We start from the raw sequence: 143,558 nt of genomic DNA, 5'->3' as shown, positions 1-143,558 counted from the left end.
CTTGATGGGGATGGCATTGAATCTATAAATTACCTTGGGCAGTATGGCCATTTTCACAATATTGATTCTTCCTACCCATGAGCATGGAATGTTCTTCCATTTGTTTGTATCCTCTTTTATTTCACTGAGCAGTGGTTTGTAATTCTCCTTGAAGAGCTCCTTCACATCTCATGTAAGTTGGATTCCTAGGTATTTTATTCTCTTTGAAGCAATTGTGAATGGGAGTTCACTGATGATTTGGCTCTCTGTTTGTCTGTTATTGGTGTATAAGAATGCTTGTGATTTTTGCATATTGATTTTGTATCCTGAGACTTTGCTGAAGTTGCTTATCAGCTTAAGGAGATTTTGGGCTGAGACGATGGGGTTTTCTAGATATACAATCATGTCATGTGCAAACAGGGACAATCTGACTTCCTCATTTCCTAATTGAATGCCCTTTATTTCCTTCTCCTGCCTGATTGCCCTGGCCAGAACTTCCAATACTATGTTGAATAGGAGTGGTGAGAGAGGGCATCCCTGTCTTGTACCAGTTCTCAAAGGGAATGCTTCCAGTTTTTGTCCACTCAGTATGATATTGGCTATGGGTTTGTCATAGATAGCTCTTATTATTTTGAGATACGTCCCATCAATACCTTATTTACTGAGAGTTTTTAGCATGAAGGGTTGTTGAATTTTGTCAGAGGCCTTTTCTGCATCTATTGAGATAATCATGTGGTTTTTGTTGTTGGTTCTGTTTATATGCTGGATTATGTTTATTGATTTTCGTATGTTGAACCAGCCTTGCATCCCAGGGATGCCACTTGATCATGGTGGATAAGTTTTTTGATGTGTTGCTGGATTCAGTTTGCCAGTATTTTATTGAGGATTTTTGCATCAATGTTCATCAACGATATTGGTCTAAAATACATGGAAATTAAAGTACATGCTTCGGAACCAGCCCAGGCGACAGTGCAAGACTCTGTCTTAAAAAAAATAAGAAAAAAAAAAAGAAAGAAAGAAACTCCTGGGAGCTTTATGGCCCCACCCATCACCTGAGAAACCAAAATATTTATCCTGGCCAACTTAGGGCAAGCTTAGATCCCCCTACTACTACTGCAGCTGGTGCACTCTTCAAAGTGCCACCTCCTGGCTGGAGGCCAACCAACATGGACCACCACAGCAACTCATGACTGAATAATCCTGATCCCAAGAAGGAGAAGACAACAGCTAATTCCACCACCTGCAACATCCTGGCTAACCAGAGGTCCTGAGTGTGTCTACATGACAACTTCACTGCTAGCATAACCAGTATCTGAGAAAGCTAGCAGACTAAACCTTTCTACAACCAAGGACTCACAGAGTATATTTCACTTCCCTGCCACCTTCACTGGACCAGGTTCTTGTATCCATGACTGAGAGACCTGAAGTTGGATCCCATCACAGGACTCTTTGCAGACATTCCCCAGTACCAGCCCAGAGCCTGGTAGCTCCACTACCAGCCCCACTAGACCCAGAAGAGCAATAACAATCACTGCAGTCCAGCTCTCAGGAAGCCTCATTCCTAGGGGAAAGAAGAGAGCACCACATCAAGGGATTGCCCCACAAGACAAGAGAATCTAAACAGCAGGTCTTGATTTGGAGACCATTCCACTGAAATAGTCTTCCTAGATGAAAAGGAACCAGAAAAGTAATTCTGGTAATATGACAAAACAAGGTTCTGTAACACTCTCACAAGATCACACCAGCTCCCCAGCACTAGATCCAAACCAAAAAGTAATCTCTGAATTGCCAGGTAAAGAATTCAGAAGGTTGATTATTAAGCTCCTCAAGGAAATACCAGAGAAAGGTGAAAATCAATTAAAAGAAATTTAAAAAACATACAGGATATGGATGAAAAATTCTCCTTAGAAATATATATGATAAAGAAAAAAAAATCACAACTTCTGGAAATGAAAAACACACTTAGAGAAATACAAAATGGAGTGGAAGGTTTCGACAATATATTAGAACAAGTAGAAGAAAGAACTTTAGAGCTTGAAGAAAAGGCTTTCAAATTAACCCAATCAGACAATGACAAAAAAAATGAAAAAAAAAAAAAGCTTCCAAGAAATTAGGGATTATGTTAAATGGCCAAACCTAAGAATGATTGGTGTTCCTGAGGAAAAGAGAAACCTAAAAGTTTGGAAAACTTATTTGAGGGAATAATTGAGGAAAACTTCCCTAGCCTTGCTAGAGATCTAGACATTCGAATATGAGAAGCTCAAAGAACATCTGGGAAATTCATCACAAAAAGATCATCACCTAGGCACATGGTCATAGGGTTATCTAAAGTCAAGACAAAGGAAAGAATCTTTAGAGCTGTGAGACAAAAGCATCAAGTAACCTACAAAGGAAAACTTACCAGATTAACAGCAGATTTCTCAGCAGAAACCTTACAAGCCAGAAGGGAGCAGGGTCCCATCATTAGCCTTTTGAAATAAAATAATTGCTAGCCAAGAATTTTGTATCCATCAAAACTAAGCTTCATAAATTAAGGAGAGATAAAGTCTTTTTCAGACAAAAAAATTCTGAGAGAATTTGCCACTACTAAGCCAGCACTACAAGAAATGCTAAAAGGAATTCTAAATCTTGAGATGAAACCTTGAAATACACCAAAATAGAACCTCCTTAAAGCATAAATCTCACAGGGCCTATAAAAAAAAAAACAATGACAAAAAAGGTATTAAGGCAACAATGAGCATAATGAATAGAACAGTACCTCACATCTCAATAGTAATGTTGAATGTAAATGGCCTAAATGCTCCACTTAAAAGATACAGAATGGTAGAATAGATAAAAATCTACCAATCAAGTATCTGCTGTCTTCAAGAGACTCATCTAACACATAAGGACTCACATAAACTTAAGGTAAAGGGGTAGAAAAAGATATTCCACACAAATGGAAACCAAAAGTGAGCAGGAGTAGCTATTCTTACATCAGACAAAACAGACTTTAAAGCAACAACAGTAAAAATAGACAAGAAACATTACATAATAATAAAAGGATTAGTCCAACAGGAAAAATTACAATCTTAAATATATATGCACCTAACACTGGAGCTACCAAATTGACAAAAAAAATTACTACTAGACCTAAGAAATGGTATAGACAGCAACACAATAATAGTGGGGGACTTCAATACTCCACTGACAACACTAAACGGGTCATCAAGAGAGAAGGTCAACAAAGAAACAATATACCTAAACTATACCCTAGAACAAATGGACTTAACAGATATTTACAGAACATTCTACCCAACAACTGCAGAATACACATTCTTTTCATCAGTGTTTGGGACATTCTCCAAGATATACCATATGATAGGTCACAAAACAAGTCTCAATAAATTTAAGAAAATTAAAATTATATCTAGTATCCTCTCAGACAACAGTGGAATAAAACTGCAAAGTAACTCCAAAAGGAACTTCACAACTATACAAATACATAAAAATTTTTTAAGTCTGCCCTTGAATGATCTTTGGGTCAACAATAAAATCAAGATGGTAATTTAAAAATTCTTTGAGCTGAATGATAATAGTGGCAAAACTTATCAAAATCTCTGGAATAGAGCAAAAGCAGTGCTACAAGGAAAGTTCATAGCATTCAATGCCTATATAAAAAAGTCTGAAAGAGTGGAAATAGATAATCTAAGGTCATACCTCAAGGAGCTAGAGAAACAAGAACAAACTAAACCCAAACCCAGCAGAAGAAAAGAAATAAAAAAGATCAGAGCAGAACTAAATAAAATTGAAACAAAAATACAAAAGATAAATAAAACAAAAAGCTGGTTCTTTGAAAATATAAACCAAATTAATAGATCATTAGTGAGATTAACCAAGAAGAGAAGAGAAAAGATCCAAATAAGCTCAATTAGAAATGAAATGGGAGATACTACAACTGATACCACAGAAATACAAAAGATCATTTAAGGTTACTATGAATACCTTTATATGCACAAACCAGAAAATCTACAGGAGATGGATAAATTACTGGAAATATACAAGCCTCCTAGATTAAATCAGGAAAAAGTAGAAAACCTGAACAGACCAATAACAAGTAGCAAGATTGAAACAGTAATTTTAAAATTGCCAACAATAAAAAAAGTCCAGGACTAGATGGATTCACAGCTAAATTCTAATCCATCTAAATTCTATCAGACATTCAAAGAAGAATTGGTACCAATCTTAATGAAACTATTCCAAAAGATAAAGAAGGAATCTCTTTAAATTATTCTATGAAGCCAGTATCACTCTAATACCAAAACCAGGAAAGGACATAGAAAAAAAAACCAGAAAACTACAGACCAATATCCCTGATGAACATGGATGCAAAAATCCTCAACAAAATACTAAATAAATGAATCCAACATAGCAAAAAGAGAATACACCATGATCAAGTGGGTTTCATGTCAGGGATCCAGGGATGATTTAACACAAGCAAGTCAATAAATGCGAGGCATCACATAAAGGGAATGAAAAACAAAAACCATATGATCATCTCAATAGATACAGAAAAAGCATTTGACACAATCCAGCTTTCCTTTATGATGAAAACCCTCAGCAAAAATTGGCATAGAGGGGATATACCTTAAAGTAATAAAAGCCACCTATGACAAACCCACAGCCAACATTATACTGAACTGGGAAAGGTTGAAAGCATTCCCCCTGAGAATTGGAACAAGACAAGGATGCCCACTTTCAATACTTCTCTTCAACAGAGTTTTGGAAGTCCTAGCCACAACAATCAGACAAGAGAAAGAAATAAAGGGCATCCAAATTGATAAAAAGGAAGTCAAACTGTCGCTGTTCACCAATGATAGGATCATATACCAAATAAACCTTAAAGACTCATCCAAAAAGCTCCTACATCTTATAAATTTGATAAAGTTTCAGGATACAAAATCATTGTACACATATCAGTAGCACTGCTATACACCAACAATGACCAAGCTGAGAAACTCAATCCATTTTACAACAGCTGCTAAAAAAAAAACAAAAAAAAAAGAATACTTAAGGAGGTGAAAGATCTCTACAAGGAAAACTATAAAACACTGCTGAAAGAAATTATCAATGACCCAAACAAATGGAAACACATCCTATGTTCATGGATAGGTAGACTCAATATTGTCAAAATGACCATACTGTCAAAAGCAATGTACAGATTCAATGGAATTTCCATCAAAGTACCATCACAATTCTTCACGAACTAGAAAAAACAATCCTAAAATTCATATGGAACCAAAAAAAAAGGCTCACATAGCCAAAGCAAGACTAAGCAAAAAAACAAATCTAGAGGCATCACATTACTTGACTTCAAACTATACTACAAGGCTATGGTTACCAAAACAGCATAGTACTTGTATAAAAATAAGCACATACACCAAGGAAACAGAATAAAGAACCCAAAAATAAAGCCAAATACTTACAGCCAACTGATCTTTGACAAAAGCAAACAAAAACATAAAGTGGGGGAAGGATACACTATTCAACAAATGGTCCTGGGATAATTGGCAAACCACATGTAGAAGAATGAAACTGGATCCTCATCTCTCACCCTATACAACAATTAACTAAAGATGGATCAAAGACTTAAATCTAAGACCTGAAACTATAAAAATTCTGGAAGATAACATTAGAAAAACTCTTCTAGACATTGACTTAGGCAAAGTGTTTATGGTGAAGAACCCAAAAGCAAATGCAACAAAAATAAAAATAAATAGATGGGACCTACTTAAGCTAAAAAGCTTCTGCACAGCAAAAGAAATAATCAGTAGAGTAAACAGACAATCCACCGAATGGAAGAAAATATTCACAAACTATGCATCATTGACAAAGGACTAATATCCAGAATCTACAAGGAACTCAACAAATCAGCAAGAAAAAAACCAAATAATCCCATTGAAAAGTGGGCAAAGGACATGAATAGACAATTATCAAAAGAAGATATACAAATGGCCAACAAACATGTGAAAAAAATGCTCAGCGTCACTAATTATCAGGGAAATGCAAATTAAAAACCACAGTGAGATAACACATTACTCCTGCAAGAATGGCCATAATTAAAACATAAAAGAAATAGGTGTTGGCATGGATGTGGTGAAAAGAGAACACTTTTACTCTGCTGGTGGGAATGTAAACTAGTACAGCCACTATGGAAAACAGCATGGATATTCCTTAAAGAACTGAAGGTAGAACTACTATTTGACCCAGTAATCCAGCTACTGGGTATCTACCCAGAGGAAATAAGTCGTTATATAAAAAAGACACTTGCACACACATATGTGGCAGCACAATTCATAACTGCAAATATATGGGACCAGCCTAAATGCCCATCGATCAATGAGTGGATTGAGAAAATGTGGTATATATACATCATGGAATATTACTCAGCCATAAAAAGGAATGAAATAATGGCATTCACAGCAACCTAGATGGAATTGGAGACCATTATTCTAAGTGAAGTAGCTCAAGAATGGAAAACCACGTATCACATATTCTCACTTACATATGGGAGCTAGGCTATGAGGACACAAAGGCATAAGAATTATATAATGGATAATAGATAGGTATTTAGACTAATTTCTAGACTGTAGCACTAAAAATAATGTGGAGGAAAATTCTAAATAAGCAGAATGTTTTCATCCTTTGCAAGAAGAGAACATAAAATGCAAAGTTTAAGAATTATCCCCTGCAGAATTCCAATTTAAAGATGAGGAAATCAAGGCTCACTGTAGCTAAGATATGATTTGCTGTAAATAAACATCTCTGTATGACAAAAAAAAGAAAAAGAATTATGAAATGGATGTGGAGGACTTAGGGGGACCAGGTGGGGGAAGAGGGTGAAGGATAAGAGACTACACATTGGGCATAGTGTATAATGTTCAAGTGATGGGTGCACCAATATCTCAGAAATTACCATTAAATAATTTATCCATGTAACCAAAAACCACCTGTTCCCCAAAAACTATTGAAATAAAATAAGAGACAGTTCTTATACAGCATTCAGTGTTCTATTAATTGAAGCTAGCAGAGCACCTAACACTTGGTAGGTGTTCCCAAAATATTTGTTGAATGAATAAATACAATAAATGAATGAATCTATTAGTCCAAAAAAAAAACAAAAAACAAAAAACAAAAAAGAGTGTCTTGGCTATTCTTGGCTTTTTACTCTTCCATGTAAATTTTCAAATCAGCTTGCCAGGTCCCAGGATAAACGTATTGGAATTCTTCTTGGCATTGCATTGAATTTATAACTCCATTTTGGGAAAATTAACACCTTTATGTCATCGCATCTTCTTGGTCATAAACATGGAATTTATCTGCATGGAATTTATCTCATTTATTTAAATATTCCTTAATATCTTTCAGTAAAGTTTTTTCATTTTCCCCATTATCAGTCTTTTTCACACAAATGAAAATTCTGAGTTTAAATGGAAAAGTGCCCTGTATTAATTTCCAAAGTGTTTACATAATTAACACTAATTTCCATTAGTAATCAGCTGCTGTTATAGGATTACAAGAAGAGCTCTTCAGGCTAAGTTTACATCAATGAGGAGCAAAGACTTGAAGGAAACCTCATCCCCAAGATGAGATTTTAAATTTGTTGATTTTCTCATCCACTTGTTCAAGGGGAAAAGAGAATGCTCACTGTTCAAGAAACACTCAGGGATTAAAATGGGTTTTCAAAAGTCGTGTTCTTTCACTTATTCAACAGATGCTTTTTCTTCACATACCTGGCACCATATTGGGGACTACTAGGGGGCAAGTGAAAAGTATGTTGTAGTTGGTCCCTGTCCTCCTAGAATTTACAGTGTCTCTATAGAGACACAGCACGACTAAATTTCACAGCCCACAGCTTCAAACACCCTGGCCACAGATTTTGGCTTGTACTTCCCATTTGGTACAAGGCAAGGTGATGACACTGGAAAATGTGGTTCTCCTGTATTCCCACAATGTCCTTTGAAGAAAACTCTTGCCATCTGCCCTCTTTTTTAGGGAACCAATGGCTTCCCTTCTTCAGTGATCTCTCCTATAGTGTCAAAACAGAAAAGGAGCTGACCTCTTCATTCACTAATTGATTTTTTTTTCCTTAACATACGTGAGATTCTTGTATTATGTTGACTAGTATTTCTGTCATAAACTTTTTTAAATTTTTTTAATTTTTAATTTTGGTGAGTACACAGCAAGCATATATATTTATGGGTTACTTGAGATTTTTTTTTCATAGTGAATGCTCTCTCAATGGGAGCCATTATATTACATATTTATCAAATAATTCATTCATTCAACAAACATTAATATCCTATCATGCACCAGGGATAGTGCTAGGCATTCATGGTTAAGTTATAACTAATTAAGGAGAATAACAAGGGAACAGACACACGCTCCATAGTTAGCTGGCTGGTCTGTGCTTCTAGGTACAATGGTATGTGCCCCCTTGTATACAGAAGCCATGGATTGTCAGGCCTGTGGCAGAATTCAAGAGAACTACTCCACAGCTTATTAACATTGCCCACTGAAGTATTTGTTTCCTGATTTGTTTTCCTCAGCAGAGTATTATGGCCAAGAAGATGGATTTCCATACCACTAAATATATGGAGCCTTTTGGTTGGCACAGAACTATAAGTCAGCCTGCCTGGACTCTAAGCCTGAGACATTCTCAAAACAGAATTCACAAAATCTGTATCTGAGTGATTTTTATAAACAAGGTAGTACATAGGAAATAACGGGGTGTGGGTGCTTAACGCACCTTTTTCAGGAGGTAAGCTGGATCTCTGCAAGACTTGAGATTTATTTTTAAAAGAAATCTATGCATTCTCTGAGTTTCATTATGAACCAGACTTGGGCTCACAGTACAAATTCTTGTCCAGAAAATTTTGTCTTTGGAAAATAAGATGTCCAAGGACATTCAGAAGACAATTTTCTTTTTTATTATTATTATTATACTTTAAGTTCTAGGGTACATGTGCACAATGTGTAGGTTTGTTACATAGGTATACATGTGCCATGTTGGTTTGCTGCACCCATCAACTCATCATTTACGTTAGGTATTTCTCCTAACGCTATCCCTCCCCCAGCCCCCACCCCCCAGCAGGCCCAGTGTGTGATGTTCCCCCCCGTGTCCCTGTGTTCTCATTGTTCAACTCCCACTTATGAGTGAGAACATGTGGTGTCTGGTTTTCTGTCCTTGTGATATTTTGCTGAGAATGACGGTTTCCACCTTCATCCATGTCCCTGCAAAGGACATGAACTCATCCTTTTTTATGGCTGCATAGCATTCCATGGTGTATATGTGCCACATTTTTTTTCAACAATGGTTTTGAAGTTTTCAGTGTACAGGTCTTCCAACTCATTGGTTAGGTTTATTCCTAAGGATTTTATTCTTCTTAATGCTATTATAAATGAATTCCTTTCTTAATTTCCTTTTCAGATTATTCATTGTTTTTCCCAAATTTTTTTAATATGGCAGGAGGAGAGTTGGCAAATGACTCACTTATATTTCTTTTATCAATAAAATAATATAATCATAGAAACTTACCAAATTTTTATCTCCATATTTTATTCCAAAAAATGTTACTTTCTCCCTCAATACTAAAATACTATTTTCACCTTGATGGTACAGTTTGTATTTGTTTTTTATTGTATTACTTTCTATAAAATTTTTATTATAAACAATTTTAAACATATAAATGTAGGGGGATAATGGTGTAATGATCTGCCATATAGCCAATACCTACATTTAATTATTCTTAATATTTTACCAGATTTGCTTCATCTAATTTTTACCTCAGTATTTAATATTAAGTATCTAATATTTACCTAAGTATTAATAATAAGATACAGACAATGACAATTCACCTCGTAATATTTTCATATGCATCTCTAAAAAAGCAGGATATTTTCTTACATAACCACTATCTTAGCTTGTTCAGATTTCTATGACAAAATACTAGTGGCTGGGCACAGTGGCTAACGCCTGTAATCCCAATACATTGAAAGGCCTAGGAGGGAGGATCACTGGAGCCCAGAATGTCGAGGCTGCAGTGAGCCATATTCGCACCACTGCACACCAGCCTGGGCAACAGAACGAGACCCTATCTCAAAAAAAAAATACCATAAGCTGGATAGCTTATAAACAGTAAAATTTATTTCTCACAGTTCTGAAGGCTGGGAAGTGCACAGGGCGCCATCATGGTGAGGATCCTCCTCCAAGTTGCAGAATGACAACTGCTTGTTTTGTACTCACGTGGTGGAAGGGCTAATGAGCTCTCTGGGGTCTCTTTTATGACAGCACTAATTCCATCCATTAGGGCAGAGCCCTTATGACATAATCACTTTCTAAAGGCCCCACCTCCTAATGAATTTTGGGGGTGACACAAACATTCAGATCATAGCAGCCGCTGTATCATTATCATACCTAACAAAATGAACATTCTTTTATATTACCTAGTACCCAATCCGTGTTCCAGTTTCCCCAATTGTTGTCAAAATGTCTTGCAGTTGGTCCATTTGTGCCAAAATCCATGCAAGGGCTACACGTTTCAACCTGTTCAGCATTGGTGCACTAAATTTAGCAATGTGTCTGGACAAGGCTGCATTAGCCTGGGGAGGCAGAGGGAACATAGAAGGCTGCGTTCCTGCCTGAGGGTCTGGGACCTTAACGACGTGGCATATCATCAACTCTGGGAGAGATGAGGTGCTCCTGGCGGTAGTGCAGAAGTCTGGAGCTGGAAAAACAATTAGGCTTCCAGAAAATCTGATGGAATTCTCACCCGATCAGATGTTACCATCTGACACTGTGTGGCTCTGGGAATAAATATAGTGGACAAGTTTACACCTCTGCATGGTCCAGTTAGTATTCCTAATCTCTTTGCAGTAAATTCTGACTATGCCAGCTTCCTTCCCCATTCATGATATAAGTGAACCTTACTGACTTACCCATCAGTGTTTGTTTCTGGACTTTCTGCCAACCTGAGCCCTTCCTGTCAGTTGTCAGTTCTATTGACAGTCACTTGTCTTCCCAGAATAGTTTCCCAAATTTGAAACGTTTGACATCTTGTCATAAACTGTATAACTCATTTTTAAAGAACCTGACCACAAGATAATTAGTGAACTTCCTGTGTAGGCAAAAGATTTTCATCCCTATCCTTATAAAACGTCCCTACCCCATCCTTATAAAACGTCCCTATAAAGCAAGCTACATTAATGGAGCATCTCTGTCTTTAATTTAATTTAATTTATTTCATTTTATTTATTTAAATTTTTTTTAAAAACCTAAATCTTTTTTAGTTTTTATGGGGGAAGGGCACGGAGCTTCCATGCCCTTCCCTGGGTGCGCCACCTCCAGGAATCTCCACATGTTCAGGTATCTGGAAGCTCAGTATCTCTGGCTTTGATCTCTGTGCTGTAACACCTGGCCTGTGAAACAATGGTTATTTATGGGAATAAATATAACATATAACAATAACATATAACAATATGTTATTTATGGGAAATTCAATATTCTTACCGCAAAGTCCTTTCTGTTCCCCTTCCAAATCAAAGCAGACGACTCTTGGCAACGTTTTTGCGTTTCACTTTTCATCAAACACTGTTTTTTCTTTGTTTTGTTTTTTTCTTTTTTTTTTTTTCTAACCACTAGATGATGTGGAACATCAAACACTGTTTTTTCCCATAAATCACTATTATTGAGACTATATCTTATCTAGTTCATCTTTCCTTTCATGGCTTATTAAAAAGTAGTTCTTTCAATTTATGACTGACACAAAGTCTAACAAGCACCGTAAGCTAGGACGTGTTAGAAGCATCTGTACTTTTATCAAACTGTGTCGCAAATTTCCAACCAGTGTAATTTGTTGTAATGTTTTCCAAATCTTTGGCAATATTTTCTATATTTCTTCCACTTATTTGACCAGCAAGGACTGCACTTTAATTTTGCCCTATGTTGCCTCCAGATATTTTTTCCATTGCTTTTATTCTAGCAGAATGAGACAACTGTTTATAAACAGTGTGCTTTTCATCTTTTACTCTTACATAAGAAATCTCAAAAGAGGCTTTGTAAGTATTTATCATTAAGTTCAATAAAATTTTGTAAAGGTTTATCATGACTTTTAAAATAAAGTAACAAAAAACTGGAGTTTTTTCATCCTTGGGATGCTTTTTTTTTGTTTTATTTTTTGAGATGGAGTCTCTGTTGCCCAGGCTGGAGTGCAGTGATGCAATCTCAGCTCACTGCAACCTCTGCCTCCTGGGTTCAAGCAATCCTTGTGCCTCAGCTTCATAAGTAGCTGGGACTACCAGGGCGCACCACCACACCTGGTTAATTTTTGTATTTTTAGTAGAGATGGGGTTTCGCTATGTTGGCCAGGCTGGTCTCAAACTCCTGGCCTCAAGTGACCTGCCCGCCTTGGCCTCCCAAAGTGCTAGGATTACAGGCATGAGCCACTGCACCTGGCCTAGGATGCTTTCTAAAAAAAAAAAAAAAATTCATATTAATCATGATAACTTTATGTTAAATTGAACTGTATTGAATTCCTAATTTTATATCAAACTATAGATAAATATTGTCAACTCCATATGATCCAGCCTAACACTATTTTATTTCTTGATTTCTCAAGACATATACACCTAAGGCAAGGTTTAAAACTAGTAAGAGTGGCTATAAAGCCGTAATCTAGAAAGAATTCTTAATAGTTTTGAATTTATTTTTAAACCAACTGTTGGTCAGCACTGATTAGACTGTCATTGTTTTCAACCTGATGTTTATTGATACTAGGAATGGAGACTCAGCTCCCCCATTTTCTCATAGAGTCTGCTTGACTTGCCTCATTAGTCTCTTCAATCTGTCAGTTCTTTGCAGCAATTTTTTTAAGCCACTTGTTCATTTGGAGAGTATAACCCATAAATCTACTTGGCAGGCACATTTAAACCACAGAGAGGGTGTGAGAATGCCACAGGCAGCACCCCTCTTCTTGAGGAGCACCCTCTCTTTCTTTGGGATCCCCCGCTCCGTGGGAGCCTCATAACCCATGACCTAGCAAGGATGTCGGTGTCTGTTGATACATGCAATATTAACAAGGCTTTAAATACAAATTAAATACCCCTAGGTATTACATTTTATTTCTGCCCTCCAGCATGGGCACTTCCTTTTTAGGAGGTCACTGTTCTAGGTTGGGGGTGGTGGCTCACGCCTGTAATCCCAGCTCTTTGGGAGGCCGAAGTGGGCAGATCACTTGAGCTCAGGAGTTCAAGACCAGACTGGGCAACATTATGAAATCCTGTCTCTTCCTAAAATACAAAAATTAGCTGGGCATGGTGGCGTGCACCTGTGGTCCCAGCTACTCAGGAGGCTGAGGTGGGAGGATCACCTGAGCCTGGAAGGTGGAGGCTGCAGTGAGCTGAGATCACTCCACTGCACTCCAGCCTGGGTGAGAGAAGGAGATCCCATCTAAAAAAAAAAAGAGAGAGAGTGAGAGAGAGAGATCACTGTTCATTATGACTGTGGGTGCATCCTCTACAACAGGCTACCCATCGCTCTTCAGTCCCACCAGCAATTCATCAGACTCAGCCTGTGCTTGATGGCCCAGCCTCTCTCTTGAGAGTTATGTTCACAAGAAACCACCTTCCCTGTCTGTTCTTCTCTAGTCTGCCCTTACCCCACATTCTATATTCTTAACCTAACATGCTCCTGTGGAGTCTCAGGTGCAGCATGTGTACACATTGCATTAGTAAGAACTGGCCTTCAGTCTGGCAAGGGAGGAAACTAATTTCTAAACTGGAAAGCACCACGCAGACATTGGAGCAACATTCTTTTCAAGCCCAGCCCAGGACTACTGAATCCAAGTCTCTGGGGCATGGCCTGGATGTCTATACCTTTATCCGCCTTCCTACTTGTTATGCACAGTTATGTGTATTTAAATTTCAGAACTTCAGAATTAGACCTCACATCACCTGCCTACTCTTATTTTAGGAAATTTCTGACAATGCTTTATGATGTCAGAGAGTACTCTCTTCATTAAGAGTGAACTTAAAGGCACGTGATCAGCACTGCACTTTTTGAATGAATGATTCCTCTGGGCTTCTGGGAGAAAGATAACTTTTTGTACTAGTTGGTTAGGGGAAAAAATCTACATTGGGCCTGCTGTTGAGGACTGTAGAATTTCAATTAAGAATCGAGTATCAGAATAACAAAGGGGGAAGACGCGAAGTCAGGGAAGATTTGTGGTCTTGTTCTTCTGGTTCTCAAAGAGCTGGAAGGATTCTATTCTTTAAAAAAATCAAAATTATTAAGAAAACTTTCTGAACTGTGGATTTATGTCTACTCTCACTAGTTTTAAACCTTGCCTTAGGTGAATGTGTTTTGAGAAATTAAGTAATGATTGTATTATACTGAGTCATATGGGTCCACAGAGAAAGCTTTTTGTGGAGTGTTTGTTTGTCTTAGACATGGCTTTGAGCAAAGCATCTATGCAGTGCTTGAAACAGAGGAAGAAAAAGGAGCTTCTGATGGAATGTGGGCCCCAGGATAGTGTGGGGCTGCTGGCTCCAGGCAACAGTCCAGACACAGCCAGCCAGGACCATGGAAAGGCTAGGCCTGAGTCCCATGATTTTTTTCTAAATCAAATCCTACAGAGATGTTGGAAGCAGTGCTGGAATAAAAAATAATTAGCACAAAGAACTTTAATAACAAACACTCAGGAACTCCCTGGATAGGAGAAGAAACAGAGGAAGGAAATGAGGAAGCGGGGGACTCGCCATTGTGACCAACCCCACTCCACCGGAGAGACTGTCTGTCTACACAACCAGCAGTGCTGGGCTGAGATTCCTCCAAGAGCGTGGCTTACTGAGCTCCCCTTGACTTTCATTGATCAGGCTGAGGGTCATGAAATAAAGTGGGTATATACCCAAAGGATTATAAATCATGCTACTATAAAGACACATGCACATGTAAGTTTATTGCAGCACTATTCACAATAGCAAAGACTTGGAACCAACCCAAATGTCCATCAATGATAGACTGGATTAAGAAAATGTGGCACATATACACCATGGAATACTATGCAGCCATAAAAAAGGATGAGTTCATGTCCTTTGCAAGGACATGGATGAAGTTGGAAACCATCATCATTCTCAGCAAACTATCACAAGAACAGAAAACCAAACACCGCATGTTCTCACTGGGAATTGAACAATGAGAACACTTGGACACAGGGTGAGGAACATCACACACCAAGGCCTGTCTGGGCCTGGGGGGTTGGGGGAGAGATAGCATTAAGAGAAATACGTAATGTAAATGACGAGTTGATGGATGCAGCAAACCAACATGGCACATGTATACTTATGTATTGAACCTGTACTTTGTGCACATGTACCCTGGAACTTAAAGTATAATAATAATTTTAAAAACTTGTTTTGTTCAGAAAAAAGAGTAAGAAAGAAAGAAAGAAAGGAAGAGGAAGAAGAAGAAGAAGAAGAAGAAGAAGAAGAAGAAGAAGAAGAAGAAGAAGAAGAAGAAGAAGAAGAAGAAGAAGGAGAAAGAAAGAGAAAAGAAAGAAAGAAAGAAAGAAAGAAAGAAAGAAAGAAAGAAAGCAAGCAAGCAAGCAAGCAAGCAAGCAAGCAAGCATACTCTGCTCCTTCAGCAATGGCTCTGGCGATTTGAAATCCTCTCCTGCTTGTCATTCTGAACTGGGTGTGTGACAAGGAAATCCAGATGCAGATAGCTGGATATGGAGCACAAATAATTCAGGTCAACCCATAAGCTCTCTCTCCTGGGCTAAAGTGAAATGGAACCAAGGCATGTCCTTGCCTTAAGGTTAGAACAGATAATCCATAAAGATGGGCACTTAGCAGAGGCTGTATTAGTTTCCCAGGGCTGCCATAACAAAGTACCACAAACTGGGCGGCTTACATCAGAAATGAACTGTCTCACAGTTCTGGAGGCTGGAAATCTGAAATTGAGGCGTTGACAGGGCCGTGCTCCCTCTGAAAACCTGTAGGGGAGAATTCTTCCTTGCCCCTTCCAGCTCCTGGTGTTGCTGGCAGTCCTTAGTGTTCCTCAGCTTGTAGATGTCACTCTAATCTCCGCCTCTGTCTTCACATGGCCATCTTTCTCTGTATCTGTCTCTCTTCTTCTTTTAAGGACACCGGTCATGTTGGAGTAGGGTTCCCCCTACTGTAGTATGACCTCATACTTATTACAGCTGCAATGACCCTATTTCCAAATAAGGTCACAGTCTAAGGTTCCAGGGGCTAGGACTTCGACTTATCTTTTTGGGGAATACAGTTCAACCCAGCATAGGGTATAATGAGTATCTGTTGGAGGAGTGGCAAAAGGTCCTTCCAGCACTGGCGCTGTATGTCTCTATAAACAAGACAAGCCAACGTGAAGGGCTGTAAAAGCAAGAACCTACACATGCAGGAACACCATGGCTGCATCCCACGAATGTCCATGGGGACAAGGCTGACTGGTCATATCATTCTAGCTTCTGACTCTGCCATCATGTTTTGCATCATTCAGATCCAGACAGGCTAGGTCCTGACTGCTGTTCAATCAACAGACATAATTACATCCTCTAGCCGTAGGAGAGCTCTGTTCAAGATTATTTCTTCCGGCTGGGTATGGTGGCTCACGCCTGTAATCCCAGCACTTTGGGAGGCCCACGTGGGCAGATCACTTGAGGCCAGGAGTTCAAAAGCAGCCTGGCCAACATGGCAAGACCCCATCTCTACTAAAAATACAAAAAAATTAGCCAGGCATGGTGGCATGCACCTGTAATCCCACCTACTCGAGAAGCTGAGGCAGGAGAATCGCTTGAATCCAGGAGGTGGAGGTTGCAATGAGCTGAGATCATGCCACTGCACTCCAGCCTGAGTGACAGAGCAAGACTCTGTCTCAAAAAAAAAAAAAAAAAAAATTCTTCCTACCTCTAGAATTAATTGATGTTCATAATAAGAGCCCAGTGACACTGCACAGTCTAGGGGTATCTTCTGAATCATCAAAGAACAACAAAAATATCTTCTGAAAAGTGTTCCTGTGAAGTGTGTTTGAGCGATTTCTTTGAAGTTCACAGTATTAGGTTAAGTCCCTTGAAAGGAGAGACGGAGAGAGGATTTGGGTACAGGGGATTTATTGAGGGTAACTCAGCAGAAGGCAGATGAGTGAAGTAGGAGGGGGCAGGGGAAGGAACTGAGCAAAGATGTGGTCTTAGCTGGAGGGCAACTTAGCTCCGAAGCAGAAACTGCACCAGAGCTGGTCCCACTTTAAGGCAAAGGGGCTGGCCCTTTGTACCCCCATGTCAGTCAGTCATTGGCTGTGGGCTGCGGGAGAGAGGGCAGAACTAATAGAGCAAGGAAGATCTTGCACAAGGAAAAATCTTCAGAGAAGAGGGGCGACTGTGAGCTGATAGCAGCCAACACTCACAGCAGCTGGGAGATGGCTGCACTAGACTGGCTGATACAGGGGACCGGAATACAGCCCCCATGACATCCTCTCCAGTTGGTAATACATGCATGGAAGAGAAAGGGTGTGTGCCTGGATGTGGTCACCTACATTGACTAGCTCTTGAAAGGCCAAGATTCTGGGTTAGCCTGGAAATCTCACCTCTCAACTCTGCTAGAAAACCCTGGCCATAGTGTTTCATTATTCCCAACATCCAGAGGCCACCAATAAAGACGAATTCTCCTGGTGTGTGGAAGCATTGTGAACACTCAGGCGTCTCATTAGTGTATTTCCTACACCCATCTCAGGGTGGTTTATTCCACAGGGAAGCATTTGAGAGCTCCTGCATTCAGGGTGCTTTGAGTAACAGTGGGCAAGAAATGCTATTAAACCAGGTGTGCTTGTTGTCTTCTGTTTATGGAACATCTTTGCCTTTATAATGGTGTCTGGGGATATAAAACGTCATTAGTGGACCAATGCTTGGTAACAACACAATCTTACCCAAAGATTTATTGATGGTTGGATTATGATGGAGAAGTGCTCAAATAGCTATTGATTTCTACTATATTGTGTGGAGGCAGGGAAGATATATTGCTATGATTTTACCATCTTCTCCACAATTAAAGAGTTGCTTTTTGGTAAGGAACGGCTAGGCACTTGTTTAACCATTAGGTGGCGCTGTCTCTGCGGTAAAGCAGGGCAATGCTGTAGCTACACTGTTAAAATTATTAGTCACAATGTTACAATGTTACGTAGTTGCAATGCTGTAAATCCATAACTGAGGCCATCTCTGAATTAAAAGTAATTTCCCAATTGTCTAAGCTGATGCACAGGACAGGAAAAAGCAAGGTCTACCATAACCACAATGAGCGAGTGGTGGGGTTAAACAGGCTTATTGCAGTTTCTTCACGGGGCTTCAAGATGGAGAGCCCAGGTCTCAGATCTACTGACGTTTTAACAGCATCCTACCCTTTGAGCACCACCCCTAGCTAGCAGAAGTATGTTAGTATGAACAACGGAGCCACATCTGAGGTTGAAAAAAAAGCAGTTGGAAGAAGAGGTAGTTTTGCTCAAACTACCTGTGTCAATAATTATGGAAGCAGGAGGAAAGACAATATTTATTTATATAGCTTTCTATTTACAAAAGAAAAACATGGCCGGGTGCGGTGGCTCATGCCTGTAATCCCAGCACTTTGGGAGGCCGAGGTGGGCGGATCACGAAGTCAGGAGATCGAGACCATCCTGGCTAACACGGTGAAACCCCGTCTCTACTAAAAATACAAAAGATTAGCCAGGCGTGGTGGCAGGCGCCTGTAGTCCCACCTACGCGGGAGGCTGAGGCGGGAGAATGGCGTGAACCCGGAAGGCGGAGCTTGCAGTGAGCCGAGATCGGGCCACTGCACTCCAGCCTGGGCGACAGAGCAAGATTCTGTCTCAAAAAAAAAAGAAAAATATATCAATGAAACACTATGAAAACACACAGATAGTATTTTTCCAAATATTTCACGTCACCCCTCCTCTCAATGTACCTGTTTTGAATATGGTCTACTCCCCTGGTATTTATGTATATATGATTTTTATATGTAAGTAGTTAACACATATGTGTAATATAAGCATGTGTATTTATAATTTACATCTCCCTATATAATTTACCAAAATAAAGACCTCCTGTACACTCTGCTTCGCAGTCTGCAATCTATAGCAGTCAATATTATTTTATTTACTCAATATTATTTAGAACCTGACTATAGGACTGTGAAGTAATACATCATATTGTCACACTTTGATCACCTAGCTGCATCCCAGGTGCCTTAGTCCATTTTCTGTTGTTTGGAACAGAATATCTGAAACTGGGTACGTTATAAAGAAAAGGAATTTATTTCCAACAGTTATGGAAGCTGAGAAGTCCAAGGTCAAGGGGGTGCATATGGTGAGGGCCTTCCTGCTTTGCTAGTGGGGACTCTGCAGAGTCCTGAAGTGGCTCAGGGCATCACATGGTGAGGAGCTGAGTGTGCTAGCCCAGGTCTCTCTTCCTCTTCTTATAAAGCCACCAGTGCCACTCCCATGATAACTCATTGATCCGTTAACCCTTTATTCGTGAATGCATTAATCCATTCATGAGTGCTGAGCCCTCATGACCCAACCACCTCTTAAGGACCCCACCTCCCAATACTGCCACATTGGGGGTTAAATGTCAACATGAGTTTTGGAGAAGACAAACATTCAAACCATAGCACCAGGGTTAGATGTTTAGGTGGATAGATTTACAATTAGCTGTTTTGTTTTGTTTCCTTATCTTTGAGGCAAAGAGTTGGACTGCAATGGCCAAAGCAAAGATAAGGACTGAGAAGGAAGGCAAAAACCTTTCTGGTTTATCCTCCTCCCCCATATCCCCCCTGTCCCCCACCGTTTCTTCTACTTCCTCAGCTCCACACAGGGCCCACAGTTCTTGAGTTAATTAGAAATGCTTGAGGAGTGTGGAGTAATGGTAGTAGATTACATCTCTCAAGGCTCCATAGAACATGATGTCACATGGGATTATGAAATGCATTATTTATTTAAAACACAACTTGCCTCCAGACAGGCAATTCAGCCTTTCCACAGTCTGTCCATGCTACTACTCTAGTCAAGGACATGGAAGCTAATATTTATATGCTGGATATTCAAGAAAAATTATACATTCAAGTGTGTGCTTGACATTGATCGGCAATTTGAGGCTGTATGGCATTTTTTTTAAATAATAAGACCCAGAGTTCTCATCCTATCCATTTTAGAAAATTTCCAGGAAGAAGGAACATTATTCTTTCATACAATTTGTCTATTTCTTTGCTCGTTGTCATTCATGTGGCCAACAGAGAATGCGTCATACCCTGGATACTTTGTGAATAAAACGCAATTTCCAGCTGTGGTATGAAGCCTTCGGGGTAGACTTTGAGGTCACAGAGTACAACGTGACAAGGAAAACACATTTTTTAACTGCTTACAGTTTGTGCAGTAGCTCAAATCCAGAGAAGGAGGCACATGTGCAGGGGAGACCTATTGTTTTGCTTATCTTAGAGTCTTGAAGGGTGGGGCTGGTCAAGAAGGTGAAGATCCCCATGTGAATAGCTTAGGTGAGAGAGGTAAGGTTAAAGAAGAGTTAAACTGCACTGCATAGTAATGTTGGCATTGCTTCCTGAGGCTTGGGGGAAAAGTGGAGACTGTGGAAGGGGAAGTGGGAGGAAATGGGTCCTAGCCACATAGCAGAAAGAGGAGCCCATAGGAGGACATGTGAAGCAATGGGAAGGGAGGGTGGGGGCCAGTACTCTGCCCATCCAGAGAAAGAGAACCCAACAAGCACATGCATGAGGTGCTTTCAGCTGCCCGGAGGCAGCAGGCTCTGTGCCTGGTGAGAAGAAGTCAGCAGGAGAAGTCAGAGTCCCCCAGAAGTTGAGCCCAAGGCAGGGATTTGAGTACAAATAGATGATTAGGGAGGTGATCCCAGGAAACACTGGGAAGGGGTAGTGGGGTGAGCAATAGAGGGATGATAGGAAGTGTTAACGGGCAGGACAGGACCCTGGGCAACTGGGGCTCAATCGTGTGGGATAACTCTGGGAGACAGGGTAGAACACCCCTGGGAGTTACACCCCAGAGGGGAAAAGGAGCTGGGTTATTTATCCAATTCTCATACATCATTGGCTGAAGGCCACTCCCAGGGACACACACTCCTCACACCTTCCAGCCCGCCCATCCCTAGTGGATAGAGAACTCTTCAGCACAAAGGCCCAGGAGCTCACAGTGGAGTACAGTTGGCATGGCATGGAACAGTCAGTTTCAAGAGCTTAGGCTGGTCACTGATGGCTTCTGCTACAAGCAGTGGAGATAGGGACTCAACAAAGGGAATCACTAACTACTCTGCTAATATGTCCTGTTTATAATATAGCCTGTTTGAAGCTTGGCCATGTGAAGGTAGAAATTTAGACAACAAAAAAATCAAAGACTTGGGAGACTAAAATTCGGATCTGGGAGACTCAAATCATCCAGTTCAAACCCATTATTTTACAGGAAACCATAGCCTAGAGGATTCAATGGCACCCTTTTGTCCATACAGCCAGATGGAGGCAGGAGATGAGAGAGGACCAGAACACCTAGGCTGAGGATTCTTGAGTGAAATGATTGCAGTGGCCAGTTGGCATGGTTGCTGAAAAATTCATAGACTGAGCACCTCCAGGTCCTCACTGTTCACATGTGTTCACTTAATGTGTCTTTGCAGGGCACTCACCATGGCCCAGCCACTGCTCTGGGCAACAGGGATACCTGAGGGTGAAAAGAAACTCACCCTCAAGAATCTCACCTTCTAGAGGGACAGACAGATAAGGAACCAAGAAATATGTAAAATATGTAATATGTTAGGTACCAACAAGTGCTAAGAGAAAAAATAGAGCAGGAAAGGGTGAGGGGGTGACCAGGGGTGTAAGTGTGTGCACTGTCAGATGGGCTGCTTGAGAGAGCCCATTGAAAAGGAGGCGTCTGAGCAAGGACTTGAAGGAGGTGAGGGAGGAAGCCACATAGACCACCTGGAAGGGCAATGCGAGCAAAGGAACAGTGAGTGCAAAGACTCCGAGGTGGGACGCACCTCGGACAGCATGCTCTTCCAGGGGCCAGTGCAGCTGGTACAGAGGGAATAAAGGGGACACGAGGAGGAAGGTAAGCCAGATGAGAGGCACTGTAAAGACTCTGGCTTTTCCTAAGCAAGACAAGAGCCCCTATGGGGTTCTAGGTAGAGAAGGGACAGGATCTGAGTGAGCTGTTTCACTCTGCCAGCTGAAGACAGGAACAGGGACATAAGAAGTGAGACCAGTCAGGAACAGGTACCATAATCCAGGGGTGAGGTTACAGTGGCACATTCCAAGGTGCTAGCAAGGGAGGGAATGGGATCAGATGAGAAGTGCATCGCTTGTAAGAGAAAGTGTAAGTAAAACATGCATTTGTTCCCAAAGCGATGTTACAGAGATCCATGTCATAAAAACCTAAATGGCAAGAAGAGAGCCAGGCATGGACACTGCCAGTATGAGATGTGAACTCAGAGAGGCAAGGAGAGGGGTGCCCAACTTGGCCAATGCCTCACTCCTTCCTGCCATTCCTTTGCTTATGGCAAAGACCCTCTCTGCACTGTCACTGTTTTCCCCATGAAGTGCTGATATGGTTTGGATGTGTGTCCTCTCCAAATCTCATATTGAAGTGTGATTCCCATGTTGAAGGTGGGGCCTGGTGGGAGGTGATTGGATCATGGGGGCGGATCCCTCATGAATGGCTTGGTGCCATTCCCAGGGGTGATGAGTGAGTTCTTTCCAGTTGTTTACAGGAGATCTGGTTGTTTAAAAGATTCTGGGAGCTCTCCCTTCTCTGTCTTGCTCCCTCTCACCATGTGACACCGCCAGCTCTCCCTTACCTTCTACCATGATCGGAAGCTTCCTGAAGCCCTCACCAGAAGCAGATGCTGGTGCTATGCTTCTTGTACAGTCTTCAGAACTATGAGCCAAATAAACCTCTTTTCATCATAAATTTCCCAGTCTCAGGTATTCCTTTATAGCAATGCAAACTGCCAAACACAAGTGTCCACACCTGTAAGATGCCCACAGCTAGAGCTTGGATTGCAACTTTCCTGTTAAATTTCTTAAGGCCAATTAAACCTATGTTCACTGGATATTGCCTTACAGGGGGTCCCAAAGTCAGCATTGCCTCATTTATTTCCACACGTCTCCCAAAGCTGGTTAGCGTGATGGTCTTTGAGACCCAGCTGGTGGGCTCCTGAGTTTCCTTCTGCCCCTTTCTGTAGGGTAAGGGTGAGCTGTTATTTGATGCTTGCTTTACTTTTTTTTTTTTTTTTTTTTTAAGTAAAAGCTGTTCTTAAAGTGACTGACGTGACTTTCCACTTAGTCTTTTGCAGCTTAATAGTGAACGCCCTCAGAAGGACCAGTCTGTATTTGAACTGATTTGGGAATAAATCTGGCAGCTCCTAGAACTAACTATGACTCATCTTCATATCCATGCCGATGCAAATGCAGTGCCTTTACTGTGCCCAATGGTTGATGAAATGACAAACTATGGAGATAAAGCATTCTTTTCTAAACCTTTCCTATTTGGCACTCCATTAATGCGTATGGCAACTCTGTCCAAATAATAAAAGGATGGACCCTTCAGACATGACTCCTTGAAGGACACAAGACAAGGTGAGCTGGGCTACATTTTGGCCTCCATGGCCCCAGCCCCCAGCTCCCAGCCCCCTTGTGTAACATGGAATCTGCACCACAGCATCCAGCAGGCTGAGCCCACATAAGCCAAGTATCACTAAATTAAAGCTAGCCATGTTATGCATTCCTGAAAAAGATCTGCCACTGCCATATATATAATTTCATATATATATATATATATATATATGAAACTCATATATTTTGGCTGGGTGTGGCGGCTCATGCCTATCATCCCAGCACTTTGGGAGGCTGAGGCGGGTGGATCACCTGAGGCCAGGAGTTTGAGACCAGCTTGGCCAACATGACAAAACCTTGTCTCTACCAAAAAATATAAAAAAAAAAAAAATAGCCAGACATGGTGGCCCATGCCTGTCGCCCCAGTTACTTGGGAGGCTGAGTCACAAGAATCACTTGAACCCAGGAGGTAGAGGTTGCAGTGAGCCAAGATTAGGCCTCTGCACTCCAGCCTGGGCAACAGAGTGAGACTCTGTCTCAAAAAAAAAAAAAAAAAAAGAAAGAAATTCGTATAATATTTTTGAGATGGAACCATTATGGAAGTTCTTTTTCTGTTGTTTCTAAGTTGTGAGGATCTCAAACTGTGAACTGTCACTGGCAGTGACAGCATCCTTTGTATTATGCAGTTGTAGCAGCAGTGTCAGTGCCCTGCCTCCATGCCCTTGGCCCTCACCATTCCCACACAGGCAATGGCTTCCTACAGCAAGCACTTCCAACTCATTGCCTAAGAGCTATCTCTCGCTGCAGGAATGTTCTTGGCTGCAGGTGCAGCAGGGAGGATACACCGCTGCAGGATCTAATGCCCCTGCCTCATCTCTTAGTGGTGACAACTTTGAGAAGTGCTCTTTATAATCTCCCAAGTTTCTGCAGGGGAATTAAGCTCCAGTTGCCCTTAGCAGCAACCTGCTTATTACAGGATCTTGGTCTGTTGCCTAAGCTGGAGTGCAGTGGCATGATCATAGATCAGCAGCCTTGAACTCCTGGGCTCATGCAATCCTCCTGTCTTAGCCTCCTGAGTAGCTGAGACTATAGGCACACACCACCATTCCCAGCTAATTTGTTTGTAGAGATAGGGTCTCCCTATGTTGCCCAGGCTCAAACTTCTGGCTTCAAGCAATCCTCCTGCCTTGACCTCACAAAGCTCTGGCATTACAGGTGTGAGCCACTGTGCCTGGCCAGCAACCTGCTCATCAATAAAATTTATCTGTGTCGCCTCTCCACTCCACTGCAAGTTCTTCCTGAGCTCCTATAAATACACTACTTGCACTCAGATTCTTGTCTTGATGTCTGAAGCCTAACCCAAACCAGCTGCTTACTGGGTTAGTTAAATTGATTCCTCCTTTACATCTTCCTTTAGGTCTTGTTCTTCAGACTCCAGGATAGACAGGAAGTCATTTTCACAGAGGAACTTAAAATATGCAAATGACATTCAAGTCCCAGCATAAGAACTACTGTAATTTCTGCCAACCTAATTATGCTCACACCCACAAAACGCCAGAAAAAGAGAAGCTGTCAAAACAAAGATAACAGAAACAAATGCAGCAAAGCAGTCAGCCGTGGCCAGAGTCACCAACTCCCAGATGAATAAGACTCTGCTGTCAGGAGCTCTGATCTCCAAAGTAGGGATATAGAAATGGAGAAGTAAGGGTCCCCTTCCCTCCGAAACATCCTGACGACCTTCACGCAGTGATGTTCCTACTCCTTCCCCATCTCTATAACAGCCTCTGCCCTACACTAAGCAGTAAGAGTCTTATAGGGAAATAATAGTATCCTGTCCAACTGTTGGGCAAGGCTAAAGACTTGTTTGTTTTGTTTTGTTTTGAGACAGAGTTTCACTCTGTTGCCCAGGCTGGAGTACAGCGGTGTGATCTCAGCTCACTGCAACCTCTGTCTCCTGGGTTCCAGTGATTCTCCTGCCTCACCCTCCCAAGTAGCTGGGACTACAGGCTTGCACCACCATACCTGGCTAATTTTTGTATTTTTAGTAGAAACGGGGTTTCACTAAGTTGGCCAGGCTGGTCTCGAACTCCTGACATCAACTCAAGTGATCCACCCACCTCGGTCTCCCAGAGTGCTAGGATTACAGGCATGAGCCACCGCACCCAGCTAAGACTCGTTCTTGATTCCTCTTTTTCTCACCACTCTCATCCAATTCATCAGCAGGCTCCAATGGTGCCTCTAAAATACATCCCAAGGGATTCTGTGCCTCCCTTTCCAGCCTGACCACCTTGGTTGAAACCATACCCTGCACCAGAGTTACTGCACCAGCTTCTTAACTGGTCATGTCTTTTTCGACCCTTGTTTCCCTACAGGAGAGCTAAAGATCAATTTCCCCTGCCTGTGATGCGTGTAGCCCAACTGCACTGTAAGTCCCACTTCCACAATATCTGCTGCTTCTACTGGCCAACACACTCTTGGCAGGATTTAGTTTTCTGCAGGGGTGCAGAAAAGTCCGTGTACCTTAACCCCCACTTCATGAGGGTCAAGTTGGCCTATTTGTGGCAGCAACGTCCTGGTCTCCTCAGCAGGGGGTGTTTGTCCCCAGAGCCAGTCATATGCGCAGTAGCTCCCTGACAGTGGAGGAGGTGGCAGCTCTCTTGATGGCCAATTCTGCAGTGCCACTCAGTAAATTATTCCCAGAGCTCAGCCAGACTTTGATGCTGGTGAATCCCCATCAGAGTCTGATTCTCTAGTTTGTCCAGTGATTTTGCAAGCACGTAATTCTCTATATAAATCCCTTTCTGCTTGCCCCAACTGGAAGAATTTGTTACCAATAGCCAAATCTGATGGTCACCACTGCCGTATCTAAAGGGGAATTACAAAGATTGCATGGGTGTATGTTTGAGAACATGTTTAATAAGCCCTTCAAAAGAGGAGATTAAAGTTATGTGTAATCACTCTCCCCATAACCACTGGAAAATATATCCAAGAACTTAAGTGCTCTCCAGGGGGTCTCCTTACATATCCCTTGTTCTTGCCCTTAGTTTCCAGCCTGAATGCAGCCGCCGCCTCCTCATCTTTGCTGGTGAATCCCCATGCACCTTCTGGAAATCCTGCCCCTACCCAGAGTGCCTGGTCTCACCCGGGGGCCATTCTTTTCCCCCAGGATTATGCCCAGTGGCTCCCATGTAGCATTCCACAAAAGCATTTGCCAATCCAAGATTGTCCAAATAGTAGGGAGAAAGGAGCTGGAAGCAGCAAAGTCCCACCAAGTGGTCCTGTGTGTGCTCATGTCCCTCCCAAGCTCTGCCCCCAGGAGGATTTGCAGAGATGCCTGTTCACGTTTAATTTTCCAGTCAACTACTGTATCTCCCATAGACACCCATAAATTCTCAAAGACAATATCTACAAAGAAGAGGTGAAATAGTTCTCCAGCTACCTGCTTTATTTTCAAGCCCGCTTATCCATAAATTAGAAATTCACAATTCTATGAAAGATTATGACAGTTCCTTTCCTTAATTCCTCATTTCCAAATTGAGCCTCCCCACCCCTTGAACCCATAGGCTAAAGAAAGGGTTTATTGCTAAGCCACACACTTGCTTATAGCTATTCCATAGCTGCACAAACCAGAAACACGTTCCACAGTGACCTCTTGTAAGGAGTGGACTAAACTCCTGGCTACCTTACCTTGGAACCTCTGTCTTGTGGGTAAAAGGGGGATTTTAGCCTTTTAGTGATTACTATATTGAATATACAAGTCCAGGAATCTTATTTTTTAAATAACAATAATGTCTTTAGCAAAAATGTTGTAGCATAAATGGCATTAAGTGCTCACTGGTTCTATTTGTTTCTAAGAGGACTCAAATCCCTATCCCTAAAGCATCAGTGAAAACTTGCTGTGGCTTCCTAGGGACAGACAGGGAGGATGAGAGGATGAGCTGCTCATACCTTCAGCAAGGCAACGGGGAAGTTGGACTCTGTCTCTCCTCCTCACCCCCCTGCCTCATGCAGGCACACACACACACACACACACACACACACACACACCTTTTTTAAAAAAATTTATTTTAAGTTCCAGGATACAGGTGCAGGACATACAGGTTTGTTATGTAGGTAAACGTGTGCCATGGTGGTTTGTTGCACCTATCAACCCATCACCTAGGTATTAAGCCCCACATGCATTAGCTATTTAAGCTGATGCTCTCCCTCCCCTCCAACCCCTTGGACAGTCCCCAGTGTGTGTTGTTCCCCTCCCTGTGTCCACGTGTTCTCATTGTTCAGCTCCCACTTATAAGTGAGAACATGTGCACACCACATCATTTTTTGGAAGCAAAGCTATCAAAGGCAAGAATTTGGCCACAAAGGTTTGTTTTGCTGGTGAAAGCAGCCTGAAAGGAGACTGGCAACTCATGATGCCTGTTAATGATGAAATGTGTCCGTAGCATTTATCAAGACCCCATCGTGCTTTCACACCAGTCTCCCCAAAGTGGTGTATGACTCTGATAGAGAACAATAGTTGCCTCTCAATAACCATTCTTCCCTTTTTCCTTAGTAACAGAGCTCTTTCATTTCAGCACATTGCTGGCCAGAATGAAGGCTGCTTTCCTAGCCCCTCCCCACAACCCTTGTTCTAGAGTTTGCATTTGGCTCAATTCTGGCCAATGGATTATAAGCAGACATGTTGCTGGGACTTCTGGGAAATCTAAAAGGGGATTTAGTAGATATTTCCTCTTCCCTTTCTTTCCCTGCTGCCTGGAATGTAGATGTGATGACAAGCGCTCCTGCAGCCACCTTGGACCACAAAATCAAAGGCCACACCCCAGAACCAAAAGCTGGAAGGAGCTTGGGCTTCTGATAATTTTGTGGCACCAAAATCACAGCACTCAACCTTGGGACTTCTTTTACATAAGATAGAAACAGACAGAGTCATCATGGCGGTGGCCAGGGCCCCGGATGGCATGGAGGAACCTGGCATGGACACGGAGGCCGGGATGTGTCCTGGATGTGTTAGAAGATCCCCATAGATGTGTAGAAGATAAACAGAAATTCCAGGACCCTGAAGACTGCACAGGAGGCAATGACAAAAGGGTGTGGAAGTGAGAAGGCACCAGAAATAAACTTGGCCAACCTGGCTTTTTGCCAATGGCTAATCCTACCTGTGGTCAACATGGCCAAGATCATATAAGCTTGCATTGCCAGCTTCACAGGCACCTTTGCTGACATGTACAGAGTAGGCTGCCCCATTGGAGAGAGACACCAATATGTTCAGAGGGTGCGTGCCTCAGCAACCCCATGCACTGCTGCCCACCTCACTAAAATAGCTGGAAGAAGACTCACCAGCTGCCCATCGGGAAAAGCATCTAAGGATGTCATTTCCCATGCCTAAGGTTGCAACAGCTGCTGCATGAGGTTCAAAGTTCTTAGAGCCTAGAGGCCACTGGGGGAGGTTTCTTCAGTGAAAACCAGTGGTAGAAGCAATGGGCATGTCCAAAGTGCTGCCATGCTGTCATGCATGTCCAGCAGTTCAGTGCGTGGGCTCTGGACTCAGCTTGAATCTTGATTCCACTTCTTATCAGCTGTCAGACGCTGGGGCTATAACCTAAGTCCTAACTTCCTAGTATGAGGTAAGAGTGGAGCACACAATAACCATAGGAAATATAATGCAAGCTACCAATGCAGCTAAATTACAGAGGTAATTTTAAATTTTCTAGTAACCACATTTACAAAGTAAAACAAGGCCAGTTGCAGGGGCTCAAGTTTGTAATCCCATAGCTGTGGGAGGCTGAGGTGAGAGAGGGTGGGGAGGGAGGATCACTTGAGGCCACGAGTTCAAAACCAGCCTAAGCAATATGGTGAAAGCTTGTCTCTACAAGCCTTAAAAATTAGCCAGGCATGGTGGCACACGCCTGTAGTCCCAGCTATTCAAGAGGCTGAGTGGGAGGATCACCTGAGCCCAGGAGGTCAAGGCTGCAGTGAGCCATGATCGTGCCACTGCACTCCAGCCTAGGCAGAAAGTGAGACTCCATCTCAAAAGAAGAAATGATTATATAAAATAAAAAGTAAAAGGAAACAGGTGAATTTAGCTTAAATAATAATTTTAACACATTATATCTGAAATATCACTGCAACCAATATTACCACTGCAATCAATATTAAAAATTATTAGTGAGATATTTTACATTCTTTATTCTGTCTACTGTCTTCAAAATTATTGATGTATTTTATGCTTATAGCATATCTCAGCTCCAACTGGCCAAATTTCAAGTACTCAGCAACAGCATGCAACTGGTGGCTACCACACTGGACAACAGGGGCAGATGCTGTCAATTCCCTTTACATGTACTGGTCACTAGCAGCTTCTTACTGTAATCACCTGTGGCTCTGCCTTGGCGCTTCCTCTCAGCTGAACACACAGCAGACCGGAAGTGCTGAGGAAGAAATGCCCCAAGGAGCAGCCCTCAATCAATGAAGATTTGCAGTTGGCAGATTAACATCCTACTCCCTGACTCCTTAGATGGAGGACTTCAATTAAATTTTAATTGAAATTAATTTGATGTGATTCAACTTGTCTTTTACTTTTTTTTTTATTTTTTGAGATGGAGTCTCACTCTGTCACCCAGGGTGGAGTGCAGTGGTGCGATCTCAGCTCACTGCAACCTCCATCTCCCGGGTTCAAGTGATTCTCCTGCCTCAGCCTCCCTAGTAGCTGGGACTATAGGTGTGCAACACCATGCCTGGCTAATTTTTGCGTTTTTAGTAGAAACAGGGTTTCACCATGTTGGCCAGGCTGGTCTTGAACTCCTGACCTCAAGTGATCTGTCCTCCTCGGCCTCCCAAAGTGCTGGGATTACCTACATGAGCCACCATGCCCGGCCATCTTTCACTTTTGTTGCTTGTGCTTCTGATTCCCCGTCCAAGAAATCATTGTGAAATCTAGTGTCATGAAGCTTTCCCCCTATGTATTCTCAGGGAAGTTGTACAGTTTCGGGTCTTATGCTTAAATCTTTAATCTATTTTGAGTTCATTTTTGTGTATAAGATCCAATTTCAGGCAGGGCGCGGTCGCTCATGCCTGTAATCCCAGCACTTTAGGAAGCCAAGGTGGTTGGATCACTTGAGGCCAGGAGTTTGAGACCCTCCTGGCCAAACTGGCAAAACCCCATCTCTACTAAAAATACGAAAATTAGCCAGACGGGGTGGTGCACGCCTGTAATTCCAGCTACTCAGGAGGCTGAGGCACAAGAATCACTTGAACCTGGGAGGTTGGAGATTGCAGCAAGGTGAGATCATGCCATTGCACTCCAGCCTGGGCAACAGAACAAGACTCCATCTCAAAAAAAAAAAAAAAAAAAATCCAGTTTTATTATTTTGCATGTGGATAGCCAGTTTCCCCAACATCATTTGTTGAAGAGACTATCCTTTCCCCATTGTGTATTCTGGGTACTCTTTTTGAAGATCAGTTGACCATATGTGCATACGTGTGTGGGTTTATTTCTAGGCTATCTATTCTGTTCTATTTGTCTACATGTCTGTTTTTATTCCAGTACCATACTGCTTTAATTACTGTAGCTTCGTAATAGATCCATATTTTGAAATCAGGAAGTATGATGCCTCCAGCTTTGTTCTTTCTCAAAATTGGCTTGGCTATTGGGGGTCTCTTGTGGTTCCATATGAATTTTAGGATTGTTTTTTCTATTTCTGTTTTTTTTAAAAATGCTATTGTGTTAGCCAGGTGTGGTGTCATGTGCATGTAGTCCCAGCTACTGGGGAGGCTGAGGTGAGAAGATCGCTTGAGCCCAGGAGTTCGAGGCTGCAGTGAGCTGGGATGGCACCACTGCATTCCAGCCTGGGCGACAGAGCAAGATCTTGTCTCAGTAAATTTAAAATAAATAAATAAAATCTGTATTTAAAAAAAAAAGTCTTTGTGATTTTGATAGGAATTGCATTGACTCTATAGACTGCTTTGGGTTGTATGGACATCTCAACAGTATTGTGTTCTAATCCATGAACACAAAATGTCTTTTCATTTATGAATGTATTCTTTAATTTGTTTCATTAATGTTTTCCCATTTTCAGTGGACAAGTCTTTTACCCTCTTAGTTTAGTTTATTCCTAAGTATTTTATTCTTCCTGATGCTACTGTAAATGAAATGGTTTTCTGGATTACCTTTCACTTAGTTCATTGCTGATGCATAGAAATTCAATTGACTTTGTATATTTATCTTGTGTCCTGCAACCTTGCTGAACTTGTTTATTAGTTCTAATAGCTGTTTAGTGGATTTCTTAGGGCTTTCTATATACAAGTTCATGTCATCTGCAGATACAAATGGGTTTACTTCTTCCTTTTATCTGGATGACTTATGATTTTTTTTCTTCCCTGATTCCTCTAGTTAGAACCTTCAGTACGATGTTGAATAGAAGCAGTGAAAGTAGACATCCTTCTCTTGTTCCTAGTCTTAGAGCAAAAGCAGTCAGTCATCATTAAGTATGATATTTGTTGTGGCTTTTATATAAATATCCTTTATGAGGTTGAGGAAGTTCCCTTCTCTTTCCAGTGTGTTGAGTGTTCCTATCATTAAACAGCACTGGATGTTGTTAAATGGTTTCCTGAATTTATTGAGAAATAAATGTCTTCTCAGGGGAAAACAGAATTTTAATCAGTGCATCCTAGTAGGTGCAATAATTGTGGCATGGACAGGTTTGTATCCTGCGCCTTGGGTTGCTCCAGAAACACAGCCATTGGGTTTTCTCCATTTGGGTCCAGCCAGCTATGGCCCTAAACCTTCTTGGAGTGGCTTGCCATCAAGCGGGTGCTGCTCTGGAGCACAAGAGAAGTAGTCACCATCAACCTTCTGAAATATATAGCTTTAAAAAAAATCACACTCTGACTTTAAATTTGGCATCAGCACTCAGTCACATTATAATCACACCAGCCAAATTTTTAATTAAGGCCTCAGGCTCCAAATAATTTGGGTGACACATTGATAACAAAATAAGAAAGAGTTATTGCTAAATGACATTTGATTGATGGGCTTGGACCTCTAAAGAGGATTGTCTTGAGACCCTTAACGATATAGGTGACCAAGTTGCTAAATCTTTAAAGCCTCAATATCATAACCTATTAAATAGGTAGAATAATATTTAGCTCATAAGGATGCTATGACGATGAAATGAAATGGTACAAATAAAGAGACAGTCACAATACTTGGTCCAGGAAAAGCTTTGATAAGTGTCATTAATAATTAACTATGAATAAGCCTTCCCACATAGTATTCCAACGATCCATTTTAAATGTCTCTCTTAATAACAAGGGCAAGGCATTATTTGTTTTTGTACATTATTTTTATGAATAAATGAAAGAACAATCCCAGCTAGCAAAGAAAGGAAAAGGAAGGGAGAGGAGGTGTGAGGAGGAACACTTCTGAGCTCAGTGAATGACTAGGCTAAAGCTCCGTACAACGACTTCTCCATTTCCCTAAATCCCTTCTGGTTATGTTCTCAGAAGCCACCACCTCTCTCCTCTCCACAGGACCCCAACAGAATCTTAAATCATCACGGATTGGCAACTTCACAACCTTAGCACGCTGACAAACAAAAATCAGCTGTCAACGACGCAGAAGAGGCCTGTTTGTCCCCCTCCCCCCCCCCCCCTCATTCTTCAACCACCAAACCACCTCTCTAAATACAGGCTGATCTAGGCCAGGCAAGGGAGAAGGATCGGCTATTTGTTGGGGAGCCCTGCTCTTTGGGAACTCAGTGAATTAACAGCAGGGTGCCTGAGGGGTAGGTAGTCTACCACCTAGGGAGAGCAGAACAGGGAGGACAGCCAGCTTTTAAAACCCTGCTCTTAACAAAAAAAGAAAGAAAAAGAAAACAATTGGCTTTATTATGAACTTCATAAGGACAAGAACCAGGTTTTGCAATCACTCAAGGTATCTAATACAGTGGCCCTTTAGTCTACTTTATCAATTTTTTTCTTTTATAGTGAGCCTTTTTGTGTCGTGTTTAAGAAATCTTTGCCTACTCTGAGGTCATGAAGGTGGCCTCCTATGTTTTCTTCAAAAGCTTTATTGATTTTCCTTTCACATTTAGATGGATTTAAAAATCCATCTGGATTTTTGTTGTTGTTGTTGTTGTTATGGTGTGAGGTAATTTTTCACATGAATATACAACCGATCCAGCACATTTATTGAAATGACTGGTTGGGCGCACTGGCTTGTGCCTGTAATCCCAGCATTTTGGGATGCCAAGGCAGGAGGATTGCTTGAGGCCAGGAATCTGAGACTAGCCTGGCCAACATAGCAAGACCCTATCTCTATATATTAAAATAACATTTTTTAGAAACCAGATATTTAACACCAATGCTAAAGTTTATTTAGAAAAGGCAGGAAACGTGCTCGATTCTTTCATTAACTAGTTTTATAAATAGAGTTGGTTTGCCCACATCCTCCAATACTGATAACATGAATTTAGGTATTATTATGAATTCATGTACTTAAATATAATCAATGTGTTTCCATCAACCGCAGTTATTACCCTTATTGATGTTCAAAATGTCCCATGTTTAGGAGCCTCTTCTTGCTGGCTCTGCCTCATTTTGACATGACCCTACTGTTTGCTTTTTATGGCTTCCTTGCTTTCTGGTATGTTTGCAGCAATAAATAATGGACAGATAGAAAGTCTTTGATCAGATAACAATCCCTCAAGGTTGACTGATGGCTCTGTAGAGTTCAGTGTGAGCAGCCACTTGTGCAACAGCTATGTTCAGGGGCAGGGAGACCCAGACCCAAGAGTAACTCCCCCACCCAGAATGGGGCCACCTCGGGGGTGATATGAAAAAGCCAAGCGACTGGGCACGGTGGCTCATGCCTGTAATCCTAATATGTTGGGAGGCCGAGATGGGCAGATCACTTGAGGTTGGGGGTTCAAGACTGGCCTAGCCAACATGGCAAAACCCTGTCTCTACTAAAAATACAAAAATTAGCTGGGTGTGGTGGCAGTGCCTATAATCCCAACTACTCGTGAGATTGAGGCACTGCTTGAATCCAGGAGACCGAGGTTGCAGTGAGCCAAGGTAGTGCCACTGCACTACAGCCTGGGCGACAGAGTGAAACTCCGTCTCAAAAATAAAGAGGAAAAGGATAAGGCCAAGCACTCAGATCAGGAAGAAAAGGGGGTGCCAGTGGGAGGCGACACTGAAATAATAACAGTAATAATAATATTTATGAAAACTCACTGTGTGCCAGAAGCTAGTCTAAGCTCTTTGAAAGTATTAACGTATTTAATCCTCACAATGATCATGGAGGTGAGTATAATCCCCATATAGTATAAATGGTATTATCTCCTGTTCTACAGACAAGGAGACTGAAGCACAGAAAGGTTAAATAACTTGCCCAAGGCCATACAGACACTAAGGGATGGAGTCAGTAATCGAACTCAGGCACTTCCCCAGCCCGAATGGAAAAGAAGACAAGCCATTCCTCCTTCATGGATTTGGTAAGGATGGCTGTGGAGGAGGTTCTAGCACCTGATGGGAACCTGGACAATGCCATGAAATAGCCAGCATTACAGTGTGAATTTCAGTTCAAGCTGGCCTGGGTGTGTTCAATGCAAGGTCAGCCTCCCCTTCATTCCCAAGAACTCCCTTCCCTCTCTGTGCCCCCAGCCTCAATGTCCCGCCCTGCCTCTGCCTTCACTGGAAGATTTATCTGCTTCTTCCCCAGCATCCCTGAGAAATTCACTTCTCAGCCAAGGTGGTAATATTACAAATAAAAGTTTAAAATAGTGTAAATAAAACTTTCTGTTGGACGATTACTAGATGCTAGGAGTAGACACGTGCTTTGCAAATTTTCTCAATTACCCTTATTTTATAGAGGGGGAAGCTGAGTTGTTAAGGGTTTTGTTCCAGATTACAAAGCTAGTGAATGCTGGGCTAGGATCCTCCGCGGATAAGGATGTCTCACTTCTAAGCCCTGCCTGTGCCTCACTCCTGAACCACTACTGCCCTCTGCTGGGCCCATGACAGCACTGCCTCACTATGCTGCCTCACTATGCTACAGCAGTGGCCCCAGGCGTCTCTATCACAGGAAGGAAGGGGTGGCTAGGAAGAGTATTTCTTGTTCTCAGAGCTCCTGCAGAGCTCCTCAAATTGCACCAGTCAAAAACATATTATTAATATTCTTTGCTATGATAGACACTATTGGGATAATTGGTGAAATCTGAATAAGGTTATATAACAGTAAAGGGGCATAATGTCTACGACTTACAAATAATTCAGAAAAAAAAGTGTGTGTGTGGAGTAAGATTATAAACAAATGTGGCAAAATGTTAACATTTGGAAAATTTGGGTGAAGGATATAGGAAATTCTTTATACTATTCTTACAACTTTTCTGTAAGTCTAAAACTATTCAAAATACAAAGTTAAATAATTACAACTTCAGGAAGCCACGAACCCCAGCTCCCCAGATTCAGGAGGTTCTCTAGTAACTGACAGATTACCAGAGGGCTCCCTCCTGGCCCTGCTTCCTGATGAATACCATGGTTGACAGGGAATTTGGGGGCTCGTGAGGCTATGGTGGGGAAGAAGCTCACTCTTGGGCAATGGCTATGGGGTCTTCAGTGCCCACAGGATCCCATGCATGCCCCCTCTAACACACACACTGGTGCACAACTACAGGTAGTGACTGGGGACCCCCAAAAAGGATAAGCTTGTGGGTGTCCAGAACTGGTCAGCATAGTGAAGGGAGTGGGAGGCATTTCTCGTGAGGAAGAGTGAAAAGAACAAGATGGAAAACTTGGGAAGAGAAGGCTGGGAAGCAAGGGGAAGGCCAGGAGGCACTTAAGAATCATTGTAGACATGTGTTATGCAAAAGAAGAATCAGATTCAGTCTACGAGGTGTAAGAAGACAGAAGGAGGCCGGGCACCATGGGTCAGGCCCGTAATCCCAGCACTATGGGATGCCGTGGCAGGTGGATCACCTGAGGTCAGGAGTTCAAGACCAGCCTAGCCAACATGGTGAAAGCTCATCTCTACTAAAAAATACAAAAATTAGCTGGGTGTGATGGCGGGCACCTGTAATCCCAGATACTCAGGAGGCTGAGGCAGGAAAATTGCTTGAACCTGGGAGGCAGAGGTTGCAGTGAGCTGAGATTGAGCCATTGCACTCCAGCCTGGGTAACAGAGGAAGACTCTGTCTCAAAAAAAAAAAAAAAAAAAGGCAGAAGACAGGAGTCCTGGGCAGAGGCACTGGGAGGCACACACTATTCTGCACCATAGCTTGTGATGTAGAATAACAGCATTGGATAGAACAGCAACATTACCCCAGAAGGGTCACCTCGGGACATCCTGAGTCTTACCCTGGGGATGCTCCAGCAGAGGGTACTGACCAGTTGTGGCAGGTTTCTGAGAGGGACTGGACTCACTGGAGAAGTTTCAATCACTGTTTCTCAACCTCAGCTACACTTTGGAATAACTCCGGGGAACTGTTTTTTTTAACACTCATGCCTGCGTCCCACCCCCAGAGACTCTTATCTAATTGGTCTGAGATACTGCCTGGGCATTGGTAGTTTTTTAGGTTCCTCAGGTGATTCTAATGTGCAGCCAAGTTTGAGAATCAACGGCTTAAAAGGGTCTACCTCTAAGCCTCTTGGAATCTACGAGAAATAGAGACCATGTGGGCAAGATCAGAGAGCCCATCTTAGCTGCAGGAATAACTTCAGTTGCCTTGGTCAAATCCAGATCAGAATTTACCCTGAACCTAGACTCAGTCTGATGGATGTGCCTTTTACCCTAAAAATGTGCTGAAGTTTGTTAAAATTGAGAAGTGATATTAATGGAAATGGCACAACGGTGTTTATTTCATTTGAGAACTCCCTAAGTTTAGGTTGATTTGTGAACTGGCAATGTCCTTCGGTAAATATTGGATGGCGTGTAAGTTAGTATGCCATGGCCAGGCCATGAGTCCATCTCTGGGACTTCCCACCCCGACTGCCTGGCCTCTGAATAATCAAATAGAGAAGTTACTCTTGCTTTGTTTTCCTTCCTCTCCTTTCCCAGGAGACCAAAAGGTAAAGCTGCCCTTTCTTCTCAAGGAAAGAGCACCCAGGCCTCTAGAATTCTGGCCCCAGGGGAAAATTAATAGCTGCTTCTGTCAGGTGAGAGTGGGGCCACCTGAAGGCAACTCTACCCAGGCCTTTCCCCAGGCCTGAAGGCTGGATTGTCTTATTGAAGGGAAGGGAGTAGCCCTAGCTAAAAAGTAGATCCTCAAGTCCAAAACAACGGAGGGGCTCATCTCCAGACCTTAGCTCCTCTCCGTCGATGACTTTATCCAGTCTTCTGGCTCCTGGTGTAGAATAACATGCACACCCTGATCACTCTCAAATTTCTATTTCCATCTCGGACTACTCCCCAGGACTGGACATCCCTGTGTGGGTATCTCACAGGCATCTGAAACCGAACGTGTCCAAACCCAGACTCCTGACTGTCCCTCTCTAATCCACCTCCCACCTGCACCTGTCCTCCCACAGCCGTCCACAGTTCAGAAATGGCAGCGCCATCCTTCCGGCCGCCCAAGCCAACTTCACAGCCCTCCTTGACTCCTCTTCTTCCCTCTCCTCCATACCTAATCCTTCTGCAGATTCTGACAATCTGACCATTTCTCACCACCGCCCCACTCCCATATCCCCTGCTGAGCCACGTGTGTGTGTGTGTGTGTGTGTGTGTGTGTGTGTGTGTGTGTGTGTCTCTCTCTCTCTCTTTCTCGATGGCTGCTGTTGCCTCCTCTCTAATCACCCTGCTTTCGCCCTTGGCCCGCTGTAGTCTGTTCTCAACATAGCAGCCCTTTGCAAACAAACACCACTTTGACACTCCTAGGCTCTGAACTCCCCAACAGCTTCTCATCTTGCTCAGAGTAAAGGCCAATGGCCTTGGCCCTGTGTAATTCCCCTGAGTTTCCTGCCAGTGCTCCTCCTCACTTCCCTGCTCCAACCACCCTGCAGTTCCTCCACAGCACTGGTGTCTTTGCACTTCCCCAGATACCTGAACAGCTCCCTCCCCCACAGCCTCGAGGTGTGTCCATTTGCCCAAACACCACCTCTGCAGTGAGGCCTTCCCTGTTCACCCTATTTAAAATGGCAACCTCTCCCTACCAGCATTCGCTCTTCCCTTCTTCTGGCTACATTTTTCTCCATCTAACATGCTTTCTCAGGTTTGTCGTTCTTCCCTAAAATGAGCTCCAAGAAACAAGGACTTTTTGTTGCAGTGTCTGGACAGGGCCTACCCCAGAGCAGGCACTCCACAAGTGCTGGCTGAACACACAGCCGGCCGCGGCTCACGCCTGTAATCCCAGCACTTTGGGAGGCCAAGGCAGGTGCATCATCTGAGGTCAGGAGTTCGAGACCAGCCTGGCCAACATGGCGAAATCCTGTCTCTACTAAAAATACAAAAAACAAAATAGCGGGGTGTGGTGGCACATGCCTGTAATCCCAGCTACTTGGGAGGCTGAGGCAGGAGAATCGCTTGAACCTGGCAGGCGAAGGTTGCAGTGAGCTGAGATCCCACCACTGCACTCCAGCCTGGGCAAGAGGGAGACTGTCTCAAAACAAAGAAAAATTGCATTGCCTAGGTTTTCTTCTAGGGATTTTATGGTTTTAGGTCTAACATTTAAGTCTTTAATCCATCTTGAATTAACTTTTGTATAAGGTATAATGAAGGGATCCAGTTTCAGCTTTCTACATATGGCTAGCCAGTTTTCCCAGCACCATTTATTAAATAGAGAATCCTTTCCCCATTTCTTGTTTTTGTCAGGTTTGTCAAAGATCAGATAGTTGTAGATGTGCAGCATTATTTCTAAGGGCTCTGTTCTGTTCCATTGGTCTATATCTCTGTTTTGGTACCAGTACCATGCTGTTTTGGTTACTGCAGCCTTGTAGTATAGTTTGAAGTCAGGTAGCGTGATGCCTCCAGCTTTGTTCTTTTGGCTTAGGATTCACTTGGCAATGCGGGCTCTTTTTTGGTTCCATATGAACTTTAAAGTAGTTTTTTCCAATTCTGTGAAGAAAGTCATTGGTAGCTTGATGGGGGTGGCCTTGAATCTATAAATTACCTTGGGTAGTATGGCCATTTTCACAATATTGATTCTTCCTACCCATGAGCATGGAATGTTCTTCCATTTGTTTGTATCCTCTTTTATTTCATTGAGCAGTGGTTTGTAGTTCTCTTTGAAGAGGTCCCTCACGTCCCTTGTAAGTTGGATTCCTAGGTATTTTAGGCTCTTTGAAGCAATTGTGAATGGGAGTTCACTCATGATTTGGCTGTTTGTCTGTTATTGGTGTATAAGAATGCTTGTGATTTTTGCACATTGATTTTGTATCCTGAGACTTTGCTGAAGTTGCCTATCAGCTTAAGGAGATTTTGGGCTGAGACGATGGGGTTTTCCAGATATACAATCATGTCATCTGCAAAGAGGGACAATTTGACTTCCTCTTTTCCTAATTGAATACCCTTTATTTCTTTCTCCTGCCTGATTGCCCTGGCCAGAACTTCCAACACTATGTTGAATAGGAGTGGTGAGAGAGGGCATCCCTGTCTTGTGCCAGTTTTCAAAGGGAATGCTTCCAGTTTTTGCACATTCAGTATGATATTGGCTGTGGGTTTGTCATAGATAGCTCTTATTATTTTGAGGTACATCCCATCAATACCTAATGTATTGAGCGTTTTTAGCATGAAGCGTTGTTGAGTTTTGTCAAAGGCCTTTTCTGCATCTATTGAGATAGTCATGTGGTTTTTGTCTTTGGTTCTGTTTATATGCTGGATTACATTTATTGATTTGCGTATGCTGAACGAGCCTTGCATCCCAGGGACGAAGCCAACTTGATCATGGTGGATAAGCTTTTTGATGTGCTGCTGGAGTCGATTTGCCAGTATTTTATTGAGGATTTTTGCATCGACGTTCATCAGGGATATTGGTCTAAAATTATCTTTTTTTGTTGTGTCTAACCTAGGCAATACCATTCAGGACACAGGCATGGGCAAGGACTTCATGTCTAAAACACTAAAAGCAATGGCAACAAAAGCCAAAACTGACAAATGGGATCTAATTAAACTAAAGAGCTTCTTCACAGCAAAAGAAACTACCATCAGAGTGAACAGGCAACCTACAGAATAGGAGAAAATTTTTGCAATCTACTCATCTGACAAAGGGCTAATATCCAGAATCTACAATGAACTCAAACAAATTTACAAGAAAAAAACAAACTACCCCATCAAAAAGTGGGCAAAGGATATGAACAGACACTTCTCAAAAGAAGACATTTATGCAGCTAAAAGACACATGAAAAAATGCTCATCATCACTGGCCATCAGAGAAATGCAAATCAAAACCACAGTGAGATACCATCTCACACCAGTTAGAATGGCCATCATTAAAAAGTCAGGAAACAACAGATGCTGGAGAGGATGTGGAGAAATAGGAACACTTTTACACTGTTGTGGGACTACAAACTAGTTCAACCATTGTGGAAGTCAGTGTGGCCATTCCTCAGGGATCTAGAACTAGAAATACCATTTGACCCAGCCATCCCATTATTGGGTATTGTAAAACATGCTGCTATAAGGACACATGCACATGTATGTTTATTGCGGCACTATTCACAATAGCAAAGACTTGGAACCAACCCAAATGTCCAACAATGATAGACTGGATTAAGAAAATGTGACACATATACACCATGGAATACTATGCAGCATAAAAAATGATGAGTTCATGTCCTTTGTAGGGACATGGATGAAGCTGGAAACCATCATTCTCAGCAAACTATCGCAAGGACAAAAAACCAAACACCGCATGTTCTCACTCATAGGTGGGAATTGAACAATGAGAACACATGGACACAGGAAGGGGAACATCACACACCGGGGCTTGTTGTGGGGTGGGGGGAGGGGGGAGGGACAGCATTAGGAGATATACCTAATGCTAAATGACGAGTTAATGGGTGCGGCACACCAACATGGCACATGTATACACATGTAACAAACCTGCACGTTGTGCACATGTACCTTAAAGTATAATAATAAAAAAAAAAGAGAGGAGAAAAGGAAATCATCAAGGCCAGTGTGCGGGGGGCTCTGGATATGGAAGGACGCCAGATGCAGGAAACTGCACAGTTGCTCTGATGCCACTGGCCTAGGGCCTCCTATGGACTTCACAGGCCTGGACAACAGAGCCTTCAGGAGATGGAGTTGAGCCCAGGGACCCTCACCACTTCAGCAACATGTGAGCGCTCGGCTCCTGGTGCAACAAAAGGGAGCAAAGCAGCCAGGGAAAACGACTCATGTTGGTTTTCCCATCAGTCCTGGAAACTGGTGGCTTGCAGTCAGATTTTGTGGGGTTTAGGAAAGTAAGTGAATGCAGTGGGTTTTTTTGCATCTTGAATGTTGGCAAGCAATTCATTGAGGAAATTCCAATGGTAGTAGGTTTCCTGTGGGTGAAAATGGCAGAGGCCCCTGTCCAAAAGGTAATCAATCTAGGGGTCCCACCGGCCTCAAACATTTGCCCTGGTAAGGCTGGCCCGCTGCTCCCAGGAGTTCAGACCCTTCTGTCCTGGGGCAGGAGACACACCGTGAGGAGACAACAGAAGGCCTCCCCAAGGAAGTGCTGTTGACGGTGAGAACTGCTAGGAAAAGAGGAGTTCGGCAGGCTGACGAAGAGCTGGGAAAGGAAAAAAACCGGGCAGAGGAAACAGCACATGCCAGGGCCCGGGACAGGTGCACACCTGGAACAAGGAAGGACAAGCAGCAGCTGTGGCTGCGAAGGCAGGGCCCGAACGCGTGGGTCAGGCACTGGCCAGCTCACAGATGGCCCCAGAAGCCTCATTACCAAGTCTGAACTTTAACCTCAGGCCCCAAAGGGTTCCAAGCAGAGAGCTCATCCCAGCTATCATGCAAGGAATGGATTAGCAGAGGTGGCCAGGCTGTAGGGAGAGTGCTAGAGGCTGCCTTAGAAATCCTGGCAGGAGATGGGGCCTGGTCCAGAAGGCTGGCAGTAAGGATGACTCCGAGGATGTTTGGAAGGCAGAACAGGCAGGCTTGGGTGACTGATGAGATCACTCCAGTTACTGGCTTGTGTGACAGAACACATGGGTAGTTAGAGAACACAGGACTCAGGACATGGGTCATAGGTTTGGGTTTTACCATGCAAAGTCCGTGTGAGAAGCCTCACAGGCAGCTGGAAATGCAGGCCCACTTGGGCTACAGACATGGACTTGGGAAGTGTTGAAATGAGTGTGGTGATCAGGATCCTGGGAGGGCGTGGGAACACCCAGAGGGGAGAATTCAGTGGGCGAAAGAGAGCCTCAGGCAGAATGCCACCACCCAAGGGATGGCCCAGAAAAGAGACACCCAGAAAGAAGACCGAGGAGGAGCAACCAAGGGCAGGAGGAAAGCCGAGGGGGCAGGTTGCAAAGGCCAAGGACAGAGGGAGTCTCTAGAAGCAAGGGGTGGTCAGTAGCATCCTGGGAAGTAATGGTGGCTCCGCATAAGCAACCAAACGTCCACACCCTTGGCCTTCCGCCACCCCCACCATCAAAAACCACACATGATCTAGAATTTAATATATGTTTATTTGTGTAGTAGGAACACTCAAGTATATAAATAAGGTAAATGCTTTCCAATGTACAGTATATCATGTTCTTACATTGCATGGAAAAAGAACCTACATGTATTGTTCAACACAGATCACGAGTGCACAGAGAGAGATCAGCTGCATTTAGTGAGACGCCAAGTTGGGAAAACGGCACAGCAGTAGCGCACAGGCACACAGCTATCTGGGGAGGCTGTGCGGACTGTCACGTGGACTCTACACACCGAGAGCTGCTTCAAGGTCGCCTGTGTCTGAGTGCAGGAAAAGTGAATATCAACACCCAGGCTATCAGGGTGAGACAACTGAATTCCATCGTGTCCATCCACTTTACAAAGGGGCGGGGGGGCACCACGGAGAAACTGACCAGAAATGCTCTGCCCTGTCACAGAGGAGACAGGCCCAGAGCAGACACAGGGCTGACCTCTGGGAGGCACAGACACTGGCAGTGATGGGTCCCATGGGATGCCTGGCACTCCCAGCACAGACAGCTCCCCAAAGCAGGTGGGGAGGCCCTTTCTGTGTTTGGGAACTTTTTAGTTAAACAAATCCTCAGAGTGGAATTAAGAAGGATGTCCACAGCTTGATCAAAAAAAAAAAAAAAACCAAAACAAAACACCAAGGTTCCCAAGATCCTTCAACAGAGGGGCTTCCCATCTGATCTTACCCTCCTGTTTTAGAAGGTATTAAACATCAATAAAAATTAAAATATGTTATCAGTATCAACCCTAGAAGATAACCCATGGCTTCAAATCTCCCTGGACGGGTTCTCTGAGCCCAGATTTCTGGTCCCCAACTCATGTGACATCCAGGGCCAGCGAGTGTTCAGCTCACATCTGTTAGAGTCTGCCCTCCACTGTGAGACTCCTGGCCCCTCCCTGGCCCTGGTATTCCTCCTGCTGCTGCCCCTAGGAGTCCTCCAGCTGGATAACAATAAACCAAACTGCTGTCTCCTAATCCCTGACTTGTTCTCCTGACTCCTAGTCCTTTGGTTTCATCGGCCCCTGATGTCTGTTCCACTCTTCCCCTTTGTAATCAGCCCCTAGCACCCAGCCAGCATGACGTAAGACATAAAAACGGTTTACTAAAGGCCAGAGCCCTGTGCATGGAGGATTTAAAAGAAACAGCACCCAAAGGACACTCATGAAAACATGTATGCACATTCTGCCTGCTAGAAAACATTCTCAACCTCTTTTCTACTCTGGTGTTCCTTTAAGAAAAGCCAGCATAAGCAGTACAAGAACCTAGCGCAGGTGGAAAAAAAAGGCATCCAAACTGCGAGGACAGAGGTGGCTATGTGGATGATTATCAGCAAACACAGTTTCACTAGAGACAGAATCACCAGGTGGCTAACCCTTCTGAGTGCTTTATGCAAGCAAGGTCCTCTGGGGGCTGCAAAAGCCTAGGCCCTGCCCAATGCCCGGGAGACCACTGCAAGGGCATTCTCTGCTTGACTTCCAGAGGGCCCTTACCACACCCCCCACCCCCCTCACCCTCCCCCCACCCTGCCAAGTGGAGGCTTTCTATGGATACAAGGCTGCCTAGGTCTATTCAACAACACAATGAGGGAGGAAGCACCAGGCGAGGCAAACACAAACCCAGAAGGACAGGAGGGCTTGGGGGCAAGCCTAGGATTGGCCTGTCACAGCAGCTACTTCCTAGAAACCCCCATGACCATCTTCTCTTGGTTCATGGCATTATCATTACTTCAGCAATTCAATGAAACAGAGGGACCATTATTTCCATACTATTAATAGCAATGTGCTGTTGGGTCCCACTAATACCCAGGAAATAATCCACAGTCAAACCAGTAGTTCAAAGTTATTATTCAACTGACCTAAGAATTCCATGGATCCTGTTAGCCAACACCATTCCTTCAAAGTGAGGCGGCCTCCCCTTACACACACGTGCCCCAACTCCCCACCCCCATTCAGAAAACTAAGTTCAAGAAACTCTTTTCATTAAGTCCTGTGCCTGTTCTCCCTTCATTCATGAGTCACCCATTTGAGTCTTTGCTAACCTAGAATCTGGCAGAAATACCTCACATCATGTGTCCTCAATGGGTTACCCACTTCTACCGAGTTACTACTTTTAGAAGGAAACATGAAGCTCCAGATTGGCTGCGTCATAAGGATGTGGGCAGACCTTCTAGGCTTTTAGTCTACATAATCCCCTACAAAGCAGGTTTCTGTTGTCCCCATTCTTCTCTTCTTGGCCCCTGATGACATCCACCCATACAGGGAACTGCTGCAGGTTCCTGAGCTACGTGCACAGAAGACAGCCCTTGGGCCAGAGCAGGAAGTGGGGTCCAGAGCAAGTCACAGACAGGCCCTCCCTGCTCAGAGTGGAGGTACCACCAGACAGGAGGAGATGGCCTTCCCACAAGCAGTCCAGACTGTGGGCAGAGGAGGTGAACTGGATTCTCAGGCCAGCCATTCTCACTAAGAAAAGAACTTCTGCACACCCTCATGTCCTCTTGCCTCGTTAGGCTGTCCTCCTAAATGGTGTGTGAAGCACCAAGATGCTGTACGGGATGTTAAGGTTGGCCTGCTTCTCTCGGAGGGACCCAGACTGTGTGCAGGGTGGTGGCAGTGTGGTGGCTGACAATCCCATCTCTGGCATTGCACCAACAAAGGTCAAACTACCAGCTGAGCTCAACAAAAGAAACTACCATTTATTGAGTGCTTACTATGTGCCAGGCATGGTACTAAATGCTTACATGCATTACCTCGTTATATCCTCACAACCACCCTGGGAAGAAGGTACTATTATCAGACCCAACTGCCTTCAAGGTGGAAGCTTAGAGCAGCCTACAAACCTGCCCCTACCTAGGGTGATTTGATCCCAAAGTCTGTCTTAACCACTGCTCTCGGCCTCAGTCATACTGCCTCAGTTTCCTCATCTATAAAATGGAGATAACAATACCTAATCAAAGATTGTTTTCTGGATTAAAAGGGATAACGTATGTAAACCCTTAGCACTGTGCCTGGCACATATTGAGCACTATACTATTGCAATCCTTATTAATAAACACACTGATATCTCATTGGCTCAAGAATAAAAAGAGAAGGCGCCTCAGTAGGTAGGCATTTGATGGGAAAAGGAAGGGGAGGGTTGGGGAGGAGACAGGGTCTTTAAACAGCCAACGAATTTGAAACACACTGGACAAAAAACCCTAGACTTCACAAATTCTGCCCCTCTATTCTCATAAATCATCCGCATGTCCTCAAAATCCCAACACTTCAGCATCCAAAGGATACCTCCTAAACTGCACTCAAAGTGTGTTGGGAAACATGGTCCCCATACAAACAGGTGACAGCCTTAATCAAGAGACAGCCCCAGGTGAGAACAGTCTCCATCCACCTGAGAGGCCAGGAAAGGCCACTGCTGGTCAACCTGAAAGGTAAGGGCACATTCAGATGGCAACAGCAGCCAGGACTCTTCTGAGAATAGGGCCCACCTTCTGCAGGGATGTGGATAAGGACAGTCCAGGCCCAAGAGAAGGTGGGCCAGGCAGAGCCCTGAGATAAGAATCCTTTGTGACCACTTGGTTTAAACCCTAGCACCCCATGCAGGTTGTGGCACAAGGCCCCCACCCAACAAGAGAAACTGAGTCAGGAAGTGAGAGCCGTTCATCTCTTTAAAAACTGGAAGCTGGGCAACTGCGTGGAGGGTGATCAAGGGAAAAGGAAGTTTGTTTTGACCAAGTCAGGGAAGAATACGAGGCTCTGCCCAAGTATTAGCCATCATCTTCAGGAGACCAGAGTTTGTTCCACCTGCTCTTTGGAGCCCAGTGTTCCAAAGCACAAGTGAGAGTCCACCCGTGGCTTACTGTCTTGCAATGTGTCCATAAACGTCACCTGGACATCCTCCCCACCCTGACCTCAGAAGAACAGAAACCTGTTCAAGTGAAATTGTCCTCCCGACTCCACCCTTTTCTTAGCACATAATCACAGTGTGCAAGAAAGGTGGGCCCAGATATGTTACTCTGGAAGACAAAAGACAATAGTGCCTAAGATATTACTAAAACAGGGAAAGGCTTCAGCAGTGACATACCACATTTAGTAGAGTGATGAAAATCTACTCCCTTGGACATGCATCTAGGGCTGGCTTTGTAACGTTATAACAAGGCCCCTGCTTCACAGTTTTCTGAGCAAGGACGCTCTGTCCCAAGTCATTTATACTCTCCCACTACCCGACTCTGTCAACAGTGGAGATGAACCTGAGCTTTGGGAAACACGGTCCCTATACAAACAGGTGAAAAGGGCTGAGCCAAGGGCTCACTGACAGTGTGAAGATCTCAACTCAAAGATCCATTCAAATAAGGCTCCAGTCAACTCAGCAACTAGCTCAGACCCAAATCACAAGGTCTGTGTAGTCTCCCTTAAAACATATTTTTGGGATTTTCTTGCATAATATCAAGTTACAGTGGAAAAAAATTCTATAAAAATGGATTCAAAGTCCACCTGTGTAAAGTCAAAAGTTATATCCTCCCCAATGAAAGAGATTAGTTTCAAAGGATGTGAAACTAGTTCTCATATATTATAAGGCTGTACAATACTAAGAGTAATTACATTTTAAATGCAAAATACTGTAGCTACTAAAGTGCCCAGAATATGAAACAAGTTGACTAAGAGGGTTTCACTTTCAGGAGTAAAACATAAATGGAACATTTTTGAATACTAAAAGCAGTTAAGAGGGCAGCATGCACACACACAAAAGGCAAAGACTCGGTACCCTGTGAGTGGTCATGAGCAGAGCTCCCGGGGGCTGGGGGGTGCCCATCAGCCCTGGTTTCTATGACCCCCTTGTTCCACCAGGCAGGAGCCAACAGCAATTTAAGCTCCAACCTGGCTCAGGCCAGGCCTCTTGAGCTAGAGGGAAGGAAAGCTGCAACACCTCGGTGTACTCACACGACGTTCACAAAAGCAAGCAGGGCTGGGGGACCCTCCAGGTGTCCTGTGGGTAAAGGGCAGGATGGAGTGAGTCCTGACTCCACCACGCTATCCTGGGGAAGCTCCCTGCCTGGTAAGGTGCTCATGACTCTCACCCGAGGTAAGAAGGCAGTTGTCAGAATGTAGGGATACAAGTTGGAAAGCAAAGCAAAAGTCTCTGAATCAGGACTATGCAGTATTTATGAATACATAAACAAATGAGAAGCATAAAACCATGCATGGAAGTGATAAACAGGGAATTCACGACAAGGGAGGGCACACAGTTGCAGTCACATTTTATTTCTGACCAATAAAAAAAAAAATTGGTCTAAAGCAAGTGATGCCATTCATTAAGATCTGAATGTATACACGTAAAAATGGTTTCTTGAATCTTGTCTGTAAATAGGAGAAAGAGAAACATTGTGCTATATGGACACAAGGTGGCAGTGCTCTCCTAGCTACCTGACAAAAATTCCTCATCTCCAGAAAGCATGCAGGGGAAATCAGAAAATAAAACACAAGCTGACCCTCTGGCCTGCCTGCTAGCAGCTCTAGTGAGCACTCAGCTTCGGCTTCCTAGGACCCCTCCTTCCCCACCCCACCCCCCACCAAGTGACCACTTCCACAAAGGAACATGAGCCTTGCCCAGTATGCTTGGCTCCCTGATCCCAAAGGCAGCCCTATTCAAGAGCAGGTCTCTGCAGCCGGGCCCCAGCTGAGAATCCCTCCTCTCAAGGAGCCCACAATGGGACAAAAGAGACAAATGAGGAGCCCTTTCGGTATCTAGTTTGGTGATCCAGGTTCATTCTTCAATCTGAAAACTACAGTTTCATTATTGATCACCTTTACTGTTCGGGTGTGCTGCTGAGATACTCACCTTAAGGATAAGTATGTAAGGGCCTGAAAACACTTCCTGTTTGGGGGGTACCCAGGACCTCACTCAATGAGCCTCTACTGTCATGAACTTGCTCAGCCAGAATCACAGAAGAGTGGAACTGGGAGTAGCTCCAAAAAAGAGGCCCTTGAGAGTGATGCATCCTGCCAGTGACACAGCCAATACTGAAATGAAACCCCTTGCAATAATACGTTTTGCTTTTAAGGGGCCTTGGACCTGAATAAGAAAAGCCACGAGGCTGAAATGGAAATAAAAGTTCAGCGGAAAGAAGCCGCTTCAGCCCTGCACACATATGGGAAGTCACCCAAGGATGTGTGAGCTGAAACATCCCGAGGGCTCCATCCTCTGCTGGATGCTCTAGAGACCTGGGCTGACTGTGCACTTTCAGGGAGGCAGTGAGGCTAATTTATAAACAAAAACACCACAAACCAGCACTAGACCAAGGTGCTGAAGCAAATCATTACACCCTCGTTGGCAATGAAAACATCCATGGCACAGAATAATTTAACATATTTGGGCACCAAGTTCTCTCTCCCGCACTCCATTGCTTGTTGGCCTGACAAAGAACTAATCTGTCTTCCCAAAGTCAATCTCACCCCTGAAATTAGGGAGGGGGAAAAAATCACAGTTTAAGCAAACGACAACAACAAAAGGTCCCCCAGTACAATACGAACTACATTTAAACTGGTCACATTATATAAAAAGTGTGCATTTAATCTTCAAAATAGTCAAGCCTCTAATCAGGTTAGGTTTTCCATAGTTTTAAGCAGGACTTTGTGGTTTTAGTGAAGAAGTCATGGTGCAATTGAACTTACTGTAAGAAATGTGACTTTTAAAACAAACACAGACACACACACTCCTCTTAAGAGTAATATATACACAACACAGCAGCTACATGGGTGTTCAGGCAAAGGGTGCATGAACGAGAAGCCCTCTGCTCCCTGCCCAATGAGAAAGTCCCCAGAAAGGATTCAGCAGCAGCAAGTCTACAGCACAAACATGGATGGCATCGTCCCTGAAAACACACAGTTAGGTGGACCTACAGGAGACACTGGAGCCTAGACATGTGGGAAAGGGCTCAGTTACAGTACATTCTACTGCATACACTTGAAATATTACAGTGTGTTTTTTCTCCAGACTATTATAAATAATTCTTCGTGCTTTCTGAAAAAAATAAAAACTGAAACTTTCTTTCAGTCTGCGATGAAGGTCAACCCATCTTATAAAGCAGAGCTTACTTACATTCTGCAGGATTTTGGTGTGGATGCATAGAAGGCTTATCTGGTTAGTAAGCCTCCATTCCTCCAACCTACAGAAGGCAACCCTTCTGCAGCTCCAAGCAGGGATTTCTAGAAAAGACCAGGTGTACAAAACATCTAAGCTGTGCCTCCCACCACAGGTGGGGAAGTCCCCTGACTTGGTCAGACACAGATGAACGTCTGTGTCTGACTGAGCCCAGAAACAGTTCAATTGATGGGGGCTGGAACCACCAAGAAAACACTCCTGACCTGGGCAACACTGTCTTCCAGATTATTAATACTTTTGTTTTAAAAAAATCCAAATGGTTTTACAACCCGTGACTTCTTTCCAACTCAAAGCTGTAGTTTACTTACAACACAAATTCTAAACACATAGACTGTATATACAGATTTTTTGAACCCACAAATAAAAAAATACCCTCCAAAAAAAAAAAAAAAAAGACAGTGAGTTGAAGCCTCATCATTGTCTAAGTCACATCAGCTGGGCTTGCCTTGGAGACCTGCCCCTGCTCAGTTCTGTTCCTGTTTTCCCGGCCCTGGGTGGCCCCTACTCATCCTCTGTGGTGGATGTCAGCATCCCCTTGTCGATCAGATGAGACCGCAGTGTGTTGAAGATGTGGAGCTGCTGATCTGGCCGTAAAGTCAGGAACTGCTGAATCAGTTTGCTTGGGTTAGGCCCTCTGGAACAGAATGTGAAGAAACAGCACTGAGCTAGGGCCCGGAAGCTTCCATGGCCTGATTATCTGAGTGGCTGCTCTGATCTCTGGATCAGAGAGTTATCTATTAACAGATGGCAGAAGGCCTCAAAAAATTCGTAAGCAGTGCCGGGCGCGGTGGCTCATGCTTGTAATCCCAGCACTTTGGGAGGCCGAGGCGGGCGGATCACGAGGTCAGGAGATCGAGACCACGGTGAAACCCCGTCTCTACTAAAAATACAAAAAATTAGCCGGGCGCGGTGGCGGGCGCCTGTAGTCCCAGCTACTCGGAGAGGCTGAGGCAGGAGAATGGCGTGAACCCGGGAGGCGGAGCTTGCAGTGAGCTGAGATTGCGCCACTGCACTCTAGCCTGGGCGACAGAGCGAGACTCCATCTCAAAAAAAAAAAAAAAAAAAAAAAAAATCCGTAAGCAGCAACAACTGAAAACTGCATTATTTGGGATGCTTTTCACCGGAACTTAGATGCTGCTAAAATTCTAGAATTGCACCGTACTTAAAAATCCACCAACTTGGTTCAGATGGAAAGGTACTATACCTGATAAAACTGGCGATGTATACATTGACAAAGGTGGCCATCAGATACTGGCAGTCAAAGCGATCCATGATGCCTCCATGGCCAGGAATGGTATTGGCAAAGTCCTGTTAGAGGCAGGGGAAGGATGGGTGAACTTGGGCTCAGCCACTGACCAATCCCAGCCTAATGGTCCCACCCCAATGTCAGGCTTCTGTCCTGAGTAGCTGAGGGCAATGGAAGGTGAGAATTATTAAATCTAATGGTGAGGCTATATCAGGACACAATTTTATTGCATTACAAAATGTTTTTATTTCATTTACTTAATAAAGACAGGAGTCTTGCTATGTTGCTCAGGCTAGTTTCTAACTCCTAGCCTCAAGTGATCCTCCCGCCTTGGCCTCTTAAAGTGCTGGGGTTACAGACATGAGCCACTGCCTGGCCCAAAATGTTCTTTTGAAGAAAGATATATTAACAAATAAACTGAAAAACAACGATTGCATTTTCCTGAAAATACTGTTATTAATTAACTCACCTAAATTCAGTGCATGGGTCAAGATCACACATTAAATGCCAGGGTGTACAGCCTAGTATTTTGGAGGGGGCAGGGAAGGGGGAGAAAGGCAGAAGATGGGCGAGGAGGGAGTGAGATGAGAGGAACATAAGACGGTTTTCCTACTTTGATTTTAAAGGCTCGTTTGAATCCACTTGCAAAGAATCCTCCAAAGGGGCCAATGAGCGAGGCAAAGGTGGAGAGGGCGATGCTGTGAATCTGGAAGGGGTACATCCGGACCGTTTTCTGAGAAGAGTAAATGAAGTAAAAGTTTAGGTGCATACATGCCCAGTGTTATGGTTTGAGCTGTCAACTCATGTTGAAATTTGATCCTCATTGTGGCCTCACTGGGAGGTGATGCCTAGTGGGAGGTGTTTGGGTCACAGGGGCAAATCCCTCATGAATGGCTTGGTGCCTTTCTCCTGGTAGTGAGTTCTGTCAAGAGACTAGATTAGCACTGGCATCCCAAGGGAATGGGTTGTTATGAAGTGATGAAGCCCCTGGTTTTGCCTCTTTGCATGTGTCTGCAATGTGACCTCTCTCCGCCATGTTACAGTGCAGCATAAAAAGCCCTCACCAGAAGCCAGGCAGCAGCCAATGCCACACTTCTCACACTTCCCAGCCTGCAAAAACACGCTAAGTAAACCTCTTTTCTTTGTAAATTACCCAGCCCCAAGTGTTCTGTTATATCAACACTAGACAGACCAAGACATCCAACCTCATAACTCTTTATGAAACTAATTATATATATATATGTAGGTTTTTAAACCAATAAAAGGAGTGAATTTTTCCCATTATGTAAATTTCTAACATCTAAGTTAACGGAAAACATTAAAATATTCTGCATTCAATCTGTTGCAACATGCTGTTTTGGTGGAAGTATATAAAGAAAATCCAGCCTTACACAGATACGTAGTTGAAAAGAGTATTTTAGTCATAGCCTCAAATGGTTTTGGGTATTCTCTGACACTACACCAGAGCTTGACAAGTAGTCATTTCTTGAATATTAGGTGTGATATGGAATCTAGAATTCTATCAATGGACTTTGTTCTCTCTTACATTAAAATCCATTGGTCTATCTTATACTTGAATGGATCTTTTACCCATGCATGACTATGTAACACCATGCATTAGCCATTTAGAAAACAATGGTTCACTGAGTTATGTAAATCTTCCAAATGTAGACACATTTCATTATACAGTGTCAAATATGCTTTTTTTCTCATGTGATCAACACGCACACACACACACACACACACACACACACACACACACACACACACACATTAAGAATCATCACAGACCTCATCAGAAAAGGCTTTTTTTTTTTTTTTTGAGACGGAGTCTCGCTCTGTCGCCCAGGCTGGAGTGCAGTGGCGCGATCTCGGCTCACTGCAAGCTCCGCCTCCCGGGTTCACGCCATTCTCCTGCCTCAGCCTCTCCGAGTAGCTGGGACTACAGGCGCCCACCACCACGCCCGGCTAATTTTTTGTATTTTTAGTAGAGACGGGGTTTCACCGTGTTCTCGATCTCCTGACCTCGTGATCCGCCCGCCTCGGCCTCCCAAAGTGCTGGGATTACAAGCGTGAGCCACCGCGCCCAGCCAGAAAAGGCTTTTAAGTATTAGAAAGCTGTCAAGTTCACGCTGGCAGGTTAAGCTTTCCAAAATTCTAATTTTCATTTGAAAGCCAAATTTTATCCTTAGTAACAATTACTGTCAGTCATTTTTCTTTTTTTCTTTTTTTGAGACAGTCTCACTCTGTCGCCCAGGCTGGAGTGCAGTGGTGCGATCTTGGTTCACTGCATCCTCCGCCTCCTGGGTTCAAGCAACTCAACCTCCCGAGTAGCTGGGATTACAGGCACACGCCACCACCCCCAGCTAATTCTTTTGTATTTTTTGTAGAGACAGGGTTTCACCATGTTACCCAGACTGGTCTGGAACTCCTGACCTCAAGAGATCTGCCTGCCTCAGCCTCCCAAAGTGCTGGGATCTCAGGTGTGAGCCACTGTGCCTAGCCTCAGTTGTTTTCTTTAAAGTGATAGGCTCACTTCATCCTTTTCAAGAAAAATGTCAAAAATGTCAAAAATGCCAAATACCCAAGTCTGAAAAATTATAATTTGTTGGTTCTTTCCAAGTAAGATTTACTTTCTTTTCTAGAAAAAAGCAGCTAATTCAGCTCACAACTCAAACAACTGCACACATGCTTTCCCTTTAGGCAAGCACTGTACTGCATTACTTAGCAGAAATGTTTTACACATACTTTCCATTTCAGTAGAGTATTAAAAAGGTGTGTGTACAAAGGTCAAGATTTAACAAAATTAGTAACTTTACTATTTCATAGACATTCATTAGAAGAACTGGCCTGTTTGTACTGTGAGTGTGTGGCAGGAGAAACCCACTGCCTTAACGCAGTTTTAACCACTGCTGCTTTTGTGCCGTATCACAGCAAATGTCAACACATTGAAAAAGGAAAATAATGTCATAGTCTAATTATGAAACAGTTGTTGACCTCACAGACCCCCCACCCTACCCCCACAACTAAAAGGATCCCAGGGCCCTCCAGGGATCCACAGAACACACTTTGAAAACCACTGGTCTAAACAATCTGACGTTGTGGGAAAGGTCTCCTGCCCATACCCTGACCTGGCGTGAGCAATTCTCCTTCATCCTGGGCCTTACAGCTTTGGGAAGGAGGAAGCTAGCTTTTTTCAGAGGGCAGGTGGTGGAGGGGGATCTCTCTTTGTAGCCACTGTCCATGGAGGCTGCTCACCCCCTGTGAGTGGCACATACCCAGCCAATGACTGACTGGATCACCCCAGGAATGTTGTACTCCTGCAGGCGAAACAGGTCCGAGGGCTCACAGTCCACAGTGAAGCTGTTGGTGTCGTTGTTGTACTCCACAGGGCAGACAAAGCATCTGTACCCGGACATCACATAGGACAGCTAAGGATGAATAACAGAGACCAGCAAGGAGGTAAGTTCCAACCATCCAACCTAGACACAGGCACCTGGTTTGGCCGTGTTCCTCAGGGTGCCTAGTACACTGCTAACTTTGAGCTATGTGCTCAGAGGTTCATGTTTTACCATACATATTTTACCTCAACTAAAAAAAAAAAGAGGCTCATGACCCACCAAGGTTACACACAGGAACCCAAACACCCAGGCCCCGAAAGAATCCGGGAAAACCTGAAGGGACTGGGGCAAAGAACTACAAGAAGACTCTCCCCCTTTGGGGAGCTGGACCACTTTCCTCAAGATCTCTGAACTCAGTGATAACTGGAGAGAGGCCATGGGGAAGGGGCACAGTGAGAGGCAGATCTCAGGAGGAACAAGGCTGGAAAGCAACAAAGCTGGGCGGTGAGCACTGAAGGGCAGCCAGACAGTGCTGAAGAAGGAGGACTGGCCCAAGGGTCAGAAGCAGACAATGGTGCTCTGGAAAGGGCAGGAAGATCACCCACCTCTGGGCAAGGCACATGTAGGAGAAAAGCTGTGTATCTCATCTTCCCTTGGGTGCCCTCACCCTGACCTTGGAACATCAAATGCCTGACAAGGCCACCTGCTGATGTCACCGTGCCTGGGCGCGAGAGGGCATAGAAGGTGCTCTCCAACTGCTAGCACCCTGCCTGAAAGCTAGTGGATGGCTGGCATGGCCAGCGGCCCTCTTCAGGGCAAGGTTACCATTCAGCAGGACAGAGTCCTGGCCTCCAAAGACACTCTCCAGCTCTGGACAGGCCTTGGAAGGTGGTGTGAGGTCTCTGTCCACCCAATCCCTCACACAGCTGAACGCCGCCACCTACCAGAAGGCCAAACACCACAGTAGCAAAGAAGCCCCCAATGAAGCCTTCCCAGGTCTTCTTCGGGGACAGCTGTGGACAGAGAGCAAGTTCTCAGCAAAGGGTGTTTTGATAACTACAGCTTTGGGAACAATGATTACTTGTTAAGAACCTTTCTTTCATAAAACCCCATTCTCTTAACCATGTCACCTTCTAAAGCTCCCCCAAATATGGTTTCCTTGTGCCCTATCTTATACCCTCCCTTTGGTTCCCTTTCTGTTTCAGTCATTCGAATAGTTTTATATTAGAAAACAATATACTAATTAAGTGACTACACTCAAATCCAGATTAAAGTCCCAAAAAATGTGTCTCAAAAAAAGATTATATAAATCTGTAAAAATATTTTCCTTTCTTCTTTTTTCAAGACACGATCTTGCCCCATCACCCAGGCTGGAGTGTAGTGGCACTATCACAGCTCCCTGAAGCCTCAACCTCCTGGGCTCAAGAGATCCTCCCATCTCAGCCTCCCAAGGAGCTGGGACTACAGGTGCATGCCACCACCATGCCTGGCTAATTTTTAAATATTTTAGTAAAGGCAAAGCCTCACTATGTTCCCCAGGCTGGTTTTGAACACCTGGCCTCAAGCAATCCTTCTGCCTCAGCATCCCAACGTGCTAGGATTACAGGCATGAGCCACCATGTCCAGCCTATTTTCTTTATTATCTTTTTTTTTTTTTTTAATCAGTTGTCAGTGTTTTCCTTTGGCCTTTCTCCAGGAAGACATGAAGACATGGCCACAATACAACACAGCTAGATTTCTTCTGTCTGCCAGGCTGATCTACTCACATTGAGAGCACCACCCTCCCCTCACAGTGGTATTTCACATTAGGGTAATCCATTTACCTTGATGAGTGGGGTCCGACCAAAGAAAAAGCCAAACATATAGGCCATGATGTCATTACAGATCACACAAGATATGGGGACAATGAACCTAGAAATGAACCAAAGTAAGGATCAACTCAAGCAAGGTGACAGTGCCTCAAAAGTACACAAAACAGTGCCATTCTTAAATTCCAGCACCAAAATCACCCATAAAATTCTGGTAACCCATTAAGGAGTAAGTTAAAAACATAAAAAATACCAAAAAAGTCATACCTAGTACCTGGCACAGAGTACACATTCAAGTGTTTACTGAATGACTACTGAATAAGTGGAGGTTGCAAACTAAAAGGTCATCTGTCCTTTTTTCATGATAAAGAAATATACGTAAACAATGATAGAAATTTAATTGTAAAAGGAACAAAAAGTTTTCCTTCTTTCCCCCATCCCTATCTCCATTCCCAAAAATAACCACTTCTAATCGTTTCTAATTTTTATTTTTCTAGTGGTTACCTCCCCAATTCTAAATAGTATGCTTTAATGTCTCTTTCATTATTTACTGACTTTTCTTGCTGTTTATTACCAGCTCTAGTTGGCCCTACCTTTCCCCAGGACTGTATTGAGTGTGAAACCCCAACAACACACACGGCTAGATTTCCTCTCTGCCCACTCTCCTGCTGATCCAGTCATCCTCACTATGAAAGAGGTGGTTTCCACACTTGTACTCTCTCTCTCCTCACTTTCCACTCTCTGACACTGACACTTTTTAAAAAGTTCTTTGATTACAGGTTTTTCTTTCTTTTTTTTTTTTTTTTTGAGACAGAGTCTCTCTCTGTTGCCCAGGCTGGAGTGCAGTGACACAATCTCGGCTCACTGCAACCTCCACCCCCAGGTTAAGTGATTCTCCTGCCTCAGCCTCCAGAATAGCTGGGATTACAGGCACCTGCCACCACACCCAGCTATTTTTTTGTATTTTTGGTAGAGACAGGGGTTTCACTATGTTGCCCAGGCTGGTCTTCAACTCCTGATCTCCTGATCTGCCTACCTTGGCCTCCCAAAGTGCTGGATTACAGGCGTGAGCCACCACGCCCACCCTTTAACCTTTTCACTAAGATCACCTAGCTGCTTCAGTTGGCCAGTGATTTCTATCAATGCTGATAGATGAAACCACTGCATTTTTGGAATAAAATCCACTCAGTATTTGCATATTATTCCCTTGACACACTGCCAGAGTCTATTTGCTAATATTTTATTTAGAATGATTTGTCTATAATCGTAGCAGAAAGGGCTTTATCATTCCTGCTTCTCTCTCCTCATTGGCTTTGGTATAAAGGTTAGACAAAACTCAGCTGTTAACCCATTTGGTCCTGTTTCTTTTTCCAGATATGGAATCTTATATAATTTTCAAAGCTCATTTAGAGTTACTGATCTATTCACGTTTTCTTCTTCATGACTTTTAGTATACGTTTTGCCAGGAAATCATGAATATTTCCTCTAGGTTTTCAAATCTGTTGCCATACATGTTGCATTGTCTTTGAGTCTTTAAATATTCCTATACCTGTCAGTCTAGAAGAGTGGTTCTCAGAGCATGGGTCCTGTCCGGCAATATCAGCACCACTCAGGAATGTACTAGAAATTCAAATTCTCAAGCCTACCCCAGATCTAATGAATCAAAAAGTCAGGGGTGGGGTCCAGCAATCTGTGTTATAACAAACCCTGCAGAGGATTCTGATGTGGCTCAAGGTGAGAGCCACTGGCATAGAGGGTATCTGTACATGAGAAACACCCACAAAATAAAAGGGAAAATCCAACTCCCAATTCTCACCAGATCATTCCCTCAAATAGGTTGTGGATAACAAGATGTGACTGTGTTACAACAATCAGCAACGTCACATGGGTCCAGCCAAACTGCAAAAAAAAGAAAAATAAACACTACTTACCAGTCTACCTTGAAAGTAACTTCAAAAAACAATCAGTACCAAATAGAAAATTGCTGAGAAACAGGTAGGAAAAATATCTGCTTTTGTATCTGACTTATTGAAAGTGAACAGGTAAGATCAGGCTTCTGAGAGTAATACTTTGTCCCCCACAGCCCACTAGTGAGTGAGCTCTCCCATGCTCTGAAAGCCTGGGTATTTTTCATTTTCTTAGTAGTTACTGAGCACCTGGGACACTCAGAGAGGAGCTGTTCTCTAGTGAGTCAGGGAATAAGTGGTAGCAAGTGATGTACCAGACAGGACATCTGTGGGCAGTGTCTGAAGCTTCAGCTTGTGCCTTCTCTGGAGCCCACCTCAGGGTCCTAGTGGAGAGGCTGCTTAAGGTGTAAGTAACAGTGACTGGGTCTAAGTCAGTGTAGAGCCGTTAAACCTAAATGGGCATTCTTCCTTCATGCTCTAGATGCATACAGATCAGACCATGCTCCTGAGTTTTGATTTGTCACAGAAAGCATGAAAGGCCTGTTGAGCTCCTGAAAAACTTCATTTAAATCAAGAATTCTGACACACACACATGCATTTCCTTTACCATGTAGAACTGCAGTCGATAATGCTTCTTGACCAGACTCAGTACAAACATGCAGAATCCTAGTTTGAGGTGGGAGGAGAAAAGAAAAATGAATTATGTTCTGCATTTATCTTTGCCCTCCTTTAGCTATGTTAAGTGGTTCTTTGGCTAATTTATTCCCAGCAGCTAACCAGTGCACAATGTCAAAGCCCAGGGGAGAAAAACATTATCCAGATAAACAGTCACAAGGAAAAAATAACTCCTCCCAAACAGTAAAAGGAAGGCAATATTTTATAATCATGCAGACCACACTAAACTTAGAACATGGTTCATCAGATAGGAATGTTTTATTCCTAGAACAGGGGCCAGCAAACAGTGGTCAGGCCAGCTGCTTGTTTTTATAAATAAAGTTTTATTCAAACACAGTTATGTCCATTTGTTTACATATTGTCTGTGGCTGCTTTCAAGCTACAACTCAGCAGAACTGAGTACAGTCATGCTCTGAACAACGAGGTTCTCGTCAACAACACATTACATATACAACAACAGTTCCCTAAGATTATAATACCCATTAGATTATAATACTATAAGATTTACTAATTACCATATAGTACCTTTTCTATGTTTAGATATACAAATACTTACCATTGTGTTATAATTGCCTACAGTATTTATTTAGTAAGGTAACATGCTGTACAGGTTTGTACTCTAAGAGAAATAGACTACACATTATAGCCAAGGTGTGTAGGAGGCTATACCACCTAGGTCTGTGTAAGTACACTCTACGATGTTCGCACAATGACAAAATCACAATGCATTTCCAAGAACGTAGCCCATTGTTAAACGATGCATGACTGTAATTGCAAGAGACCCTATGGTCCCCAAAGCCTAAAATATTTGCTGTTTGGAACTTTAATAAAAAGTTTGCTGGCTGTTGTGCCTACAGAATAGCAATTCTTTTATTCCTTTACTTTCTTAATAGACTTGCTTTCACTTTACTCCATAGACTCGCCCCAAACTCTTTCTTGTATGAGATCCAATAACACTCTCTTGGGGTCTGGGTCTGGACCCCTTTCTGGTAACATCTTTCTGGTGAATCCCAAAGGGACAATACTGAGGAGACCCCCAACCCAAAGGAAATAGACTGCAGCACTGATTGGCTGACTTTGGTTTTTTTCTGCAATTTAGACTGCTTGCTCCTGTGAACCAACCAGCGATCTCTGGCTGCAGCTCAGAACAAACAAGAGGGATTGGCGATGTAAAAATCTGAATCAGTGTTCTAATTCTGGGAACATACTGCAATCAGCTACCGACCCCGTATCAGCTTGGTTCCAACAATTACCCAGTTCATGGAAAGCCTTCTTTAGTTTACTTGGGATAGTTTTGCTTATTTTGCTTTACTGATATGGAATATATTGCTGTTGTACTATTTGTGTAGGAATGCAGGATAAGCTTACTCAAATGTTCTCTTAAACACTTACAAAATCTTCCAGATATCACTTTGTGTCCGAGTTGTGAATGGCCCTAACCATACTGACACTTTCTGACTGAGCTCCTCTCTACCCTGAATACAAGAGACCTCGATAGGTAGGCAGGAATATCATTGCCCCTAATCAGCCTGAAGAAGTTACAGAGGATGGATCTTTGTCCCTCTGCAACCCTTAGGATTAAGGGTTCTCAAAAGTGATGGGGGAAATGTCAGAGGCATTTGAACTAGCGCAACTCCATCTTGAATAGGAGCTGGGTAAAATGAGGCTGAGATCTACAGGGTCTGCATTCCCAGACGGTTAGGCATTCTAAGTCACAGGATGAGATAGGAGGTCGCACAAGATACAGGTCATAAGGACCTTGCTGAGAAAACAGTATGCAGTAAAGAAGCCAGCCAAACCCCTCCAAAATCAAGATAGCAATGAGAATGGCCTCTGCTTGTCCTCATTGCTACACTCCAATCAGTGCCATGGCAGTTTACAAATGCCATGGCAACGTCAGGAAGTTACCCTATATGATCTGAAAAAGGGAAACATGAATAATCCACCCTTTGTTTAGCATATAATCAAGAAATAACCATAAAAATGGGCAATCAGCAGCCCTCGGGGCTGCTCTGCCTATGGGGTAGCCATTCTTTTATTCCTTTACTTTCTTAATAAACTTGCTTCCCCTTATAAAAAAAAAAAAAAAAAAGTTTGCCAACACCTGTCCTAGTATTCATAGGGCTGGGAGAAGAGGGATCCACATGGTATAGGGTCAAGACCACCTTTTTATCTCTCTCACAGTGACCTAGATGGTAGCAAAACACGTCCGCAGACCCCTTCTCCAAGAAGGAAAGGAACCTTTACCCATAAATATGCAGAGATCCTCAAAAGCAGTTCTGCCCAGAAATAAGCACGTCGCTTTTCCAGACCCCTGACCTCCCACTGTGGAAGGCTGCTTTCCGGGTCTGCAGCATACTCTCTGAACATCCTCAATGGCAGCAGACCCCTTCGCAGATTTTATATTTTAATAGTCAGGTGTCATTCACAGAAGTATTGCTATCAAGCTGATCAAAAATAGGTCAGATTGACATTGAGGTCAGAACAAATTTTTTGTGCACCTCAAACTAGCTTTGAAGGTAGCTATGAAAAACTATCAGCATTATTAGAATTAGTACGTGGCCTTAGCTGAATATATATTAATATAACGCTTTAATGTTTGTGAAGTTTTAATGTATTTGATTTAATCCTCACAGTAACTCTGCAGTTTTAGCTCTAGATTACAAAAGAGCTGAGACTCAGAAATATTATGTTCCTAGCTCCCCCTGAGGTTGCAGAGTCTTTTTAAGCCCAAATCCAGTAAAATTTCCACCATGCTACAATGTCACCCAAGGCGGTCTCCTAAAATGACTCCCCTAAAGATGGTAAGTTCCTAGATGATTTTTGTTTCAGTCCCACTGTAGAATCTTTGACAACAGGAGAGTCAGGACAGGACCATGCTGTGCTGTTCCTCAATGGTGGCTGAAACACAGGGGCAGGTGGCACAGGCTACAGTCCCACCCCTACACTCTGCTTCTCTTAAAAGAGCTCCTATAAGGCCGGGCGTGGTGGCTCACACCTGTAATCCCAGCACTTTGGGAGGCCAAGGCGGGCAGATAAGTTAAGCTCAGGAGTTCAGAATCAGCCTGGCCAACATGGTGAAACTCAGTCTCTACTAAAAATACAAAAACTAGCTGGGCATGGTAGCATGCACCTGTAGTCCCAGCTACTTCGGGACCTGAGGTGGGAGGATCGCTTGAGCTTGAGAGGCAGAGGTTGCAGCGGGCCGAGATCGTGCCACTGCACTCCAGCCTGGGTGACAGTGAGACCCTGCCTCAAAAAAAAAAGGAAAGAGCTGCTACAGCTTAACATAGAGCATCAGCTCTGCTCCCCTGCATGGTCAGAGTTAATGTCACAAAACTGTACACTAACCAAGAAATTCCCCAATTCCTACTTGACAGACATACAAAAACAATACAGACACAAGAAATGGTGAACTGCTTAATGCATACCTATTAGATAGAGAGTAAAGGAAATGAACCGGTGGTATTTACTGAGAATCCGCAAAGGCTCTTCTCTCTGGACCAGGGTGAAGAAGTAATCCGTCACTGTCTCACCATAGAAGAAATAGTTTACACACAGGAGAAAGTACCTGTAAATGAAGACAGGTCATTGCTGCAGGGAGCACCCTTGCCTTCACAGCAAGGCAGTCAGACATCCCAGAGGAAGGGACAGAGGGCAGCAGAATAACCCCCACTCTTGAGTCCCCCACGACAGCTCACAGAGGGACAGGCAGACCACGGTTTCCTGCTCTCTGGTGACACCGTAGGTGAGAAATTTATCTAGAAACAGACAGCAACTTTCATTCACTCTCCATTTCTCCCAAACTTGAGACTCCGTTTTTGCCCCTTTTGTAGCATTCCCATACCTGAGGGATCCTTGAACCATACGACCTTCAAAAACACGCCTCATCCTGCTTCCCCCGTCTCGTTTCCACTCTTCCCAACAGGAACTCCTTCACGCCTATCAAAATGGTTTCTTCCGGCTTTGCCACCTGTCTGCTGTTCTCCTCCCTTTTTCCTGCTCCTGACATTCTCTTTGCTTCTCCATTCTTTCACTCTTTGCTCAAATGCCATTTTATTCATAAAACTTTGCATGACCTAACATGATTTCTGCCTCCCCTGCATTTATTTCTATAGCAAGTAATACGTGATTATCCGACTAAGCAATTAATGATGCATCTCCCTCTCTGAAGCCTGGCTCTAGACACACAGACCTTCCATTAGCGTTAACTCTTCACTTGTGTATCCTCTCTCCTCAACTGGCGTTCATGAGAAGAGAAGCCATCCCTTGCAGCCTCCACAGTACTGCTGAGTATGGGACCATGCAGCCATCACTGCAAACCCCCAGCAAGGAACCTGAGATAGAGAAGAAAGTGGAGAGCTTTTCTTTCCCATTCTTTTTTTTAAATTATGAAGTACAAAAACTCCCATATTGGGTTTCTTTTCTGTTACATGGAAAAATCTTTCTTTGTAAAGTGACCACAGCCAGGAGTCAGGCCTCCTGAGTATGTTAATAAAATGCAAAACACTGCTTTCCAGCTAAAGAACAGCCACAAAACGGACCTGCATCTTAAACCAGGTGGCAATCCCAATTCCATCTGGAGGCTGGGAGATAGCCTGTGCTGTTGGGTGACAGCAAACACCTCAGGAAGGGGGTGCCCAGCCTACATCTGAGCACATCGGCTTCCTTGACGGTGACCAGGTTGCTGGGGCAAAAACCACTACTCTCCAGCCGGCTAAGTCATGGCTTCAACCCCTGTATCCCTGCACAGTGGGGTGAGAAGGTCCGCATTTGCCCCAGGTCCTCTCAGCATTGTGCAGTGCTCTGCTCAAAAGTCACCACCTGAGAATACTACAGCCAATAAAGCAAAGTTTCAGATCAGAAAGGGGTCTCAGACATGTGCTACAGGTTTTTCTTTTTGCTTTAAGAAAGCTGAGTCCTTTCCTAGGAAATGGAGAAAGCCAACTTTCCCAGCGGAGCCCCGATCCCATGCATTCAGTCTCACTCCTGTCCACTCTGGCACTCAAAACACCTGAAGAAGTAGGGCTCAAACACCACAGTCTGGAAACCAGTAAGTCTCAACCATCTGTCTTAGAGACAAGGAAACCAAGTTCCAAGGATAAGAAGCAAAGCCGGCAGCAGAACCTAACAACTTCCAGACAACTCTAGTGGGATGCTGAGATATGACAGCATGAAAAATATACTCATTTAGAAAAACGGGATCATCATGCAGAGTTTAAGGAATCCAAATACCGAGGCAAACACAGTCACAGAATGCAGCCCATCTGGTTTCTTCTCAGGAAGACTCCAGACTTCAAGTAACTATAAGACTCCTGCAAGGCCAACCACACAGTCTGGCCTATGAAATACTCAGGTCTCAAAGGCACTGTGCAAGTCTGTGGCAATCACCTCTTTTCTCCTGCCTTTTTCCTACTCCTAACATTCTCTTACCCATTTCTTCACTTAATGCTCAAATGCCATTTTCTTCATGAAACTTTGCATGACCTAACATGATAACTGCCTCCCCAGCATTTATTTCTATAGCAAATGATAGAAATACCCACCATCACTGTAAGTACCTACCACAAAGCACATCATCCAAATTCTAAAAGCCTCTGTGGGGCCACAGAGCTTACCAGCTGAGGGTCCTGAACCAGGGCAGATCATAGGAGTGGTAGACGTTGTAGCCAATAGTGATTATCTCATGGAAACACTTAATCTGAACGCACATCACCTGCGGGACACAAAACATTCACTGACACCCCAATTCTTATGATTTTTGGAAATGGAAACCAACGGGTCATGAGCCTTCCAGAAAACCCATTATACTTAAGAAAAATATCGGGCCTCCAGTGGTTCTGCTTCCCTCCTTCTTCCTCTCTCACACCATCCCACAGAGCAATGCACCCCTCTATGTCATAGGGAGTAGATCCAATTTTCCACTCACAATAAAATACACACCCTGATGTTTCAATTAACTTTTTTTTTTTAAGACAGGGTTTCACTGTGTTGCCCAGACTGGTCTTGAACTCCTGGGCTCAAGCAATCCACCTGCCTCAGCCTCCCAAAGTGCTAGGATTACAGGTGTGAGCCACCGCACCCAGCCAAAAGGATTTTTTTTAATTTTATTATTACTATACTTTAAGTTTTAGGGTACATGTGCACAACGTGTGGGATGGGGTAAGGGGGGAGGGATAGCATTAGGAGATATACCTAATGCTAAATGACGAGTTAAAGGATTTTTTTTTTTTTTAAGTAGAGACGAGGTTTCACCTTCTTTCCCAGGCTGGTCTCGAACTCTTGGGCTCAAGTGATCCTCCCACCTTGGCCTCTCAAAGTGCTGGGATTACAGGCGTGAGCCGCCATGCCTGGCCCTCAATTAACTTTACTCTAGAACCTCCTTTTTAACTTTTTATTCTAGAACCTCCCAGGATTCAACCAATCCATTCTCCTTTTGACTCTGAATACTTGAAAAGTCTCAAGTATTCAAAGTCACATGCTTTGCTCACATGCAGCTGATGGTCACCTGACCCTGTCCAGGACAGTGGGAAGACAGAGAGAGCAGCTCTGTGGACTGGGATTTCCTTAACGAAAACTCTAAGCCCAGGAGGGAGGCCCCAGGAAAACAGGAAACAAAACAAGGAGTCATACAGAGACATGCCCAGGGTAAAAGTTTACAGAGTTGGAATAATAAAGTCAGTTTTGTTTGTTTTTTTGTTTGTTTTGAGATGGAGTCTCACTCTGTTGCCCAGGCTGGAGTGCAGTGGCATGATCTCGGCTCACTGCAACCTCCGCCTCCCAGGTTCAAGCGATTCTCCTGCCTCAGCCCCCTGAGTAGCTGGGATTACAGGCGCGTGCCACCACGCATGGCTAATTTTTGTATTTTTAGTAGAGACAGGGTTTCACCATGTTGGTCAGGCTGGTCTCGAACTCCTGACATCGTGATCTGCCCGCCTCAGCCTCACAAAGTGCTGGGATCACAGGCAATAAAGTCAGTTTTTTAAAAGAAAAGACACCGAGACATCTTCAACCATAAACAACCAGCCTACACCAGTGACCCTCCAGGTGGCTACTGAGAAGTGGGAAGTCACAGATGTTCTATGGCAGAGGTTTTCTGAGGAGCCTGGACCCCCATCAGTTCCCACAACCAACCCAACACCTCACACTTAAGACAACCAGGCCTGCAGCAAAAACTGAAGGGAAAACTAAAATAGCGTGAAATGGCACTTACGATTATCATTAAAACCATTGGTCCCAGGTAAATGATGATGAAGAAAAATGCAATCATGGCCAAAGTCAGGATGCCTCTCACCCACCAGTTCTTCCATCTAGGTCAGAGTAGGAGAAGGAGAAAACATCAGTTAGGAGCCCAGAAAAAAACCAATGCACAAACTCAAGCGATATGGATCTTCCTGAGATGAGGGCCCTGAGCTCAGTCCTTTCCAGATTCACCATGACAGAAGCACCAGCCACACGCTGGCAGGAGCAAGACCACTAGTACCAATGCCTAAGTCACAACCAAACTTGGCAAAAAATACACCTAGCTTGTATCTTAAAGAAGGTATCAGGCAAAACACAAACAAACAAAAAAAACAAGGGAAATGTAGTGCCCTCTGCTTCTGTATCCACTTGGATGGTTTCTACAGCTGACTATCTGAAGAAAAAAATATTTTTTCCTGGCAGCAGGATCCTACACTGCACTGCCCTGAATAATTATGGGAATAATAGTAACATTATGCAATGATAATAACAGCTACCACAAATATGCATTTTTTTTTTTTTTTTTTTGAGACGGAGTTTCCTCTGCCACCCAGGTTGGAGTGCAGTGGCGCAATCTCAGCTCACTGCAAGCTCTGCCTCCCGGGTTCACACCATTCTCTTGCTTCAGCCTCCCAAGTAGCTGGGACTACAGGCGCCTGCCACCACGCCCGGCTAATTTTTTTTGTATTTTTAGTAGAGACAGGGTTTCACCATGGTCTCGATCTCCTGACCTCCTGATCCACCCACCTCGGCCTCCCAAAGTGCTGGAATTACAGGCGTGAGCCACTGTACCCGGCCTGCATAAGGTAATTTTATGAGGACTTTACATGTATTAACTCCTTCAATCCTCAACACACTTCGCTTTTACAGATGAGGAAATGGAGGCACAGGTCAAACAGCTGGCAAACACTAAAGCTGGGATCTGAATCCAGGGGTCTGGCTGCAAAGTCCACGCCCTTAACCACTGCACAATTCAGACTCCCAAGGGGACAGCTGGAGGCACACATAGGAACACTGAGATAATGCTTTGGGGTCTTATAATGTGTTTTTGATCTACTCACATAGCTGTGTTAAAAGAACCAAGTTCTCAAGGGCGGAAAGTTTTAACACTAGATTCACCTAGGTTAAGATGTTTCCCAGTTCTTCCTGGAGAATTTAAGGAACTGTTCACAATGGATGTGACAGAAACTAAACTCTGAACTGGAAACGTGGACTCCTCAGTGAAAAGAAGCCTGCCCATTAATCACAAACCCAAGGCCAGTTTCCTGTGCTGTGCAGTGTCAGCTGACCTCACCCACCTCCATCCCTCCTGTCCCCTCTTCCTCTTTGGACTGCATTTCCTAGTCCAGTCTGAAGCACCAGGGCCAGATCCTTCCAGGGCCAGATCCTTCCAGCCTTGGTTGGCCTCCCCTCCTGGTCACTGTGCTCACTGCCACTGCGAAGCACTAGATTACACTCAATGGAGCCTGGAGCAGCGGCATAGGAGGCTAAGGCAAGTCAGCGGGCCTGCTCTGCAAGACCACTGGCTCTCTGCAGGCTCTTCCAGCGCACTTGGACATGGTGCAAAGCCCCCAACAAGCACCTGCATCATTAAGCCAGGTTACCTTGAAGACAAGTTGGAAAGGGCCCTATTGAGGACCTCCGGGGTATCATCTGCAGAGACTGGCAGGGGTGCAGATTCTGCCCGGCTCTCACTGTCCGATGCAGTCTCTCCATCTACCTTTGCTTCTGACTCTGACTCCTAAGTGGCAGAAATACAGAAGAGAAAAAGGTCAAAAGTGCCGAGTAGACCATTGAGAAGTCTATGCCTTCATGAGAGATCCGTGGGGAAAGACTCCAAACAGGGCCTAAGAACCTGGCACAGTCAGGTGATGGGACTGACAGGACTAGCAGCAATCCTGACACTGTTGTGACATGTGCCGAGGTGGCCAGCCACACTCTGCTGGAAGAGAGGTGTGCATCTGCACCGCGTACCATCTGCTTAACCGCAGAGGACAGATCCAGAAGAGAGAGAACATGGCTCCTTTGTATCCAAAGAATGCAAAAGGGAGGCTGGGACCAGTTTTACCAGCAGGTTATCCCTGAGCCTGCTAGGGCAGCCAATGGCACTGACCAGGCTTTCTCAGGGGAAGCCAGGTGGAGTGGGCTGTTGCCCCTGTAGACCCGTTAATGTCAACATGTCCCAAGTCCAGAGTGTTATTTCTGGACTTCACTAGAGCACTCTGTGAGGAGGTCAATCACAGTCAGTGTGGACGACGAACCAGACAGCCTACTCCAGACAATGCTTGAGCCAGGACTGGTGCACCTCAGTCCTTTCCCTGCCACCAGGCCCTGGGTGACAAAAGACGCACAGGAACTCACCCTGCTCCCAGCGTGGGTGAGAGAACCAGAGCCATGCCAGCAGCAAGCTCTTTACCCAAAGTATCAAGGGACAGGCTATTCTGAATCCTAGGAACCATCCTACTACTCAAGTCTTTTCTTTCATAGGGGAATTCAGAATAGTTGCTATGAGAAGAGGTGGAGGAGAAATTAAATCACTTAGAGTAACAACACTACTTAGTATCTGTATAGCCCTGCATGGTCTGAGGAGCCTTTCCCATGCCCGCAAGCTTCAGTACTGGGAGGAAGGGAAGGGAGAGGAGAAGCCCCGTTTACAAATAATAAACAGGAGATCTGGGAAGTTCAATGTGTGGCCCAATGTCTCATATTAACCCAGGTCCTCTGACTTGCCTGATGACTGATAAATACATGGAATTCCAACTGTTTCACATGTTCACTGGCCATTTGGATATCTTCTTTTGTCAAGTGTCTGTCAAATTATTGGCTAGTTTTTCTACAGTTTTCTGCCTTTTTTATTGATTCGTAGTGGTTTGTGTGCTCCAGATTTGAGTACTTTGTGTTACTAATATGTTCTCTCGGACTGCTCTAACTCCCACCTTCACCTCAGGCAAGGTCAGACACCCAGTTATTTGCTCTCTTAACACTCGAACCTTCTCCCTCTCAGCGCTGGCCACAACAGGGACTTTTGTAAATGTCTCCTTGGCTGACGACAAACTCCTTAAAGACAAGAACATAACTTCTTGTTCTCATTATCCCCATGCATGGCACACAGCAAAACACTTACTAATGGATGGAAAGAGAAGAGAGGAATTAGGTCCAGGTGTGTAAAGAAAAACCCAGCCCCTGCCCTCAATGAGACAGCTCTAAATTAATTTACAACTGTGACAAGACAGAGAGCCTTAACTAGCGCAGATTAGCAAAACAGAAAAACAAAACAGATTAGCAAAACAGAGGGCCTCGCCTAGTGCAGACTGCTGATAAGAAAGAGACAGCTGGCTTTGGTAAAGGCCTGATAAAGACTGCCTCATCATTAGGATCCAAGGGAAAGAGCCACAGCTTCTGAAGACAGAGACTGCTCCCTACTCTGCCACAGTCGAGCCAGGTGGCTCTGGATAAGTCACCCAAGTGCCTCTGTACTTTGGCATCTTCACCTTATAAAAGGGGCCCAGTAAGGTAAGGACCCTCCTTCCCATGGGGATTCCTTGAAGAGATATAACCAAACTCCCACCCAGGGCTGTGTCCCAGTACACCACTCCAGAGGTTCTGAAACACAGTAAGGTCTCCAGAGTCGTCCCTCTCCAGGGAGACTAAATGAAGACAAAGCATTCAGAACAGCTGTCCAATCTTTATTGCAACATTGACACCCACACACCATCGGCAACCACCAGTTGCCAGTAATATTACGGCAATCATTACGAGTTACAAGGTAATGATGCTGCCTGATCATCTGGTTTTGACCTCTAAAACCTCAGGGCTTCAAAATGCTAGCACCTGGACCCCACTGAGACTCCCACAGATGCATTCAGGAGCCTCTAGAAGCTGCAGGGACTGTGCTCCACAGCAGCAGGCGAGAGGGCACTCACACACAGAAAGATCGGCACAAGGTTATTTTTAACTTATCCATCCTGTTGTCAAGGAGACTCACAAAGGCTGCTAGTTCCCCAGGCAGGGAAGGACAGGAACAGAACCCAGGCCGCGTCCTGCGAGGGAGGAGCAGGCAGCTCCAGCTCTGTGCTAAGAGCCTCTCCGGACCTTCTGTTAGCCCAGCACTGCGTCCTGCAACACTGTCAGACCTGACTCCTCTCCTTCCTTGTAGGAAGTGAAGAGGGGTATCCGGAGGCAGAGAGTAGTAAAAGGAGATAGAGAACTGTTACAAAGATATTGCAACTATTGTTACCAAGACCTCAGGGGGACTGAGCTGAACAACTAAGAAATGAAGTATGAGTCGACGAATTTATCCATTTCTTCTAGACTTTCTAGTTTATTTGCGTAGAGGTGTTTATAGTATTCTCTGATGGTAGTTTGTATTTCTGTGGGATCAGTGGTGATATCCCCTTTGTCATTTTTTATTGTGTCTATTTGATTCTTCTCTTTTCTTATTAGTCTTGCTAGCGGTCTATCAATTTGGTTGATCTTTTCAAAAAACCACTGCACAAACAAGCCTGAAAGAGATTAACTTTCTAGGTTTTTGCTACCTTTAAGTGAGTAACTCCAGGTTCCCTGGGCCTCAGCCGGGCCTACTGAGGAAGCATCCTCTGAGCAGGAAACCAACACCAACCTACAGACCACGCTCTCCCACATGCTAAGACAGGGCCTAACAGGTGCCAAGGGCAAATCCCTGTGAGCGGGGAAACTGCACAGCCTGGGGAAGATACAGAGGAGGAGGGGGACAGGTCAGCCAGCCACCTGGTTCCTGATGTCTTGTGGACGCCAAAGGGAACAGAAACCTGAGAGAACCTGGAGGCCTGCAGTCTTCCGGCTCCTCCCCACCCCGTGGACAAAGGCATTCTGCTTGGGGAGACAGCTGCTCATACCCAGGAAAAGGAAGCTGAGTGCCAGCGGCAGCTTCCAGAGGGTCTGGAAGCAGGCAGGGACCTGGAACCCATGCTCCTTCCCACAAGAAAGGTGGTACATGCTGAACATGTTCATCAGTTTGCTCCTCTGGTGCACAGCGAGGTGGGGAGATGTTGAGAAAAACTTTCTGTAGAATGAGGCAGTGGCCCGTCCAGGAAAGCAAGGCCCAGGGCTGGCTCTGACACTCATGACACACAGCACACGCCTCCATTTTCTGGTCTTCAGTGGGGAAAGGAATCCCCATCTCGGAAGGTTGTTGGGATGACCAATGCGACCTCGATGAAAGACTGTGAAAACTATAAAGTACTGAATAAGCAGCAAGTGCCTGCCACACTCCCCTCAGTAGCCTGACCACAGCACACAGGACAGAAGCACGAGACCCTAAAACACCCACCCGAGACAAGCTGGGCACCCTTCCCAAGGAGAGCATCAGGCCTTGCTGGGGCCAAATGCTAATAAATGATCTGGGCACAGCATTCGCCTAGCTTGCTTCAAGCTCTTTCACACTGGTAGCCCCGACTCAAAACTGTGTAAGGTGGTGTCTGAAACACAAAAGCTACCCATTAAAGCAACAGTCCATGCTAGTAGACTCTGAAGCTGAACCATCTGCCAAAGTGTGGGAGGAAATCTTAGAATTTATCTCTACTTACCTCATTCTTCTTTTCTTTCCCATGTATGCTTTGTAATGGGCATTATCAGGTCATATGCACATGTTCATGAGTGTAAACTGGGACACATAGTAAAAACACCATATACATGTCAGACACGGCGGTGTGTCAGGGGCCAGGAGTTACCTGTTCACCACTGCACTGAGCAGTGCCTGGAACATAGCAGGTGCCCCAAGATTTGTTGAACTGATGAGCTAATTAATTCTACTTGACCTATGAGGGACCAAAGTGTCCAGACTACGCTGAGATATGATAGCACCCACTTTCCTGCTCGTGTGCCTGACTGGTGCCCCTGCAGCAGCCCTGGCAGCGGGACCAAACCAGCGTCCACTCCTGCCTCACTCCTGGTGTGTGCTCAGACCAGCACTGCAGGGAGAGGCTGCCCTGCCTCTTCCGACTCATATCCACCCAGCTCCCAGGCACCCCTCCTCCTTCCTTCCCTTTCAATCCCGAGGGCCGGGAACAGAGGCCAGGTGGGGCAGACCCTCTCAGGTTCTCTCTCAACCACCGCCTCCCACAGTTCCTCAGCCATTTCCCAAGGGGGTTGTAGTGCTGGTATAAACAGGAAACAAGACTGCTGCTTTAAAGGAAGGGGGAAAGCTCCTCTGAGGGCCCACCCCTTTTGGTTTACATAGACCCTCTAGGGAAAGGCAGAAGCTCTTAGGATGAGGGTCACATGGAGTGTCCTGTGTACCAGGGGCTCAGTTAAGAGCCATTAGCATTTTTGGAGAAACTCATGCTCAGAAAGCTTCTCCACCAACTGCCCAGAAGCTTCCCCACACCCAGCACTGACCCAAAGATCAGAACATAACAGAAGCAAGAGAAGGCAGTGAGGGAGGGCCAGAGGGAGCAGTGGGCAGGAGGGGATGTTCCTTGTGGTTAAGGTCTGGCTTTTCCTGGGGAGCGACCTAGCTCAGTCCAGAACAGCATTTGTGGAACTCATTTTCACTATCAACTCTCCAGGAAGAAAACCCTGCTGTTTGGGTTTCCTGCCTGCCTGGTGGGAGGCTTCCTGGACAGCATCCTTCTGAGGCTCCCTTTCGGTCTTCACTTGGTGTCAGGGGCCCACCCTCCTACCTGGATATTTCTCAAGACTCTGACACCCAAAGTAGTGATGGTCAGTGTTTGACCCAAAAAAGCGTGGCTGTGCCCATGGCTAGAGAGAATCCCTTGGGCACTGTGTCAGGCTCCACACCGGTGGAACCTACCCTATCCTATACCCCATTTCTTTTTTTCTTTTCTTTTTTTTTTTTTTTTTTTTTTTTTTTGAGACAGAGTCTTGCTCTGTCATCCAGGCTGGAGTGCAGTGGCGCAATCTTGGCTCACTGCAGCCTCCGCCTCCCGGGTTCAAGCGATTCTCCTGCCTCAGCCTCCCAAGTAGCTAGGATTACAGGCTCCCGCCACCACGCCCGGATAATTTTTATATTTTTAGTAGAGATGGGGTTTCGCCACGTTGGCCAGGCTGGTCTTGAACTCCTGACCTCAGGTGATCCACCTGCCTCGGCCTCCAAAGTGCTGGGATTACAGGCGTGAGCTACCGCACCCAGCTCCATACCCCATTTCTTTACCAGATAATGGCTCAGCTCTGGACTCCACTAAAGAAAACATATTAATATTCTGTTCATATTTGCCTAAGAGGAACTAAAAACTAGGGAAAGAAAATAAGCAGAACCATCATTCTGCTTTTCTTCTCTTTTTCTTTCTTCTTCAAGGAAATTTCATTAAAAGGCGGACTTCAAGGCACTGGTATAGGTTATGCCTCTAACAACTCTGCCTTTCCCACTGACACTGCATTCAAATTCACAAGTTTCACTGACTAACTCCATAACTTACACAATTTTTTGCACTGCTTTATATGCAAATTATCAACTTTCTCCTGGAGGAAAGTCATTAGTCTAAGCCTAACTTTTCTGCTGAATACCATGGCCTCCATCTTCTAGATCAAGCCCTGTGACCGGCTGCCAGGGAGGGCAACTCCCCACTCACACAGAATCCTAGGAGAGAAATTACCAGAGATGGGTTTATCCTGAATAAGCATCCTTATAAGTGTCAGAGACTTAGGCGGCCCTCTCAATGAAAAAGCCAAGTAGGCTTTCATCTGAGTTCCTACTGAAAAAAATATATACGTATATACATATATATACATATATCTGGCCAGTGTGTGACAGCATGCATTTGTGTGTGTGTATTGTTAGGAATAACAAAGAAATACTTTTAGCCCTAATACTAACTCCATTCGACAAGTTCAATTGTCAGAACAAAACACCAAACAGAAGGAGGACCCCACTCTGAATGAGTTCACAGTCATCCCCAGTATGGCCATACCCTGTCCTTCAAAAGCCTCATAGCAATAATGGGATCCAAAGAAAATGTGTTCAGCTACCCAGATGGACAGCTTCACTTCTGGCATCTCTAACAGGTTAACTGCACTCAGAGAAAGGACAAGAAAATACATGAGTGTGGCAGATTCAGCTTCTTAAAACCTAAGTGGCTATGAGCCATTTTGCCTCCAGATAAAGCTATTTACAAAGGACCACAGGGGACTTGGTAGAGGACACAACACTGATGGCAAAGGACAACTGTCCCCAGGACAGTCACACTCGGAGTCAGCCATGTGCTCGCCGTGCCTTCTCCTCCCACCTCCTCAGAGACTCACTCCATTGCCCTCTCCATCTTCTCACCTCTCTCCCTCACCACAGCCCTACTTACAACCATCTAGGCAGGCTCAACAAACAACTTCTGACAGCTCATCCAACCAACACACTTTCTTCCCCACTTCATGGGTAAACCTCTGGGAAGAGCTGTCGACATTTCATGTCCCCTCCCTGGCTGTGCATCATTCCTCAAACCACAACGACCCAACTTCAGCCCCACCTGTTCCACTGAAGCAGCTCTCCCAGGTCAACAAAGACCTTGTCACGAAACCCATCGGGGACTCAGTCCTTACCTCGTTCAATCCCTCAGCAGCTTTTAATGCTATTACTGAAAAACACTCTTCCTCTGGCTTCCAAGCAGCACCTCCCCCTGGGTTTCTGCCTGCCTCTCTGGCCAGGCATCTTTAGCTGGCCTTCTCCTTAGGAACTGCCTCTTCATCGGCCTGTCCCTTCATCTGAGGGTTCCTTGGCGTTGGTCTTAAGCTCTCTTATTCTTCTGCTGCCTCCCACTCTCCCTGAGTTTTCCCATTCATTCTCATGCTCCCTGCTGTCTCTTCTTGAGCTACAGACCCTAAATCCAAATACCTACTAGATGTCTCCACGGACACCTAAAACTCACCATGTGTCCAAAACCAAGCTCATCATCTCCTCCCACAAACCTCTTCCTTCTACTATGTGACCTATCTTAGCAAATGGTACCCTTTCCCCAAATTTTCAAGAGAACAAGGCAGCCATCACCCTTAGTGGCTCCTTTCTCAGCTTGTAGATCTGTCACCAAGCTTGTTCATGCTACTTCCAAAACAGCTTTCAGCTGCATCCACTCCTTATGCCCCCTGTCATTCCCTTAATTCAAGCCAACATCATCCCTCCTCTGAGTAACTCCAACAGCCTAACTGGCTACCTCACCTTCAGCTTAGAGTCCACTCCCACCTACACTCTCGCCACTGCAGCACAAGGACCTTCCCAGAAATTCTGATTGTATCACTCTCCATCCTGAACCCCTTTCACAGCTCCCCAGTACCTAGATGACAGGTCTTTAAAATGGCGTACAAGCCCCTCGGGATCAGGGTCTTATCTACTCATCCAGCCTTATCTCTTACAGCCATTCTGAACTAGATCAGTTTCTAGAACAGGCTGTACTTTCTTACCTTTAGGACTTTTGCTCCTGTGTTCCTACCTAAAACAGTCTGCAAACCACCCTCTACTGAAACCCACTTCTCTTCCAGCAAATTTTCATTGATCTTTTAAGAGTTTCGTTTCTCTCCAAATCTTCCCCAACTGCCTGTGTGTCCCAGCGGCCCCAGTCCTACCTTAGGAGTGCTCCCCACCGTGGTTCATGCCTGTAATCCCAACACTTTTGGAGGCCAAAGTGGGAGGATCGCCTAAGCCTAGGAGGTTGAGGCTGCAGTGAGACCTGATCATGCCACTGCATTCCAGCCTAGATGACAGAGCAAGACCCTGTCTCAAAAAAACAAAAAACAAAAAAAGACGGCTTCCCACACCGCACAGTCTCCGCCTCGAGACCATCATCTCTGTGGGGAAGCCATGTTGACTTCCTCACCACTGTACCCCCAGCACCTGGCCTGGCACCTAGAACCACATGTGCATAGGCAGCCACAGCCAATTATGCTGAGAGAATCCAGGGTTTGCTAAAGTGGCAGGTATAGCTGGGCTACATATAGCATAGGCCAACAATTCATTTTTGCACTCAGTAGCACTAGAGGAGGCATTTTAGGGCTGCAGCCAGCTGTCCCACTGTTTATCTCCCCTTCTTCTTAGACATTTGTGGCCAAATGCATCCTAAGTGATACGGGGGTTTCCAAAAAAAGTACAGGATCTGTGTGTCTCAGAAAGGATGAGGAAAGCCTGTCTGAAATCCAGCTTCTAGGAATGCAAGGCTTTCTAATTCAAATACGTACAGTTGTACTGAGTCCCAACCCCTGCATGACTGCCAGTCTCATACATTAAACCCATAATTTTTGTGACAAGGAATTATCAGGAATCCTTTCTCCCAACACTCTCTCCCACCTTGCCCATTAAAGCCTCCTTCTGGAGTAGAGGCATCTGTTTACTAACAGCAAGCATATAACTATAAATATGAAGTAGCTGCAGGAAGTACCAACCTCCATCACAAGCCATTACTTAATTCAGAACAGAGACTATCGAAGACAGGAAAACCACTCAGGTCCCCAGGAGGTTCTGCCAATGGCTCTGTTCTGATGACATCACTTGTTTTCCTATTGTCTTCCAGGGTTAGGGGAAAGACACCAAAAATCAGAAGCCCCACTGGAGTCCGACAGGTCCTTCTATTATCAGTTCCTTAGTCAGGCATCTCTATTTAGTATTTAAGGGAAAATGAGTTTTCAGCCTTACTGGGGAAGGAAGGAATTTTTTTTTTCAGTTTATTAAGATAAAGCTCTCCCAAGGAGGGAGTATGTTGAATACTGCCAAAAGATCTAGTAAGATGGAGAAGAAAAATATATTCGCAATCTCAAAACTGGGCTCAAGTGTGCTCCCCAGACCTCTGCCAGGAAGTAGAACCAGGACAGCTGCTGGGTTCCACATGCGACAAGCCCCTAAATCATAAATCGCCATCTGGTACCTGCTTCACTGTCACTCACCTCACAATAGTGCTTTCTATAAAGATTCCTAGACAAAATAAGTACACATGAGAGCAAACGTCCCCAGTGTCTCATGCCCCTACCTCCCCTACTCCTGTGGGCAGGCAAGCACCCTGGGGCTGTTTACCATATTGGAACATTATATTGTCACTTTTGTAGTATTCCTGGTTTATAACCAACAATCACGGAATCAAGTACCAATCAGATAGACTCTAACTATTCAAGGGAGAAACTGGTATGTTTCTCCCTTGAAGAACATGGAATTAACAGTGTTCTCAATCCCAAATTTGTCATATTAGTTACAGAAGAAATTATGGGCTGGGTGCGGTGGCTTCTGACTGTAATCCCAGCACTTCAGGAGGCCGAGGTGGGCAATCACCTGAGGTCAGGAGTTCAAGACCAGCCTGGCCAACATGGTGAAACTCCGTCTCTACTAAAAACACAAAAATTATCTGGGCGTGGTGGCGGGCACCTGTAATCCCAGCTACTTGGGAGGCTGAGGCAAGAGAACTGCTTGAACCTGGGAAGTGGAGGCTGCAGTGAGCCAAGTTTGCACCACTGCTTTCCAGCCTGGGCGACAGAGCTAGATTCTGCTTCAAAAAAAAAAAAAGAAATTATGAAACCACAATGCTAAAGTTTCTCTTTTTGATAAATCACTAAGGACGCCTGGGGAAAAAATTAAATTGAAAATGAGAAAGTCTGAAGAAAGATTCCTAATGGCCAACGATAGGACAATTTGTGCATTAAAATAATAAACAAAAAGTGATTTAAACACAAGTATATGAAAATTTATGAGTTCATAATAATAATTCTAAGAAACTACTGGCCAGGCGCAGTGGCTCACGCCTATAATCCCAGCACTTTGGGAGGCTGAGGCGGGTGGATCACCTGAGGTTGGAGTTCGAGACCAGCCTGACCAACATGGAGAAACCCCATCTCTACTAAAAATACAAAATTAGCAGGGCATGGTGGCCCATGCCTGTAATCCCAGATACTCAGGAGGCTAAGGCAGGAGAATCGATTGAATCCGGGAGGCGGAAGTTGCGGTGAGCCGAGATTGAGCCATTGCACTTCAGCCTGGGCAACAAGAGCAAAACTCTGTCTCAAAAAAAATAAATAAATAAATAAAAAATAAAAATAAAAACGAAACAAAAAAACTACTTTGGCCACCTTTGAAGGGTGCTGAAACACCAAATCTTTTTTTGAAAACCAGTAATTAAAAGGAAAGAGCCTCCCTACATTGCCCAGGCTGGTCTTGAACTTCTGGCCTCAAGTGATCCTCATGCTTTGGCCTACCAAAGTGCTGGAAGAATAAACATGAGCCACAGTACCTGGCCATCAAATTACTTTCAAATATCCATTACCCCAGCAAAGAAAAGTCAATGTGGCCTCAGTATGATCTCCCTAGGCTCTGGAGACTAAAGTGCATCTTCAAACATAAGTAAATAAAACAACCTCCATGCTGCCAAATCAGATTCTCCTGCCTTCATCTTATCATATATCTTGGCAATGTCAGATCTAGTTGACCGTTTCCTCCTTGAAGCATTCTCCTCTCAGCTACCTCCATACCATACTTATCAGGTTCTCACTCTACCTGACTGGCTGCTCTTTCTCAGTCTCCTGTGACTTTGAAGTCTACCTGACTTCAAAATGTTGAATGGGCCCTGGGCTCAGTTCTGGACCTACCATACTCTCTCCCTAGGTATCATCATCCAGCCCCTTGGCTTTGATTACCAATTCCATGCCAATGACCCCAACATTTGTATCTCCAACCCCAACTTCTCCCCCAAGGTTCAGACTCATATTTCCAACCACTTACTGACATCTCCACGAGAAAGTTCTTACAGGCATCTCAAAAATAACACATCTAAACAGAGCGCTTTTGACATTGTCCGTAAAACTATTGATCCTGAAGTCTTGCCTAGTCAATCAGTTGACAGCATGTGAGTCTATATACCCTGTATAAGCCAGAAACCTGAGAGGTAGCGATTGAATATCCCTTAACCAAAATGCTTGAGACCGTAAGTGTTTTGCATTTCAGAGTTCTTTTCAGAATTTGGAATATTTGCATTATACTTACTGGTTGAGCATCCCTAATCAGAAAATCCTAAATCCAAAATGCTCTAATGAGCATTTCCTTTGAGCGTCACATTGGCACTCAAAAAGTTTCAGATTTTGAAAATTTCAAATTTTTGATTTTGGGATGTTCGACCCTTAATTCTTATCTCCCCATCTTCCCCCAGATACTGGACACTGCAGTTGGTTCCCTCCTAAAAATCCATAAACTATTTCATGGTATACAGTAGCTTGTACAGTCTACTTATTTTTAATTCTGCCCCACTGCCACAGTGATAGGTTCATGAACAGGCATTTACCCCAGCCTAAGGCAATGTGCACCTTGACTGTTTTGGAGTAGGCACTTGACCCAAGATGGTACAATCAGTTCAAACGGCAAAAACAGCTAATGGCATTTTAGGCTATATTAACACAGGCATGGTCTGGTTCTAGTTAGCGTTAGTCAGACTTTACCTAGAGGTCAAATATGTCCAATAGAGTGGTTAAAACAGTAAGGAGACAAAAAAGAGCAAGACGATAAAATGAATAGATGAAGAAACCAGAAGGGCTAAGCCTGGAGACAACTGGGAAATGAGCATACTCTATTGCAGTACTGAAAAGGAGAAACTGGTTTTATGTCCCTAACAAGGAAAAATTATTAGGTAAATTACGGTAAATCAACTTTCTGTGCAGCTATTAACAAGACAACTATAAACACCGTGCAGCAACATGAAAAAGGCAGAATATAAAACTATGTCTATACTGGGTTATACTACATACACAAAGTATGTGTCAGTTATCAACGGATTGCCTCTCAATGTATGTGTCAGTTATCAATTGACTGAATCCTTGGGACTCTGCTGGGCTTGGATCAATCCCTTTCAGGTCCACTGCTACCTCCAGGTTTTGTCAGTATAGAACTTTCTGCAATAATGGAAATGTTCTCTCTATACTGTCCAATATGAGAGCCACAGCTGCGTGTGGCTTATCGAACAATTAAAATGTGGCTAGCGAGAGTAAGGAAGTGAATTTATGTATTTATTTTTAATTAAATTTAAACTGCCACACACTTCACATCCACTAGAGTGGCTATTTTCAAAAAAGAAAAACCAAAATAACAAGTACTGGAGAAGATGTGAAAAAACTGAAACCCTTGTGCACTGTTGGTCAGAATGTAAAATAATGCAGCTGCTATAGTAAACAGTCTGGCAGTTCCTAAAAAATCAAATATAGAATTACCACATGATTCAGCAATTCCACTTCTGGGTATATACCCAAAAGAACTGAGGAAAGGAACTCAAAGAGATATTTGTACACCCATGTTCATAACAGCCTTATTCACAATAAACAAAAAAGTAGAGGCGATCCAAGTATCCATCAACAAAGGAATGAACAAAATGTAGTATACATATACAGTGGCATATTATTCAGCCTTAAAAAGGAAGGAAATTCTCACACATGCTACCACATGGATGAACCTTGAGGACATTGTGCTAAGCGAAATAAGCCAGACACAAAAGGACAAATATATGATTCCACTTACATGAGGTACCTAGAGTAGTCAAATTCGTAAAGACAGAAAATAAAATGGTGGTTGTCGGGGCTGGGGGAGTGAGAGGTGAGAGTTGTTTAATGGGTACAGAGTTCAGGGGCTGGGGGAGTGAGAGGGGAGAGTTGTTTAATGGGTACAGAGTTTCATTTGGGGAAGATGAAAATATTCTGGAATGTTTGTTCTGGTGACAGTTGCAAAACAATGTGAATGTACTCAATGCCATAGAACCATATGCTTGAAAATGATTAAAATTATCAATTTTATGATATATATAATATTTAGCCACAATAAAAAAAGGTTTAATTGGCCACATGTGGCTAGTGGCTACTATACTGGACAATGCAGACAGTCTAACAGCTGTATCCACCCCAACCTGCAATCAGGGAGAAAACTGCTAAGGCTCCCCAAAGCTCTGGTTCCCCTACTACTGTGAGGAGGGGGCTAGAACCCCCAACACCACCTCAGCAACCTACAACTTCTAGTCCTCAACAGCCAGGTGAACAGGATCTGAACAAGGTTCAACCAGTCAAGGACAGACCTATCCCTTTAGCAAGCATATGAAGTGTTAAGTAGTTGCAGGGCTAAGAAAAGACCTGAGCAAAGCCATCCTCAGCAGAGATTCCAGCTCTCCCCTGCCTTTCTTTTAAATTTAATTCAGCGGCCAGTTACTACTCTGCCTTTTAACAGCAGCAGCAACAGATAAAACAGTTCTGATTCTCGCAGCATCAAATGGCAGTGGCACAAACAGCTCAGCTTCATCATCATCGGCATATGGGCAGCCATTCAAAAAGTAAAATGAAGACAGGCATGCCAACCACTCCAATATTCTGAATCTTGCATTATTTTTCCCTCTTTTTTAAAAACATAAGGGCACTGAATCACAAGGATTCTGAGTTTTTACTTTATTTTTAAAAATGTGTCAGTAATTTATACTGCTAAGACGTACAAACTTTACAGGTGCACAACCCCATTATTTTTTAAGTAAAAACGGGAATTATTTAACAAACTAGGGTTGGTTTGCTTTTTAAACTGCACATAATATATATGGAAATGACCTAAAAATTACTAGAAACATCTTTCAAAAGAACACAGTTTGGTATATATTTTGTAGAAAAGGTTTGTGAATAATGTAACAAATACAATTTTTACAAATCTGTTTTGGGGAAAAGAGGAACAGAACAAAGCTGGTTACCATCTGCACAGGCATTATTATTCCTTTGACATCTTGCTAATAGTCTGTTAATGAAGATCAAAACACCTAAAATTTTCTTCTGATGCTTCACAAAGATTCCTTACACTTGTTTACATGCACATAATCCAAAACAAAAAGAAAAAAACTATAATATATTTTTAAATTACTGAACTATAAAATTTTAACATAATTTCATCTTCAAATGAATTTATCAAGACCATTGAGTCATTCTTTGATGCTTCTCTGTTCTATATTATCTGACATAAAATTTATGTCACACACCAGGGCCTGTTGTGGGGTGGGGGGAGGGGGGAGGGAAAGCATTAGGAGAAATACCTAATGTAAATGACGAGTTAATGGGTGCAGCACACCAACATGGCACATGTATACATATGTAACAAACCTGCACGTTGTGCACATGTACCCTAGAACTTAAAGTACAATTAAAAATATACATATATTAAAAAAAGAAAATGTAACACATTAGATTTCTGATATTAATTTGAAATGAATAACAAAATTTAGTCAAGTTTGTAAAGGTTTTAAATGTTTGATAAAACTTAACTACTACTACAAAAAAAAAATTCAATCTGATTTTCAAAGCGGCTTGCTTATCCTTCTGTTCCATCGCAAAGACACATGGGTTAAAGCAAGGTTTTACTGACATCAAGTGCCTCACCCTCACCTGTGCTGAGATAACAGCGTGAAGGAGTCTCAGTTCATCTTCACTGTCAGATTTAAATTTTGTTTGGAGAACCCCTAACGTATCGGCAGAGAACACAGTTTGCAAATCACTGCAAAACACCACCATACATCTCTGACAAATGAGTTATTACTACTTGAGGATGCACCTTGTAAGATACAACAATCACCCAGTACTAAATTCCTACTGTGTCCCCAAACCGCCAGCTGCTCAGAAACTGGCTGTGTTCTCATTCTGTCACTCCAACCAGAAATTGCAGTACATACTGGTGGCTCTGTTTGTACATATCAAACCAGGATTCACAAGCTTTACTGTTAATAGAAAAGTCTACTTATAGTCTTATATCCTGAAAATATGTCATTTGACAACCTGGAGACCAGAGTCAAACAGATTCCATTATAATCTGGAAACAACTGAAAAATCTTGGTGAGATTTTACAGGATTGTTTAAAAAATGATGACCTCCTTCCTTCCTTCCTTCCCTCCTTCCCTCCTTCCCTCCTTCCCTCCTTCCTTCCTTCCTTTCTTTCTTCTTTTCTTTCCCTCTGTGGCCCAGGCTGCAATCTACTCAGCTCGCTGCTGCCCGCGCCGCGGACTGCCTGGGACTGCCGCCGCGCGCCACCGCTGCCTGCTTTTTCTCGTTTGGCTGCAGGCGCGCGGTCGCCATGTTGGCCACGCTGCTCACCAGCTCCTGACGCCGAGTGCTCTGCCCGCCTCAGCCTCCCGAGCCCCTGCCCGGCCACCGCCCCGTCTGGGAGGTGGGGAGCGCCTCTGCCCGGCCGCCCGGTCCGGGAAGAAGTGAGGAGCGCCTCTGCCCGGCCGCCCCGTCCGGGAAGAAGTGAGGAGCGCCTCTGCCCGGCCGCCCCGTCCGGGAAGAAGTGAGGAGCGCCTCTGCCCGGCCGCCCCGTCCGGGAATAAGTGAGGAGCGCCTCTGCCCGGCCGCCCCGTCCGGGAAGAAGTGAGGAGCGCCTCTGCCCGGCCGCCCCGTCTGGGAAGTGAGGAGGGCCTCTGCCCGGCCGCCCCGTCCGGGAAGAAGTGAGGAGCGCCTCTGCCCGGCCGCCCCGTCTGGGAAGTGAGGAGCGCCTCTGCCCGGCCGCCCCGTCTGGGAAGTGAGGAGCGCCTCTGCCTGGCCGTCCCGTCTGGGAAGTGAGGAGCGCCTCTGCCCGGCCACCCACCGTCTGGGAAGTGAGGAGCGCCTCTGCCCGGCCACCCACCGTCTGGGAAGTGAGGAGCGCCTCTGCCCGGCCACCCACCGTCTGGGAAGTGAGGAGCACCTCTGCCCGGCCGCCCCGTCCAGGAAGAAGTGAGGAGCACCTCTGCCCGGCTGCCCTGTCCAGGAAGAACGGAGGAGCCCCTCTGCCCGGCCGCCCCGTCCGGGAAGAAGTGAGGGGCCCCTCTGCCCGGCCGCCCTGTCTGGGAAGTGAGGAGCGCCTCTGCCCAGGCACCCATCGTCTGGGAAGTGAGGAGCGCCTCTGCCCGGCCGCCCCGTCTGGGAAGTGAGGAGCGCCTCTGCCCAGCCACCCATCGCCTGGGAAGTGAGGAGCGCCTCTGCCCGGCTGCCCCGTCTGGGAAGTGAGGAGCGCCTCTGCTTGGCCACCTATCGTCTGGGAGGTGAGGAGCGCCTCTGCCCGGCCACCCCGTCCGGGAAGAAGTGAGGAGCGCCTCTGCCCGGCCGCCCTGTCTGGGAAGAAGTGAGGAGCGCCTCTGCCCGGCCGCCCTGTCTGGGAAGAAGTGAGGAGCGCCTCTGCCCGGCTGCCCCATCTGGGAAGTGAGGAGCGCCTCTGCCCGGGCGCCCCGTCCGGGAAGAAGTGAGGAGCGCCTCTGCCCGGCTGCCTCATCTGGGAAGTGAGGAGCGCCTCTGCCCGGGCGCCCCATCCGGGAAGAAGTGAGGAGCGCCTCTGCCCGGCCGCCCCGTCCGGGAAGAAGTGAGGAGCGCCTCTGCCCGGCCGCCACGTCTGGGAAGAGGTGAGGGGTACCTCTGCCCGGCCGCCCCGTCTGGGAAGTGAGGAGCACCTCTGCCCGGCCACCCATCGCCTGGGAAGTGAGGAGCGCCTCTGCCCGGCTGCCCCGTCTGGGAAGTGAGGAGCGCCTCTGCCTGGCCACCTATCGTCTGGGAGATGAGGAGCGCCTCTGCCCGGCCGCCCCGTCCGGGAGGAAGTGAGGAGCGCCTCTGCCCGGCCGCCCCGTCCGGGAGGAAGTGAGGAGCGCCTCTGCCCGGGCGCCCCGTCCGGGAGGAAGTGAGGAGCGCCTCTGCCCGGCCGCCCCGTCCGGGAGGAAGTGAGGAGCGCCTCTGCCCGGCCGCCCCGTCCGGGAGGAAGTGAGGAGCGCCTCTGCCCGGCCGCCCCGTCCGGGAAGAAGTGAGGAGCGCCTCTGCCCGGCTGCCCCGTCTGGGAGGTGAGGAGAACCTCTGCCCGGCCGCCCATCGTCTGGGAGGTGAGGAGCGCCTCTGCCCGGCCGCCCCGTCTGGGAAGTGAGGAGCGCCTCTGCCCGGCCGTCCCGTCTGGGAAGTGAGGAGCGCCTCTGCCCGGCCGTCCCGTCTGGGAAGTGAGGAGCGCCTCTGCCCAGCCACCCATCGCCTGGGAAGTGAGGAGCGCCTCTGCCCGGCTGCCCCGTCTGGGAAGTGAGGAGCGCCTCTGCCTGGCCACCTATCGTCTGGGAGGTGAGGAGCGCCTCTGCCCGGCCACCCATCGCCTGGGAAGTGAGGAGCGCCTCTGCCCGGCCGCCCCGTCTGGGAAGTGAGGAGCGCCTCTGCCCAGCCACCCATCGCCTGGGAAGTGAGGAGCGCCTCTGCCCGGCTGCCCCGTCTGGGAAGTGAGGAGCGCCTCTGCCTGGCCACCTATCGTCTGGGAGGTGAGGAGCGCCTCTGCCCCGCCACCTCGTCCGGGAAGAAGTGAGGAGCGCCTCTGCCCGGCCGCCCGGTCTGGGAAGAAGTGAGGAGCGCCTCTGCCCGGCCGCCCTGTCTGGGAAGAAGTGAGGAGCGCCTCTGCCCGGCTGCCCCATCTGGGAAGTGAGGAGCGCCTCTGCCCGGGCGCCCCGTCCGGGAAGAAGTGAGGAGCGCCTCTGCCCGGCTGCCTCATCTGGGAAGTGAGGAGCGCCTCTGCCCGGGCGCCCCGTCCGGGAAGAAGTGAGGAGCGCCTCTGCCCGGCCGCCCCGTCCGGGAAGAAGTGAGGAGCGCCTCTGCCCGGCCGCCACGTCTGGGAAGAGGTGAGGGGTACCTCTGCCCGGCCGCCCCGTCTGGGAAGTGAGGAGCACCTCTGCCCGGCCACCCATCGCCTGGGAAGTGAGGAGCGCCTCTGCCCGGCTGCCCCGTCTGGGAAGTGAGGAGCGCCTCTGCCTGGCCACCTATCGTCTGGGAGGTGAGGAGCGCCTCTGCCTGGCCGCCCCGTCCGGGAGGAAGTGAGGAGCGCCTCTGCCCGGCCGCCCCGTCCGGGAGGAAGTGAGGAGCGCCTCTGCCCGGCCGCCCCGTCCGGGAGGAAGTGAGGAGCGCCTCTGCCCGGCCGCCCCGTCCGGGAGGAAGTGAGGAGCGCCTCTGCCCGGCTGCCCCATCTGGGAGGTGAGGAGAACCTCTGCCCGGCCGCCCATCGTCTGGGAGGTGAGGAGCGCCTCTGCCCGGCCGCCCCGTCTGGGAAGTGAGGAGCGCCTCTGCCCGGCCGTCCCGTCTGGGAAGTGAGGAGCGCCTCTGCCCGGCCGTCCCGTCTGGGAAGTGAGGAGCGCCTCTGCCCGGCCGTCCCGTCTGGGAAGTGAGGAGCGCCTCTGCCCGGCCACCCACCGTCTGGGAAGTGAGGAGCGCCTCTGCCCGGCCACCCACCGTCTGGGAAGTGAGGAGCGCCTCTGCCTGGCCATCCCGTCTGGGAAATGAGGAGCGCCTCTGCCCGGCCACCCACCGTCTGGGAAGTGAGGAGCGCCTCTGCCCGGCCACCCACCGTCTGGGAAGTGAGGAGCGCCTCTGCCCGGCCACCCACCGTCTGGGAAGTGAGGAGCGCCTCTGCCCGGCCACCCACCGTCTGGGAAGTGAGGAGCGCCTCTGCCCGGCCGCCCCGTCCGGGAAGAAGTGAGGAGCGCCTCGGCCCAGCCGCCCCGTCTGGGAAGTGAGGAGCGCCTCGGCCCGGCCGCCCCGTCTGGGAAGTGAGGAGCGCCTCTGCCCGGCCACCCATTGTCTGGGAAGTGAGGGGCGCCTCTGCCCGGCCACCTATCGTCTGGGAAGAAGTGAGGAGCGTCTCTGCCTGGCCGCCCCGTCTGGGAAGAAGTGAGGAGCGCCTCTGCCCGGCCGCTCCGTCTCGGAGGTCTACCATGGAGGCCAGAAGCAATGTGGGGGCTGGACGTGGTGGCTCACACCTGTGGTCCCGGCACTCTGGGGGGCGAGGCGGGTTGATCACTTCGGGCTACGAGTTCGAGACCAGTCTGGCCAACTTGGCGAAACATGAAAAATACAACAGACAAACCAACCAACCAACTCAGTGACAACAAAACAGGTCTACCCTGGAGTCATACTCTAATTTTTTCTATTTTCCTCCCTTTCTGATCCTTTATCCCACTTTCTTTTTCTTCCTCTTCCTTCTCCCTCTTCTTTGTCAAATAGAGGATTGAGTTATTATCACTGATCCACATAAAGTCCCTCTCTACCTTATTTTAACTCCCACCCCCCATTTCTATTCCCCGACTTCCCATGTGTAACCTTCCTAATATGTTTGATACGCATCTTTTTGTTTGTATGTATTTTTAGAAAATGTTTATTGTTTTTGTGTGCAAAAAAAATTAATAAAAAAAAAAAAAAATGATGACCTAGGCCAGGTCCAGTGGCTTACGCCTACATGTAATCCCAGCACTTTGGGAGGCCGAGGCAGCAGATCACTTGAGGTCAGGCGCTCAAAATCAACCTGGGCAACATGGTGAAACCCCGTCTGTACTAAAAATACAAAAAAATTAGCTGGGCATGGTGGCAGGTGCCTATAATCCCAGCTACTCGAGAGGCTGAGGCAAGAGAATCACTTGATGTCGAGAGGCAGAGGTTGCAGTGAGCCGAGATTGTGCCATTGCACTCCAGCCTGGGCAACCAAGAGCAAAACTCTGTCTAAAAAAAAAAAAAAAAAAAAAAAAAGATGACCTAAAGCAGGAGCCAATCTTTTGGCTTCCCTGGCCCACACTGGAAGAAGAATTGTCTTGGGCCACGTATAAAATACACTAACACTAACGATAGCTGATAAGCTAAAACAAGCAAACAAACAAAAAACAAAAAACTCATAATGTTTTAAGAAAGTTTACGAATTTGTGTTGGGTCGTGGGTCGGACAAGCTTGAACTAAAGGACCTAAAACGATAATCTGTCAGTAACAAGCTCCTTCAGAAAGAAGTGAAATAAGTGCCTGCCAACTACCCCAATCTGAAGTCTTGGCCTACTGTGGTCTGAATATGTCTCCCCAAAATTCATACGCTGAAATCCTAACCCCCATCTCAATGGTATTAGAAGATGGATACTGGAAGGTGATTAGGTCATGAGGCTGAACCCCTCATTAATGGGATTAGCACCCTTATAAAAGAGGTCCCAGAGCAATCCTTCTTCCTCACATGAGGACTCAGTGAGAAGCCCTGGATGAACCAGAAAGCAGCTCCTTACCAGACAATCTGCTGGCGCCATAATCTTGGACTTCTCAGACCCCAAAACAATGAGAAATAAACTTCTGTTGTTTATAAGCCACCCAGCTCACGGTGTTTCATTATGGTAGCCCAAACAGACTGAGACATGGCCTCTCTTTCCCTGCCCAGGCCCCACGTCCCACATCTTCCAGTGCTCTCCTATGCCCATCAACTCCTCCTCTCTCTGCCTCTACCATCATGATCCTTTCTCTCAGATCTTTTTCCACTCTTCAGATGTTTGTCCTAAAACCATTTTTCTTTCAACTCCATTTGGCCTGGAGCCACCAATCCACTTCTCCCCCTCTTTACTTCCAAACTATTTTACAAAGTCTACACCTACCATATGTTCCCAAACTTCCTGAGTCTGGCTTCAGCCTACACTGTGTCAGAAAACCATTTCCCGAAAGATTAACTCCTGACTGTCAAGCCCCACACACTGTTCTCCAGCATCCTCACAGCCATCTCAGTAGCAGCCAACCAATCCTTGCTTTGCGTACCACCATTCCCCCTCCCACCCAGATCCCTGGTGCCCTGGACATTTAGTGTCTTACTACCCAGCTTCATTCCACTCTGCGCAGTAATGGTTCCTTTATTTTGCTTTGGAGTACTCCTCCCACCCCCTACTCCAAGTGTAGGCACATAATTTAGAACTGATTCATCAGAGCACTGTGCTCCCTTGACCACAGTGACCAGGTCAAAGATGACAAGAACACATAACAGCGATTTCCTGTGCTTCTGGAGCCACCAGGAGGAAGGCATGACCTTTCCCATGGGACTTTCATCTGCTGGCCAACATCTTGCTACATCTAGCTACTACCATTTAAAACCCAAAAATGAAGCTAACATGAGGGGGAGCCAAGAGAGGGAGGGAGACCAAAGCTTGGTGACATTTGAGCCCCTGGATTAAACCAGGCCTAAAGCTAGAATTACCTTAGTCTTCTAAGTTACATGAGCCAATGGATTCCTTTTTTTCTTTTTAGTCAATGTGACTGGCTGCCTGCATTTACAATTAATCACATCTGAATCCTCTCCAATGACGACATCTCAGTTCTTCCTCCCCACACTTCCTAAATGCCAGTAACTCCCCCAGGCTGTATTTCCACACTGCCCCTTAGTGAGCTGACCCTGCCGTTCAGCTTCTCTTCTGTGGACCAGCTCCCATAACAGGTGTTATGTCCTCTCCTCCAAGCTCCAGTGCAATCTTTCAACCTGCCAACAAGATACCTCCAACTCAGTGGGTTCAAAAACAACCACCATCTTTCCCACCCACACTAGTTCATCCTTCTGCTTTCCTTCAAGACCCTAATCTCCCTGAAATGTGCCCCATGGAAAACACTGTCCGCATCACTGTTGCCAAATCCCCTGCCCTACACACCTCCTCAGTTCTCACACTATGCACACCCTTTCATTTAGGGTCTTTCCCATTCTCACAGCTAGCACCCTTGCTGAAGCCTGCAGATCAACCCTTCACTACTAAGCTGGCCTCCTAATTGGCATCTTCACAAATTCCTCCCTTCTCTCATTTATTCTCCATACACTACCATATTAATCTTCAAAAAGCACAGCTCTGATTACATCCCTCCTCCATTCATTTTTGCCTAATGATTTAGACAAACTGTTCTCATTCGAGGTCCTCCACAATCCATCCCACTCCATCCCCCACACCACCTGCTCCAGCCAAGCAAAACTGCTGCTCCCTGTTCCTGATTACATCTCACCCTTCCCTCATCTCCCCCTTTACTCTGTCTTTTCTCCTCCCTGTTCATCCTTAGAAGCCACTAAGAAAAACCTCCTCTGATTGCTGTCTATGGGTAGGCAGAAAACTACCCCCAACAAAATGAATTCACTTTCTAATCCCTGGAACCTGTGAATATTATCTTACATGGCAAGAGGAGTAAGTATTACCTTACATGGCAAAAGATATGACTAAGCTAAGAGAGAAGGGATTTATCCTGGATTATCCATGTGGGCCCTAAATATAATCATGTATATCCTTATGAGAGAGGCAGGAGATTAGACACAGAGGAGAGAGCAATGTGAAGACAGAGCAGACAGCGACATGGCTACAGCAAAGGAATGCCAACAGAAGCCGGAAGGGAGACAGCTAGATCCTCCCTAAAGCCCCCATATGATTTTTTATGAGTTATATTTACAGTAAGAGGGCACCTTCCATAATTTTAGAATTTAAGACTATAAAAAGTAGGGACTGCCTTATTCGTCTTTGTTTACCTTGAGAGCTCCTTGCCTTGAACCTGTTAAAAGCTCAAGGAGTAATTTAAAATGAATGAAATCCGTCAACCTTTATCTACAAGGCCTGCAATATTGGCTGCCAGCATTTGTGCGGGAAAGACAACCTTAGAGCTACAGTTACATAAATGCAACTAATGACTAAAAGCACAGCATTTCAGCCCTTCCCAAAGGTTAAAATGACTTGGGGTGGGGGAGTGCCTCCAAGGAACCACCATAAAATGGAGGGTGGTAATAAATGAGCTGCATTTCCCACAGCAGCAAAGGTGCAGCCAGGCATAATGACTAAGTAGGCAGAGTAAAAACTTTCATTAGAGTCCTAAGCAGTTCAATCTTGCCCTATGGAATGTATAGGTCTATAGATGTTTCCATTCATTTCCCTTGAATAACAGGAAATGCTCTAAGCAGAATCGGAACAAATCAGCTGAGCGCAACGGCTCATGCCTGTAATCCCAGCACTTTGGGAGGCCAAGGCAGGCGGATCGCTTGAGCCAGTTTGAGACCAGCCTGGGCAACATGGTGAAACCACATCTCTACTAAAAATACGAAAATTAAATGAGTGTAGTGGCATGCACCTGTAGTCCCAGCTACTCGGGAGGTTGAGGGGGTAGGATCTCTTGAGCCCAGGAGGTGGAAGCCGCAGTGAGCCAAGATCGCACTACTGCAGTCCAACCTGGGCGACAGACTAAGACCTTGTCTCATAAAAAAAAAAAAAAAAAAAAGACATCTGTGCTTTGTGCCAACTGGACAGCACATTGGAATGCTCCTTCAGACACTGGCACTTCAAAAGGCTACATCCTATTAAGAAAAACCTGTTTTATTCTAACATCGCTACCACCTGAAATGACTGCACATTTGTCTGTCTCCTCCACTGGGACGAATGCTCAGAGTGGAAGAGACTTTGTTTATTCACTGCTATATCCCCATGGCCTACAACACAGCCTGGGACATACATGCCCTGACAGTGTTTCCAAGCTGCCTCTCTCCCAGAGAGGCAGAGAACTACCAAGGGTGGTGAACCCAGAAGGTCAAGCCTCTTAGAATGAAAGCCTCAGCTGTGAACTACCACAGCCAGTGAACACTTCACAACCCAAGAGAGCCTCCAGGCTCGGCAGCTGGAGAAAAAGTTTCCAGGTATGGGCTATGGGACTTCTACTTCCAGAGGTGCTGGCTGGGAATAACAATCTCATAATCAGACAAGCTTGCAGATGACAGGACAGCTTAGCACTCAGGCCCTCCACATAGGTATTCTGGAGCCTGAGGGAGACATGAGGTGGGAATGGGGTGGAAAGAAATCTCTTTATAGGAAAAGCCTACAGGCAAGGAAGGCACTGCAGGTCAGCACAGTGAGGGTGGGAAGCTGTGCACAGTCATCATTTGTCATACCTGCATGCCACCTGAAGAGCTTCATCCTATTAGGGGGAGGCCAAAGACAAATATCGTGAAAGTTTCCAAGCCACAAACCTCCAAAGCAAAAGCAAATGTGTCTGACTCAGTCACAAAAACACAAACCAAAAACATTCTCAGTACTTAAGAATGCTAAGATCAGGAACTCACTAAAGCTACATTAATAATGAATATCAATCTTGTAAACACATTAAGGGAGAGTGATAAACAAGACATAAAACAAAAAGGGCTGCAACTGTCTTTCCAAAGCAAGTCACTCCTCATCTCAGGGAGAAGAGTAGCTCAAATGCATGGGAAAAAGGGGAAACAGTACAAGCTGTACGATCTTGGGAGAAATCTGACCACTGGGCCTTAGCTTTTTCATCCATAAAAAGGAATTCCTAAGAGTTATTGGGAAAATAAAACAAGGCTGTGTTTTTTAAACTATAGGTTGAGACTTACTGGGTCTTGAAATCAATTCAGTGGGTCACAACTAGCAAAATATAAAATAAGATATGGAGCCAGAAGTCAGGCTAGTGGCTCCCCTGAGTAGGGACAGTAATTAGGAGACACCAGGAGAGACGCTTCCCAGGGACTGGTGCCATTTTGTTTTATCTTGATTGCAGGGATGTGCTTACTTTATGAAAAGTCATTGTAAAAATATGATATGTACACACCCTATACATGTTATACTTTAATAAAAAGTGTACATAAAAAGTATAAGATAGACTCAAACAGAAAAGAAAACTTCTGAATATATCACAAATAGTAAGTACTGCTTCCTGAAACTTTTGTTTCCAAGTGATCTATGCATGCAAGGTGGTATTGGGACACACTGTAAGTTGTATTTACTCCTGTGGATCAAAGTTCAAAACAAGCCCCAAAGGCCCCAAGACAATCCAGACAAAATACTGTAAACTAAACTACACAAAAGCCGGCTATTATTGTGGGACAAAACAGGAGGGACAGGAGACATAGTATTGCTGACCTTTTACAGATGAGAACCTAAAACACAAAGCCACAATGCCCGTGTGGTACAAATGCATTCTAAATGGCATCCTTTTCCAGTTACTCCACTTACATTTTAAGACTTATCCACACCAAGGTCCTCATTTAAAAGGCTTCTTCTTTTCCACCATAATCCTCAAAAGGAGGAAGAAAACCAATCAATAAAGCAAAGTTTTTGCCTAAAGACTAATTTGTGTGTGTGTGTGTGTGTGTGTGTGACAGAGTCTCACTTTGTCACCCAGGCTGGAGTGCAATGGCACGATCTCAGCTCACTGCAATCTCCGCCTCCCAAGTTCATGCAATTCTCCTGCCTCAGCCTCCCAAGTAGCTGGGATTACAGGTGTGTGCCACCATGCCTGGCTAATTTTTTGTATTTTTAGTAGAGACGGGGGGGATTTCACCATGTTGGCCAGGCTGGTCCCGAACTCTTGATCTCAAGTGATCCACCCGCCTTTGCCCCGCAAAGTGCTGGAATTACAGGCGTGAGCCACCGTACATGGCCTGCCTGGAGACTAATTCTTATGCCAGTTCAAAGAGTATCCAAACTAAAGATGAAACAGAAGTACACCAAGATAAACAGGAAATGCTGTCTTTGAAACAAAAACCATAGGACATTAGCAATTAAAAGCCTGCAATCTTGGCCAAAAAAAGAAATCCTTAAGTTACCAAACAAAAGGTGGGATTCTTTAGAGATGAAAGCTTAAGAGGAAAGAGTTGCAATTCAGTGCTCTCATCATTCCCCTACTCCTAGTTAGTTTATCAGCACCAGGAAAAAAAGAAAAGAAAACTTGAACAAAAATATATTAATGTCACCAACGATGCATATTTTAAAAGATCATTGCCTGTTTTTGTTGTTTGTTTGTTCATTTTTTAAAAAAAGACATGGAGTCAGGTCGGGCGCAGTGGCTCACGCCTGTTATCCCAGCACTTTGGGAGGCCGAGGCACGCGGATCACCTGAGGTCGGGAGTTCAAGACCGGCCTGACCAACATGGAGAAACCCTGTCTCTATTAAAAATACAAAATTAGCTGGGCATGGTGGCGCATACCTATAATCCCAGCTACTCGGGAGGCTGAGGCAGGAGAATTGCTTGAACCTGGGAGGCAGAGGTTGCGGTGAGCCAAGATCATGCCACTGCACTCCAGCCTGAGCAACAAGAGCGAAACTCCGTCTCAAAAAAAAAAAAGACATGGAGTCTAGGTCAGGCATGGTAGCTCATGCCTGAAATCCCAGCACTTTGGGAGGTGCAGACAGAAGGATTGCTTGAGGCCAGGAGTTCAAGATCAACCTGGGCAACACAGCAAGACCCCACCTCTATAAAAATTTTATTTTATTTATTTATTTTTTTAAGAGATGGGATCCTGCTATGTTACCAAGCTAGACTCAAACTCTTGGGCTCAAGCAATCCTCCCACTTGAGCCTCCCAAGTAGCTGAGACTACAGGTACATACCACCTTGCCCACTGATCACTGCATTTTAAATCTTAGTTTTAACTTTGAATTAAATGTAGTAAATGAAGTAAATGTAATTTAGTACATCTTAGTAAACATTAAATTTCATCTACTAACCTACACAGGAATGGTAATTTATGTTGTGCATTTAATTTTTAACAAATTTGATTTTTACTTGATATTCTCTAATGTGTCCAAACTTGGTGCACTTGCATCAGTTTTACTTTTTTAGTTTTATAAATTCTAAGTACTTTTTAATGAAATATTGGGACTGATACTAAGTATATCATATGTTAATATAGCATAAACACTGTCAACTTAAGGTGGCACTTCAACACTAAAAATAAACACTAACATGGCAATATTTTATTTTGCTGTACAACAAATTCCTCCTGAAACCAGAGGCCTGGTTCTCACTGCCCAGGCAGTTGCTTATCTTCACAGCTGATTTAGTACCAACTCAACCTCCTGACAACCATATGTGCTAGGAACAGCCAGGTCTGACCAGCAACGAGTTCTTGACCAAGTCAGAAGGTGGCTCAGCATGTGATCTCTGGCTACTTTGTTCCCCTGATAGTTTTGCCCTTCTGCCAGGAACCCTATGATGAATCAACACGCCTTTACTGAATCACATGGGAGCTACAGAAATCTAAGACAAAGAACCTGACTCCAGAGATCATCTGCTGAGGAGACAGCACCTAATGAGGGTTTGGACAATTTCCAAAGAAGCCTAGAGAGGAGACAGAGATGAGGAAATGGGGTAAGAGTGTCAGGAATGCTCCACAGCAGAGGCTGGGGCTGGGGCTGAGTTGGGACTTGGGATGAGGGCACTGTGCCACACAGGCCTGGCACTGCTCCAGGGTGCCCTTGCTTTTGGCCTGCAGGCCCCATGGAACCCAGTGGCCCCTGTCATCTCCCCTTCTCTCCGAGACTGGGTACAGAGTAAGGCAAGGGCTGCCCCACTCCTCATAGCCCTGCTGGCTGACCCTGAGAAACTTGCAAGTCTTCCCTGTGTTAGGGGCTCTTTGGCCAACCCATGGGAGAAAAATGAGTGGCGGAGACTAGGAAGCTGGGAAGGCAGAATCGTAATGCAAAGAACATGGAACTGAGATGCAGCACGCCTGGGTTCAAACTCCAACATGTTAAGTTACTGAATTGCAGGTCTGTTTGTTCATCCCGGTAAAATAAGGGCCAATGTTTCTGATAATCCAGTGAGCCCGTTTCTAGAAATGGACACAGGCGTACAGCTGGTCATTGCATGGTCAGCCCTGCTGAGCAGCCAGCCAACACAAAGCCACACGCTGCCCAAGCCCTCCTCAGTTATCACAGTGGCAGCACTTTGAAAAATGGATTGTTTTTTAAAATCCTTTAAGAAAATACCACATTTTAGATCTCTACTTCACACCCCATTAAAAGATATTCCAGATGGATGGAAGATTTCAATCTCAAAAGCAAACTATAAAAATACTAGGAGGGCCAGGAGCAGTGGCTCACACCTGTAATCCTAGCACTTTGGGAGGCCGAAGTGGGTGGATCAACTAAAGTCAGGAGTTCGAGAACAGCCTGACCAACATGAGAAACCCCATCTCTACTAAAAATATAAAAATTAGCCAGGCGTGGTGGCAGGCACCTGTAATCCCAGCTACTCGGGAGGCTAAGGCAGGAGAATCACTTGAACCCAGGGGGCGGAGGTTGCAGTGAGTCAAGATCGCACCACTTTACTCCAGCCTCGGCAAAAGAGCAACACTCCGTCTCAAAAAAACAAAAAACACTAGGAGAAGGCTGTGCATGGTGGCTCACACCTATAATCCCAGCACTTTGCAAGGTCGAGGTAGGAGGATCACTTGAACCCAGGAGTTTGAGACCAGCCTGAGCAACATAGTGAGACCCCATTTCTAAAAATAAACTAAAAAAACATAAATTAAGTAACTATATGGTGGGGGAAGCAAGGAGAGGAGGACTAAGGCCCTTCTAAGCATGTCATCACAGGCAGAAACAAAGGAAGACTGATAGGTTTACCCAAAATAATTTAACACTTCAAATGGAACAACACTAAAAATGACAAATTGAGAAAAATCTGCAGCATGTAACAAAGGGTCCAACTTCTTTAACTATTTAAAAAACTTACAAGTCAATAAGAAAAATGTGAACATGCCAATAGGAAAATTAGCAAAAAAGAAAAGCCATTTACCAAATACAAATAGCATGCATATTGGATACAAATATACAGCCAGATGAAGAGATACATAGGGAGAGGTCTGGAAGAGTCCCCATTGCAAGAGCTTCGGAGTCTCCAGTGGGAGAGCTTCTGTCCCAGTGGAGCTGGGGTGCACCACCCTCCCAGCATGTGTTCACCTTCCTGTAAGCCTCCACGTGTTCAGCTACTCAGGAGTTCCCTGAACCCTGTCCTCTAAAGCCTTTTATAGAGACTTCATTAGATGCACATGTTGCATGGACAACCATGCAGAAATGTGACTAAACAAAAAGGATACTATCTAATACTAACAGACTGAGTGGGGAAATCCAGCAAGGCCTGTCTGTTCAGATTCTTCTTAGCCTCCCTGTGCAGCAGTCTTTCCTCCAGGCTATAGGGTTTTGAAATGAGGGTCTTATAGCAATCAAACAAGGAAAGCCAGATAATTTTTTATGGCCAGCTCCAAGATAGAAAGGCAGGGGAAGATTCCTGCCTTGGGGAGAGAAAGGAGCAGGTGAAAGGGGAGGAGGAGATGGTCAGAGACAGAGATTTTATTTTCGGAGGCCTGCTTCTGAGTTTCCAAGTGCCCCAAAGTTATAACAAGAGACTTTAGGCCGGGCGCGGTGGCTCACGCCTGTAATCCCAGCACTTTGGGAGGCGGAGGCGGGTGGATCATGAGATCAGGAGATCGAGACCATCCTGGCTAACATGGTGAAACCCTGTCTCTACTAAAAATTCAAAAAAAATTAGCCGGGCGTGGTGGCAGGCGCCTGTAGTGCCAGCTACTCGGGAGGCTGAGGCAGGAGAATGGCGTGAACCCGGGAGGCGGAGCTTGCAGGGAGCCAAGATGGCGCCACTGCACTCCAGCCTGGGCGACAGAGTAAGACTCTGTCTCAAAAAAAAAAAGAGACTTTAATAAGGGCTTTCAGAATTATAAGCCAGGAAATCACAGACATGGAAAAAAAATTTATACACACACTTATTTACTAAACCAACCAGGTCCATGTGTTCTTCTGTCTCTTGAATTTCCTATAAACCAGCACTTAGAACTAGAGTCTTGATCAAGCTCAAATATGATTTTATGACAAGATTTCTCCATCAGGAGGTACACAGTATTTGGTTGTTTCTGTGATGGTAGCAGCATTGATGATTACTGCCTCATTCTATCAATTCACTGGGGATTGGAAATTTTAAGTATTTTAATTATATCACTTCATCATTTATTCTATGAAGAGAAACTTTCCCTAATCAACTACTTGAGCTCTAAGGCACAATTTGTAAAGGAAAGAAATGATAATGCCTCGGAACAACCCTGTAAGGTTGATACTATTCTCAGCCCTATTGTTCAGGTGAGAAAACAGACACAAGTTAATGATGGAACTAGGCTATAAACCAAGGAGTCCAACTCCTGAGTTTATGATTGTAATCAGTAGGCTAAAATGCCTCTGCTAAAATCAAGCAACAAGTGAATACTCAGTATTACTCTGCAGGGAGGAGAGATCACAAAGACAGACATTCATAGAGTGGCTACAAATTTACTGCAGAAGGGAATATATTAATTGTATCAAAACCTAAACAAAGTACATCCCTTTGAATCAGCAGTTCCGAACAAAGGAACTTATCTAAGAATACCATACTGCAGCATTACTTACAATAGCAAAAACCTTAAAACAACTTAAATGCCTGATTGGTTCAAAAAGTTGAGATAAAGCCACAAAATGAAAATGGCACATCAATAAAAATGATGCTATATCAACAGAATGAAGGACAAAAGCCATATGATCATTTCAATTGATGCTGGCTGGGTGCAGCGGTTCACGCCTATAATCCCAGCACGTTGGGAGCCCAAGGTGGGCAGATAACCTGAGGTCAGGAGTTCAAGACCAGCCTCGCCAACATGGCAAAACCCTGTCTCTACTAAAACATACCAAAAATTAGCTGGGCATGGTGGCAGACTCCTGTAATCCCAGCTACTCGGGAGGCTGAGGCAGGGAGAATTGCTTGAACCTGGGAGGTGGAGGTTGCAGCGAGCTGAGATCACGCCACTGTACTCCAGCCTGGGCGATAGAGCGAGACTCCATCTCAAAAAAAAAAAAAAAAAAAAAAAAATCGATGCTTAAAAAGCACTTGTAAAATTCAACAACGGTTCACAATAAAAACTCTCAATAAATTAAGTATACAAGGAACCTACCTCAACATAATAAAGGCCATATATGACAAACTCACAGCTAACATCATACTGAATAGGCAAAAGCTGAAAGCCTTCCTCTAAGCACTAGAAGACAAGGATGTCCACTTTCACCAATCTTATTCGACACAGTACTGGAAATCATAGCCAGGGCAATTAGGCAAGAGAAAGAAATAAAGAGCATCCATATTAGAAAGGAGGAAGTCAGACTATCCCTCTTTGCAGACAGCATGGTCTTACATACAGAAAAACTGAAAAACACCAAAAAACTCTTGGAACTGATAAACTAATTCAGTAAAGTTGCAGGACACAAAAACAACATACAAAAATCAGTAGCATTCTTTTTTTGTTTGTTTTTGATACAGAGTCTTGGCTCTGTTGCCTAGGCTGGAGTGCTATGGCATGATCTCGGCTCACTGCAGCCTCTACCTCCCAGGTTCTAGCAATTCTGCCTCAGCCACCCAAGTAGCTAGGACTACAGGTGCAGGCCACCACACCCAGCAAATTTTTGTATTTTTAGCAGAGATGAGGTTTCACCATTTTGGCCAGGCTGGTTTCGAACTCCTGGCCTCAAGTGATCCACCCACCTTGGCCTCCCAAAGTGCTGGGATTACAGGAATGAGCCACCACGCCCAGCCTGTGTGTCTGTTTTTATACCAATACCATGTTGTTTTGGTTGCGATAGCTTCACAGTACCTTTTGAAATCAGGTAGTGTGATGTCTCCAGCTTTGTTCTTTTTGCTTGGGATCACTTTGGCTATTTGGGATCTTTTGTGATCCCATACAGATTTCAGGATTTAAAAAATATCTGCAAATCTGTACATTGTTTTAGGTAGTATTGTCATTTTAACCATACTGCAGTGCAGTGGTGCGATCTGGGCTCACTGCAACCTCCACCTCCCAGGTTCAAGCAATTCTCCCGCCTCAGCCTCCTGGGTAATCCTAGCATTTTGGGAGGCTAAGGCAGGTGGATCACCTGAGGTCAGGAATTTGACCCCAGCCTGGCTAACGTGGTGAAACCCCGTCTCTACTAAAAATACAAAACTTTGCTGGGCATGGTGGTGCGCCTGTAATCCCAGTTACTCGGGAGGCTGAGGCAGAAGAATGGCTTGAATCTGGAGGGCAGAGGTTGCAGTGAGCCAAAATGGCGCCATTGCACTCCAGCCTGGGTGACGAGCAAAACTCCATGTCAAAAATAAATAAAATTAATTAACAAATTAAATTAAATTAAAACAGACACACAGACCAATAGAACAGAATTGAGAACTCAGAAATAAATCCATGCATTTACAGCCAACTGATTTTCCACAAAGGAACCAAGAACACACATTGGGAAAAGGACAGCCTCTTCAATAAATGGTGCTGTGAAAACTGGATATCTATATGCCAAAGAGTGAAACTAGAACCCTATCCTATCTCTCCCCATATACAAAAATCAGCTCGAGGCTGGGTGTGGTGGCTCACGTGTAATCCCAGCACTTTAGGAGGCTGAGGCAAGAGGATCACTTGAGCCCAGGAGTTCGAGATCAGGAGGTACATAGCCTGGGCCACATAGCATGATCCTGTTTCTACAAAAAAAAAAAAAATTTTAAAGAAATGATAAATGTGGCCAGGCGCGGTGGCTCACGCCTGTAATCCCAGCACTTTGGGAGGCTGAAACGGGCACATCACGAGGTCAGGAGATCGAGACCATCCTGGCTAACATGGTGAAACCCCATCTCTACTAAAAATACGAAAATTAGCTGGGCGTGGTTGCAGGTGCCTGTAGTCCTAGCTACTCGGGAGGCTGAGGCAGGAGAATGGCATGAACCCGAGAGTCGGAGCTTGCAGTGAGCCGAGATCGTGCCACTGCACTCCAGCCTGAGCGACAGAGCGAGACTCCGTCTCAAAAAAAAAAAAAAGAAATGATAAATGTTTGAGGTTATGGATATGCTAATTACCCTGATTTAATTATTATACACTGAACACATATATGGAACTATCACTGTGTATCCCATAAATATACGTCAACTAAAAGATTTTTTAATGCTGGGTTGAAATGTTTAAAAACTTGAGCAATATTTAGAGCGCATGTATATTTTTTGAGACATTGTCTTGCTCTGTTGCCCAAGCTATAGTGCAGTGGGCTACACTGCAGCCTCAAACTCCTGGGCTCAAGTGATCCTCCTGCCCCAGCCTCCCACGTAGCTGGGACTACAGGCATGCACCACCATGCCCAGCAAATTTTAAAAAATATTTTTGTAGAGACCTACTTCTGTAATTTTTAATAATACATGCTTACGTCACTTCTAGCCAGAGATGCTCTGAGATAATTTTTGAAAAAATAAGACTTAAATAGGTAGAAAGGTCAGGCACGGTGGCTCACGTCTGTAATCCCAGCACTTTGGGAGGCCAAGGCAGGCAGATGACTTGAGGTCAGGCCTTCGACACCAGCCTGGCCAACATGGTGAAACCCAACACTACTAAAAATACAAAAATTAGCTGAGCGTGGTAGCAAGCACCTGTGGTCCCAGCTACTAGGGAGGCTGAGGCAAGAGAATTGCTTGAACTTGGGAGGCGGAGGCTGCAGTGAGCCGAGATCATGCCACTGCACTCCAGCCTGGGCGACAGAGCGAGACTCCATCTCAAAAAAAAAAAAAAAAAAAAAGGTAGAAATGAGGGAGGGTGACAGAAAGAACACATTTCAGGGGTAGGAAACAGCAAGAATCAAGATCTATGACACAGAGGCACCAAACAGGGAGAAAGGCCAGTTAAGAGAGAAGGCTATATAAAAAAATAAAATCATGTCCTTTGCAGCAACATGGATGCAGCTAGGGGTCATTATCCTAAGCAAATTAATGCAAGAAGAGAAAAGCAAATACCGCATGTTCTCACTTGCAGAGTGAACTGGGAACTATACATGGACACAAAGAGGGGAACAACAGACACCGGGGCTTGAGGGTGGAGAGTGGGAGGCTGGTGAGGATTGAAAAACTACCCATCTAGTACTATGCTCACTACCTAGGTGACAAAATCATTTGTACACCAAACCTCAGCAACGTGCAATTTGCCCATGTACCAAACCTGCACATGTACCCCCTGAACCTAAAACAAGAATTGGAAGGAAATGAGAGACAGAAGACTACAAAGGATCTTAAAGTTTAAGCATTATGAAAAAGAGCCAGAATTCTATCATTCCACCCCTCCAATAATTATTAGGGTAGTTTCAGAACTCCTGAAAGATACAAAGGACAAGATGGATTAGAGGGACCTAGAGCAAATCCTAACAGGAGGGAGCTCAATTCACAGGGTTTACAATAAGGCAAGCAATAAATCCTGAAATCTGGGAAATCTGAAAGAGTAAAAGACAGATAAGGATTCCAGGAGAGGTAAGGAATTCGGATTTAGGATATTGCAGGCATTTACAATACTGCAGTCCCGAAATGTTGAACTCTCCAAGAGCAACAGACAGACAACAAACAACAAACAAACAACAAACAGATAAGGATTCCAAGTCACACCTGGTTAGAATCTGCATCCTGCCCTGGGCAGGGGAACAAAGGAATAGGAGATTTCAAGCCTGAGTAACCAAGTCATCTGTGATTTTATCGCAGAAGAAAGAAACTGAAGGAGGGTGGTAAGAGTAGAATGAGAGAATTCAGATTTGAGACAAAATCAGTTTGCATGGACTGAAGGGCATGCACCTAGGAATGTCCTGTAGACCACTGAAACCACAGGACTAGCCGGGCATGGACTGTGGAGATACGGCTCTGAGAGTTGCCCACTCAGGGATTCGGTTTCAATGGCAGACATCTTCTCCACATCAGAGACCCAGGGACAGAAAGTGTTGCCCGTAAATCCCAAGTCCCAGGAACTCTCAAAACCTCAGCAAAGTCTTTACAGAGAAGCCCCAAGCTGGCCCTATGGTGACCTTAATACAAAAGAGCTTCTGCCAAAGACAACAAATCAAAAAGATGTCTGACTTTGGTAGGACAGGTCAGGTCCTTTCACACAGACAGCAGTGCTCCTGAGAACCACAGTGTGGCGTGAGGCTGTCCCTGGGGAGAGGCAGGTGGGAGAAAGGAAACCTTCACAGAGTACCCTTTGCTCCCTACAAATTCTGAACCACACACTGCCTACTCAAAATAACATCATAAAGTTTAACTTTCTCCAAAAGGTCAGTCAACTTAGTGGGCTCAATGCCATCCCTACTGTTGGGGCAAACAACATGAGAACAAATATCAGTGACTGGCATACGAAGCTGCCTGGTGGGGACCATGCATGGGGGTGGGGAGGGGGTGCCTCACTATTACCCCAGCCAAGTAACCACCACGTGACAAGACTTGGAAGGCAGGAACCCTGTCCAATGCCAGGAACGAATTAGCATTCTTTCAAGGAGACTTTGGCAAAATTAATAGTGAAGAGTCAGTGTCCATCTCTTTTCTGAACCAGAAGCAGTATGATACACAAACAGCTGTACTTTTTCACCCCCAACAGCCTCTAGTGCCAGTTCAGAAGGCCTGGGAGACCTTAACAACATAGAATGTAGGTTAACAAAATGTGGAGAGGAATGTCCTCCACCTACATGGATCCTAGAAAAGATGGAAAAGTGTGAAAACCAGAAATAGTAACACTCAAGTCTTTTCAAACAGTTTAAAGGATGATTATCTGCCCTGTGAAATTAGTTACAATGGCCGGGCACGGTGGCTCACGCTGTACCAGCCCTTTGAGAGGCCGAGGCGAGAAGATCGCTTTGAACCCAGGAGTTCAACGGACAACATTTTAAGACCCTGTCTCTATTATAAAATAAATATACATATTTATATATAAATTCAAAAAAGAAATTAGTTACAAGATTCATTTTAAAAAGAGTTTCTCAAATATATTTAAGATTATATAATTTCTGGCAGTTGTAAGGTTGAGAATAAAGTGAGGGAGGGGAAATGCTTTACATTAGTGCAGGTTTTATACAACCTTCTTGTTTATCAAACATATTCTGAATGATTTTATCAAGTATTATGTTCCCATATCCATCAGCTGTTAGACTCTCATGATCATTTTCTACCTTACCAATTTAAATATGCAGTAAGCTGGGTACCGTGGCTCACGCCTGTAATCCCAGCACTTTAGAAGGCCAAGGCAAGCAGATCACCTGAAGTCAGGAATTTGAGACCAGCCTGGCCAACATGCTGAAACCCCGTCTCTACTAAAAATATAAAAATTAGCTGGGCGTGATGGTGGGTGCCTGTAATCCCAGCTACTTGGGAGGCTGAGGCAGGAGAATCACTTGAACTCGGGAGGCAGAGGTTGCAGTGAGCTGAGAGCACGCCATTGGACTCCAGCCTGGGAAACAAGAGAGAAACTCCATCTCAAAAAATAAATAAATAAATAAATAAAAATAAAACTCTTAAATATTATTGATTTTAAAAAGATTGTATTATCTCTTTAAATCAGTAGGGAAAAAAATTGATTATGTGGAGTCAGAACGGGCATAGAATTCTGAACACTATCCTTATGAACACTGATAATACCAGCCCCTCTCAGAAATACAGACACTGTCCATAGCAGACCCTAGAGTCAGTGAATGTTCTAAAGAGAAGTGTTGAATACTGAATGACTGCTTATTACTAGAACAAATGGTTCTCATGCTGACAGTCATTAACTGGAAAGCATTTCTTCCAAGCAGCCTCATCCGCTGCCTGGGTGAGGCGCCTTGTGGTCTTCAAGCACTGCGCTGGGAGTGCCTTTCAAGGATACCAGAGCAGCCACCCCAGGAAAGTGCTTACAAATGTCTAAATCACAGTCATCCGATAACCAGGAAAACTGAAACTAATCAACTTTCTCTACAAAAAAAAAATATATCTTTTTCTGCACAGAGTCTCCACATTTACTCTCTGAGACCTTTTTAACATTTAACATTTTGAAAGATTTATATAATATTTTTTTGATTTTGTAGCCAAATAAGAAAAAAACAGGTAATATTTGGGTATCATATCTATCAATGTTAATCAATATAGAAGCTTTTGAAGTCTGCAAATTAATTATATGAGAAAAAAATAAAAAACAACAACTGGGAATTAGAAGACCTTCATAGGCCAGGCGCGGTGGCTCACGCCTGTAATCCCAGCACTTTGGGAGGCCGAGGCAGGAGTATCACCTGAGGTCAGGAGTTCGAGACCAGCCCGACCAACATGGAGAAACCCCATCTCTACTAAAAATACAAAATTAGCTGGGCATGGTGGCATGCCCATAATCCCCGTTACTCAGGAGGCTGAGGCAGGAGAACTGCTTGAACCCAGGAGGCAGAGGTTGCGGTGAGCTGAGATTATACCATTACACTCCAGCCTAGGCCAACAAGAGTGAAACTTCGTCTCAAAAAATAAATAAATAGAAGACTTTCATAACACGAACCATTCTGTATCTAACCAACTATGTCATCTTGATGTAATAACTTAAACTCTCTGAGCTGTGGCAACCTCTTCTATAAAATAACTACCTCAAGCCGTGTGCCATGGCTCGGGCCTGTAGTCCTGAGCTACTCAGGAGACAGAGGTAGGAGGATGGCTTGAGCTCAGGAGTTTAAAGCTGTAGTGAGCTATGACTGTGCCACTACACTCCAGCCTGGGCAACAAGGTGAGACCCTGTCCCTAAAAATAAAAAACACCTTTAAAGTCCCTTCTAGTCCTAACATCCAAGGAGAGCAATTTAACATTTTTTAAAACATGATAAAAAAATTTTTTTTTTTTTTTTTGAGATGAAGTCTCGCTCTGTCCTCCAGGCTGGAGTGCAGTGGTATGCTCTCGGCTCACCGCAAGCTCCACCTCCCGGGTTCACGCCATTCTCCTGCCTCAGCCTCCTGAGTAGCTGGGACTACGGGCGCCACCACACCCAGCTAATTTTTTTTTTTTGTATTTTTAGTAGAGAAGGGGTTTTGCCGCGTTAGCCAGGATGGTCTTGATCTCCTGACCTCGTGATCTGTCCGCCTCAGCCTCCCAAAGTGCTGGCATTACAGGCGTGAGCCACAGCGCCCGGCCAATAAAAATTCTTCTAATGAAATACCATGTTAACTTGGGCAAACACAAAACACTTTTTAAAAATAGATTTTGGAAAAACTAATTTTAAATAGTCAAAAATCATGCAGTAATTGAGTTTTTTAAATAAAATCATACTGTTTGTGCAACAAAAATAAGAAACATAAAATAATGGGTTATATGACAAAACAATCTTTCACCTCCTCTCCCTGTTAAGCCTGGGAATCATAGTTAAGGTTTACTGATTTTTTTAATTCCCAAATTATTTCTCAACATAAAAAAATTTTCTTGAAAAAAATTAAGCATTTCTTTTATACCTGAAGTAGTTATAGTTCTTTAATATTTTATTTGAGTAGTTCAATCTCAAAGTCTATTGCAAACCATTTTTAATTATAAAAGAAGATAATTGCATACAACAATGTTCAGTGGTCCTTCTACAGTTAAAGCTTGTGATTCGGAGTACTGAAAAATTCCCTAAGAAAATAAACCGAAAAGAGGCCAGGCGCGGTGGCTCACGCCTGTAATCCCAGCACTTTGGGAGGCAGAGGCGGGTGGATCACCTGACGTCAGGAGTTCGAGACCAGCCCGATCAACATGGTGAAACCTTGTCTCTACTAAAAATACAAAAATTAGTTGGGCATGGAGGTATGTGCCTGTAATCTCAGGTACTCGGGAGGCTGAGATGGGAGAATTGCTTGAAGCCAGGAGGCAGAGGCTGCAGTGAGCCAAGATCACGTCGTCGCACTCTAGCCTGGGCGGCAGAGTGAGACTCCATCTCAAAAAAAAAAAAAATTAAAATTGAAAATAAACCGAAAAGATAGGTCATAGAAGGCTAAGTCCTTTCTATAAAACTTTCCTTAAAAGGTAATGAATATGAATAGGTTCTACAAATATATATAACTTGAAGATTTAATCACCCTTCAAGAGTGTAAGATGAATATTAAAGTTTTTTCTATAAAAATCTATTTTAATCAGTAGTAACGTAGCTAACATATTATGATGTGACAAGCTCTGCTGTCAGCCCATACATACGTTTAATCCACATGAATATCCTGTGAAGCACATACAATTTTATGACTCCCATTTTAATGATGAACAAACTGAGGCTGCCACAACTTCCGTGATCTGCTCAAAGTTACACAGCCTCTATGTGGCGGAGCCCAGGCTCAAGGTAGATGTAACCAACTCAAGCCCCTGCTCTTACACACTACCTTCAGTTAAAATTTAAACTCCCCTTTCTAAATGATGTCACTATTTCCTCTCCATATGGGTTTCATCTATCTAGAAAGGAAGTCTTGAAATAAGTAAAGCTCTAATTTAAATAGCACTTCAGCAATTAAGTAAAGCAGAAAAACCCCAGAACCTATATGCTAACTTCCAAAACAAAATCTCCTGAAATGCCAACTCAATCATAAATTTTAAGATGCCAATCTTTCAGACCACATCTCATCCTTTGCTTTCCTAAGCTCCATCAGAAAAATATGGTTGGGTAGGAAGAGGATCATTCCCAAAGCCTAAACTCCAAGTCTCTTAGTTTGGCAACTATATTGTGCTTTGGGACTTTAAAATTATAAGCACAGTTCCCAGAGGAGAACATTTCCTTTATTAGCAATTGGCTTTGAAAATTCCATTCTCAGATGCTAAATATAACAAAATACCTTCTGACTTTTATAAACATTCTCCAGATTATTTTGATACTAATGATTTTCTATTTACAAGACAGTTTTGCCACAGCAGTTAAGCAACGGTAACATTTTGAGGAATCTTTCAAGTTTACTCTAGAGCTTCTTTTTTTTTTTTTTTTTTTAAGACAGAGTCTTGCTCTGTCGCCCAGGCCGGATGCCGTGGCGCCATCTCAGCTCACTGCAAGCTCCGCCTCCCAGGTTCACGCCATTCTCCTGCCTCAGCCTTCTGAGTAGCTGGGACTACAGGTGCCCGCCACCACGCCCGGCTAATTTTTTGTTTTTTTTTTTTTTTTTTTTTTTTTTTTGAGACGGAGTCTTGCTCTTTCACCCAGGCTGGAGTGCAGTGGCGCGATCTCAGCTCACTGCAAGCTCCACCTCCCGGGTTCACGCCATTCTCCTGCCTCAGCCTCTCCGAGTAGCTGGGACTACAGGCGCCCGCCACCACGCCCGGCTAATTTTTTGTATTTTTAATAGAGACGGGGTTTCACCGTGGTCTCGATCTCCTGACCTCGTGATCCGCCCGCCTCGGCCTCCCAAGGTGCTGGGATTACAAGCGTGAGCCACCGCGCCCGGCCAATTTTTTGTATTTTTAGTAGAGATGGGGTTTCACCGTGTTAGACGGGATGGTCTCGATCTCCTGACCTTGTGATCCACCCGCCTCGGCCTCCCAAAGTGCGGGGATTACAGGCGTGAGCCACCACGCCCAGCCTCCAGAGCTTTTCTTTTCTTTTAAGACGGAGTTTCGCTCTTGTTGCCCAGGCTGGATGGAGTGCAATGGCGCAATCTCGGCTCATCAAAACCTCTGCCTCCCAGGTTCAAGTGATTCTCCTGCCTCAGCCTCCTGAGTAGCTGGGATTACAGGCATGAACCACCATGCCGGGCTAATTTTGTATTTTTAGTAGAGACGGGGTTTCTACTAAAACCCCGTTGGTCAGGCTGGTCTCGAACTCCTGACCTCAGGTGATCTGCCCACCTCCGCCTCCCAAAGTGCTGGGATTACAGGCGTGAGCCACCGCGCCCAGCCTATTCCAGAGCTTTTAAAGCACTGACTTGAAAATTGTTCACTGGATTCTTCTACTACGAAATTAAAAAGTTCTTGCTTCATAATGCATTTCCTTAAAATTTATTATTTCTAATTTCCTTGGGTTCTAACACAAGAATATTGGCAAAGCCAAAGTCATGGAAGTAGGTGTTTCCCAAACTATGAAACAGAATAAATCAGGATTTTTTAAAAGTTTACACGAGCCAGGCTGGGCATGGTGGCTCACGCCTGTAATCCCAGCACTTTGGGAGGCCGAGGCGGGTGGATCACGACGTCAGGAGATCGAGACCATCCTGGCTAACACGGTGAAACCCCATCTCTACTAAAAATACAAAAAATTAGCCAGGCATGGTGGTGGGCGCCTGTAGTCCCAGCTACTCGGGAAGCTGAGGCAGGAGAATGGTGTCAACCTGGGAGGCGGAGCTTGCAGTGAGTTGAGATCGAGCCACTGCACTCCAGCCTGGGTGACAGAGCAAGACTCCGTCTCAAAAAAAAAAAAAAAAAAAAAAGTTTACTACGGGCCGGGCGCGGTGGCTCACACCTATAATCCCAGCATTTTGGGAGGCCAAGGTGGGTAGATCACCCGAGGTCAGGAGTTCGAGACCAACTAAAACACAAAAAAATTAGCCAGGCGTGGTGGCAGGCACCTGTAATCCCAGGTACTGGGGAAGCTAAGGCAGGAGAATTGCTTGAACCTGGGAGACGGAGGTTGCAGTAAGCCGAGATTGTGCCACTGCACTCCAGCCTGGGCAACGACAGCGAAACTGTCTCAAAAACAACAAAAAAACCAACAAACAAAAGTTTACCATATACAAAGACAAATAATAGATTTCACAGTTTTTAAAATGCTCCCTTATTAAAAATCCCAAACATGGCCGGGTGTGGTGGCTCATGCCTGTAATCCCAGCACTTTGGGAGGCCGAGGCAGGCAGACCACAAAGTCAGGAGTTCAAGACCAGCCTGGCCAATACAGTGAAACACCATCTCTACTAAAAATACAAAAAAAAAAAAAAAAAAAAAAAGGCCAGGTACAGTGGCTCACGCCTATAATCCCAGCACTTTGGGAGGCTGAGGCGGGAGGATCACCTGAGGTTGGGAGTTTGAGACCAGCCTAACCAACATTGAGAAACCCTGCCTCTACTAAAAATACAAAATTAGCCGGGCATGATAGCACACGCCTGTAGTCCCAGCTACTGGGGCAGCTAAGGCAGGACAATTGCTTGAACCTGGGAGGTAGAGGTTGCGATGAGCCAAGATCGTGCCATTGCACTCCAGCCTGGGCAAAAGAGAGAAACTCCCTCTCAAAAAAAAAAAAATTAGCCGAGCATGGTGGCGGATGCCTATAGTCCCAGCTACTCAGGAGGCTGAGGCAGGAGACTAGCTTGAACCTGGGAGGCAGAGGTTGCAGTGAGCTGAGATCATGCCACTGCACTCCAGCCTGGGCGAGAGAGAGAGACTCCGTCTAAAAAAATAATAATAATAAAATCCCATACATGACAATTCAGTGACAATTGAGAAGTTCTGAATGATGAGGTGAGGAACTGATTGTCTTCTTCTCGGTAATGAACATCAGGCTTTTAACAGAGTGCATAGCACCTGTCTTTTAGGGAACAACATGTCATGAGTGGACCTCATGACCCCAGGCATTCTGTCACTGTATAAGTGATATTAAGTGCACCTCTAGCTGGACAGCTCCTCACATCCTCCCTGCCTAAAGTACAGGATGTGAAAGTAAGACGGTTCAACTGGCACTTTATCTCTGGGGGATGGATCCAACGAGTCCGGGAAGGAGGGTAGAATCTTTATGTTGCATCTCATAACACCAAGGTTGTTTTTTGACATTCTAATTATTGTACATAGTTAGCTTTTCAAAAACATGGCCCACCAGCTATCATGCCTTCTTTCTTCTCTCCCTCCTCACACCTACTAGGTCCACAAAGTCCCACTGACATCAAGCATGATCTCACCCTTGAACAGAGCTACAGAGCCTCCAAACATCTGCATACTCACCAACTAGTAGTACGAGGTGAGTCAGAATTCTTTCAGGCTGAACCAGGACAGCCAAATGAAAAATTAGAGACTTCAAAGTAACGTGTTTCTGCAAGCGACTGCTAAATCCTCAGCCCCAGCCCTAAATTTTCCCCAAAATATGTTTTTGTTTTTGTTTTTTGAGACAAGGTCTCAAACTCCTGGGCTCAAGCGATCCTCCTGCCCCAGCCTCCCTAGAAGCTAGGATTACAGGCGTGCAGCACTGTGCCTGGCCAAAATATATGTTCTAAAAATCAGGAGGAACAGTTCTCTTTGGATGGTCCACTGTCAACTGCAATAACACGAAAGTTGTTTAAAAAAACCCATGATCGCCGGGTGCGGTGGCTCACGCCTGTAATCCCACACTTTGGGAGGCCGAGGCAGGCGGACGGATCACGAGGTCAGGAGACCAAGACCATCCTGTCTAACACAGTGAAACCCCGTCTCTACTAAAAATACAAAAAAAAAAAAAATTAGCCGGGTGTGGTGGCGGGCGCCTGTGGTCCCAGCTATTTGGGAGGCTGAGAGGCAGGAGAATGGCGTGAACCCGGGAGGCAGAGCTTGCAGTGAGCCGAGATCACGCCACTGCACTCCAGCCTGGGTGACACAGTGAGACTCCGTCTCAAAAAAAAAAAAAAAAAAACCCATGATCTCATTATCTTTCACCAAAAACATTCCTCCTAGTGTAACTGCTCTGTTGACATCCTGTCACCAAATCTTGTGCTTTCTTCCTTCTTGGTGTCTCCCTAATGTCCGTTGCGTCCAGTCATCAAAAAGTTACAGGCTGCATTAGGGGAGGCCGTGAGCCTGGTGTAAGGCAACAGGGGTTGGTGGGAACAGATGATCCTCAGCTCCAGCCAACCATTGATGAGGTACAAAGTGATGGTGGACCCTCCAATTATCTAAGACAGGCAAAAAATTTAGATTGTTAGGAGAAATTTTCTGATTTTTAAGGCAACATGTGGGCCAAAGAAAACATCTACAGGTCACTCATGGGCAATCCCCGAGTGAACCAGTCTCCCTCATTCTGGTCCAGGCTCCCTCAGTCTGGTCGAGGCTCCCTCAGTCCATTCTACACATCACTGCCAGATCAGTTTTCCAAATACAGGGCTCCTGATCACTGCTATCTCGGAAAGCACAACTACTGCTACAAAGTTCTATACTGCCATTCAACCTCCACAGTAATAAAACCAATCCCTACCTTCCTTAACTCCCCTACACAGACCTTTCACTTCACCCAAAGGAGTCCACTCCCCGACCCGTCACCCACCCCCGCCCTCCCCCACACTGTCCCCGCCAAGATGGCCTCCTTCCTACTCTCCTCCCCTACCCACCAGAGCCCACACGGTGCAGGAAACAACCCATCAACCGGGAGGACGCCCTCCAACACCTGCTGATGACGGGCTGGCTCACTGCGTAACACCTCTCTGCTCAAAGCCGATGATTTCATCCCCAAGAAAGGATTTACATCTCCCAGAAGGCAAATGCTATGGCCTTGTCCTGATTCTCCCACCCCCCAAAATAACATTGTAAAAGGGAACGGAGAGCCTAAGTTGAGCTCAGAGGAGCCGCCTCCCTAAGAAGGCGCTGCACATCTTCACCTCCAGGAAGGCCTCAGGGAGTTGGGGGAGAGGGGAGTCCCCGCAGCCAGCCCAGCGAGGCAGGAGGCCGTGCGCCACTCCCGGCGAGCTCCTTCCTGCGCCCCGGGGGAGCCACTCCAGTCAGACCCTGAGCCGGGACCCCGACCCGCCGACCCCTGACGCGCGCGACGCGAGGGCCGGGCACCCGAGGGCCCTTCGCGCTACCCGGGCCCGGGGCCGCCGTCGGCTGCGACAAAGGGTCAGAGAACAAGACGACCCCTCTGCGTGCATCCCCCGCAGGCCTCCCGGATGCGCCGCTGTCCCGGCCGCGCCCACCCCGACGCTGCCGCTACCTTGTCCTCGGGTGGCGCATCTGGCTCACGGGCCACCCTCTGCCTCAGCTCGGTCATCCTGGAAAAACCGGCCCGACGTCGCCGCGAGCTAATAGCGAAGCCGCCAGAGCAAGCGGCTCGGCGCGGGCACGCACGGACTCCCTCGGCCTGCCCCGCCCCGCCCAGGAGGCGCGCGGCTCCGAGCGGCTCACAATTCCCTTAGCAGCCCAGCAGCCAGCCCTGGAGCTCGGCCCCACCCAGTGCCGTCGCCGCCCTTTCACCCGGGCCGAGCGGGGTCAGCCTTCCCTAACCCCGACCCGAGAGCTCCCTCTCCCGGGAGCAGGGCTCGGAGCGAATGCGCACGCGCAGCGCCGCGATCGCGGTCCGGAAGATCCACGAAGGGCGCAAATACGCCAGAGAGGCAGGGCGACGGGGGCGGGGCGGAGCAGAGTCGAGAGGCGCGCATTGGACGGCAGCGTCAGGGGCGGGAAAAGGCGTGCGCCTCAGGATGCGATTAGCCAATGGGAGCTCCCGCTTAACCACGGATGGCCGGAGCTGGCGCCCTGGTTCTGGAGGTAACCGGTTACTGAGGGCGAGAAGCGCCACCCGGAGGCTCTAGCCTGACAAACGGTTGCTGACCTGGACCAGAGCTCTTCCCTTACGCAAGTTAAGTAGACGTTATTTAGATGGAATGGAGAGGCCAGGTGAGCCGACCTGATTAAGAGCATTTTATCACTTATCACATGATGAGAAATGAAACCCACACTTCACACTTCAGTCTGCGTTGCTTTGCCAAGCGGTCGCTAGTACTCGTTGAGCACTAATTGTATACTAGGCACTGAGCTGAGTAATCGCTTTAGTTGGCTTATCTCATTTAATCCACACATGGCTTGGAAGTGGGTATGATTTGCATTTTACAGTTAAGATCTTCCTCAGTGGTTTTGTTTGTTGTTTGTTGGTTTGTTTGTTTGTTTGTTTTTTGGTTACAGAGTCTTGTTCTGTCGCCCAGGCTGGAGTGCAGTGGCATGATCTCGACTCACTGCAACCTCTGCCTCCCGGGCTCAAACAATTCCAAGGCGTGCGCCACCACGCCTGGCTAATTTTTGTATTTTCAGTAGAGACGGGGGTTTCACCATATTAGGCTGGTCTCGAACTCCTGACCTCAGGTGATCCGTCCGCCTCGGCCTCCCAAAGTGCTGGGATTACAGGTGTGAGCCACCGCGCCCGGCCCTTCGTCAGTTTTTCAAATTTGTCTTCTGGACTGTGGAAAGACCTTTTTTGGGACAGAACTGCTGTCTACTTTGTTTACTGTGCATCCTCTATGTCTTTGACACATCCATTTTAAGTACTTGTTGGATGGATTTAAAACTTTTAAAAGGACCTTAGCCAAGGGTCTCCCAGCTAGAAAGTGCCTAGTAAGAATTAGAATACAAATAGTTTTGTTACCAGCCCACACTCTAACCACCATACTATACTGCCTGCCTGAATTTATTAATACTTGCGTTGCTCCAGCATTGCCTTTGGTGTTTCCTGTTCTTTCTATTCACTGCCCTGTAAGCGATGTAAAACACATATAACACTGGGTCCCCAACTTAAGCATATTGTAATCTCACAATGAGACACTTGCACACAAAAGAATTGCAATTTCGTTTTTTAAAAAAAATATAATTTTACATTTTTCTTTTCAATTTTTAAATTTTAATTAATTTATTTCTCCTTTTTTTAGAGACAGGGTCTCACTGTGTTGCCCAGACTGGTCTTGAACTCCTGGGTTCAAGAGATCCTCCCGCCTAGGTCTCCCAAAGTGCTGGGATTACAGGCATGAGCTACCACACCTGGCTAAAATTTCCTATTGGTAATTTTGACCTGAGCTGTGAGTTTTGGGGCAGATAGTGAGAATTCTGAAAACAGCATTATATATTCCTGATTTCTATATGAGTATATTCCCGAGTAGCTTGGACTACAGGTGTGCAGCACCACACTCAGCTAAGTTTTAAATTTTTGTGTAGCGATGAAGTCTCACTTTATTGCTCAGGCTAGTCTTAAACTCCTGGGCTCGAACAATCCTCCCACATAGGCCTCCTAAAGTTCTGGGATTACAGGCATGAGCCACAGCACTCGAGCAAGATGATCTTCTAAGACAGGTGGAGATGTTAGTGTCTAGAACTTCACCTTTAGGGGCACATAGTTATGAAAGGTCATATCTAAGTGAGTGTCATGTCAGTCCTTCTAAAAACTCAGCTGTTCCTTTTCAAATCCAGCCTAATAAAAGGGGGCTTGGAGAACCAATGCACTTAAGTCAGAATTATAGAATGCACAGTATGATTACTAGGATGGATAACATCCTAAAATGTGGTCTGAACAAACTTCTCATCCATTACACTCAGCCCTCTCAGGTTAATGGAACTCAGATCAAGTATTTTCCTGAAGTCAGTACTGTGTGACGAACAGGGGTCTGTGGACGTCATGCTAATAGAGCTTTAGGCCAGCTTTAGAGCCTTTCTCTCTCTCCTCTCTCTCTCTCTCTTTTTTTTTTTTTTTTTTTTTTTTTAGACAGTTTCCCTCTTGTTGCTCAGGCTGGAGTGCAATGGCGTGATCTCGGCTCACTGCAACCTCCACCTCCCAGGTTCAAGCAATTCTCCTGTCTCAGCCTCTCGAGTAGCTGGGACTACAGACGCCTGCCACCACAGCCGGCTAATTTTTGTATTTTTAGTAGAGACAGGGGTTTTAGGTCAGGCTGGTTTTGAACTCTTGAGCTCAGGTGATCCGCCCACCTGGGCCTCCCAAAGTGCTGGGATTAGAGGCGTCAGCCACCGCACCTGGCTCAAGAAACATTCTTAAGCATGCTTGATCTTGGTAAATTCCCCTGATTTCTTCTGTAGGAAAAAACCCTAGAGATTCAATTTCTGTGTCCAAGTATAAGTAAAATTCTAAGGCTTTTGATACACATTTCTAAGTTTCCACCAGAAAAATTATACCAATGTATACTCCCACTTGCAATGTATTAAAGTGCCTACTTCCTTGAATCCTTCCTAACACACCAGGTGTTAACATGATTTTTATTAATTTGGTAGGTTAAAATTCTGTCTCCATTGAATTTATGTTTCTTTGCTTATTAATGTGGCTAACAAACTTCACATATTTACTAAGAGTAGGACTGGACAGTGGAGGCCAGATACCTCTGGGTTTTTGTTTAGATGAATAAATTTTCTATTTCTCTTTTTTTTTTTTTTTTTTTTTTTTTTTGAGACGGAGTTTCACTCTTGTTGCCCAGGCTGGAGTGCAATGGCACAATCTCGGCTCACTGCAACCTCCACCTCCCGGGTTCAAGCGATTCTCCTGCCTCAGCCTCCCGAGTAGCTGGGATTACAGGCACGCACCACCACAGCCGGCTAATTTTTTGTATTTTTAGTAGAGACGGGGTTTCGCCATGGCTAGGCTGGTCTTGAACTCCTGACCTCAGGTGATCCTCCCGCCTCGGCCTCCCAGAGTGCTGGGATTACAGGCGTGAGCCACCACACCCAGCCCTAAATTTTCTATTTCTCTTAATCCATTCAAGTTGAGTTCTCTGTCACTGAAACCTAAACTATACTAACCAATATAATCCTTTGAGGCATACTGAAGTCTTAAAACTTATATGGTCATTCATTATGGTTTTTTAATTATTTATTATTATTATTATTATTATACTTTAAGTTTTATGGATTTTTTTCTTATGTTTAGAAGCCCATAGGAAGATCTCATAAATATTTACAAAAATATTTTTCCATTTCTTATTGGGTTAAGATTTGAATTTGAATTATTTATCTAGAATTTAGTGAATAATTATTAGGAAAAGTCTTTTTTTTTTTTTTTTTGAGATGGAGGTTTGCTCTGTCACCCAGGCTGGAGTACAGTGGCGCAATCTTGGTTCACTGCAACCTCCGCCTCCCGGGTTCAAGCAATTCTCCTGCGTCAGCCTCCCTAGTATCTGGAATTACAGATGTGCACCACCACGCCCAGCTAATTTTTGTATTTTTAGTAGAGACGGGGTTTCACTATGTTGGCCTGGCTGGTCTCAAACTCCTGACGTCAGATGATCCACCCACCTCAGCCTCCCAAAGTTCTGCGATTACAGGCATGAGCCACTGCGCCCATCCAGAAAAGTCTACAGCTTTTATTCTTTTCTAATAGTTTAACCAATTATCTGATCAAAATTTACTTCATTCTTTCTTCCACTGATCCAATAGTACCTTTACTAGATGTTAGAGTAGCTACTCAAAATGTAAATTGGATCACATCAAAGACCTGCTGTTGACCACATTCCCTTGCACTTTTAGAGAGCCTACAAAGTCCTGCAAGAGCTCACCCCAGCCTCTCTGCAACCTCACCTTGCACCACTCTTGCTTCAGACACATCAGTCTGAGTTCTACATCAAACTTGTCTGAATATAGTCCAAGTATGCTGACCTTTATAATCATGCTATTCTCTCAGCCTAGAATGCTTTTTTCCAACTCTCCAAACAGCTGTCTTCTCTGATAAGATGCTACCTCCTCAGAGAGGCCTTCTCTGACCACAGTCATAAGCATGTTTATGTCCTCATTTCAGTTTAACATAAAATTTACATAACTGTACACCTCTTTATCATTTGACACTTTTAGGAGCACATCACTTCTGTAATAGCAGAAATAAACAGATTCATGTACATGGTGGGTCCCACATGGATAGAGTTTAATTGACATTTAAAATGTCTTCAAATCTATTACATGTAATTTGGCATTAAACCAAAATGTTATTATGTAAGCAGACAGAACTGAAACAGAGTAGTGGAGCATATGCATTTGTTTTTAGTGAAGCAAATGTTCCTCACTGGAGGAATGAACACATTCCACATTTTGCAAAGGAACTGAGATTTTAACGGACCCAAGAAAGGAAAATAACCACAAACAGATGATGCTGCATTATGTTTTGATATTGAGATGTATGCAAATGGGTAGTCCATCACACATAAAGCAAGAAAGTGCCAACATCAAAACTTACAAATGAGTAGCAGAGGCTTGCAAGAAATTCAAGAGACAATAGAATAGCACTATTGAAAAATACTGCATCATCAATACCCTTGACAACACAGAGTAGGATATTATACAGAAAAACAGCAGTGTCAGCAACTAACTGAGTGGAGAAACAGTAAGAATGCCTTAACCAATGTAGCTTAAATTTTTTCATGTTTGCACAAGAGTAATATATAATAAGAATGTTTTTAAAGTCTAAAAGTTCTTTTAAAACAAAATAGACCCAGGCGCGGTGGCTGACGCCTGTAATCCCAGCACTTTGGGAGGCCAAGGCAGGCAGATCACATGAGGTCAGGAGGTCAAGACCAACCTGGCCAACATGGCGAAACCCTGTCTCTACTAAAAATACAAAAATTAGGCAGGTGCGATGGCGCATGCCTGTAATCCTAGCTATTCAGGAGGCTGAGGCATGCGAATTGCTTGAACCCAGGAGGCGGAGATTGCGGTTAGCCAAGATCGCACCACTGCACTCCAGCCTGGGCGATAGAGTGAGACTCTGTCTCAAAAAAAAAAAAAAAAAAAAAAAAATTGTAAGTGATAAAGCATTGTATAACAGTTTGAGGCTGGGCACAGTGGCTCATGCCTGTAATCTCACACTTTGGGAGACCGATTGGGAAGATTGCTTGAGCCCAGGAGTTGGAGACCAGCCAGAGGGACATAGTGGGACCTTCTCTCTACAAAAACATTTAAAAATTAGCCAGGTACAGTGGTGCACCCCTGTAGTCCCAGCTATTTGGGAGACTATGGCAAGAGGATCCCTTGAGCCTAGAAGTTGGAGGTGGCAGTGAGCAGTCATCTTGCCACTGTGGTCCAGCCTGGGTGTCAAGGAAGACCCCCCTCTCTAAAAAATAATAAAAAAAATAGTTTGACAGTTTTCTTGCTTGTGCTACATAAAATAATGGTACATATTACAATTGAAGGCATCTTATAATAGAAATGCCCTTTCCTGTTCCCTTTTAAGGCTGACCCAGTGCTTTAAGAGGCTGATACAGAAGGGTAAAGTTAAGTCTCCACAAAATCCAGGGAAGAGACTGTGAAACTCCTCTTAGAACCTTGTCTGGAGTCACAGCTGAACTAGAAAAAAAAAAAAAAGGAAAGAAAGGCATTCCAGAGATAAAGAATAGACTAAGGAGAGGAGATATTTGAAGCCATAATGATTGAGAATGTGTCAGACTTGAAATGAATCTTCAGTTCCCTCAACAAGATAAATAAAACTAAATCCATACCTAGATACATGGTAGAAAAACTAAAGAATTCTGCTGACCAAGATATTAAAAGTAACTAAAGAGAAGTGGTGTAAAGAAGGCAAGAGAGAAACAACGAATCCTGTCCATCCTGTAACAATTGAAAATTTCTGGCTGGGCGCAGTGGCTGACGCCTGTAATCCCAGCACTTTGGGAGGCCAAGGCAGGTGGATCACTTCAGGTCAGGTGTTCGAGACCAGCCTGGCCAACATGGTGAAACCCCGTCTCTACTAAAAATGTAAAAATTAGCCGGGTGTGGTGGTGGGCACCTGTAATCCCAGCTACTTGGGAGGCTGAGGCCGGAGAATTGCTTGAACCTGGGAGGCGGAGCTTGCAGTGAGCCGAGATAGCGCCACTGCACTCCAGCCTGGCGACAGAGCAAGACTCCATCTCAAAAAAAAAAAAAAATTGAATTTTTGACACAGACGAGCAATGATTTAAAAACAAGATTGCTAATATCTATAGTTAGGAAAATAAAGAGAAATGAGCATGTTCATACACAGTCTTAGCTAGAATGTAAATTGCAAACTTTTAGAGATTAATTTAATAACATTTATCAAAAATTTAGGCGGGCACGGTGGCTCATGCCTGTAATCCCAGCACTTTGGGAGGCTGAGGCAGGTGGATCACCTGACGTCGGGAGTTCGAGACCAGCCTGGCCAACATGGTGAAACCCTGTCTCTACTAAAAAAATAATAATAATAATACAAAAATTAGCCGGGCGTGGTGATAGGCGCCTGTAATCCCAGCTACTCGGGAGGCTGAGTCAGGATAATCACTTGAACCTGGGAGGCGGAAGTTGCAGTGAGCCGAGATCGCGCCATTGCACTCCAGCCTGGATGACAGAGCAGGACTCCATCTCAAAAAGAAAAAAAAAAGAAAAGAAAAAAAATTAAATGTGTACGCTCTTTGACTCAGCCGTATTACTTCAAGGAGTTGATATCACCAAAATTGCCTAAGTGCTCAAAGATGTTTGTAGTTAACAACAGGAGATTGATAAATTATGTTATATATACGTGACGCTCTTTTAAAGAGGTACTGATACAGAAAAGATGTACGTGGCATAAAATTAAATGGACTTTATTAAGTACTTTTACAAGTGTTTACGGAATGAGTGCATTTTTGAAAAAAAGTGTATTTGAACTTTTAAAAAAGCTTTAAAAGCTTTATACAATGAACGATTGAGTGATTATAAGAGCTGGCGGGAGAATGTTAAGAGGATGATAGGGAGCTAAGTTTAACATAACAATTCACCTCTTTATCGTGTGACACTTAAGAGCGCATCAATTCTGTAATTGAAAAATAAAGTGCATATTTACAGCAGCTGTACTCTTCAGGCTGCATGGAGGCTTTTCCTCCCGGTAGGCTTGATTTGCATCTCACTTTCACTTTCGTGGCTGGAAACTTTCTACCCACGTAGTGGGAGGCTGAGGAGGCACCATAAAGCTGGGGCTTGACGAACCGGAGCCGGGGCTTGATCTCCACATATGCCGGGACTTGTTCAGCGGCCAGGTTCAGGAGTCAAAGAGGCGGGGAGACCTGCGCGACGCTGCCCCGCCCTGCGCCCGCTTCCTCCAATGTATGCTCTAGGGGGCGGGCCTCGCGGGGAGCATGGACACGATTGGCCCTAAAGTCTTCTCCGCCCAGGCCGTGGGCCGGACAGCGTGGTGACGTTGCAACGCGGCGCAGGGTGAGAGCGCGCGCTTGCGGACGCGGCGGCATTAAACGGTTGCAGGCGTAGCAGAGTGGTCGTCGTCTTTCTAGGTCTCGGCCTCTCGTCGCGACGTTCGCCCGCTCGCTCTGAGGCTCCTGAAGCCGAAACCGGCTAGACTTTCCTCCTTCCTGCCTGCCTGTAGCCGCGTTGTTGCCACTCCGCCACCATGTTCGAGGCGCGCCTGGTCCAGGGCTCCATCCTGAAGAAGGTGTTGGAGGCACTCAAAGACCTCATCAACGAGGCCTGCTGGGACATTAGCTCCAGCGGCGTAAACCTGCAGAGCATGGACTCGTCCCACGTCTCCTTGGTGCAGCTCACCCTGCGGTCTGAGGGCTTCGACACCTACCGCTGCGACCGCAACCTGGCCATGGGCGTGAACCTCACCAGGTAAGCCTCGCGGCGCCGGGAAGCCGGCCCCGGCCCACCCGCACCTCCGGTGCTTGGCGGGAGCGCTTTCGAGCCTAGCCCTCATTGGCTGGCATGGGCCATCCGCGTCTTCTTATTGGTCTGCCACGCAGCGGGGTGGGGTCCAGCTGAGCGCGCGGTTCGGAAAAGCCCGCGCTGGCTGCTGCGCGAACCTGCTTTTTCGCGCCAAAGTCACAAAGCGGGTGGTGGCGGGAAAATCAAGGGTTTTTCCGCAGTGCCAGGAGCACTGCTCCAGGACTCTTTGCTCACTAAGTCCCGTTGGCCTTGAACGGACGCTTTAGTTGTGGCTTTTTTGTTTCTGAGACGCTCTCGGTGTGTTGTCTGGGCTGGTCTCCACTTCTGGGCTCAAGCGATCCTCCCGGCTCAGTCGCAGTTGACTTTAAATGCTTTATAATGCCCTTGCGAGAAATGTGTCAGTCTGTCATCCTACTTAGTGGCAGGAGATTGTTTCTATCCAGAAGGGAGACTGCTGGTGGTATTTTAGTATAAATACTGCCAGATGCATCCCAAAACGTCTGCATTAATATTCGCATCCTCCAGCAGTACGTTTACCCTCCACCAGTTCTGAGACGGCCTGATGGGTGAGAGTGGTAACCCCTTCTAACTGCATTAGAAATACAGACCTTCAGCAGATGGTGTTGATTTTAAACCATGTGTCTCCTGTCTTCTAGTATGTCCAAAATACTAAAATGCGCCGGCAATGAAGATATCATTACACTAAGGGCCGAAGATAATGCGGATACTTTGGCGCTAGTATTTGAAGCACCAAGTAAGTCGTACCTTTTTATTGAGTTATAAAGCTACAGAAAATCAAAACTCTGTCAGTGTTTCTCAACAGCATTTGCTTTCTTTTGGTAGACCAGGAGAAAGTTTCAGACTATGAAATGAAGTTGATGGATTTAGATGTTGAACAACTTGGAATTCCAGTGAGTATCAGTTTCTCATTGTAGAGAGTGCTGTACACAGGCACGATAGGTTTGTCCTAGAATGTTTGTTTATTTTTACAGACAGGGTCTTGGCTCTGTTGCCCAGGCTGGAGTGCAGTAGTGCCATATAGCTCTCTCTAACCTGGGACTCCTGGGCTCAAGCAATCCTCCTGCCTTAGTCTCCTAAGTGGCTAGGAAGGACTACAGGCCTGTCCCACCACACCTGGCTAATTTTTTCATTTTTGTGTGTAGGTGTGGGGGCAGTCTTGCCCAGGCTGGTCTGGAACTCCTGGCCTCAAGTGACCCTCGTCCGTCAAGATATGTTAAAATAATTTAAGCCTACTTCATAACAACTTTTTCTAGAAATATATCTACTGGTGCTTGCTTCAAAGAGATTTTAGTATTTGGATAGTTATTGTTTACCACAAGTCTAAAACTCACAGGTTAAATTTATTGTTTACTGCCAGTTGTCTATTTGCATTAACTTCCATAAACCTCTTTTAAAATTTGTTTCCTTCCAGAATGCTTGGTTTTTATTAAGTGGATTTTAAAGCTATCTTGGAAGAAATTTATCCAGGTTAGGTTTATAAACACCAAAGGAGAGATGAAATATTTGAATGTTGAAAATGCCTAATATCATATTCTCGTTTTCTTTTAGAAAGTAGTTAGGCCTGCTTGCGCCATCATCATTTCTGTGCCATACTCTAATGTTCTCTTACTTTATCCCTGGAAGATGATGAGGAGGAGGCTCTTGTTCCCTGGATAGTGCACTTAATAGCCATTTCTTTTTTTGAGTGGAGTTTGTTAAGAAATTACACAAGTCATATTTTAAAGTAATCAGAAAATATTGATTCTGAGTTGTTTAGATGTTGCCTTTTAAGAAAGTGAGGGTGCCAAATCATTAAATTTCTAACAATTAACTTTTGGAAAATTTTTGTTCTTAATAGGAACAAGAGTACAGCTGTGTAGTAAAGATGCCTTCTGGTGAATTTGCACGTATATGCCGAGATCTCAGCCATATTGGAGATGCTGTTGTAATTTCCTGTGCAAAAGACGGAGTGAAATTTTCTGCAAGTGGAGAACTTGGAAATGGAAACATTAAATTGTCACAGACAAGTAATGTCGATAAAGAGGAGGAAGCTGTAAGTAGTTTTTAAGTAAAAAGAAAATAGTTTGAAGAGAATTGTAATACTGCTTATTAGGTTAATTGCTAAAATTAAAAGTAGACAGAATTGGATCCCGAGTAATTTCTGAAAATTGACATACTGTTGAAATCTGCAGCTGATTTATAAGTGTCATCCAATTTAGAATTATATTTGCAAGAAGGGAATACAAATTCAGCACATGTACATACCACAGAACAATGGTTTATGGATCAAGCCCACACCGGCTCTTAAGGACAGGATTGGGAAGTTAGGCATCTAACCTTTAGCTTTCTGGAGATATTTACTCTATTACCAAATAATTGAGCACAGGACAGCAACTCAATAGAAGGATATGGTTAGGAGTAAAAGTCTACCTGTTAGGAGCGCTTTTGTAATCCTAATATTAGCTTACATGTTGTGGGTCCAATTGGTCGCCCATTTTAAAGGTGGAGAAGCAGGCTGAGCAACCTTAAGTGACAATTTAGCCAAAGTCACAGGCTGTAGGAATCAAAGGTTAAACAGGAAGGAGACTTCTCACTAAGGCTAGAAAGCAGACTCCATGCAACTTTGAGAGTACCTAGAGAGCCCTTGTTTAACCAAAATAGAACATGGCAAAACCCCATCTCTACTAAAAATATAAAAATTAGCCAGGCGTGGTGGCGCACACCTGTAATCCCAGCCACTTGGAATGCTGAGACGGGAGAATGACTTGAACCGAAGAGGCGGAGGTTGCAGTGAGCCCAGATCATGCCACTCCCCTCCAGCCTGGGTGACAGAGCAAAATTCCATCTTAAACAAACAAACAAAAAAAACTCGCTAACCTGAGCATAAATTAAAACTTTTTAAATCAAGGACAAAGGTCCTAACCTCTTAAGCTTGTTAGGATTAAATATGGTAGCATTAAAGAGCTTAGCATATGCTGTGTCTGGCATATTATAAGCTTACAATAAATACTATATATTGCTCTCTTGTCCCTTGAATGGGTAGTCAACATTTAGTTTAAATAAAGGTAAAATTCATTTGAAAGGTTTTTTTTAAATTAATAAAGTCCAGGAGCTGATTCTTTATCTGTTTCCTGAATCACATTTCCACTCCTCTGCCAACCTCATTTTTTTCTTTTTCTGTTTTTCTTTGTTTTTGAGACAGGGTCTTGCTCTGTCCACCCAGGCTGGAGTGCAGTGGTACAATCATGGTTCACTACAGCCTCAAACTCCAGGGCTTAAGTGATCTTCCTGCCTCAGTTTCCCAAGTAGCTGGAACTACAGGTGTGTGCCAACACACCTAGCCTGATTTCCTCTAATTTCATTTTCCCCCTTCCATTACAATCTATTGGTTGAAGAAATTAGATCATCATTTGTTAAGTTTTCCAGAGTTTGGATTTTGCTGATTGCATTCCTGTGTATACATAAATTCCTCTACCCTGTGTGTCCTACAGACTGGTAGCTATAGCCCTAGAGCCTTGATCATATTCAGGGTGTTTTGTTTCGGGGGTGAGAGAGCAAGAATACTTTATAGGTGGTGGTGTGTGCCTCTAGTAGGAGGCACAGGGTGTCTGGATGTCTTTGCAATGTTAGCTGTAATAATCATTGTCTAGATCCATTAAGTCATTAATTAGAGTTTGCAGAGATGAAATTAGTATGTTTTATTCACTTATTGGCTGCTTATTAGAAAAACTTCCACAAAGAAAAGCTTTCCCATATTATATAATTTGGTTATCTAAATTACAGCTATAGGAAAGACAAGCTAGATACTCGAGTCTTTTGCTTTATGTATCAGTCTTCAAAATTTTCATAGCTCCCTCCAAAGTGACCAATAAAAGTGTTTGTGGATTTTTATAAATATATAATGAGCTAATAGATTGCAACTTTCTTGATGTTTTTCAATGATGAATCTTTTGTTTTGTAGGTTACCATAGAGATGAATGAACCAGTTCAACTAACTTTTGCACTGAGGTACCTGAACTTCTTTACAAAAGCCACTCCACTGTCTTCAACGGTGACACTCAGTATGTCTGCAGATGTACCCCTTGGTAAGATAATAAATTTGAAGCTTGTTTTGTAGGTAATCATATGTGATACTCCTCAGTAATTAACCATCTTCCTGTCTTTCAGTTGTAGAGTATAAAATTGCTGATATGGGACACTTAAAATACTACTTGGCTCCCAAGATCGAGGATGAAGAAGGATCTTAGGCATTCTTAAAATTCAAGAAAATAAAACTAAGCTCTTTGAGAACTGCTTCTAAGATGCCAGCATATACTGAAGTCTTTTCTGTCACCAAATTTGTACCTCCAAGTACATATGTAGATATTGTCTTCTGTAAATAACCTATTTTTTTCTCTATTCTCTGCAATTTGTTTAAAGAATAAAGTCCAAAGTCAGATCTGGTCTAGTTAACCTAGAAGTATTTTTGTCTCTTATAAATACTTGTGATTTTTATAACACAAAAGGGTCTGGACTCTAAATGCAGTTTTAAGAATTGTTTTTGAATTTAAATAAAGTTACTTGAATTTCAAACATCACAGAGCAGTGTCTTCATTTTGACCAGGACTGTTGGAAGTATCCTACTGAATTCCCAGCTACAGCTACCCTTTCGTGTAAATGGTTTTTCAGTTTAGAGCGGCCTGATGGAGATCAAAAGGATTTCAAATACAGTAGGTTACTAGATATTTTAGGGGAGTCACTTGTCAAACTTGTTATTCCAATTTGAGATCAAGGAACAAGCCAGAGAGTAGTACAAATCCTGTGTATTTCATTTTACTTGGCAAAAATTAATACTCTTCAGAAGCTTAATGTACCCAAAGTCATGTGGGCTTTGTAAGATGTTAATGCAGTGTTTCTTTTTAGCCTGGGGAATCTTACAAGAGTCTTGGATGTTTCAGTAGATCTGTAATGGTGCCCAAGGAGTATGGCTGTACAACATTTCTCTAGTATAAGTACACTTTTTGCAACTTCACTCAAAGGATGAAGATGTCTTAAATTCTATGGATGTTGGATCCAACCAAGAAAGTGAAAAAGCCCTGAAGCTCTGAAGAAAGACGTAAAAACATTCCCACTAATAGCTACCAGTTCACTGTATGCTATGTATTAAGAATTTTTTGCCGGGCGCAGTGCCTCACACCTGTAATCCCAGCACTTTGGGAGGCAGGCAGATCAACTAAAGTCAGGAGTTCAGGACCAGCCTGATCAACATGGTGAAACCCCATTTCTACTAAAAATGCAAAAAAAAAAATTGGCCAGGCATGGTGGCGCATGCCTGTAGTCCCAGCTGCTTGGGAGGCTGAGGCAGAAGAATCGCTTAAACCCAGGAGGTGGAGGTTGCAGTGAGCCGAGATCATGCCACTGCACTCCAGCCTGGTCAACAGTGAGACTCCATCTCAAAAAAAAAAAAAATTATTGGCTGGTTTAATAGTAGTAGGTTATCAGAACTTACTAACATTAGTATCACTAAAGTAGGTATACAACCCCTGCTGCTCAATTTGGCTTTAGAGAAAACATTTTTAAAAATTGCTTTATCATAATCCTTTTTTCCAGCGCATTTTTGTGTTTGGTAGACTAAATGATTTCTTTCTTAAATTACTTGGACTGAGTTCTAGTTACTGGACATGAGCCTTAACCATGTCCAGTAGTAAGTTCATTTTCCTACAGTGTGCCTGTGAGTGGAGAAGGAAATAGGCTGCAAAAGAGCCTGATGGAACTTTGGGGTGATGGATATATTTCCATCTAGATTGGTCATGGTTCTAGGACCGTATGTATTTTCAGAGCTCATCTATTTGTACTTGTGTATATACCTTAATAAACCTAACTTTTTAAAAAGCTTCATTTGCCGCAAAATGTCCTTTGTGGGCAGGTCTTTTACCCGGACAAGGCCTAAAGATAAGCACAAGTTTGTGGAGCTATTCAAAGGAAGTATAGTGGGGTGCTGACAGCACAGACAAGTGTGCTATTCAAGGGAAGTATGGTAGTGGGGTGTTGACAGCGCGCGCCCGTGAAAGGCTGGCGCCTTGCAGCGGATATCTGGCCGCTCTGACTGCTGGTCCTGAAGCTGCGACGGACTCGGCTTCTGCCTCCCTGGGAAGCCACGGCGGTCTCTAGCCTGGCCCCTGTACTGAGGAGGGGAGAAACCACGTAGCCGGCTTGCCCTGGGCCTGACTGTGACCAAGGTAGGCGAGGACCCTAGGTGTTCGCCCACCACAGCGGAGGTAGCCGGCGGCGGGCACAGGTCGCGGCTGCTTAAAGAAAACCCACGAAGCAGCATTCGGGTCGTGCAGCCCCGGAGTCTCGGTGCTTCCTGTAGGTGACACTCGGTACGGGCTAGCAAGGAAAGCTGGGTGAGGAGACAAACGCTTCCGGAGACGCAAGTTCCGACGCGACTGTTTCCGGCACGCCACTTCCGGCGCACTGATCCCGGCTGGGGCGGGCTGAGTGGCAGTTAAGCGGGCCGTGCCATGCAACCTCGGGCACTGCCAACCGTGGACGAGCTCTGGGTGTGCGGGCGGCCTGGCGCGGCGCTCCGGTAAGGCGTGTGTGCGGCGGGGCGGGGACAGAACCGTCTTCTCGGGCTCTGGGCGTGTCCGAGACCGCGCTCCCCGCCGAAATCAAGCTCCGAGTCATCCGTGTGGGGCGTTCGTCCTCCCTGGCACAGTTGGCCCCTTTCCAGAAGCCCGTTTTGTTTGTTTTACGTCTAAATTCGCGTCCGTTCTTATTCTCTCCCTGACAAGGTCTGAAGACGGGCAGGAGAATAACGTATGTAAAGGCGCGTAATGCCAGGCACTGTGCCAAACGTTTTATGATGCTTTTCGAACTCTCGTAACATTCAGGTGCTGAGGGAGTTTGGGGGTAGCGGTGAGCTGGTAAAAAGTCTGTTGGGAACGAAGACTGATACTTTGAAAATGTTCGTTTTTATTTTTCCCCTCTTTTAAAATACTCTTTGCCAAGAGTAAACATTCGTCTCCCCTCTCCCTCACGCCCCTGCGATGTATTGTTTTGACGCGGATGTATGAATAGTTAATGTCGGAGGACGTACTTTAAAAAAAAAGTCTAACTGCAAGTTAGATGTGGTTAAATTCCCTCAAAAACCACACACACTGGTAGTTCGAACTTTGTTTTATATAATTAAACGCAGCTGGGATCACAGCACTAAAAACCTAGTGTTTGGCGCAGTTTGATCCAGTCTTTTTTGAAAAGTATAGAGATTAACATTATGCTAATTTTTAAATACTTGATTTCTAGACCAGGATGTAATCAATAAAAAGGGACATTAATATTTAGCACCAGTTTTTAATTTTGCTAGTTATTTTACATTGACTGCAAGCCACTTAAAACAGTTTGTTAGACCGGGCGCGCTGGCTCACGACTTTGGGAGGCCAGCACTTTGGGAGGCCGAGGCGGACGGATCAAAAGGTCAGGAGTTTGAGACCAGCCTGGCCAATATGGCGAAGTCTGTCTCTACTAAAAATAGAAAAATTAGCCGGGCGTGGTAGCAGGCGCCTGTAGTCCCAGCCACTTGGGAGGCTGAGGCAGGAGAATCGTTTGAACCCTGGAGGTGGAGGTTGCAGTGAGCCAAGATCGGGTCACTGCACTCCAGCCTGGGTGACAGAGCGAGACTCTGAGACTCCGTCTCAAAAAAAAGAAAACACCAAAAAAAAGAAAAACAATTTGTTATTTTTTGGAATTAGATATGTACAAAGTACTTAGAATAGCTGGAATCTAACAAAGACTAAGTAAGTACTAACCACCATTATTGTGATGATGATAATGATGAATTTTCAAAATGCCATCCCAGAGAAAAACTAGTCCTTTTTTTATGTTGCCCTTTTGCCCTTATTGAAATACTTAATTTTCTTTTTTTTTATTTTTTTAGACAGAGTCTCGTTCTGTCGCCCAGGCTGGAGTCCAGTGGCACGATCTCAGCTCACTGCACCCTCTGCCTCCCGGCTTCAAGCGATTCTTCTGCCTCAGCCTCCCGAGTAGCTGGGACTACAGGCACCCACCACCTTGCCGCGCTAATTTTTGTATTTCTTGTAGCGATGGGGTTTCACCATATTGGCCAGGCTGGTCTCGAACTCCTGACCTCGTGATCCATCTGCCTTGGCCTCCCAAAGTGCTAGGATTACAGGTTTGAGCCACTGCACCTGGCCACTTTTCTCTTTTTTAAAGATATGTTTTTGAATTTAGAATTTAAAAACCCTAACTAAAATATATTTACCCATTTTGATCATATAGCTTTGTTACTTTGTGGAGGAAAAGGGGACAAATTAAAAAAAAAATTTTTTTTTTTTTTTTTTGACTCAAAGTCTCATTCTGTCGCCCAGACTGGAGTGCAGTGGTGCATTCTCAGCTCACTGCAACCTCCGTCTCCCAGGCTCAAGTGATTCTCATGCCTCAGCCTTCCGAATAGCTGGGATTACAGGTGTGTGCCACTGCTCCCGGCTAATTTTTGTATTTTTAGTAGAAACGGGGTTTCACCATGTTGGCCAAGCTGGTCTTGAATTCCTGACCTCAGGTAACCGGCCCAACCTCAGCCTCCCAAAGTTCTGGGATTACAGGCGTGAGCTACCACGCCTGGCCTATCAATACAGATTGTCTTAATTTAAATGTTATGATTTTTCAAACTTATCCACTGTCTCTTAAACTAGTGACATAATAGCCATGATTTCATTACTGCTGTCTGCTTTGAATATTTTGAACAAGAAACCAGGTTGTTACTCCATTTTTTTCTCTCTTTATTTAAAATTTATTGTAAGATATTGTACCATATTCCATTTCTTAAGGTTGGTACAGAAATAATTAGGAAAATGAAATCACTACTTTCAGTGCTTGGGATGGGACAGAGAGGTAGGTGCTTCTGGAGGCACTAGTATAGCCAGGCCCATATCCAAATTTACAAGGGGCCCGGCACAGTGGCCCAGCTCTTTGGAAAGCTGGGTTGGGCAGATCACTTTAGGTCAGAAGTTCGAGATCAGCCTGGCCAACATGGTAAAACCCCACCTGTACTAAAAATACAAAAATTAGCCAGGCGTGGTGGCACACGCCTGTAATCCAAGCTACTCAGGAGGCTGAGGCAGGAGGATTGCTTGAACCCAGGAGGTCGGGAGGTGGAGGCAGCAGTGAATGGAGATCGTGCCACTGCACTCCAGCCTGGACAACAAAGTGAGACTACCACAAAGAAAAAAAAAAAACAAAAACGGAGTTCGAGACCAGCCCAGACACCATGGTGAAACCCAGTCGTTACTTAAAAAATACAAAAATTAACTAGGCATGGTGGTGCATGCCTTTAATCCCAACTACTCGGGAGGCTGAGGCAGGAGAATCGCTTGAACCTGGGAGGCGGTGGTTGTAGTGAGCTGAGATCAACCCACTGCACAGCCTGGGTGACAAAGCAAGATACTGTCTCCAAAAAAAGCAAACAACAACAAAAAAACACAAATTTACGGCAAGAAACTTTACAGACCTTTTGCATTAAAAGGTTGATCTCTATCGAGGGGAAATAAGGCAAAATGCTGATGTGAGTGTATTCCATTCCCTGTCCTCTTCTCCCTCCCTGTCCAACAAGAGAATCATTTGAGTATATGCTTCTCTTGCTTTTTCTTAAAAGCAGGAGCAGGGGACAGGCAATGCTGTGGTGTCAGGTGGACCTAGATTTAAGTCCCCATTATTCTACCTAGTCTCTATGTGACTTTGGAAAAATTAAAAGTCGGGGAATCTTGGTGGCAAAATAAACTGGAATGTGATTCTTGGTGAGTGTCTTCACTGTCATTCTACAAGGACAGACGAGACTAGATATTTAATATATAGAATCTTTTCACTGTGTCAGAGGCATATCTGGTTTTCCATATGCATATGCCTCTGACACAAGGAAAATTTAGCAGCAAAGTGTAAATTGCCCATTGCTAGTCTGACATGGCAGCCCAGAACTCCAATGCACAGCATCTAATAATCCTGAACTCATTGGCTGTAATGCACCATTGTCACCTACAGACAATAACGGGTTTTTTGTTTTTAAACTGTAGCTGTGTCAGCGTGTTATGATGCCGTCCCGTACCAACCTGGCTACTGGAATCCCCAGTAGTAAAGTGAAATATTCAAGGCTCTCCAGCACAGACGATGGCTACATTGACCTTCAGGTAAATGCAGAAGAGAACTGACGAGACTGGCTGGCTGTGTTTCTGTTGAGTTAGCAGGAAGACCTTCCAGGTGGAGATTCTACTAACTGTCCCTGGGGATTAGAGGGAGCAACAAGAAGAAAACTCAGCTCTGAGACCCTTTCAGCCGTAATTGCAGAAGAGGGCCATGGCAGGGTAGTTTCAAACCAATTCCAGTATTGTCCATTTCTAAGAATTTAGAAGTTACAGGTTTTATTTACTTTATTCAGAAACTAATCAGATTGTGTTTTGTTAAGTGGAGTTTTTTTTTTTTTAAGGAACTTTAAAATTTTTGTTAGGTGGAATTTTTTTTATCACTGTTTATTTACACTTTAGTCAAAGCCAGTTCAGCTTTTAAGAGAGAAACTTATTACTAAAGCCAGCAGATTGTGGGAATCTTCCTTCTTTCCTGATGTCATGAGATCCAATTTATTAAAGGTATTCTTTGTGATAAATAGTAAGTAAAACACAGTATTTATTAAGTTTGTATCCTACCCTAACCATTTATAAACTAGTCAATACTATAGCATCTCCTTTTGCGCACTTCCCCTTACAATAGAATATTCTAGGTGGAACTAGGGCCAACGAGGAAGTAGCAGGAACCCATCCTTTATAAATAAATAAATTACTCTTTGGACCCACATTTGAAAGAGAGATAAAAATAGATCTGGAAAGATCTGGGAAGCTTCCAGCCACTTAGGTCAGATACAACCATGAGCCAAACCTTAGAAAATTTGTCTCTGAATTTTAACCTTGAATTGAATTTGTTCATAAGGCAGGTTTACTTGCTATGTGGAACAAACAACTAATCCTCTGGAATAAGCTGAAATTGCCTTCTTTTCCTTTTTTTTTTTTCTTTTTTTTGAGACGGAGTTTTACTCTTGTTGCCCAGGCTGAAGTGCAATGGCACAATCTTGGCTCACTGCAACCTCCCCCTCCCAGGTTCAAGCGATTCTCCTGCCTCAGCCTCCCAAGTAGCTGGGATTACAGGCATATGCCACCATGCCCAGCTAATTCTGTATTTTTAGCAGAGACAGTGTTTCTCCATGTTGGTCAGGTTGGTCTCGAACTCCTGACCTCAGGTGATCTTCTTGCCTCGGCCTCCCAAAGTGCTGGGATTATAGGCGTGAGCCACCGTGCCCAGCCTCTTGTTTTGTTTTGTTTTGTTTTGAAGATGTAGTCTTGCTCTGTTGCCCAGGCTGGAGTGCAGTGGTACGATCCTAGCTCACTGCAACCTCCCCCTCCTGGTTCAAGCAATTCTTGTACCTCAGCCTCCCTAGTACCTGGGGGACTACAGGCGTGCACCACCATGCCTGGCCAGTTTTCGTAGTTTTAGTATAGATGGGGTTTCGCCATTTTGGCCAGGCTGGTCTCGAACTCTTAACCTCCAGTGATTCACCCACTTCGGCCTCCCAAAGCACTGGAATTACAGGCGTGAGCCACTGCGCCCGGCCTTTTTTTTTTTTTTTTTTTTTGAGACAGGGTCTTGCTCTTTTGCCCAGGCTTGGGTACAGTGGCACAATCAAGGCTCACTGTAACCTTGACCTTCTGGACTCAAGCAGTCTTCTCACCTCAGCCTCCTGAATAGCTGGGACCACAGGCATGTGCCACCACACCCAGCTAATTTTTAAATTTTTTGTGGAGACAGGATCTCTTAAATCCTCATAAGTTAGTACAGCCATGTATGTGCCAGGCAGTTAATAAATATATGTCTAACAAATGAATGACCATAAAGTCATTTCTGTTTTTGTTTAAAAAAAAAGTTTCTTATGATACAGTGAATGATTTATGGAATGAGATTCGAACTAGAATGAATGACATTCCTCTGAGATTCCTTTGAGTAACTGTGAGAGCAATATCTAGAGCTTCATCTCTTGCCAGTCCCTTTTATTTCTCAGAGCTGCACTGGGTGGTAGGACATACTTAAGACACATACGTTTGGTTCTTAATTACCCTCCCATTTTTGTTGTTATTGTATTTGAAACAGGCTCTGGCTCTGTCACCCAGGCTGGAGTGCAGTGGTGCAATCTCAGCTCACTGCAGTCTTCACCTCCTGGGCTCAAGCCATCCTCCCACCTCAGCCTCCCAAGTAGCTGGGACTGCAGGCGCATGCCACCACGCCCAGCTAATTTTTGTATTTTTTGTAGAGACGAGGTTTCACCATGTTGTTCAGGCTGGTCTCAAAATCCTGAGCTCAAGTGATCTGCCTGCCTCAGCCTCCCACGTTGCTGGGATTACAGGTGTGAGCTCTCCTCCCTGTTTTAAAGTGTTTGAGGCTGGGCTTGATGGCTCATACCTGTAATCCCAGCACTTTGGGAGGCAGAGGTGGACGATTCCCTTGAGCCCAGGAGTTGGAGACCACCCTGGGCAACATAGTGAGACCTCGTTTCTACAGAAAAATTTAAAAATTAGCTGGGCGTGGTGACGTATACTTGTAGTCCCAGCTACTTGAGAGGATGAGGCAAGAGAATTGCTTGAGCCCAGGAGTTCGAGGCTGCAATGAGCTATAATTGCACCACTGCACTCCAGCTTGGGTGATAGAGCAAGACTGTCTCGAAAATCATAAAAATTAGGCTGGGCATGGTGGCTCATGCCTGTAATCCCAGCACTTTGGGAGGCCAAGGCGGGCGGATCACCTGAGGTCAGGAATTTGAGACCAGCCAGGTCAACAAGGTGAAACCCTGTCTCTACTAAAAATACCAAAAAAATTAGCTGGGTGTAGTGGCGGGCACCTGTAATCCCAGCTACTCAGGAGGCTGAGACAGGAGAATCACTTGAATCCAGGAGGCAGAGGTTGCAGTGAGCCGAGATCGCGCCATTGCTCTCCAGCCTGGGCAACAAGAACAAAACTCCGTCTCAAAACAAACAAAAACATAAAATTAAAAATAATTAAATGTTTGAACCCAGGTATTTGCATAATGTTCTTCGTTGTCTTTTTCATCTCTGTTTCTCTTCTAGTTTAAGAAAACCCCTCCTAAGATCCCTTATAAGGCCATCGCACTTGCCACTGTGCTGTTTCTGATTGGCGCCTTTCTCATTATTATAGGCTCCCTCCTGCTGTCAGGCTACATCAGCAAAGGGGTAAGCTGACGGGCATGTGGGAATAAGCTGTGAGATTTTTTAAATGTTAGCCAAGGCCCTAGTGTGTGTGTGTGTGTGTGTGTGTGTGTGTGTGTGTGTGTGTGTGTGTCCCAGTGGTCTGTTTTTTTTTTTTTGAGACAGGGTCTTGCTCTGTCATCTAAGTTAGAGTGCAGTGGCACAACCTTTACCTCCCTGGACTCAAGCGATCCTCCCACCTCAGGCTCCCGAGTAGCTGGGACTACATGTGTGTGCCACCACACCCAGCTAATTTTATTTTTTATTTATTTTTGTTTGTTTTATTTTGTGTAGAGACAGGGTTTCACTATGTTTCCCAGGCTGATCTCTAACTCCTGAACTCAAGCAGTCTGCCTGCCTCAGCCTTCCAAAGTGCTGGGATTGCAGGTGTGAACCATTGTACCTGGCCAATTTTTTTTTTCAATTTTTTTTCCAATTTTTACGGGTACATAGTAGGTGTATATACTTAGGGGATACATGAGATATTTCGATACAGCCATGCATTCATAATAATCATATCAGGCAAAATGGGGTATCCATCACCTCAAGCATTCATCATTTGTGTTACGTTCCAATTATACTTTTATTTATTTATTTATTTAGAGACAGTCAGGCTGGAGTGCAGTGGCATAATGTCGGCTAACTGCAACCTCCGCCTCCCAGGTTCATGCTATTCTTGTGCCTCAGCCTCCCAAGTAGCTGGAATTACAGATGTGCGCCACTGCACCCGGCTCATGTTGGTATTTTTAGTAGAGATGGGGTTTCACCATGTTGACCAGGCTGGCCTCCCAAAGTGTTGGGATTACAGGTATGAACCACTGCACCTGGCCTACTTTTAGTTATATATATATATATATGACTAAAAATATATATATATATATATATATATGACTAAAATATATATATATAAATTTTGTTGTTTTGTTGTTGTTGTATATATATATATATATTTTGGAGACAGAGTCTTGTTCTGTCATCCAGGCTGGAGTGCAGTGGCACGATCTCAGCTCACTGCAACCTCTGGCTCCTGGGTTCAAGTGATTCTCCTGCCTAAGCCTCCTGAGTAGCTGGGACTACAGTGGCAAGCCAGCACGCCTGGCTTATTTTTGTATTTTTAGTAGAGATAGGTTTTTGCCATGTTGGCCAGGCTGGTCACGAACTCCTGACCTCAAGCGGTCTGCCCGCCTGGACCTCCTAAAGTGCTGGGATTACAGGCGTGAGCCACGACATCCAGCCTTAGTTATTATATTTTTAAATGTACAATAAATTATTCTCTAGTCACTTTGTGCTATCAAATACTAGAGCTTATTCATTCTATGTAACTATATTTTTGTACCCGTTAACCATCCCCATTTCCCCCCACCTTTCCCAGCCTTTGGTAACCATCATTCTACAATATCCATGAGTTCAATTGTTTTAATTTTTAGTTCCCACAAATGAGTGAGAACATGGAAAGTGTGTCTTTCTGTACCTGGCTTATTTCACTTAACATCCTCCAGTTTCATCCATGTTGTTGCAAGTGACAGGATCTTGTTTTTTTTTTTTTGTGGCTGAATAGTACTCCATTGTATATATGTACCACATTTTCTTTATTCACTTGTCTGTTGAAGAACACTTTGGTTGCTTCCAGATCTTGGCTGTTGTGAATAGTGCTGTCTTAAATATGGAAGTGCAGATATCTCTTTGACAGACTGATTTCCTTTCTTAAGGGTATATACCTAGCTGTGAGATTGCTGGATCATATGGTAGTTCTATTTCATACTGTTCTTCATAGTGGCTATACTAATTTACATTCCCATCAACATCGTACGCGGGTTCCCTTCTCTCCACATCCTCGCTAGCATTTGTTACTGCCTGTTTTTTTGGATAAAAGCCATTTTGGCTGGGTGCAGTGGCTCATGCCTGTAGTCCCAGCATTTTTGGAGGCCGAGACAGGAGGATCACTTGAGCCCAGGAGTTCGAGACCAGCCTGGGCAACATAGTGAGACCTCGTGTCTATATTTTTTAAACCAAGATGAGATGGTATCTCACTGTAGTCTTGATTTGCATTTCTTTGATCAATGATGTTAAGCACCTTTCATACCTATTTGCCATTTGTATGTCTTCTTTTGAGAAATGCCCATTTTTGATTGGATTATTAGATTTTTTTCCTACAGAGTTTGAGCTCCTTATATATTCTGGTTATTAATTCCTTGTCAGATGGATACTTTGCATATATTTTTTCCCATTCTGTGGGTTGTCTCTTCACTTTGTTGATTGTTTCCTTTGCTTCACAGAAGCTTTTTAACCCGATGTGATCTCATTTATCTGTTTTTGCTTTGGTTGCCTGTGCTTTTGGGGGCATTACTCAAGAAATCTTTGCCCAGTCCAGCATCCTGAAGAGTTTCCCCCATGTTTTCTTATAGTAATTTCATAGTTTTAGGTCTTACATTTAAGTGTTTAATCCATTTTCATTTGATTTTTGTATATGGCAAGAGATTTGAGGGGTCTAATTTCATTCTTTGGCATATGGATATCCAGTTTTCCTAATACCATGTATTGAAAAGACTGGTTCTTTCCCCAGTGTATGTTCTTTTTTTTTTTTTGAGACAGAGTCTCACTCTGTCATCCAGGCTGGAGTGCAGTGGCACCATCTTAGCTCACTGCAACCTCAGCCTCCCAATAACAGGCATGTGCCACCACACTTGATTAACTTTTTTTTTTTTTTTCATTTTTTGTATAGACGAGGTTTTGCTGTGTTGCCCAGGCTGATCTCGAACTCCTAGACTCAAGCAGTCCAGGAGTACAGTGGCGTGATCACAGCTCTCTGCAACCTCGATCTTCCGGGCTCAATCAATCCTCCTACCTCAGCTTCCCAAGTAGCTGGAGTTACAGCTGTGAGTCACCATACCCAGCTAATTTTTTTGTTTGTTTGGTAGAGATGAGATCTCCTTATGTTGCCCAGGCTGGTCTTGATCTCCTAGGCTCAAGCAATCCTCCTGCCTCAGCCTCCCAAAGTGCTGGAATTACAGGCTTTAGCCACTGCACCCCTCTTGACTATGTTCCCCATTGTGTGTTAATTATGGTCAGTGTGAAGCCCATCCTAGCCTCCCAAAGTGCTGGGATTACAGGCGTGAGCCACTGCACCCAGTGGATGTAGAATTTTATCAAATGCTTTTCTAGCATTGATTGAAATAATCATAAGGTTTTTGTCTTTCATTCTGCTGATACGATTTTATCACATTGATTGGTTTGTGTAAGTGGAACCATCCTTGCCTCTCTGGGATAAATCCCACTTGGTTCTGATCATTGATCTTTTTAATGTGTTGTTGAATTCGGTTTGCTAGTATTATCCTCCTTATTGAGGATTTTTGCATCAATGTTCATCAGGATATTGCCCTATTTTTCTTTTTTTGATGTGTCTTTGCCTAGTTTTGGTATCAGGGTAAAACTGGCCTAATAGAATGAGTTTGGAAGTATTCTCTCCATGTCTGTTTCAGAACAGTTTCAGTAGGATTAGTATTTATTTATTTATTTATTTTGAGACAGGGTCTCATTCTGTCACCCAGGCGTAGTGCAGTGGTGCAATCTCAGCTCACTGCAACCTTTGCCTCCCAGGCTTAAGTGATCTTGCCACCTCAGCCTCGCTAGCAACTGGGACCACAGGCATATACCACCATGCCCGTCTAATTTTTGTATTTTTTGTCAAGATAGGGTTTTACCATGTTGACCAGGCTGGTCTTGAAATCCTGAGCTCAAGCAATCTGCCTGCCTTGGCCTCCCAAAGTGCTAGGATTACAGGAGTGAGCCGCCATGCCCAGCCAAGTATTAATTCTTTAACTGGTATAATTCAGCAGCGAAACCATTGAGTCCCAGGCTTCTCTTTGCTAGGAGACTTTTTATTATGGCCTCCATCTCATTACTCTTTGTCTATTCAGGTTTTAGATTTTTTTCAATCTTTGTTTTTATATTCATGTCTGGTACAGCAGATTCCAGCAGAAAAAACAAAAAGATTTTCTTTTACATTTTGTTCTCTGTTGGCAAAACATGTTTTTTTTCCTTTGAGCAACAGTAAATTTCCATAGTTCCTGTAAGGGAGGTGGTGGCAGGTAGGCAAACTTGGCCTCTGAGATATTAGACAGTTTGCCCTGTCATAGTTTGGAACAACATGGCTGAGGCGTGGCATACAGGAGTCCTGATTGGTAAAGGGCTGTAGCTGGAGCAGCATGCTGTCATTGTAGCTGTGCAGTGCCATGGACATACCATCAGTATTTGGAGAGAAATAGCAATTCTGTTATATGTGTGGGGTCACTGTGCCTCATAAGTCAGTTCCTTCTTACATTAGGTTTGGTTGGAGTTCCTGTTGAGCTTCACTATGAAACCTTAGAAACCTAAAGTAGTGGCCGGGCACAGTGGCTCACGCCTGTAATCCCAGCACTTTGGGAGGCTGAGGCGGGTGGATCACTTGGTCAGGAGATCGAGACCATCCTGGCTAACACGGTGAAACCCTGTCTCTACTAAAAATACAAAAAATTAGCCAGGCATCATGGTGGGTGCCTGTAGTCCCAGCTACTAGGGAGGCTGAGGCAGGAGAATGGCGTGAACCCAGGAGATGGAGCTTGCGGTGAGCCGAGATCGCGCCACTGCACTCCAGCCTGGGCAACAGAGCGAGACTCTGTCTCAAAAAAAAAAAAAAAATCCTAAAGTAGTTGGTGGTTCTTTCTTATGGGCTGTCCCCACATACACAGTGTCTAAGTTGTCTTGAACCAATTCTGACTATAATTAACACACAACAGGGAACACAGCCAGCCAGGTGCAGTGGCTCAAGCCTATAATTCTAGCATTTTGAGAGGCTGAGGCAGGAGGATTGCTTGAGCCCCAGAGTTCAAGACCAGCCTGGGCAACATAGCAAGACCTCATCTCTACCAAACAAACAAACATACAAAATTAGCCGGGTATGGTGACTCACACCTTTAACCCCAGCTACTTGGAGGCTGAGGTGGGAGGACCACTTGAGCCTGGGAAGTCGAGGTTGCAGTGAGCTGTAATCACGTCACTGTACTCCAGCCTGAGCAACAGAGCAGGACTCTTACCTCAAAAAAAAAAAAAAAAAAAAAAAAAGAAAGAGAAAGAAAAGAAAACCTGAAGGCTGAGAAAAACAGAGTTTATTGTAGTGGTATCTGTACAATTACAAAAGGCGAAAAACAACCAAAGTGTCCAGCAGCTGTATGTGGGGCAGTTAAGTAAAACTGTAATATGTCCATTTCAGTGGAATGTTACACATCCTTACAGTTTAAATATATGAAGAGGTTTTAATACTATTGGCCACAGGACACAGAGTATGGTGTGTTCACAACTAAAGAGCTTTAAAAAAAGGAAAAGCCAAAATATCTGGATGAGAATGGGTCATTTTTTTCTTTATAATTGTTAGTACTTTGTAGTTTTTCTTCAATTTATAATCAGGAGGAAACCTTTTCCCTTGGTAGTATACAACTCAAAGAAAATGTACTGAAGAGTATAAAATACTGATCTAAGAATTAGGTCTGTGACGTTTTATTTTAAAATGTGTAACTCTTAATGGTACTAATGTGTTTGTCTCCTTCTGCCACCAGGGGGCAGACCGGGCCGTTCCAGTCCTGATCATTGGCATTCTGGTGTTCCTACCCGGATTTTACCACCTGCGCATCGCTTACTACGCATCCAAAGGCTACCGTGGTTACTCCTATGATGACATTCCTGACTTTGATGACTAGCACCCACCTCATAGCTGAGGAGAAGAGTCACAGTGGAACTGTCCCAGCTTTAAGATATCTAGCAGAAACTATAGCTAAGGACTAAGGAATTCTGCAGCTTGCAGATGTTTAAGAAAATAATGACCAGATTTTATGGGTCCTTCCCAAAGATGTTAACTGAACCTACAGTTAGATAATTAGGACATGCCCTGTTTTTCATCCCTTGGCTCTGGCAAGAGCTCCTGACAAGTTTTTCCACAGGAATATGTATCATGGAAGAATAGAGGTGGTTCTGTAATGGAAAAGTGTTGCCTGCCACCACCCTCTGTAGAGTTGAGCATTTCTTTTAAATAGTCCTCATTGCCAATTTGTTCTTTTAGGAAATGGAAGAATGTAGTATGGCTAATTTCTTATTATTAAGTAATTTATTTTAAAAATATCTGAGTATATTATCCTCTACACTTATCCCTACCTTCATGTTCCAGTGGAAGACCTTAGTAAAATCAAAGATCAGTGAGTTCATCTGTAATATTTTTTTTACTTGCTTTCTTATTGACAGCAACCAGGAATTTTTTTTATCCTGCAGAGCAAGTTTTCAAAATGTAAATACTTTATCTGTTTAACAGCCCTTGGCCCATTCTGATCCAGTTCACCAGTAGGTTGGACAGCATATAATTTGGATCATTTTGTCCCTTGTAAATCAAGATGTTCTGCAGATTATTCCTTTAATGGCTGGACTCTTGGCTGTTTCCTAATGAAACATGTAGATAAGTGGTTATTATTTAGAGTTTATAGCCCTATTGCTAGCACCTTGTAGTATGTCGTCATTCTGCTCATGATTCCAAGGATCAGCCTGGATGCCTAGAGGACTAGATCACCTTAGTTTGATTCTATTTTTTAGCTTGCAAAAAGTGACTTATATTCCAAAGAAATTAAAATGTTGAAATCCAAATCCTAGAATTAAAATGAGTTATCTTTAAACATTTCAGAAAACATTTTGATGATTTTATGATATCTTTAATCCCAGTACCTAGATCTACCTTAGTTTCTAGGTAGCTGGCATTGTGGGTCACACTCGACTTTCCCTAACTCTGAGGTTATGGACTTGGGCAACTGGAAGCCTGGACATGCCATCAGCTGAGTTGGAAGGCTGTGGGAAGAGCAAGTTTTAGATGTCTACTCAGTATCCAAGTGGAGCTGTTGTGGAGGCAGTTGCGATGCATGTGTGTGTCTAGAGTTTAAGAGTGGGTCTTGGATGGAAATAGAAATTTGGGAGTCAGTATTTGGACAGTATCTTAAAAGCCAGAGGACTGTTTGAGATCACCAGTAGAGTGAGTGTCGTAGGAGGGAAAAAAAAAGACTCAGGAAATGAGGGACAAAGAGAGGGTGACCTGAAGCAGCCTCCAAGATTAGGCGCTTTTGGTAATAGGAATGTTGACTGGGGAGTCCAGTAGTCTAGAGTTCCTGAGCCTTGACAGTGAATATGTGAGGTGATATATAAAGCTTCATCTTGGGGAGTGGTTGCCAAGCAAAGCTCAGATCAGAAGGTTTTGGCCAAACCAAATGATTTGTTTTTTTTTTTTGTTTTTTTTTTTTTTTTTTTTTTTTTTTTAATTTATTTATTTTGAGACAGAGTCTTGCTCTACTGTCAAGGCTGGAGTGCAGTGGCACAGTCATGGCTCACTGCAGCCTTGAATTCCTGGGCTCAAGTGATCTTCCCACCTTTGCCTCCCAAAGTGTTGGGGTTATAGGCGTGAGCTACTGAGCCTGGCCTATTCGGTCCTTTTTTAAAAAGTTGATGCTGCTGGTCAAAAAAAATAAAAGGGTATGCCGGGCGCGGTGGCTCAAGCCTGTAATCCCAGCACTTTGGGAGGCCGAGGCGGGCGGATCACGAGGTCAGGAGATCGAGACCATCCTGGCTAACAGGGTGAAACCCCGTCTCTACTAAAAATACAAAAAATTAGCCGGGCGTGTTGGCGGGCGCCTGTAGTCCCAGCTACTCAGGAGGCTGAGGCAGGAGAATGGCGTGAACCCCGGGAGGCGGAGCTTGCAGTGAGCCGAGATCGCGCCACTGCACTCCAGCCTGGGGGACAGAGCAAGACTCCGTCTCAAAAAAAAAAAAAAAAAAAAAAAAAAGGGTATAAAGTGAAAAGTAAACATTCGGACATAGAGTGGAAACTGTACATTCACTCCAGCTTACCTCTCAAGGTTTTCCAAATAAATTTAATATACCCTTCCTGAAATGCTCTAAGCACATAAATACGTATCTGGTTTTTAAAACTTGGGCTCCCATTGTATGGTTCTATAATTTTTTTCCCCCCACTGATTCTATTTTGTATATCTTTCCATATCCGTGGAGATCAGTCATATTCTTGTTAATGCACATTACAAGTGTAGTTTTTCATACTATGCATTTAGTAGTCATAGGATCAGAGCAGAAACCAGCCAACTTCTACCTGAGGTAGGAATCTCCTCTCCAGAGTCCCCTGAGGAATGGCCTTTGCTGCTCTATTTGAACATTCACACTTGTAATCTCATTCCAGCTGACATTGTTACAGAAGTATCATTTATGAAGCCAAAATCAGACTCCCTGCAACTTCTGTGCTTTAACCATAGTTGTGTTATTTGGTGTTTTATAGAAAAGACCTAAACCTCTACGGCCATACTACCCTGAATGCTCCCGATCTCATCTGATCTTGGAAGCTAAGCCGGGTCAGGCCTAGTTAGTACTCGGATGGGAGAAAAGATCTAAACCTCCATAATAATGTTGAACATTTCTCGACCCTTTGCCAGATATTCTGCCAAATACTTTCATTACATATCTCATTTTAATACTTAGAAAAATCCTGAGTTAGCCGGGCACGGTGGCTCATGCCTGTAATCCCAGCACTTTGGGAGCCCGAGGCAGGTGGATCACCTGAGTTTGGGAGTTTGACCAGCCTGACCAACATGGAGAAACCCCATCTCTACTAAAAATACAAAATTAGTTGGGTGTGGTGACACATGCCTGTAATCCCAGCTGCTTGGGAGGCTAAGGCAGGAGAATTGCTTGAACCCGGCAGGCTAAGGTTGCGGTGAGCCGAGATCACGCCATTGCACTCCAGCCTGGGCAACAAGAGTGAAACTCCATCTCAAAAAAAAAAAAATCCTGAGTTAGATAAGATTCTTAGGAAGTAGGTGAGATATTTGGGATTAAAGTTAGGTAAAGCCTGGGCCTGGCACGGTAGCTCACGCCTGTAATCCAGCACTTTGGGAGGCCAAGGTGGGTGGATCACTTGAGGTCAGGAGTTCAAGATCAGCCTGACCTAAAAATAACAAAAATCAGCTGGGT

At 44.7% G+C, this 143,558-nt stretch overlaps 3 protein-coding genes and 1 non-coding gene across 8 annotated transcripts; 3 read left to right on the top strand and 1 right to left on the bottom strand.

Annotated features, from left to right (window-relative positions):
• Positions 1-43,241: 43,241 nt before the first annotated feature.
• On the bottom strand, positions 43,242-113,181 carry CDS2 (CDP-diacylglycerol synthase 2). 3 transcript variants are annotated; one of them, XM_030826566.1, is made up of 13 exons: positions 112,793-113,181; positions 68,235-68,371; positions 66,602-66,698; positions 65,007-65,104; positions 62,820-62,959; positions 59,321-59,379; positions 58,623-58,705; positions 56,822-56,909; positions 55,943-56,011; positions 54,916-55,088; positions 52,271-52,390; positions 51,616-51,719; positions 43,242-51,045 (listed from the first exon to the last, which is right to left on the bottom strand). In XM_030826566.1, the coding sequence occupies exons 1-12, from the start codon at positions 112,847-112,849 to the stop codon at positions 51,656-51,658; spliced, it is 1,185 nt and encodes a 394-aa protein (XP_030682426.1). In that variant the 5' UTR covers positions 112,850-113,181; the 3' UTR covers positions 43,242-51,045; positions 51,616-51,655. The 3 variants fall into 3 exon arrangements, with proteins under 3 accessions (XP_030682426.1, XP_030682425.1, XP_030682427.1); XM_030826565.1 differs by having other exon boundaries at positions 54,936-55,088; XM_030826567.1 differs by lacking the exon at positions 112,793-113,181 and adding an exon at positions 110,842-111,204 and having other exon boundaries at positions 54,936-55,088.
• A 132-nt stretch (positions 113,182-113,313) lies between these two features.
• On the top strand, positions 113,314-125,798 carry PCNA (proliferating cell nuclear antigen). 2 transcript variants are annotated; one of them, XM_003277990.2, is made up of 7 exons: positions 113,314-113,437; positions 120,831-121,167; positions 121,878-121,975; positions 122,065-122,132; positions 123,080-123,274; positions 125,183-125,306; positions 125,389-125,798. In XM_003277990.2, the coding sequence occupies exons 2-7, from the start codon at positions 120,947-120,949 to the stop codon at positions 125,466-125,468; spliced, it is 786 nt and encodes a 261-aa protein (XP_003278038.1). In that variant the 5' UTR covers positions 113,314-113,437; positions 120,831-120,946; the 3' UTR covers positions 125,469-125,798. The 2 variants fall into 2 exon arrangements, with proteins under 2 accessions (XP_003278038.1, XP_030682423.1); XM_030826563.1 differs by having other exon boundaries at positions 113,338-113,475.
• On the top strand, positions 118,771-118,893 carry LOC115838136. Its single transcript, XR_004033179.1, has one exon. It is a non-coding gene; the product is annotated as a small nucleolar RNA SNORA26 (small nucleolar RNA).
• Positions 125,799-127,650: 1,852 nt separating the features above from the next.
• On the top strand, positions 127,651-141,217 carry TMEM230 (transmembrane protein 230). 2 transcript variants are annotated; one of them, XM_030826562.1, is made up of 5 exons: positions 127,678-127,792; positions 129,140-129,245; positions 131,289-131,402; positions 134,379-134,501; positions 140,108-141,215. In XM_030826562.1, exons 1-5 carry the CDS (start codon positions 127,725-127,727, stop codon positions 140,246-140,248), a joined length of 552 nt encoding a protein of 183 aa, XP_030682422.1. In that variant the 5' UTR covers positions 127,678-127,724; the 3' UTR covers positions 140,249-141,215. The 2 variants fall into 2 exon arrangements, with proteins under 2 accessions (XP_003278039.1, XP_030682422.1); XM_003277991.4 differs by lacking the exon at positions 129,140-129,245 and having other exon boundaries at positions 127,651-127,792; positions 140,108-141,217.
• Positions 141,218-143,558: the final 2,341 nt, after the last annotated feature.

The sequence above is a fragment of the Nomascus leucogenys genome, chromosome 13 (genome assembly GCF_006542625.1).
Source record: "Nomascus leucogenys isolate Asia chromosome 13, Asia_NLE_v1, whole genome shotgun sequence".
In the NCBI taxonomy this organism is placed as follows: domain Eukaryota; kingdom Metazoa; phylum Chordata; class Mammalia; order Primates; family Hylobatidae; genus Nomascus; species Nomascus leucogenys.
Note: the sequence above shows the minus strand (reverse complement) of the source record. Positions and strands in the feature narration are given on the sequence as shown.

What these genes read in the sequence shown, in the direction of transcription:
- CDS2 (XM_030826565.1), bottom strand. Translation starts at nt 112,849, where the DNA reads ATGACCGAGCTGAGGCAGAGGGTGGCCCGTGAGCCAGATGCGCCACCC. An exon ending in CTTTCCAACTTGTCTTCAAG is followed by an intron (nt 66,699 to 68,234) that starts GTAACCTGGCTT and finishes ACTCTGACCTAG; the next exon opens with ATGGAAGAACTGGTGGGTGA. An exon ending in TGGTTCAGGACCCTCAGCTG is followed by an intron (nt 62,960 to 65,006) that starts GTAAGCTCTGTG and finishes CTTCATTTACAG; the next exon opens with GTACTTTCTCCTGTGTGTAA.
- PCNA (XM_003277990.2), top strand. Translation starts at nt 120,947, where the DNA reads ATGTTCGAGGCGCGCCTGGTCCAGGGCTCCATCCTGAAGAAGGTGTTG. An exon ending in ATGGGCGTGAACCTCACCAG is followed by an intron (nt 121,168 to 121,877) that starts GTAAGCCTCGCG and finishes CCTGTCTTCTAG; the next exon opens with TATGTCCAAAATACTAAAAT. An exon ending in TCGATAAAGAGGAGGAAGCT is followed by an intron (nt 123,275 to 125,182) that starts GTAAGTAGTTTT and finishes TTTGTTTTGTAG; the next exon opens with GTTACCATAGAGATGAATGA.
- TMEM230 (XM_030826562.1), top strand. Translation starts at nt 127,725, where the DNA reads ATGCAACCTCGGGCACTGCCAACCGTGGACGAGCTCTGGGTGTGCGGG. An exon ending in CGGCCTGGCGCGGCGCTCCG is followed by an intron (nt 127,793 to 129,139) that starts GTAAGGCGTGTG and finishes TTATTTTTTTAG; the next exon opens with ACAGAGTCTCGTTCTGTCGC. An exon ending in CAGGCTACATCAGCAAAGGG is followed by an intron (nt 134,502 to 140,107) that starts GTAAGCTGACGG and finishes TTCTGCCACCAG; the next exon opens with GGGGCAGACCGGGCCGTTCC.